This window comes from Pezoporus occidentalis, unplaced genomic scaffold, assembly GCF_034315485.1.
Source record: "Pezoporus occidentalis ecotype Australia unplaced genomic scaffold, CSIRO_AGI_Poc_V1 ctg36, whole genome shotgun sequence".
Classification (NCBI taxonomy): Eukaryota; Metazoa; Chordata; class Aves; order Psittaciformes; family Psittacidae; genus Pezoporus; species Pezoporus occidentalis.
In genome coordinates this window covers 4,712,791-4,825,737 of record NW_026915591.1, presented here as the reverse complement: position 1 = coordinate 4,825,737, position 112,947 = coordinate 4,712,791, and the positions used below count along the sequence as shown (strand labels likewise).

General features: G+C 39.5%; 1 protein-coding gene across 11 annotated transcripts; it reads left to right on the top strand.

The window, feature by feature from the left end:
• The first annotated feature begins 10,783 nt into the window (after window positions 1-10,783).
• Window positions 10,784-100,671, top strand: PCNX1 (pecanex 1). 11 transcript variants are annotated; one of them, XR_009967059.1, is made up of 37 exons: window positions 10,786-11,130; window positions 19,019-19,227; window positions 24,740-24,845; window positions 27,361-27,406; window positions 28,324-28,413; window positions 29,953-31,650; window positions 42,770-42,902; window positions 47,542-47,726; window positions 54,852-54,942; window positions 56,664-56,721; window positions 58,846-59,063; window positions 60,086-60,239; window positions 60,984-61,016; window positions 62,054-62,225; window positions 65,642-65,752; window positions 66,222-66,313; window positions 67,507-67,616; window positions 69,319-69,424; window positions 70,791-70,883; window positions 72,385-72,535; window positions 74,247-74,388; window positions 75,778-75,955; window positions 76,361-76,469; window positions 76,915-77,044; window positions 78,060-78,118; window positions 78,797-79,012; window positions 79,443-79,696; window positions 80,653-80,883; window positions 82,877-82,977; window positions 84,205-84,355; window positions 86,024-86,254; window positions 86,633-86,907; window positions 88,661-88,902; window positions 90,014-90,450; window positions 91,870-92,010; window positions 95,713-96,002; window positions 97,306-100,671. XR_009967059.1 is itself a non-coding variant. In XM_062630831.1 (36 exons), the coding sequence occupies exons 1-36, from the start codon at window positions 10,978-10,980 to the stop codon at window positions 95,851-95,853; spliced, it is 7,044 nt and encodes a 2,347-aa protein (XP_062486815.1). In that variant the 5' UTR covers window positions 10,786-10,977; the 3' UTR covers window positions 95,854-100,671. The 11 variants fall into 11 exon arrangements, 9 of the variants coding, with proteins under 9 accessions (XP_062486823.1, XP_062486815.1, XP_062486816.1 ...); XR_009967058.1 differs by having other exon boundaries at window positions 95,713-97,582; window positions 97,985-100,671; XM_062630831.1 differs by having other exon boundaries at window positions 42,773-42,902; window positions 95,713-100,671.
• Window positions 100,672-112,947: the final 12,276 nt, after the last annotated feature.

Here is a 112,947-nt window from a genome sequence, read left to right as displayed (position 1 = left end):
TGTTGCTATCTTATCAGTGGGAAGAAGATGAGCTGTTATATGTCAGTAATGAAATGTCTCTTTTTCCTGTAGACTACACAAGGCCACATGCACTGTCTGTGCAAACACCTCCTCCTGAGTTTCCTTGAAGGTCACTCTAGCTAGCTGATTTGATGGATTTTCTGGAGTCATCAGTCCTACTCCTACTAAACACTTTTAGTCTAGAGCTGATGTTTTAGAATAATAGAATAGTTTGGGTTGGAAGGGACCTCCAAAGTTCACCTAGTCCAACCCGCTGCCATGGGCAGGGACACCTTCCATTAAACCAGGTTGCTCCCATCCAACCTGGCCTTGGTCACTGCTAAGGATGGGGCAGTCACAGGTTCTCTGGGCACCCTGTGCCAGGGCCCCACCACCCTCATAGTGAAGAATTTCATCCTAATTTCTAATCTAAATCTCCCCTCTGACAGTTTAAAGACATTGCCCCTTGTCCTGTCCCTACATGTCCTTGTAAAAAGTCCATCTCCAGGTTTTTTATAGGCCCCTTTAGGTACTGGAAGCTGCTCTAAGGTGTCCCTGGAGCCTTGTCTTCTCGAGGCTGAATAAGCACAGCTCTCAGCCTGTCTCCATAGGAGAGGTGCTCCAGCTCTCTGAGCATCTTTGTGAACCTCCTTGGGACTCATTCTAACAGGTCCACATCCCTCTTGTGCTGGGGACTCGAGCTGGACAGAGTACTGTGGGTGGGGTCTCATGAGAGCAGGGTAGAGGGGCAGGATCACCTCCTTCCACCTGCTGGTCACACTCGACAATAGCATCTGACAGAAGTTCCTACCAGGCCTGCCAATCACACAGAAGTCTTTTTGAGAAAGTATGTGTTGTTCAGATCTGTTGTAAGGAGTAAGACAGAAGGGAGGGAGGCTAGTGAAAAGTTGGATTATTATATGCTCTGAACTGTTTACTTGTAAGACCCGGATCCTACAGACTTTCTGCATTAAAAAGAAGAATCAGGTTATATGCGGTTTTGCTGATGCCATTTAAAGCTTACAGGAAAGCATTTAGTTGCATTGCTACCAACATAACTGCAAAGCAGCAGTACATACCAGAAATTCAAAATTCAGTCCAAGAGTCTTCGGCCACCTGTGCTTAATTCTGCTGTTACCACAGCAAGACTGTTTTTCACATGATTTGTGTAACACTCAGTATTGAATTAAATCTTGGAAGTACATTTTCTTCTGCAAAATAACTTTTTGTGGTTAAAATGCTGTTTGCAACAAACCCTCCTCTTTTCATGTCATGTCATATGCTGAAACAATGACAAAAAGATAAATCACTCCAAATCTAATTACAGCATCCAAAAAATTTGTAAGAGGCTCACTAATTTGTATAATGCTTACAACACTGTACATAATAGCTATAGGCATATGGTTTACAGATTTCTGATGCAACCTTCACTGGCATTTCAGGGTTCAATAAGCAGCACAAAGCAGAGTATAAATCTCTCCAAAAGGGTTGCTTGCTCCACCCTTCCTTTGTTTCAAAGTTGTTTCTGATTTTTTTTTTTTTTCCTTTAGAGTTATTTTTAATGTTGGATCATTTCTATTGTTTATCACCAGAAAAGTGTTTCCAGGCCATTTTGCCATCATCGCTGTTCTGGGAAGGCCTATGAAAAGGTGAAAGTTACATGTTTCTCTTGCAGATGTGGTCAGAAATATAGGGCTTTCATCAGCATCATACACTTATATCTATTTCCTTTGCTCTCTAACAGTTGTCTCCCTGTTCATTTTCATTGCTTAATCCATCAAAGATTTCCCAAGGGGCTGAATATATCTTTCCATGCTGTGGACTGATAAAGAATGCACCAATGAAATAGATAGACTAATGCTATTAGTATGGACAGTGCTCTGGAGCCAAGAACCTAGCAACTGTGCAAGGCATCCATGCAAGTGGATATGGGCAACACAGATGCCCCTGGATACCTGAAGATCCCCAAAAATCTGCCATGAGGGTTTTACACCCTGCTCCATGATATCAGGCAAAATCCCTCACTCCTGAGCAAAAGGTCAGGAAGGAACTCTGCAAAGGGTTGCTCATAGAGACAGCCTTTCAAAGCATCTCCTGTGGGTTTTTTTTTCACAAGAGGGATGGGCCAACAATCAGTGCTTATAGAAAAACCTTTAGGTTGGCTGAGAGTTGGAATTAATCTGCCTGCAATTCTCTGATCTGTGAACTACACTGCTACTTTGCTATTAAGTAAGTATTTGTTCCTGATATGAAGTGGGGAACAAGCTCATTTGATAAATAAGTATAAAGCAATGAATAGACTTAGTTTCAACCCACTGCCTTGTCTCTGAACCAAGAAAAACCTCACTTGTCTAGTACTGACTCTACAAAGCTGTGACAGTCCCTACAGGGGGAACATCACTCTGTTTAATGGATCAGGACCTGGAAGATCTGGGTGCTGGCTTTGTCAATCAATGGTTTATGTGGTGAACCAGAGAAAATCACTCAATTTGCAACAGTTTTAGCATCTGTTCAAAGGAATTAAGGATCCCTCTTTTGCAAGTTGCTTTCATTCAGATTTAAAAAAATATATCCAACACATGCATTAGTATCAGTGCCACTTAACAGATAACACCGAGCTGCACAAAGTTAATCTATTTTTAAACCCACTTTTCTTGGCTGCACATAGTTCCCTACTCAGTTTGGTGCCACTGTGCCCTTGCTGGAGGTAAGGATCATCAGGCTTTATCTGCAGGGATGAAGGCAAAGAATCCTGGCAACAGACATTACGGGCACAAGGATAAATGTAAAAAGTGAAACACAGTCTGATGTACAGACAAGCTGAGGCCTATCAGCTAATGCACCTGAACGAATATTTGTATGAAAAATTATGCTGTCTCAAACCTGTGGTGTATCTATACATGTGCATGAACACAGGGCTCTATATCCCTGCGTATGTGTTCTCTGTGTTCACAGGGACTGTCTTATGGGGTTATAGCAAAGAGCTACCTGAAAGTTGGGGCTGCAAGGAGAAGCTGAGCTGAATGTGTGTGTCTCTGTATAGCTATGAGTTTCTTTTACACTAAGAGCTTCCTCCTAAATCAGCTTAACATGAAATGCTGTTTATGAAGGGCAGGTTAAAATCAGTTGCCCATTGAATGGCTGCAACAATTCTATTCAGCCAGCAGGGGAGGGAGAAGATCTTTGTAGCTGCTGTTGTTTTCCTGATGAATAACTATGCCACCTCCAGCTGTCTGCCAAAGACCTTTTCTTTAAAAGCCATATGTCCTCTCTAATAAAGCTCGCATCACACCTCCTTCAGGCTGCTCCCATTCTGCTGTACTTACCCTTGATTTCATTTGGTTCATGCAGTAGTACGGCTGTAGGATGACGCCTTCCTTAAGCTAGTGCTTAGAGAAAATACGGCCCAGAGAAAAAGGAAAGATTATCTGCGACAGCCTGAGTCTGTGCCTCTGTGATTCCTGGAATGTTACTCATTGGGTAGCTCATATGGGTTTTCTTTTTAAAAAGCTCTTTAAAGGGTTGCTGGAAACCAAGTTACTTTAGATCTGCCATAAAGTGGCAGTGTTTAAGGGCACTCCCCCTTTCACATTCTGAAATCTGTCAACTGTACCTTCAGGCACTGCCAATTCAAGTAAATACAAAAATAGTAGTCACAACACCTCAGGGCATGATTTCATCAGATCTTCTACCCTAAGCAGGTCTGACCTGCTCATTATTTATCTGGGAGGCCTCCACAGAACAGAAAGAATACAGGAAGGGGCAGATCTTGCAAGGCAGCTGGAATTTCTTGCTAGTACAAACCATACAACATCACTGGGAATTTAAACCTTCGTTGCTCAAAAAATAGCACTGCTTCTGCTGTGACTGACCTATGTTGGTACTGAAGCAGCGTGTGAACTAGAGATGCTACCTTCCAAAAGGGATGTAAAACTGAGATCCTGAAGTTCTTTTCTCAAATTCAGGTCGTTAACTATGGCCGCATTCCATCTCAAGGCAATGAATTACATACTGTTTCCAATAGTCTTGAATGTCAAAATTATTCTTCACACCTCCTACTAAAGCACACAGTCACTGCCATATTCCACTGCAGACAAGGCTGTATTCAGTGAGGAGTCTTACATACACAGTTAGCAAAGGAGTTGAAATCAGACAGAAATATAAAGTTCGTTTTCTGTTTATTCAGAATGAAGCTGAAATCCAAGCAAGATCTATGGATTGCCAAGGCCTGCATGGCTTCTCAAGCAGACCCTTGTACTTGTATGAAATCCAGTCGTGTGAAATTCTGACCTAGATCCCCTACAACATTGTCACCTTGCAATGACACTAGTCAGATTCCCACAGATTCCCACAGTTCCCTGTAGATAAACCAGCTGTCTTAAGACTATTCTCCAACTCCTGCCCACATTTCCTCCTTGAGGGTTCCTAATTTTGGCCTCTTTTCATTACACTGAAATAGGTAGGCATTTTATATTTTTTATAATTCTGCCTCTGCCTATGTACTTTAAACTGAAACATTTTCCTAGACAGGGACTGACCAATTCAAAAGGCCTAACTTTCTTAGAAAAATGGCTGAAAAGAGCCATAAGAGAGAGGAAATCCTTTAAATTGAGAACATGGTCTTGGGAATGCGTTCACTGCTATGGGAGCTTTCTACTTCAGACAAAGAGCTTTAACTGTGAACAAAGATCTTAAACAGGAATCTACCCCAATGGTATCATGAATCATTGTTTGGTAGAAATTTCTTACAGTGAGGCACCACTGTGCTGTACTTTAAAGAATGTGGTATAAATGTTGCTAAAATACTGTCAGCTGGGTGTTTGAATATTCTAATTTTAGCCTTGTTTATTATGTTCCATCTCTATGGTAGTTTCAGACAATTCTTGTACCAGCAATGCTAGCAAATTCCTCTATTTCAGAGAGACCTTGTGGTCACTGGGACATTGATGATGCTTCTCTGTTTGATTTCTGTATGGACACGTTCACACAGTTGGGTCCTGTAATATGAAAGCGGATGATGCTTTTAGAAACACTAACCAAACTATCCTTAGGAGGAAAATTAATTGTAATTAATTTGTAAAACTGCAGTCTGTTTCCAGCAATGGGACCATTAAGCCATTCCAATTGATCTTGGCCCACGTAGCTGCCAAATATGTGCAGAAGAAAGCTGTGTAGAGACAATTTCTAGACAACAAAGAAAAGGAGTGGAATTGAAGATGCTGTTGTTCTAGTGGCAACTTACAGAAGGTTGCTATCAACAAGTTGGTAGGAGTTCTTTCTTCTTAGCTGTCATGGGATTTCTTTGCCTGCATGGATCTATTTTAAACGGCCTTCCCCTTTCAGCGCTCCTTAATAATAAGATACTTATGTAAGTGCTCTTCTTGGAAGAGAATCTCACTTTGGTCTGCTTATTTTGTCTTGAGAAAACCACAGGGCTCAGAGAGCACATCAGAAGAGCTTACATACTCAGAAGGTGTAGCTGGCATCTGAGAAACTGCATGGGCAGGATTAATTGGACTGTGAGCTTCATGGTTCAGCTGTTTTCTGATCAGTAATTGTCATCCTCCACCCAGTGAATTGATCTCTTCCTAAGTAGCACTGTGAAGTACTACAGAGAACTGTATTAGTCATAGGGATAGTTGAAAAAAAAAAAACAAAAAAACAAGAAAAAGCAAAACAAAACAACCCCCAAACCTTTATTCCTCTTTCTCAGCTTTTGAGGGCAAGAACTATACTCTCCCATGCTGAGAGAGAGGGAATGATTTGGCCTGTCCCACAAGCTGCTGGGCAGGGTGTATCCCGAAAGGGCAGGTGGATCCAGGAGTGTGTTTGGTGCCAGGGCTGTGATAAAGGTGGTGCGGGGAGCAGCCTGACATGCAGCTGAGGATGCATCATGTGCTGTGTGCAATGATCCTGCCAGCACAGCAGAGAGAGGTGGTCTCCTGCCATGTAACCTTCCTGATGCTAAATCTGTGCCTGAGCTGTATTGAAACTCTAGAGAGCCTGTTAGTTGCTTTTTCTAAAGGTTGTATTTGAGTTGAGAGTAGGGATAATACACAGGACTGAACCTCACAGAGTAATTTCATAGCAATCCCTTAGCATGCAAGGCTGAATCTGATATGACTTCCCTGCTAGAGAGGGAGTGTAGTCTGTGGAAGGATCTGGCTCTTGTTTAGAAGTTTGTTTAAAAGCTGTGCAAATAGTAGGTAAGCTGTCACCAGGTGCTAACATGGTGGCAACATGTTCTGTGGAGTCCTGCAGTTGCTGAAAGCCACTCGACTGTAATTAAAAGCAAATCTAGCGCAACCTCCTGACAGGATTTATAAGAAGATTATCTACCTTACAGTGAAACCAGGCTAACAAATATTATTGTAGAATGAATTTTTACTTTCTATCACCCTTGTAAATAAGCCTACTTCTTAATTCTCATATGAGATAATGAGAGAATAAAACACATTTTTTACCATTTATGACAACATTCTGAACTCAGATAAACTCTTTTTTAACCAGGTTGTAATTACAGGGGAATGTTGTGGGGGAAAAATCAAGACTTAAAATTAGGCAAAGATTCTTGATGCCTAAATAGCAAGTATATATTTTAACTATTGCTTCCTCAGGAAATCAAAAGGTAGGCGCACTTCTCTCCTAGGCTGATAAGTTACACAGAAAATTGACTTTTGTCTTTTTCTTTTCTTCTTGGAGCCAAACCTTCTGCTTTAGACCTTGTATCCAATCCACAATAAGTAGTGTGTCAGCAGGATCCAGAAACTGGGGTTGAAATGCTGCTGTCTCACTATAGATCCTGAGACAAGAAATCAATAGGAAGAAGTAAATAAACATTTGTAGTGAGCCACCAAGGCCTAGTTTGTCAATCTTATTCTGAAAACAAACGTATCCAGCATGGAAAGAGAACTGCTAACCCTTGTAATTGTCAAGCGAGTGAATCGGTGCTTTTCTTATTTTCGACTGATGATTGTTTTATTAGCTACTTACTTCATACTGTTGTCATACTGTGACAATTACGGTAATGAGAAATTACAAGGAAGTAGCAATCATAAGCTTGTTCCTGGACATAATAAATTTCACCCAATATCAGATAAATATTCTTTGAAACCTTCTGTTTAACCCCTTGTCCTAAGTTATGTTCTCATAAAGCATAGGAATTCTCTTGATAACCAATTTAGAAATTATAATTTTGGGTATCACACAAAAGATGCCTGGAGGGAAAGTGAAAAACTTCATTCCCATGAATGAGAAGAGAGACTAAAGTTCTACTAATGGTGCAAAGTATGCCGCAATAATATTCTTAGAAATGTCAACATACTGAAGTATTTTTGTTGCAGGCTTCAGTGTTTTGTTACCTTTTTGATGAACTTCATGTTCTTCTGATATCACATGTTAAAAGTGTGCTCATAAGGCTTGTCAGGAAACTGTGATTAGTTTATCCGAGTATTTAGTAAAACCTATGTTCTACTGTGTACCACATATAGCACTACCCTGATTTTGCAAATGCCTTTTCAATCCACTGGAGTGTGGCATAAAGTAAAGAAAGATGTTGCTGTATATGATTACAAGATCGTTCTTAGCCATGTCCAAGTAAAACAGCCATATCTTTAATATTATCCATACCTAAGATGGCCAATAATATTAATTTGCCACAAGAGTTTCCCCAATTGCTTGCAGTGGTAAGGAAGACACTTGACTGTGCAATTATATAAAGAATGTGTGGAAAAACTCAATTTAAGTATTGGCTGGCTGAAATAACAGTTACAGTTTCAAGCTGGTCTCTTCCTGTGTAGCACTGACTTCTTTGCCTTAGTCTGGCATTACAAAATTACAAGAGACATGCTGGTGGAAATAGGTTGATCTCCAATCTTGTGATTCAATGCCCACTCTCTTAAATATTTTATCTCAAGTTGTTCACTCTTCACCGATGTTATGCTCTATTTCTCCTAGAACACACTCTTTTCCTGTACAGACAGTAACACCCATCCTAAAGAAGTACTGTAAGGCAAAAATGGAGTGCAGAAGATAAGCTAGTTACTTGCTGCATTGCACAGGTTCAATGCATAAATTGAGTCTATTGTTGTTGCTTTCTATCCAGATACGTTTGTGTCCCTTAAAAGCTAATAATAGGGTTGTTTTTTTCTTTGTTAATAATGCCTATGACTGGGCTTATTATCAATTTTGCCTTCAGTTGTAGATGGATTCCAATAATATTGTTTCCTAGTTTTGTGTCATTTAAATAGCTAAGCAATGAAATTTAATTATCCTCCCAAGCGCATGATATTCTTTCACTTACTCTGCTGGATGCAGACCAGAAAATCCCATGATGAAGTGCTCTTGTGCTAACTGTACCAAAGTAGATTATTATAATATTCATGCTTTGTTTCTTTGGTTTCATTTTTGCTTTAACACACACCCACACCCCTCCAAACCTCTGTCACTTGGTAGCTGGTCTGATGAATTCTAGAAGTGAGGCTGGGGAAGTAACCATATAAGCCTCCACAGCATCCAGTCTCTCACACAGGGGTACTGTTTAATGAGAATCATTACTATGAGGCTGAAGCTAATCTGCCCAGATTTAATCAATGGCTCCTAAACAGAAACATAAAGGTTTTTAAAGCGTTTACTGCAGCCTTCAGACACATTATTAATGAATGTTATCCCTCTTGCCTCCTTTTTGTGGAGAAGTGAACGGCTTTTATGTAACATTCATAAAACAGCTGATGGAAGAAAGCATGCTTCATAATCCTCATCATTACAGTATCACAGTATATTTACAGATAACACATCCAAAACACTTAATCTTTTGACAGCTGTATTTGTAATTTTAGTTTTTAATGGTATTTTGGCAAATAATGTAGTTGAAACAGGCTTCATAGTTTCATTTTTTTTCTGAGCCTACTGTAACTGGTGAGGTTTGTCATGCTTGGCTTTATCCCTAAAGGATAAAGGGAATGCCCCCTCTCCATCCATGCTAATCCTCTGCAGGTTTTCTGTTGGTTTTTATCCCCTCTTCTTTCCCTTCGCCCTCTTTTTTTTTTTTTTTTCCTTTCATATCTCAGTCTTGTTTGACAGAGTGAAAAAAGGCTCCTCTGCAAAATACTGTTCGCAGTCTTGTGTTTCCAAATGTACTATCTGCAACACTAAAGCTAAAAACAGTTTATTTGTTTATACTGGGGAGAGAGAGCCACCATGGCCGGGGTTTTGTGTCCATCCCTTCTCCCTACTTTCCCACTGGGGAAACAAAAAACAGATCATCTACATCTGCTTTGAGTCAGTCACTTCTGACTTCTGGTTTTCCAAAAATAGCCAAATGCTGCCATTGGTTCGCTAACTGTCAGGGAGAAAAACACTGTGGAGACTGTGGCATGAATGCAGCCTCTTGAAAACACCAGTCCAAATGCACGCTTCTCATGAGTCATGACTGAGTGCTTGGGTTGCTTCATTCCTGCAGTATCTCTGCAGCAGAGACCCAGAAGGTGCTGTTGCCCCATCTCATATCTGCTGGAATGGCACAGTAAGTTGTTTTCAGGACAGAACCCGTGTGGGATCCTTCTGCCACCATGGCAACAGTATCATCACATACCCTCAAAGCTCATTCTTCCCAAATATGACTGGAGAAGGTAATTTCGTGAGGGATCCTCAGTGTTACTCATCCATAGGTTTTGAAGGAAGAAACCTTCCCCTTTTCTCCTGCTTGACAGCACTCTGAAAACTCCTTCCCTAATCTGTCCCTTTCTATCTCAATGTGTGACTTTTGGGATGTGCTTATTTAGTGGGAAAGCTTGAAAAGTCTGGACTTGGTGAACTACTGACCTGTAAAAACAGGTGGATGCGGAAGCTGAGACTTCACTTTGTGAAAAGCTTGTGGTGTACCCATGGCCTGCTGTGTCGTGTTCTCCTTCCTAATACACCTGTGGGATTCTGGCTTTGTATGTGCAGAAACAACAAACCAAACCCTCTAGTGGGGACAGATCCATAAAGGTTTTGGTAAAATATGTGACAGTAAAAGGGAGGACTCTTTACCCCAGTAACAAGAGACACTACAAGAGATAACGGCCTCAAGCTGTGCCAGGGGAGGTTTAGATTGGGTGTTAGGAAAAATGTCCTCTCTGAAAGGGTGGTCAGGCACTGGAACAGGCTACCCAGGGCAGTGGTGGAATCACCGTCCCCGTGAGCGTTCAAAAACCATGTAGGTGAGGCCCTCAGTGACATGGTTTAGTGGTGGACTTGGCAGTGCTGGGGTAAAGGTTGGACTTGATGATCTTAAGTCTTCTCCAGCCTAGCTGATTCTATGATCCTATGGCTCTGGAAACAGTGAGGTTGATATTTTGATTTAATTTTAAATAACTAAAGTATACAATGGGACTATGGCCTCTGCCACCATGCCTCACCAGGAAGGAGAACCTCACAGAGGTCAAAGAAACCCCCTGTGTGACACTTGTTTCTCCCTACGTTTTCCCGAGCACCTGACAAGGCGTGCAACCCGGGAGCCACCCTGGCCAGGCCGCAGGCGTGAACCCGCCACCCCGTGTCCCGGTGCTCCGGGCAGCCCCGGCCCGCCGACCACCCCGCAGGCGGCCCGGGTCCCTCAGGGTGACCCCGGCGGCGGCACCAGGGAGGCGCTCCGCCAGGGGGCGCTGTGGCGGCCGTGCCCCTCTCGGCGGCGTGCTGCCGCGCAGATGCAGTCGCTGTCGTGCCCGCGCCCGTGCCCGCCCCCGCCGCGTGGTCCCTCCCCGGCGGCAGCGCGCGGGGCGGGCGTCCCTTGCCGCAAGGGCTGCCGGTCTATCGGCGGCGCGGGGGCGGGCGGCCGGCCCGGGGCCCGGACATAAGATGGCGGCGGCGTTGCTGGGGAGGCGGTGGCGGTGTTTGCGGCCGTGCGGGCTGTCGCGGAGCGCGGGCGGTGCGCGGCTCTGCCCGGGCTCTCAGGGCGGATAGAGCCGGGGGCCGGCTCGGCGGAGCGGGGCCGCCATGGGCTCCCAGGTGCTGCAGATCCTGCGCCAGGGCGTGTGGGCGGCGCTGAGCGGCGGCTGGTACCAGGACCCGCACCAGGGCGCTGGGGTCAACGCGCTGCACCTCTACCTGTGGCTCTTCTTGCTCGGCTTCCCCTTCACCCTCTACATGGTGAGCGCAGGCAGCCGTCCCTGGGGCAGCGGTGTCGGCCTGGCTCGCGGGGCGGGCGGGCCTTACGGGGGGCAGCGCGCCTCGGCGGCAGCGGGGAGGCTCGGGGAGTGGGGGGGGTGGAGGAGCGGGAAGGGCCGCGGGGCCGTCGCTCGCGCGCCCCCTGTTCGCGGCACTGCCGCCGCCCAGAGTGGGGCCGCCCCGGGGCCCGGGTGCCTGTCGTTTGCTCCGGCCCGCGCCCGCCGCGGTGCGGGGTGTCCCGCGGCGGGACCGGCGGCCGCGATCGAGGCTGGTCCTCGGAATACGCCCGAGGCTGCGGCGTTTCGGAAGCGCGGACGTGTTACCGGGAAGATGTGGGTGGGTGCTAGCGGGGCCCGTCGGGAGCGGTGTGGCTTCCATCCCTGGCACTTGGCCTTCGTTTTTTTGTTTGTTTTTTTTTTTTGTTTGTTTTTTTTACTTCCTTAAGAATCGGGCATAACTCTGCTAGCTTCCACAGCAGGTCTGCTGGTAGTCCAGAAAAAAAGCACAGCCTCTGTAGCAGCTGGTGAATCCAGCCAGTATTTCTGGCTGGCAGCTCTGTCCCTTTCTCTTCTGGCTTATGAGACTGGTGAAGCTATGTGTTTCAGGGTCCATAATCGGGAAGTTTATTTGGCTATAGTGTAGTGTGCTGGCTGGCAGCATTTTGGACTCGGTGTTACTGATAAGGTGCTACTTTAGCTTTTTTGCTTGTGTCCACACTTTAGTGTACTTTATTTGGGAGAATTCCTGTTGAACTCATGTTTGTATCGGACTCTTAAGTCAAAGCTGTTGGAATACTAACCTTTAAACCTAGAAACTTTTTTGGCATTTGGACTTGGAAACAAATATAGGACAGGTATGATCAGTAATGGGAGGAAAGGGTAGCTTCCTGTTGGCTGATGCTTTTTCTTTTGTGTGTCATTTACGAAATACTAATATTTCACTTCAGATTTCTCAATAGAAAGGTGTGAGCCTGTTAGGTGTGGCCAGTTTTGAGCACATGAGGTAGAATGTAACTTGCAAGTCTGCCAGGTTCAGCTGCTGTGTCAAAGTAGAAACTGCCTTGTGGAAAAAATGTGAGCTAGTGAATGAAACCTTGGAGGAAAAGCTGTATGTGAGTATAGTTGCTATAGCTGAGTATAGAGATGGAGACCTCTGGGGTCAGGCATTTGCTTTGTTAAAAAGCAAGTTGTAAGACTGCAGTATGAAACACTTTGGACTAAGAAATAGCTCATGTGGAAGAGGAGGTTTCAGCCCTGTATAGTTGGGTTTTAATTCATATTATCATGTCTTGGAAAAGGTAGCTCCAAGGCTTTTTGTTTGAGAACTTCAGACTGCTGGCAAGGAAACAGCAGGCTGAGACAAACGGCTTTTAAAACCAAAGTTAATGTGACAACAGCTAGGTAAAACTTTCAGGTAGGCAGATCCTCTGTATAAAACCTGTGAATCTCTATCTGTTCAGCATTCCTTTTGGTCTCAAGTGTAGGGGTTTTTTTTTGTCCTTTTCAGAAGTACTGCTCTTTTGCTTTGACAGTCTCTTTAATTAGTAGTGCCTTGCTGAGAGAGCTGTTCAGAAAGGTGTGGCGAGCTATATCCTGCATGTGCAGGAGGCTTCTGAAGGGGGCTGATCTGTACTGTACATAGGTCTTCTCACAACTGATAAATCTGGACTAGCATTTGAGTCTCTTGCTCCTCTTAAAGTGACAGTTAGGCTTCAGCTGGCCATACTATGCGGTGGTAAACTTAAGTGTTGCTTTTTCCCTTTTCTTGTGCAAAGGGAAAACGACAGGTAAAAGCAGGCTGATCTGGGTTTTGTGGAGATCAGAGAAGTTAAATTCTCTTGCTTCATAGCTCTGGACAAGTTAAAGATGCAACAACAAGTGCCAACTTCCTTGAGAATAAGTAGGGAGATTAGTCACAAGTTGAAGCAGATTGAATCATATTTGGCCGTTTTCCCTCTTTCCACCCTCTGCAGTTGAAGTGTTGTCTAGACATAAACTAAACAGGCAGAACTGTGATGGTCATCTTAGCTCTTTAGCATCTCTTAAGCTCTTTTTCAGAATGAAAAGCAATAAAAGTTGCATTGCTGTAGGACATACATAAATAAACAGAACTTGCCTAAAAAGTCTTAGGTAACCATAATCTGAATTCAGAGTGTGGCTCACTGGTGTGTAGGAGGGAGTTTCTAAGCTAGCTTCAGATGCTAGCTAGCTGGCAGACAACCCTGTGTGTTTAAAAAACAAGGTGTATATAGAAAGACTTAGAATGCTGGCAGGTTTTATATTACTTATACAACTTCCTCACATAAGGAATTCCAAGAGCACAGTGTTAACTTTGATGCATTGGGGCAGCAAAAGATCCCCTAAGAACTAAAGGCTGAATGCGTTTTACAGTAAGCTAATAACATTTTTGCAAATGTTGTTTAACCCCCAGCAGGAATGGAACACTTTATCTCTTTTGGGTATGGTAATTCAGATGCATTTATTGCTTAAAGACTTAGTTTATTGCACCCAACCTTGCTGATCTTTAATTTGTGCATTCCTTCTATTTATCCTTTATTTTCAGAATGGAATCTGGTAGTAGTTGTGGTCAGCAAGTGATACCATAAATCTGTGTGTTTCTTTGCATGTGTATGCCAGTGCTTTTTAAGGTTGATGTGTTTAATGCATGATGCAAACCAACCAAAGAAATTAGCAGTAGAATTCAGCTAGTGTTTCTTCCTTAGATCCCTCATCTGCCTTCTGAGCACATGGAAGTGAGGTCTGTACCCTGTGTGAAGGGCAGACATATGCATAAATGTATCTGTATTGCAGATTCAGATACTTTTCTTCTCGTGTGTTTTTTGTTTTTTGTTTTTTTTTTTTCTCATACACTTAATCTGCCCTTGTGGGAAAATTGGCAAAAAAGGATAATGAAGGAATTGGTGTAGAGGAAGAGAAATAGCTGCTTGAATGAAGCTGCTTGAGTCTGTACCCTTGGTTCTGTGGCTTGGCAGCATGTGTACAAAAATACTGTTTTCTGGACTAGTTAAATCTATCCTGTTTGAATATCTGCATTCAGTAACAGATTAAACTGTGCATGTTGTAAGAGCTGATCCCTGTTTTTACGCTAGTCTGAAACTCGAGTTGGGAAAAGAAAACGTGCTACAATATGGGGAAACTCTACAACTAGGTTGTAAAACATAGTGGTAGAGTTGAAAAAAAAATGCCCTGAATGCAGAGGCCTGTGTTAAGCATCAGTGCTGCAAGGGGGAGGGGAAGAAAGGAGACTGCCAAAGCGCTTCCCCTAGTCGGAATGCTGTTTCAGCCCCACCACGTGCACAGGAGGGGGTGAAGTCTTGGCTCCGGTACTTTGGGAACTTTGCCAGTGACTAGAGAAGAGCCAGGGACTGTACCTTGCTTGGGGTTATGGGTTTGTATGTATCTACAGAACTTGTCAGTCAAAGTCAAGCTCATTTAGGCAACAGTTCACTTAATAGGCGTTTGATTTCCTGACTTGTGTACATGGTTACACAAATAGGTCATATAAATGTAGCTTCATGTGAAAGTCTCTTTCCAGTGAAGTTTCTGAAATAGGTGCTGTTTCTTAAACACTTAGATTAAGTTGGATATGTAATGAGAATCCTTGGTACACTTTAAGGTTTCAGTCGAGAACTAGATAACTTGTAACTGAATGTGCTTCTGATAACAGCAGTTCTTCAGGGCTCTGACTGTTCACAAACAAAGAAATGGTGACAAATGCCATCTGCTGATTCTTGATCTTTCCTCTTTACCAGTATGAATGTTTCTAAAAAATACTGGTCTCAGAATGCTAGAACTTGAAAGTATTTTAGAAGACAACTGTTGCTGTTTAATGAATGTTTGATTAATATCACTTTTACGTAAGGACTTGCAATCTTATTTTGATTGGGAGACTTTCCTATGAATGTTTTCAGCAGGTAACACCTAAACATCTCTCTTTATGAAAATAATCTGGAAACCTCATTGTATGTGCAGTGTCTAGCTAAAGCTAGCTGTGATTAGGCAAGACCCATATAGTCCTTGTTTCTTCATAAGTATGTAGCACAGCCTGTGATCAATGAAATTCCTTGTGGTTTGTGGCACTTATATATTTGAAATGTTGAATCAAGATACAGTGACCTTTGAAATTCAAATGGGAATATCTTAGCCCTGTAACTAGTGGTCTGAGGTTTCTTTTCTGTTCCAGGTTGACCACTGTAATCTAGGAGTGCTTAAAGCATTTTTCTACCCAGTCTTTCACAAAAGGTGTGTTGTGATACAATTGAGCTGACCTAATAGCCAGCAGCTTTCAGAAGAAACAGTCCCACTTCCCAGCTGTGCATTCTTACTTTTGTCCATGTGTATAGTGTGGATTTCATAAATTGTCTTGAAAGTTTTAAATTGGGAAAGTAACTCCTGAGGGGAAAGGTGGTAGAAAAATCAGTATCCTTCCCCTCTGTCTTTGAGAGTACTGATTAACTTTGCTTAGAGAAATACTTCCAGCTATGAGTTTATCTAATGATTGGGTTTGTTCAGCCATTAGATGACTGAAGTTTTCAGCAGAGTGTAATTAAAGCAGGCAGTTTTTGTGTGGTCATGTCTAGCTCTTTTTTTCTCTCCTGTAAGAGCTTCAGTTATGACTTTCGCTGTTCAAGTGTGTGTTTTCCTTTGGTGCTAATGGAAGTGGCTAGATAAGTGCAGTAAAATGGGATGTTCTCTGAAATGCTGTTGCAGCTACAGACTTGTAGCCAGCTGGTGTCTGCTAACAAGCTCTAACCTGAGTTTTTTTTAGTCTGTTGTGCCTAATAAACATGCTTTGCTACTTGTGGAAAGAACTAAAATGAGATGTAGTTGCAGCTCTGTAGGATTTAGATTTGTATTACAATTGTGAAGATGGTATTGTGTAGGATACTCAGTTATGCTGGTGAGAACCTGTCCCTCAAATGTGGCAAAATGTCAAGCACAGTTTAAAATGCTGATCTCGCATTAACTTGTCTTTGCTTGTAGAGAGAGGACCCTAAGTGGAAGTTGAATGCTTTCAATTTTGGCAAAGAAAAATAGAGGAGGCACAAGTGCTTTAGGTTAGGTTGCAGTAACTCTTCCTTTTGAGACTGGAATGCAGATGAATTGCTGGTACCATGAGTAGCACATGATCAGATGGCAGAGTATGGTGGACGTGCTAAGATTTCTTCTATTCCCAGAGTATATACCCTCTCCAGAGAGGAGTTGAAGAATGAAAAGTAGCAAGTTACCTTGTTTTTAGCCTTTTGCAATCCTGTGAAAACAGGATGTGAGGAAAAAGCAGGCTTTAATTCCTTATTGGGTTTGCTACAAGTGTTTTGCTGCCTTCCTCAGTTTTTCTCAAAGCTTTACTTTGCAGAACAGGATGTGTAGATTTTGGATTCCACAGAATAAACTGGGTATGTTGTGTGACCTCAGTGCTGATGGAGTAGAGGGGAGAAATTGAAGAGCTGTCAAAATGGAAAAGTATAGGCACATCTTCTATAGACTAAGTTTAGCTTTAGTCATCTGATGTCAAGCCGACTCTTCTGATAATGGCTTCTGAACACAGGTACTTGTAAAGGAGAGGATAGTTGAAGTTGTATTTGTGATCAGGTAGACTGCTTAGTGCATCTAGGAAGCTTATACTTCTGTTCCAAAGGTAACGAGCCTGCCCTTGTCTGCAGGGAGCTAGCTGTCTCTGAACTTCTTGGAAGTGAAAAACCTGCATTTCTTGAGGAAGCTCTTATAGTGTTTCTGCAGGGATTGTATAGATGCCATAAGCATCATTGTGGCTCCTGATAGCTTACTGATGCTGTTTTTGAAAAACTTTGTTTCCTCTTTAACCTCTTGAGGTAGTGCTTGGTAAGTGAATCTCCCTATCCACTAAGGTCTTGTCCAGCTTGGCATGGAAAATTTAAGTTGACACACCTCAGCTTAGTTTGACTTTCCTGCTTCGGGTGTTATGTTAGGTGTGGACTTCACTTCCTTTGGAGGAAAAGGTAGGTTAAACTTGACCTACTTAACAAAAGGATTCTAATAAGTAACTGCCTTCTGATAGATTCCAGACTCAATTATTTATGCTTGTTTGGCTTTAGAAATGTCATATTGATTATTTGTTTTTGCTTACTGTCAAAAAGTGAGCAGCCGGTTTAAGGATTTGGTTTGTTCTGCAGCCAGCTGTCAATATTTAGAAATGGTTATTCTTGTATCCCCTTTATTAGTATGATATTTTGTTATTTGGAGATCTCTTCAAACAAAGTTTTTGCTAAACTTGCAGCTTAAATTGTATGAAGAGCACTGCCATTCCTTCTGGGACTAATAAAGCTCTTAAATACAGAAATATTAATGTTGTAATCAGATCTTTTTTTTTTTAAATGGCTAAAACTAGCTTTAGGTGCAGAATAGCAAGGGCTCTCTGTCTTATTCTCCAATCATGTTCCTTTTATGATTCTGTAAGTTGTGCTTGGGGCTTTAATTGCCATGAAAACTCTGCTCCTGCAATGGTCTGTCTAGAGGGGGAGACAAGGTGTATGAAACAAGCTGACATTCTCCTTAGGCTAGGAGGTCTAAAAAGACAGCTCATTTATTCTTCTTGCTTACTAAATTAATGTTCATGCTAGGTAACAAATGCTGTTCAATTCTGATTGCTGTATGCCTGTGTGTATATGCATAAACTTACGGCTGTTAGAATTTTATATCAAACTACACCATCAGTAATGGATAGCAACACAACAAAATATGAAGAGACTACTGTTCCTTTTGGTAGGAAAATGGTCTGTTTGTGGATGAAGACTAAGAGTTAATACCTATCTCATTGTTTCGTGACAGCGTAGGGAAATGGCGTATTATAAGTATGAATAAAGGTGAATTAGAGGGGTGAAGGCCTTGAAGTGAAATCCGAAGTTTAACTAGTACTGTGAACACTTCTAAGTAGATATTATTCCACACTTAATATCTGTTGCTCAAGCAATTGATCTATAAAAGCCTTATGGGCCTTGGCAAAAGTTGCATGAGAAATCTTGACTGAATGAAATTTCAAAAGTTGAATTTGGGACTGAGGTTTTTCATGTGGCTTCTGGCCACCTTTAACATAGCTGAAAAACTGTCTTCAGAACATCTGCATTGGCTGCCTTTCCATGGGCCTGTAATAGTCTAGCACAAAGAATCTTTGAGGTGTGTGGTCTTGCAGGTTATTGTGGACTGCTGCTCAAATGTGTGAGCCACAGATGTAAGCAGCCTTTTTTTTTTTGTATGCAAGTAGACTAGATCTTGGCTTTTGTGACTGATCAGTGTTTTGTCATGCAGTGTTTTGTCATGTTGGAAGCTGACAAGCTAAGTCAAAACAGATTCTGTGTTGGGTAGTTGAACAGATTTTCTCCTGTGCACCATGCTGTCGAACTTGCATTGGTTTTTCAAAAATGGACTGGGTGCTATGGACTAGCCCTGAAATAAGGTCATACCCTGTGCTTGGTTTAGTTTTCAAATCGCTTAAAATCTTCCCCCCCCCTTTTTTTTTTATTCATAACAAGATTTTGTGTCAAACCTAGTATTTTTTTACTAGTTGTTATCTCTAGGTTTCCTGGTCTATTATATTCCAATAGCCTAGAAAAATATAACAAGAGTTGAATTGGGTTCTCCAATGATACGTCTACTTAGCATGCTGCTTTGGTGCATTTTTAGTCCAATTGTTCCTTTTTTTTTTCCTGTATTACTGGACTTCTATCAATCTCCACATAAAGTTTGACTGTAGGGAGTGTGTGTTTAAACCTTCATTTTTTTTTAGTAAGTTCAGTATTTTCTGTGTGGCTTAATATATTTTCATGGACATTTGACCTTGTGTTCATTAATTGTTTCTTACTCTCTTTTGAAAGGCTCTTCCTTCTTCCATGATGATAGTAGCTGTCTACTGCCCGGTGATAGCAGCTCTCTTTATTGTTTTGAAGATGGTGAATTACCGTTTGCACAGGGCACTGGATGAGGGAGAAATTGTTGAGAGGAATGCCAGTGAGCATATGGACAGAGGAGCAAAAACAGAACAAAGCAGTGTTTCGGCCAAGAGGAAAGACAGCAATGGGCCCAGGTAAGATGTCTGCTGATGTTGGTATACTGCTTCAAATGATAAACGGTCCTGTCTTCGTCATATGTGTCACTGGAGTGGTGGTTGAAATAAATACTGAGGAATGTAGATGTAGACCTCTGTAGTTCTGAAAGACTTTAAGTCTGGTCTTTAAGAGCAGAGTTATTTATGTATTAGGTTTGAAATGATGAATTCATGCTAATTTCCTGGTTCCTCCCCCAGAGGAGTTCCAGAACAATATTGAAAATGCTGGAAGCGCTGAAACAATAGCATGGAAAATGTGTGCTGATTAGGTCACTAAATACTTAATGAACACAACCAGTACAAGTAATCTTATTTCAGCAGTAGACTTAAACTCTAGCTGTTGGAGACCACATGCTACATGCTGAATGAGTATTGTATCACTAAAAGGAATGTCTGATCAGGTCTTGGTTTGCTTAGCTTTGCAAAAGCAGGAGTCAGATACAATGCTTGACACCACCCATAGCCTTAGTTCAGGGGAATACTGTCCTGTGAATTTGGAAATTCTGGAACTGCTCAGCTCAGTAATGACGATGACAGTTCTGAAGTATTGTCAAGAGGAGGTGATTCCTTTCCGCAGATGTTTGTTGTCACCAGCATAAAAAAGTCCAGAGCGTTTTTTTTCTCCTCTGACCAGGCTTTTTGGAGAAAGAAGTGCAAAGGATGACTCATCAGCAAGGCTAGCCTAACCAGTCTGATCAGACTATGGATATGTTACAAGCTCTATTATCAAAGTCTCTGCCTGACTCCAGATAATTGGGGTGATCTTAAGAGTTAGACTGCATGAAACAAGTCAGCCTCGAATTGTTAGCTTTTAAAGACAGCCTTTCTGTTGTCTGTGAGTTTCTGGTGGTAGGAGTAGCCAGAGTGAGGCAGTTAGAATGCTGTCCTGACTTGGAAAAGGTTGTATGTGTATTTAAAAAATCAAAAGGAAAAAAAGAGGAATGTACAATAAGGAAATGCAGCTGAAAGAAGCCTCTTAAGTCTGTTTATCAGGATGCTTAAAGAAAGGAAGTGTTAAAGTGGTGCTCTTTAAATTGCTCAGCCTAGTGCTTCACTGTGCATATGGGATAGCTTCTCATGAGATGCGTCTTAAGCTCCCTGTGTTCTCTCAGCTCAGGTACTGTTGGCAAAATTCCCTAGTGTCTAGTATTCCTTTAAAGTTGCTATATAGTAACTTCTTGTATCAATCTTTTATAACCTGCTCCTTTTTCCGTGTTGTGCTTGGTAACTGAACCTGCTGACTTTAATTATGACTCCATTTAGATCACCATATACCTTACTAAAACCAATGAGCTATTTTGGCAGAATGCTTGCCTAAATGTATATTAATGCTTATTCTGCATAGTAAAACTCATGAAAGTAAACTAGTGGTCTGTTCTGTTTCAATGCAACCTTGCTAATGCATGTTTCAGCTGTGATCCTTGGCTATGTTGTGGTCAGGTTTGTTTTTTTGGTGTGTTTTTTTTTTTTAAGCCATGTAGCTTTTGCTTCCAAAATGGTAGCCAAGACTTAACAAGGGACTTTTTACTACTAGTACTGTGAACTACTTCTTGATGTTTCAGAAGTTCCGTTTTGCTTTACGGAGCAGTTGACATGGGACAAGTTACTACATTATAAGCATTTGTGAGCTCAGAAGTAGAGGTTAGTTTGATGCTGTGTGTCCTGCTTGCCAACTAAGTTTCATTAACTTTTATATGATCCTTGTTCCCACTTTCAGGTCTCTTAACTAGAACTGGGAACAAGGTCAATGCAGAAATTACGGAGTTACTTTTTGGTAAGTGGGATGTACAGTATATACTAATCCTTGCCTGGAAGCTTACAAGGACTCTGGGATAACATTCAAACCAGTAGAGGGGATGCAGAGTGAGTGTTTAATATTGAGCTGTTACCTTCTTAGTAAGTTCAATCGAAATGCTAGCAACAAAAACCACTGTCTCAGAAGAAAGTGCATATGTAGGGTTTTTTTTCTCCTTAAACTCTGTTCCCATAGCATAAGATGGATATAGGGGAGCTCCAAGGAGATGTGTTACCTTTAAATATTTACATGATCAGAATATTATTTTTGGTAGCTTAGGCTACAGCATATGATATTAAATATATATATAGTGTGGTGTGAAAAGCTGTCCTAGAATTTTCACCCCACCATGTGTACCCTCCCTGAGACCACTTTGGGTATGAGTATTAGTATTTTTTAAAGGAATAAGCAGTAGTCTGGTTTCTGTTCAGTAGTTGTTCAGGATACTGTTTAGCTTCAGGGAACTGATTTTATTTCTTCCAGAAGATGCTTATCAGCAAAATGGTGCTTTCATGTATTTTACATACTGTCATTTGTGTAGGTTTACATGAGCTACTCATTTATCTTTGGTTTGCATTGATTTGTGAATAGGAGCAAACTCAAGGTTTTTAATTGTTTCATAGGAGTTTGGCATGCTTCAGTGAAGAAAAGCCTGCTGATCCTTAAGAAATGGCTTATTTATATTTTTTTTCTCATCTTCTGTTATAAAGCTAAAATTCTCTAGTTCATGTTTTTGAAAGAAGCTAGTCTTAATTTTGAGATGGGAATGCAAGTTGTCTTCTGTAGCTTCTAGTACAGTGGCTGCTTTCATACTTAAGGGAATGATGTTAGTAATGCCTCTGTGAGGTTTCATGAAAACAAGTTGTGGGGATACAGGCTCCTGATCACATGCAAGAAGCAGAAGGAATAGTGCAAGTGTCATCTTTGGGTATCAGTGGACATGCTTAGATACCTGAACTCAGTTTTGCTTTTGGGGATATGAATATGGCTTCTTACTTTGAACCATAGTAGTCATTGATGCAAGAATTATAAAGCATTAACCTGGTGAAACTGCTATTCCCAGTCTCCATCAGCATGGGCGAACTATAATCGTGATGCTACATGAATTTCATGTGTACTTCTAGAAAATAAAGCTACCATCTGAAGAATATTGCATCTTTGAGTTATGTACAGTCTACTGCTAAAAAGTAATCTCTACAATTCTTGCCCTACTTTTTTGCTGTTTGTTCTTGCAGTTTTCTGTGACTGGCAGGCCTGTTCTTGAGCTTGAAGTTGTTTTGCTCTTTTGACTGTGTAATCAGTGATTCAAGCTTTAAAGAAAACTTCTCTTAGTACTTGTAGCTGTCAGTCTGGCATTTGCAGTACATGCTGTGGTCCTTCTGTGTTTCGAGAGTGGCCTCCTGACTAGTTATCCTGGTGGTTTAGTTGGAAACTAAGGACAGAAGAAGGTGTTTAGAAGAAAACGAAACTCTTCCACTGCTTTGTTGTGAAATCAAAATTACTCATTCCAGACTCTGTGGAAGTTCTAGTCCAAATATGGGAATTCTTCAGTCAATCAGCCAAAGTCACATTTTAAACTTTTGAATTTATGTAGGCTTACAGCCTCTTCAGACTTTCCTTTAGTCTCTGACATACCTATGTAATACAACTGGAGGTAGTAATTTTGGATAGGACAGTTACTAGTTTTAGAAATACTAGTTTTAATTTGGTTTATGCAGTCTCTGGATGCCTCTTCCAAAGCAATCTCCGTTGCAGAGAGCTGGACATAATTTATTCAGTTATCTCAATTTGTGTAGTAACTTCGGGTTTTTTTCTTGCAAACTGAGCACTTGCTCTAAGGTATGAAACCAGCAAACTCTAAGAAACTGATTGTAGTACTTAACAGTAGAAGGGAATGACCAGAAGAGTAGCAGAAAATAGCTCCTAACGGAGTCTATGTGCTGTTGTAGTCCAGATGCTTGTGCATATGAATAATTCTAGAAATCTGTGCTTTCTGTTTCTGCTTTTTGTTGTTGCTACTAGCATAAGTCTGTGAGTGCTGTCACAGAATATAGCAGCTCTGAGGGGAAAGGTGGCATTGGGTTCACTTTTAGACAAAATCACCTCCTTCTCCCACCCTAACTACCCAGTTCTGTGCATGAGAGTTTGTTTGCATTGACTTATTTTTCTGCTTCATGGGACATACTTTATTCAAACAGGAAAGGAATTCAACCTTTCTGTGAAAGCCACTCTTTGTTGTATCTTCAGTTATTATAATAATGTACACCAAACTTTCATTCTAGTCTTTAACTAACTTTGAACTGTATGATTTTTGTCATCTCTTCTGATGAAAGAAGGTTTAGGGACCTCCTGTATGATCTGTAATGGTTCCCAAGATTCTACCTTTACGTCTGACATGACAATAGCTTGACATGCTGTAGAATGAATGATGCTTCAGGCCTTGCAGTCTACAGACAGTTTGTTTACAATCTCCTAGATTGATGTCCCTATATTACAATAATTATTAGGTGTTGGTCTTATTGCATGAGAATCTTCTGTGAGGGTAGCTGTCTGTTAAGTCCTGCAGTGCTTCTGTCCATTTCTGCCCACTTTTCCAGAGGAGCTTCATCTTTTAGTTTAGTCCAGCTGGAGAAGAGCTGTGCATATGTTCTTTGTCCAGCAAAATGCTGGAGTGGACTTGCCATAGCTCTGTATCATTGATTATTGGGAGGCAACCCTTTACTTTAGGAAAGGAGCTAAGAGGGTCAGTTTCAAATTACATTGCAGTTACTTTGGTTCAGAAGTCTCCTGGTTCAAGACAGTTGAAAAGAACTGTATTGAAATAGAGAGGATAAAGGATGCCTCAACCTCTCCCTCTTTGCAGTTAACAAACAGTGTCAGGCTAGATCCCGGAGTTGTAGTCCCCAACTCATTTCACACCCTGGTGTCCTAATGGACTGGTCCAACTTGATTTGTTTCATAATTTAGCTTGTCAAAGACATTTATGTTGAATTTCAATTTGGTAATATTGATCTGGAAAATACTTTCAAACCAATAATCACTATTTTTGAAAGGGTAAAATTAGTAGATGTGATAATGTGTATGTACCTCAAAATATTTCTTGGTAGGAACTGTAAATTATCTGAAGGGAAACAGACATGGAGTATACCAGGACCCTGTATGTCTCTGCCTTTCCAATAACCTTTACTGAAAGTGTGTAGTTGTCTTTAACCCATCCTTGTTTCTGCTTCAAGATCCAGCCTATTGAAAAGATCTGTAGTAATTACCCTCTATTTAGATCTGTTATTTAGTTCTGTTTAGTAGTCCTTCTATTGATTGATTTTTTTTTTTTTTTTTAATTGGGGGGGGGGCGGTATTGCAATCTGACAGATGATCTGAAAGTTACATTAAGTACCTATGGAGAGAATTTCATATGTCAGCATTTCAAATATTTTGCAGCTCCTAAGTCTTCATGGTTTGTATTGGCTGATGACCCTGGACTTCATGAGGCAGCAGCTGCTATGACAGTATATAGGGTGCTCCAGCTCTGACTGTGCTTCCTGTGTCAAATGGGCAGTATTCATTTGAGATACTGGGATATATTTGAGCCCCTGGTGTTTAAAAATTGTTCTGAATTCTCACTCGGTGTCAACAGACAAAATCCAGTTTAGCTGGTAGGTTAATGTTTTTATGTTTCCTTTTTAATGTTTCTGTCAGTGATCCTGGTGGAGGGATTGAGATGTCAGAGTTCATACGAGAAGCAACTCCCCCTGTTGGCTGTAGTTCACGAAATTCTTATGCTGGGATAGATCCAAACAACCAGGTAAGAATTAAAAGCTACTGCAATTGCTGTTTCAGTACTGCTGGCTTTGCAAGCTGTTAAGTAATCCTTGCTGGTTTGTTTGTTGCCTTTTTTTTTGTTGTGTTTTTTTGTTTTTTTTTTCTTCCATTACTTCCTTTAAATTTTCTCAGGATAAATAGCTTACCTTTCTGTATTTATTAACTGCTTTATTAGGGTTGCATTACTTTCTCTGAGCTTCATAGCTCTTGCTTTTCCCGTCTTGCATTTTTTGAATGGCTGGGTTTTATAAGGCAACCTCCTGTCCCATCAGAAAGAACTCCCTTTTGCTGTTAGCTTTCTTCTGATTTAGTAAATGAAAACTGCTCAGAGCATGGTCTGATAAGTACCAAGACCCTCTGTGGTGGGCTTTCCTCTTTCTTTTAGTATCTGTGAGCAATTAGATGGCTCAAGCTGAAACTTCATTCTTATGTTCCAGCTCTGTTTTCCTCCCTTAGCTTTGTTTTCCCTGTCATTTAGACGCTTGATTGGCAAACTGCAGTTGTACTGAATTTAAGGAGTCTTCTGTTAATGTATCCATTGCTGATTACCTCCTGCAAAGCTAAATGGCTTTCTGAAAGTTATTGTTTGAGACAGTTCAGACTCTGCAGGCAAAATTTTTAATTTATGAAAGTACAAAGCAAGATAACCTGATATAAATGGAAAGACTAAATCTGTTTGTTTTAGGATGACCTCTGCAAAATTATCACAATTTTGACATCTCAAAAGGGGTGAGAATAAAGCAATAAGTAAGGGCTGCTGAGCACCAGATGGAAGTGCTGAAGAACTTGGCTCTGTTATGTTTTAATGCAACTCATTATGCTCTAGTTGCCTTGTAATTTAACTGGGGAAGTTGTTTTGTTTCCTTTATGTCTGATAAATTTATGCATTGAACTTCCATAGTGCCGGTGTGCTGTTCCTTCTATTTGGCTTGTGATGTTTACCCAGTCATGGCACCTTTCTTTTACCAGTTCTTCAGGAGGTCAGGTTGATTGTCCTGGCCAGACAAAATAGTTATGTTGAAACTATGCAATGCGGCATCATATCAGAGATGCATAAGCTATTTTTGAATTACATGGAAATCCTTGATGTGGTATTATAATATCTTTCTAATTAGCTCTCTGAACAAGCAGTGTATAATGTGTATAAAGAAAATGCATTAAATAAGCTCTGGTTGATTTTTTTTTTTTGCATTACATGCAGCAAAGCCATTGTTCTTCTGTAGTATGGGTGAATAAAATCTGCACACATCTTCAGATTACCTGAAATGTGTTCTGTTTACAGAGAAGTAGTAGTAGAATTATGCTCTTTTCCCTAATGTCATTTAAACTAGGGATTTTTGAAAAGCAGCATCCCGATACAGAAAAGTCAGATTGCCATCATTTTTATGTATCTTGGGTTCAGATTTTGCCTTTGAGTGCTGTTCTGTCTTATTTCTGAGAGTTTAATTGACCCATGCACTTTTGTGTGCTGTTCAGAGCTCTTTGAGAGAGGTGATACTGCAGATATTACTGAAGGAAAGACTAAGTTCTGTTTAGCATGTCTGCAAAATAGTCTGGTACAGGTTACAGGATGTATATAAAAAAAGCAGACTGTAAACTTAAGCAGCTAGCTAGTTTACACATGAGGAGGTACATGCCTGCTAGTTGGCCTTTGAACATGGCTGAAAAGCAGATGCTGTAAATTTGAAATGTGATTGTAGCTAAAATCCAAGAATAAATCAAAGAATATTGCAGTTTTCCACCAACCACTTTACTTGCTTTGAGATAACTAATCTGTGTCCTTGGAAACTGTCTTCAAAAGAAAAATTGCATTTGCAGGAATGAGGGAGAGGAATAAGATACAGTAAAATGATTAGGTTAAATTGATTTAAGTTTATTCAGCTGCCAGCAGGGATCATACTGCCTATCCCCTGTTCATGCTGCTGCAGCTTTCCATGTACTACACTAGGTTCTGTGGTTACCTGGTTATTTCATCAAGTCTGACAGACCTGAAAGCTAATCCTGGTAAAAAAAAAAATGTATCTTTTCCAATGGGAGCAGTTTCTGCATTTAGCTTGGTATTTACTATGTGAGCAGGTAGACATGGTATTTTCTTTAAGCTTGTTAGGTAACTATGATCACTGCATTAAACATTTAGCTTTACAACAGCAGTTAGTGTACTACCACACCAGTAGTTTATTTCCACATTAAGTATTTTCAAGGAAAATTCCTAGATTAGAAACTGTTTTTAAAATTAGCATAGTAAAATCTCCTGTGCACTACCTATAAAACAGAACAATGTAGTGATATAGTTGGGTGTGTACTTAAATGACTTGTTTCTGTTTGCAGTGGAAATATTCTGAGTCAGGAAGGATTTCACAGTACTGTCCTGTTGGATATTTTTGTGTCTTTGAAAATCTCTGCTAGGTGTATAGGCAAATGCATGCATTGCAGTAATAGGCAACAATTAGGTAGTTCATGAAAATTCACAGCTTTTTTACATAATTTCCTCCTTCTAGGTTGGATCTGGGTTATCACGTCTGGGAACAGCAGCAACCATCAAAGGTGAGATTTTTACCTGCTTCTTAAAACTACCTTGCAAGTAGCACTTCAGATCACTGTTCCTTACAACCTTGTTTCCAAATACCTTGTATGTTTTCAAAACTTTTCTGTGAGCTTAGTACAGCATTTACTAATTGGAAGAAATCTTCCTTGCTGTTGCATATTATGTGTGTAAAATACTAGGAGAGAATATCATGTAATCCATCTTTTGCTTTCCATGTAACAACAGGGTTTGGGGTTGGTTTTTTTGGTTGATTTGTTTGTAGGTTGGGTTTTTTTGTTTCAGTTTTGGTTTTTGTTTTCTACTTGTAAATGCAGAGCGAAGGGGCTTGTTCGAGTGGACTTTTATCTGCTATTTTGAGTTCTAGGCAGCCAGTCACCCTTCTTGTTTCGTATTTCCACGACTTGATTATTTCTGGTTGCTTGGTATCTAGCACAATTATTGTCCAGTATAAGGCTTATGAATTTCTCTGAGGTGAAAAGGTAAATTATTTGTAATTAGCAGACTTGCTATCTTGCAAATTTATTAAGTTAATAATAAGAGAAGAAAATGAGATGAGGGTTTTTTACCTTCCTGATTTTTTCCTTACTGTTTTTTATCTATAGAAGTATTTTATTACAATGTACCCTTAATTTTTGCCAGCAACCCCACTGGCTTCTGTGTAAGGTACTTTTCCTGTTCTTCATGCAAGATCTGTGTAGTTGAATGAAAACTTTCTTGTGTATATAATAAAAGAAACGGAGTAGGCAATACTTATTTCTGACAGATAAGAGAATTTGGGTTACTTGTAATTGTTATTTACCTTTGGATGAAGACATAAAACGAACAGTTTTTTGTGACAGGTTGGAGATCTATGGTGCATGTAGATGTATGTGTTAATATTTTGAGCACTAGTACTCTTCTTTCTTAAAATTCACAGGAGATACTGACACTGCCAAGACCTCTGATGATATCAGTTTAAGTCTTGGCCAGAGTTCTAGCCTATGTAAAGAAGGAAGTGAAGAACAAGGTAAAATTTCTTCTGCATATTAAACATGGTATTTTGTTACCAAAGCCCCTTTGCTTAACATGCTCAGTAAATTCATGCAATTTGTTGATAGAGACTAAGAAAGGGGATCTTGACGTTCTCAGTTTCTTAATTAATCTAAGTTCCTGGGATGCATAGCTTGAATACTTTTGCTGTGTGTTTATTGTTCTGCCATCTTCCAGGAGGTAATAAGTATTTACTTTCTCCTTACTGCTGAAAGATAGCTAGCTTGCATGTCCCTAGACAATCTTGCTCGTGCTGAAATTGGCCTGGGGTTCATGGACTTCACTGTAGACTAATTTGCTTTTGTTTCCAGTATAACCAAATGTGTCAGGCATGCTTTTCTATAAAATAAATAATGCTGCATAGAGTTCTGTGTTTGGCGTTACAAGCTTCTAATGTGCAAGCTACAAGAGTTTTGTAATTGTGTTTTGCTAGGCTGTAAGGAAACTGCTAGTTTGTATTCTTCAGTTGTCAAATTTTGTTTCAGATCTCATTTTTCATGTACCTTTATTGCCAGGAAAAAGTCTGTTCAGACTAAAATGAAGCATAAAATTGTAGGGAAATTATTTTGTTTGCTGATTTTAGAGTACTTGCTGATTAGCAGGAAGTTAACTCTAGGAATACTATAGTTCATTTTGGCCAGTTTAATCAGACTGGTGGGTTCCTTTCAGTTACTACGTTATTCAGTGCAGAAAGTATGTTTAAAATACAAGATTATAGGTGGCCATGGTGCTGTATTAGACAGCAGTGTTCTACTTTCGGCTCTGTAACAGAACTGTTTGTGAAGTCTCTTAAGTTACACATGTACCAATACATTCTACTAAAATTTAGTGTTTGTACTAACTTAACTTGGCCTCCAGATCTTCTGTTTTTAGTGACAGTACCAGAAAGGAAAGTAGACTTTCAGTAATACCTGCAGGTGGATGTTTTTACTTGTGGTGGGTAATAGAATCAGTATCTTTGACAAGAGCTAACAGCAAATCCTCATGATCTGTTTTAACAACACTGGTTTTAATGGTAGTGAAATTCACTAACTTCGCAGGGAGTCTCATTCTAATACCACTGGACCTGTGCCAGTGTCTGCATCTTTGCTAACTGTGAGCTTAGTTGGTATCTGGTAGAAAAGGTGGGTTTTGTTGGTATTTTTATGATTTCAAAGTTAATGTGCAACAAACAGGTCCTTGTATGTAGGAAGTAAAGCAAAATGCAGGGTACACTTATAAAATTAAGAAACTTTGGGATGTATAAAAACATTCTGACACACAAGCAATGGAGAAGTTGGACTTGTCAGAATGGTGTTGTCTTTTATTAGCTGCTAAGATTAGGCTGGTGTTGATTTCTTTTTTATGTATATAAAGTATCAGATTTGCTCAGGTGCTAGGAAGACTTTTAAATGGTAATGTAGTGCATAGTACTTGCAAATGAATTTGTCAGTTTATTTACTTTATCTGATACAAAATTTGCTTTACAACTGGTTGTTTATAACTTACATGAGTATTTTTAAATGTGTTTAAACAGATTTGGCAACAGATCGGAAGCTTTTTCGTCTCGTGTCGAATGACTCGTTTGTCTCTATCCAACCTTCATTATCCTCTGGACAGGATTTGCCAAGAGACAGCAGTGACAAAGTGTGCCTCTCGAACAACCAGCTTGCGGACCAGTCTAAAGCCAGTGCATGTGACACGGAAGTAGCTTCGCTTGTAACTCTGCATTCTCACTCCTATAGGAAGGATCATAGACCACGAGGTGTACCAAGGACTTCTAGCTCTGCTGTTGCTTTTCCAGATGCTTCACTAAATGACTTCCCTCTCTATCAGCAAAAACGAGGACTAGATCCTGTCAGTGAATTAGAAGCTTCCAAGCCCCCTTCTGGATCGAGAGAGTCCTTGGCTGAGAACTCTTGCATTTCGGGAGTCTTTCAATTAGATGACATTCTGAAAAGTAGCAGCCCTCAACCATTGGTTAAGAGTGGGAAGAGCAAATCTTTGAAAGCAGACAAAAGTGTGGACAGTTTGAGAAGCCTGAGTACTAGAAGCAGTGGTTCAACAGAAAGCTACTGCAGTGGGACCGATCGTGACACTAACAGTACCATCAGTAGCTATAAAAGTGAACATACGAGCTCAACACATATAGAAAGTGTGTTGTCAGAACATGAGGAGGAGTCTCCTAGAGAAGAAAAAAAGGATGGTAAGAAAAAGGACTGTGGTGTTGACTCAGATGACAGTAGTTCTACTACTGACAAAAGGACTAGTAGCGAAAGGACTGCTGTGGAAGTGAGTACTATCAGTGGTGTTCAAGAGGTAAAGGGTTCTAATGCATCTGATGAGATGCACAGTCAAAAAGGTCTTGGTGCCTCTGCTTCAGAAGAGGCCAATAAGAACCCACATGCCAATGAACTGACTACACAAGCTGACAGGCCACCTGGAAAGGCTGCTGAACAAAGAGATGAGCAGAGTGAGAAACTAGCTGTGTTAGTGGATTCAAGAGGTTCTAAAGAAACAAGTGGAAAACAAAAAGAGGGAGATGTTCGACCAAAATCGTCTAGTTTAATACATCGAACAGCCTCTACCCACAAGTCTAGCCGGAGAAGGACAGGAAAAAAGCGGGCTAGTAGTTTTGATTCAAGTCGGCACAGGGAATACGTCTCTTTCCGAGGTGTATCTGGTACTAAACCTCACAGTGCTGTGTTTTGTCACGATGAGGACTCCAGTGATCAAAGTGACTTAAGCAGGACTTCAAGTATGCAGTCAGCTCACCAGTTCAGCAGTGATAGCTCTTCCAGCACCACCTCCCATTCATGCCAGTCTCCTGAGGGAAAGTACAGTGCTCTAAAGACCAAATACATTTCTAAAGAACGTGGGGGCACAGAGCCTGAAAATGCTCACAAAACCCATGTAAGCTCTGAAGGAATTAGCAAAAAACGATCTACACGCCGGACTTCTAGCACAAACAGTGCCAAGAACCGCGCCAGAGTATTGAGCCTGGACAGTGGTACTGTAGCTTGTTTAAATGACCCAAATAGTTTAATGGCACCGGGAAACATAAAACAGTTAACCACTTCAAAATCTGATTTGGAAGCCAAAGAAGGAGAGGTGCTAGATGAGCTATCTCTGTTGGGAAGGGCTTCACACTTAGAGTCAGTCACTCGTTCTAGGAATAGCTTACCAAGCCAGGCTACGTTTCCTGAAGGGGATGAGCAAGAATCAGCAAGTGGAGGTAAGTAAATGACCTACCAGAAGTGCCTTGCCATGTTTTGTTAATAAGTCTGGTATCTGTGACTTGAATTGCAGCTATAGTTAAGCATCTTCCTGTTTCTTCCTTCTTGCCTAGTAAAATGACAAAGCATTTCCTTCATAATCTGTGCGAAGATCTGCAGAGATGGGAGTTCAAGTCAAAAAAATGTTACGAAATCTATAGGTAGAGATGTTAAAGACTGCCAATTACAAACCCATAATAAGAACTGTATCTTAAAGTTACTATTTGTGATGAGATCAGACCTGCTCCATTGTATTACTCAAACTTCAAATTATGCGTACTATCTTAAAAGTTAACAGTAAAAGGGAGACTGTTTTTGTTTGAAAGATTGTGCCGTTTAGAAAATGGTGAACATGGAAGTGATTGTTTGACATTGCTGCTGCCTCTTAGATGAGCTCTGGCATGGCTTGAGGTGGGTGGCATCAGGAAGACCCAAACAACCCCAAACCATTACCCTGCTGCCTTGAAATATGTATTCTTACGATGGTCTAGTTAGTGAACTGAACTCTCCTGGGGATTTGGTTTTGCTTAGCCATTGTTGGCTAGACAGTGTTGCTTACTTTGGGATTGTTTTCTTTTTTTGTCCTCATTATGAGAACACAAGTCTCCTGAGCTGGAGAGGAATATAGTTTCCTCTTCATTTCTGTAACTATTATTTTGCTTGGTGTAATGCTAGTACTAAGCCTACCTGTAGTAACTGGTATTAATACAGATTTTTGGAGCTCTTAATAGTTTTTTTGTTTATTGCTTGTTATGGTGTTCCATTGTGTTTCTTGGTTAGCTGTATCGAGTGCCTTAACTAGAAGGCTTTTTGTGTCATGGAAGATTAATGGTTTTAAAATATTTTTCAGAGCATATGATATTGCTAATTACCTTATTCTGACTTTTGGGATTGTTTGAGGAGGAAATACCTACCATATAATCTGGATGTTGTTAGCTAGAGCGCACAAGGGCTTCATGAAACTATTTTAGATCAAGACAGATGTTTTGAAGAACTTGTAGCAAGTTTACTGTCTTTGCTATTTAGACTGCCTAAGCAAAGTGTAGTGACTCTTCCATCTTGAGAGGATTCCAGCTCACAGTGAGTTGAGCTATGATCAATAGCTCTTTCCCCACTGACATAAGAGCTAACTCTAAAAATCAGTACAATTAATTTCTTTTTTTTTGGGGTGGGGAGTAGCATGCTATACTGAAGTTCAGTGTATTGATTACTGATCAGATTTGGTTTATAATTAGTTCAGGCCTATTTAGATGCCTTGACTTAAAGAAAAAGCATATATTGGTACTTTCTGTTATTTGTAGTAACAGAGTTACAGTAGCTGTAATTAAAGAGTTCAGATTGCTCTTCGTACTAACTGCAAGCTAAACATTTAATACACTCTATTAAGCTTTGTTGAAGTGATAGGTCCCCTTTATGTCTACTGAGATTAATTTGACAAGTAAAAGGTCTAATTTATGTATTTACTGTTTTGACTCCGCTCTCCTTAGCGGATTTAAAATTACTTAATTTTGTTTTGGTTTGTGTTATTACAGTTTAAAACTGTTAAGATTTTTCTCCTTATATTGAAAGGAAGATTAATCTACTTTACCTTTATATATAAGACTTTATATGCGCTCACTGGTTGCCAGTAGTCTGAAAGAATTGGTGCATGACTGATGCTATATATTGCCAAATACTTAGATTCCTCTTTTAAAGAGTGAAATGCTGGGAAAGACCAACCCTAACATGTTTAAAAGCAATCTTGAAGATAGAAATCTACAACAGTTTAAGCAGTAAAGTCTCCTGTCTGTCTTGCTGGACTATTAAGTTTCTCCTTCAAGCTTTGTTTACATAATGATCATTTTGAAGTTGTTAGTATTTTTAATAAATGGCAAGGACCCAAGTATTACTTGTCTATGTTTTTCAGGCTGACTTTAAGAAGTAATCTGAATACTAATTTGCCAGATTTGATGACATATGATTAGTAACACTTGCTGTATCTTACGGTTTTTATTACCAATAGAATAGGATGTTTCATTTATGATTATAAAAAACTAATGTCATTCTGCATTTTTGAAAGCAGACCAAAAACATCACTGTTCTTTAGCATTGCTTAAATATTTATGCAGTCATATCTAGCATCAAGCCAGTAATCTGTTGACTTTATCTGTTCATGATCAGTCCGAATAATTCCTTCATGTTGTCCTTCATTTCTACTGTTTTTTCTTTTGTGGGGGTTTGATTGTTTGTGTGGTTTTGTTTTTTTTTTGGGGGGGGGGGGGAAGGGAAAGACGCTTTTGCCCCCAAATTTACACTTTATATTGCAAGTTTTGTAACAGCTATAGCTTTATTGTAGCTTTCTTCTTTGGGCTAACCTGTGACTAGTAGAGATCAGAGGAAATGTTTTAGCTTTTTATGTTTTTTAAGTTGCTTTTTATTCAGTATTTCTCATTATTGGGTTGTCATCACCTTTTGGCAATGTTTTTAGTGTAATATGTATCATAAATGTGCATGTGTATAGAAATTATTTGAGAAAATTGAGATGTTATTTACATATAGCAGATGCATTAATGGAATAAACTTGGTTCAGATTTTCATAAGATCAGAGGATATTGGTTGGATGGGACTTTTAGAAGTTGTCTTGTCCAACCTCATGCTGAAAGGATTATTTTATATTAATATTTATTTCTGTGATTTCTTATGATAACTTTCTGAAGCAGTTAATAGGTGTACCAAAAGACTCCTATTAATACATGCTCCTTTTTTTTCAGGTAGCAGCTTTCAGTTTCTATTTTTCAAATAGGACTTGAATCAGTAATTGTAACTTAATTTTATCTTTAAATCTTCAGGGAGTAAACTGCAAAGTATGTTCGTACTTGTTTGTCTAACTGCTGAAGTGTTTCGTAATAGATATGGCCTTTAGTAATCTTTTACAAAGCAGATACAGCTTAGCAGTTTCACTTCTGACTATGCCAGGAAGTGGTGGATGACTCACTTTTTACAAGATAACTTGTGCATTTGGATAGAAATTGCAGTTTGTTAAAATGCAGACAAACAGCACTTGAAAATTGTTATTAAATACATGTGGTGGATGTATACAGAAAAATGGAAGATGTCTTATGACTGTTACCCTTTTTTGTAACTCAGTCTCTAAAAGTAGCTAGTGAATTGATGAGTTATGGTTTAAATCAAGTTTTTTAGATGTCCAGAAGTTTGCCTAGATGTCCAGTGGTATTTCAGAAATACTACCTTGGTATTATCCTGTGCCTGGCTTCTGTAATATGTGTGTTATTCCTGGACTGCTGTTAGTAAAGACTTAAAAAAACCCCAGTTTAATCCCATCTATGACACAGTGATGTTTTGTGAAACTGTATATGACCTGAAAAATCAAGCGTTCTCCCTGGTTCTGTTTTACTGTAAAAAATGCACTCTTTAAGTTGCTAGTCTTCTTTTAGAGCTTGTTGTAATTTAATGTTTCTCTATTGACTTTAAGATCTTGAATAACATAGCCTTTTGTAAAAAAAAAACAAAAAACTGCATTTAATATAATGCTTTTTTTTCCTTCTGTGCATTGCATAGTGATGTTGAAGTAACAGTTCATACTGTTCCTTTGTGGTTTGTGGTTTGCAGCATCTCTACAAGCAGGCAAAATAGGGTTTGTGAGCTTGGATTGCAATCTTGTTTCATATGGCGCATGGAAACCTGTTTAATCTTCAATCTGCATGTGTTTGTATGTCTGTGCTTAGTGTATCTGCCTGTAATCATTAGACACAAGTACAGTTCTGTTCACTGCTATGCAGCCAGTGGTCATGTCAGCTGTTAGAAATGTATCACTTCTTTCCTACTATGCTCATGTTGTGTGTGGTCAACAGACACTGTTTGTTTTGCCTGTTGTAGAGCTGTTCAATGCTTTTGTTGGCTTTAGTTTGTTTTCTGCAGGTAGAAATTAATACAGTTATGGAAGATGGGGCTTCTGGTCTTGTTTTCTGGGGGTCTTACCTGTTTACATTCAAACTGCTAAATCAAACAATTTTGCATGAGAAATGAAATTCTCGAAGAATTCAGAAATGGTAGAAATTGAAAACCATATAAAGGTACTATAATCTGGTGTTGTGTATGTTTGCTATCTCTGTGTTCAGCAGGAGCTCTCCTGTAACTGCATCATATAAAGCAGATTGGCCAGAAGAAAGGACCTCTTTCCTATATGAGGCTCTTTATCAGAATCAAACAACTGTATTCCATTATTTGATTTCTAGATGTTAATTATTGGTGTTGTAAATGGTATTTGGTTCAAGCATTTTCATGTTAGTCCTTCCCAGTACCTGTCTTTGAAAGCATAATGCTGTTCTGTCACAGCTTTTATGTGCAAAGGTTTGAGTTTTACAGAATTACCTCTGCCTTAGGAAATCTTGTCACCTCGGTAGAGGTGAGGTGTTGCCATAGAACACTTAGAGATGTAAACAGCATTAGGAGTGATGTGTGAGGTCGAAAGGGAATTCTGCAGTTTTGGAACTAACAGTGAAATAACACTTGGAATGAATCTTGCATCTATCTCTTAATTGTTAATCACTACTTACTAAAGCTATATGCAGTTTTAGTATTTTCTATGGGGACTTTATCCTGGCTGTTTTACCCCCTTTCTAGTATTTATGGATGACACAGGGGCTTTCATTAGATGACTTATGACCAATGTAATTACCATTTTCCTGATACTTTGTGGTTCCATAAAGGTGATGATGGGGAGCAAACAAACGAAAACCTCAAGTTTTGTCCAACTCACAGCATGGCTGTTGGGAGCCAGGGATGTGTGTAATTGCTTGGCAAAAGTTCTGAGTACTGGTGGTAAGAAGCTTCCTGTCACTTTGTGGAAATGCACTCCTTTAATGTGTCACCTACAGAGTAGTAGATACTCTACATAAAGTTCTGCAGGGCTGCTTAAGAGAAATTCAGGGTACTTGATAGAAATGCATACCAAAGCGTGACAGCATATACCAAAAATTAAAAATTAAGCAAAATACACTTTATATAATTGTTTGGTTTTCTGCTGGGTAAAACTTTGTAAAATTTGACCCTGGTTAAGTTCTCTCAAGCCTCCCAGAGAAACCCGTGGTAACTCTTAAAATGTTTTGCATTGGTGTAAGTTACTTAAATGGCTTGGATTGGTAATGCTTGTGCAGCTACTTCTCACAATTTTTACTTAGTTTGGAAAGAATGGTTCTGTTTTGTTGAGTATTAGTATGTGGTGTTCATAAATTTGCCGAGTATTTATCTCAAACAGGATTTGAATAAACAGTTTTAATGCTTGGTATCAGTGAAGCTGCATCTGCTAACTTAAGTTTGTAAGCCACTTTGTTTCATGCTGCTTTGTAGTTGTACCTGGATTTGCTGTTACTCATAGAGCTGAGATAGTTCTTAGAGCTCTCTGAACTGTAATGGAAGTGCTCACATTGCTGCCAAATGTAGCTGAGATGTAACTCCAGGATATATCCAAGTTGGCTATTAATTAACATTTAGAGTTCTAGTTAATAGGAACCCATTCAAAGCAAATGTGACTTTCTGTGTATGATACGTAGAGTACCACTTATGCTGGAAAGGCTGTGTGTTCTGAGATTAAAGCGTCTTTTCCTTAAAGGTGAATAAATCTGAATACAATGTCAGAATTAAGTTTCAGTAAGATTTATGTAGGTTATGAACTTTTGCCTGCTGTATGAGCATACTAGCAGCAATTGATGGCCAAATCCCTGGATTTAGGGACTGAATTGCCCAGGAGATCAGGTTAGGTCATAGCTTTAGCTCTTTGACAGCAAGTCCATCAGCATCATATTTAAGAAGTCCATGTAACACACCTAGTGTTTAAATGTGAAATAATTCAAGTGGGAATTACAGTGAAGTAGAATAACCAGGGCTTCCTAGTTTTATCTTTGGCATTAGTATAGAAATTGGTCTATCAAGCTGGTTTGTAAAAATGTTTGGTTTAAAATTCAAACCAAATGGTTTCATTGTCCTGCTTATTCCCTGCTTCATAGTGTTTTGCTTTTTGGGTTGCTGTAGTGACTGGTTTGGTGTAATTGTAAATATTCCTCTGGCCTAGTCTCAAACTTGTTTTCTTCAGACACTCAACCAGAGCACTGAATTTTTGGGGTTTACTTCCCTTGTTTTTCTCCTTTTGTGTGTGTGTCTAGCTTTCCTTCCGAAGTTGTGTGCTGTTTCCCTCTGCCCTATTTTCTATCAAAAGGTTTTATCTTTGTATCTTTTTCAGCTCTGTTCTTCATTGTTTGTCCTTTGCTGCCCACATCTCCATTCTTCAGAAATCGGTATTAGTGATATTTTTTCATTACATGTCCACACTAAGTTATAGCACTGCAAGCCAATACTTTGCTTTTCCATCAGAGAAGTAAAAGTTGTAAGTCTTATGGTGGTACATAATCCATGGTAATTAATAACTGTAAACTGAAGATACGGACTAACCTGACTCCTCCTTTCTACTTGGGTATCTTAAGTGTTAGGGCACATGAGAGTCAACTACAAATGTATAAACCATGAGGAGAATGGTGGTATTAATCTGTAAATGCATGTGGACTGTGGCTTTTCTTGGGTTTTGAACTCAAGTGAGATGCAGATACTCAATACAGAACAAAATTTCAGCTATTTGGTTTGGCAAAGTATCTTCAATGTTGGAAGACAGATTTTATTGCTTATATGTAATGCATGTGCCATGAACAATTAATTTTGGATTTCATTGAGAGTTTGTAAGGTTTGTCATTACCAGTGGTTGAAAATAGTTGGATTACAATTTCCCATTAGACAGGGAAAGAAATGGCATGTCCAAGCATCACTTGGGTTCCATGCACATGTTTAACCATGCTTAACCTAATGTTCAAAACCATCTAGGCTTCCAGTGTTTGTTTCTAACTTCCCCTTACTCCCCTTTCCTGAGAAGACTGAGCAACACTGTTTCCACTGTGTGTGTGTGGTTGGTTTTTTGGCTTTCTTTTTAGTCAGACTGAAGTTTGCAGTTTTACCCTGAGAACTCTGGTTTTCCATGTGGATACTTTACCTCTGTATTACCTCCATACTACATCTTTCAAGCAATCTTCTTACTTGGCAATGATTTATCTGAGGTACTAGGTTTATCATCTTTGTCTAGAAAAAATTAAATGGGATTTGTTGATGCAGTAAAACTTGGAAATTCTGCTTTTTGATCTCGTGCTTCCTCGGTTTCCATCTTAACAGTTTGGCTTAGAAGCAGTGGTACATACCTACGGGGTGATGATGTAAATGTTTTGGCTTGTATGTATAAATGTTTCTGTTTGAAAGCAAGTATTTCTATTGTATGTTTCTTAAAGCTAGTTGTTGTAGAGAGATTGTGTAGTTGTAGTGTGAAACTTTGGGTCTTCATTTCTGTTTAAAACTTTGAACTCCAGAAGCTTACATCAAAACCACTTGTGTAGTACAGTGAGAAAATTTGGAAAGGCATAACCTGAGGGCAGCATAGTTCAGCCTGTGTTCAGATGCTTCCAGCCATTTGGCAAAAGATGTGAATTATTTGTTAATGTAGAATTTTCTCTCCAATAAATTTTAGTCCTTCAATTAGGAAAGTAACATTCCAAATGCGTGATGATGAAATGGTATCCTTGTGACTTTATAGGTTTGTAATTGCTAATTTGGCTTTTTTTCCACTCAGTGTAATGAAAGGGGGAAGAAAAAGAATTAATTTAAATGTATTCATATGCACAGTTCCATTAAGAAATACAAAAGTCAAATTGTTTCCTCTTTGAGGTTAGATTTATTATATCTAGGAGTAGTTGTGGGAGGGTTAAGTTCGCTACGAAGCTGCCATTATGTCTCCATCTCTTACTAATCTTTGGGAAGCAGGTTTGTGTTTCTAACTTGTGCGCTTTGAACTTCAGATGCGATTTTTTTTTATTTTTTTTTTTGTTCCCGAGGACAGGTAATGTTGAGGGCTCAAACTCATGTGACAATGTGCAAAAGAAATTTATGCTTAAATTTCTTGATATTAATGTAGTGTCTCAACATAAAAATTCAGGCAGGATTAAACAGAAAACCAAAACAGACTTCAACAAACACTGTAAGCTGAAAGGCTTGTCACCTTTTCCTGATCTACTTAAAGTAAGCAGGAACTGTAGAAGTATAACCTATGTTATCTTTCCCTATTAGACGTGGATTTTGTACATGGGTTTAGAAGTTGGATCTTAACCTTTCTGGAGTCTAGAGTAAGTGGTCGTAAGTAGCACCAAAGGAGTGTGAGTGATAGTCTAAAGATACACTGTAACTGTCTCTGTACAGGAATACATTTATTTGTGTCATTTTGTTTTTAAACATGAAAACATTGTTTCTTTTTAAACATTAAAGAAAGCTTAGTTATATTAAAACTGTTTCCCTCATGATTAAACTGCTTTCAGAGCATGATAGAGGATAATTTAGGAGCGTTAATTTACTTCGTTATGGTTTCAATATGTATCTTTTTGAGACATTGCATAACATTAACAGGCTGGAGTTTGCTGGCCTGAAAAACACTGCAGTCATTTCAGAAGAACTTAAAGTTGCTTAGATCCTGAATTCTACCACCTATATTCAGGAAGAGCATATGTAGATGGTATGCACTGAACAGAAAGATAAATAAAAAATTCCTTGGTGGATTAGATAGAAATCTACATTAATATCTACTATTTAATATTTACTTTGATTTTACTTTTTTTAAAGGTTAAAGTGAAATAAATAAATACCAGAACTATTTGCCTGTGCAGCCTTGAATATAATCTTCAAGTGTATGTGAATTGATTTTTATTTTTTTAAGTCTTCAAATATTATTATATCCCTCTTTTTTTCTCACAGAACACTGTCTCAGTCAGTGCTTGAGGAAGGCTTGCTTTAGGGATGAATTGGAGCTGTGTAGAAAGGACCTCTAGTGTTTCCATAGCCTGGGCTTCAGTTATTACAGAAGGTGATATTCATTGAATAAAGGACATGAAAAGAAAACGAGATGTTGTCAGTGTTAACTATGCTGCCAGAAGAACTGCTCTTGAATGCTGTTGCTGCTAAGTAGTTGCAAATGGTAATTAAGATGTAATGCTGATATTTACCATCCTAATGGTAATTAAGTAGCTTACATTTCAGTTAAGGCTAGTTGCTGTTCTTTATTTTGTGGTTTTTAACTGTAGCCTGATTAGGAGAAATGTGTGGAGTTGCTTTTGCATCTGAAGTCTGTGGAAGCTGCATTCTGAATATGTGAATTTTTAAATGCTGATGTATGCACTGGAAAAATTCAGCTCTACAAGTTGGCAACCAGAATTAGTGGTCAGTTCTGACCTTTTGTGTGATAACTTAAAGTAAGGATTCATACTATCTTTCCCAGTACTTTAAATACGAGAGCTATAAAGAAATCCTTGAAGAAATCAGGTTAGGTTGTGTATTAAAACAAAGCATAAAAAGCTGTATACTGAAGCACAAGAGAAATGTCTTGATTTCTTCCTGAAATGCACTGAAAGAGAATTATCATCTACTCTTTCTTAGAATAACAAAAACAGTTGTTGGAGTAAGGAGAAAGTGTGCTATCCCAGAGTTTTCCAGAAAAGAGGATTGAATTCAGGGCGTCCTTAACTTTTGCTGTTTTGGTAATGAAGTGCTTGTAAGTTTAACATTGGTCTTAAAGTGCAATATTGGTCTTCATGTAGCTTCTTAGCTCTTAAAGCAAACTATGGTTTGACGTTTCATATGCAGTATTCACCTGATAACCTCCGTTTCATGGGTGGCATTACTCTTGTTCCATGCAGCCTTTATTTTCTGAGCAATGGCAGTAATACATAGCAGCAGTAGTAGGTTGCTATTCCCTGTAGACCAGCATTAGTCTTTGCTGGTAAGTTTTGAAAGCTTAATAATAGGAATATTGTAACTTGAAAAGCAAACATGGATCACTCTGCCGGTGGTCTTTGTGCCATAAAAAAAATAATTGCTGCTTTAAGTGTTTTAGTTTTTTTTTTTTTTTATTTTGGCTTGACACAGTCCTTAGTTTTCTCACTCTAGTAACAGGCTTCTTGGCTACCAAGCTGACTTCCACTTCAAGACTGCGATTCTACTTTTGCACTGATTTCATGTCAAGTGTGGTTTGGTTGTTTTTTGTTTTTTTTTTTTTTTCCCCTTCCCCTCTCCTCTTACTTCACTTGCCTGCCAAAACCTATTTTCTCTGACCCATTCATTTGAGCTCTCCAGTGCTCTGCGTTCAAATTGGGTAGTAGCTTCCTTGGTTCAGGAGGAAGACTCCGATTGTAGACACACCATGAAGCGGTACAGAGCTGAAGTTGTTCAGACTGTGAAGTTTAGGGAACACACGTAGATTTCTTGGGTCAATCTGTGGAAAAATTTTGGACTCCCTGGAGTACATGCAGATGTTTTACAGTGTTGCTTTATAAGTTGACAAAAGCATTTATTTGTGGTTGGGGAGTTGAAATAACAAAACTACAAATGCTTACGAAAGTTATTCTCTCACTTAATCACAACCCCCTGCTCCTCCAAATAATAGTGTAACTTAGTCTAAATGACCAATATGTATCCTTTGGTGCATATGAGGAAAAAGGAAAAAACAACTCTGTTTTGTCCCCTAAGGAGGTTTTATGAGGTTAACGTCAGTGCTACCTGCTTGGCAGAAATTGTAAAATTGAGGAGAGAATATTATGGTGAGGAGTGGCAGACAACCTTTCTTGTCCTTTAGGCTTCTCTGTTAATTATCTATTAAATGAGATAGAGGTGATGTTAGTCTTGTCTCTTCCTGCCTTGTGTAAATGGAAGAGATTTGGGATATCTAACTTTTTTGCAACCTGTCTATTTGGATGTGGGGTAGGAGGGAAATGAACTGTAAACTCAAGAACACACCTCACCCCCCAACCATCCAGATTCTTATTAATAATTGTGTGTTGTGATCCTGCCTTGAGTCAGGTTATTCAAATAGTGTCTAAGCTACTTCTGTTGTTGCAAGTCAAGTTCATTAACTTGGGGAGGGTCAGGGGGAAGGAAGGAGTCTTAAGTTACTGTGTACATAATTAGGATGGGTTCTTATTTGACCTAAAGTCTGTCTTGATGCAGCAGCACAAGCCAGCGAGGAGACTGTCACATTTCGTCGTGAACGCAGCACATTTAGGCGTCAGGCAGTACGACGCCGGCACAATGCAGGGAGTAACCCTACCCCTCCTACATTGCTCATCGGATCACCCCTCAGGTAGGGTATCTAAATGTTCCACCATATTTAGCATGCATGCAGCAGACCACTTCTCCCCATACCCACCAGTGTTGCCAGCAACGCACTTTTTACTTCTTTCCCCACCATAACCTCCTTGAGCTGTCACTGCATGTCACTGTGGGCTTGTTGAATTTTGCATGTATATGTGGCACTATTTTCAAAATGAGCAGGATAGCCAGTCTCTAACATGTTACAGCTGATTTCAGATGGATAACAAAAAGAACTAATGCTAACAAACCTAGATTCAGTGTTTTTCATCAAAACTTCAGAAACTTTCACTTTCAAGCAAGGAGGAAATACCCAAGAAAATATTAGTCACCTCTCCTCCTTTTGGTTTTCTTTTCTTTAAGAAAGTATGCACTGGGGACTAGGACTGTAATCACTTTTCACATCTGTAGATAGTGGAGAGAAGTGTGACAACAAAAGCAGAACATTATAAGGAGCTAAAGTGCTTCTGCAGAGGTTCCAAATCTAAAATCAAAGGTGAACTGTTGTATGACTATCCTGCAGCTTCTTACAGCAAAAGGGACATAATGAAGTAATAGTGATGCCTTTGCTATAGAGTGCACAGTGTAAAATTTAGTCATGTGGCACTTTGCAGGCCTTAGAGATGCATAAAATATACTGTATACGTGTATCCCAGGAGTCCCAACCTTCACTGGCACATTTGTTAACAATACTGAGCCTAGTGATATGCTACATACAGCAGCTCTGGTCTGTCAGCTTGACAGCAGTAGAAGGAGCAGCCACAGTAAGTTAAGTTTGCTTTTTAAATCTTTCAGTCCTGTGGTTGCCCACAGTGTTAGAGGATCTGGCTAGCAGAGCAATGCCTGTAGAAGAAGGAACATCCCCCCCACAATATATCAAAATAATTCTTCTTCCAGTTATATGATGAATACGAAGGAATAATTGTATGTGTTGTGTATTCTTAATGACCTTTTCATATGCTAAGCTATCTTTAATAAATAGGAGCAGTCTGTCTTTATGTTTCAGGAATACTAGTATAATTTTTCTTACTAGAAAAAGCTATAGAAACTGAGCAAATAAAAAGAAAATACTTTATAATAGGGGATGGGTAAGGAATTGTGCCATTTCTGTGTCACCACTGAAATAACAAAGGACTAACTTTGTAAGATTTCCTCAGGCAGGAGGATTGCAAGAATGATGCCTAAAATCAAACAAATGAAAGGTTTACTTCTGCCACATCAAGTACTGAAACTACTTAGCTGTGGTTCTAGTAGATAGTGCAGTATATAGCAGCAGTCACATTGATTCACATAATTTGGTCATGTTGCTGAACCTGGCTTGTTCAAGTTAGTGATTTACTTTGTGGTGCAGGATGCTAAAACTATATGCATTCTCTTAGATCACTTGCTTATTCTCTGTTAAACTTGTTTCTGATGTTTTTCGTGGGTGATTTTTTTGTTCGGAGGTGGGGTTGTTTTTGTTTGTGGGTTTTTGGTTTTTTTTTTATTAAAAGCAGGGTAATAGTAGTAGTATAATTTTGGGTATTCTTTCATAAGAGGCTGTGCAGACAAGTCATAGATCCTGAACTGTGCATTAGGCTGAAAACAATGAGTTTTCTTGCTCATAGGTAGGGAGTAGGGTAAATAAAGGACTTTTTTAAATAAAGGACTGTTTTAAACTGAGGCTTAAAGCTGCCTTATTTTTTACACACTACTGCAGTCATTAGGGTTCCTATGGCTTAAACTGGACTTCATTGTGAGGTCATGAGGAAACTGAAGTGATGAAAGCAACTTTTTAATCAGACAAGATGTGCAAGGGTGAAAGAGTAGATCAAATACTTGTATTTTCTCTATGTATCTTCTGGTTATCTAAATTTGTTACTTTCTAAATATAAAAATCCAAAGAAAACTTTCTGACATAATGGCACATTAATAAATACACATGTATTGTAAACATATGCTCAGAATTGAATACTTATTGAGGTCAGTTTTCTCAAAGCATTGTTTGTGATGCTAAATATCTGTCCTTTGGAGTACAGTTAAATTGATGTAGTCCAGCTAGGCACCACAGTGCTTTCAGATTTGTTTGACATAAATTCCACTTAAACTACCAATAAACTACCAACTGTGGAATATATCTGAAATGTTGTATATATACTGCTTGATTTCTAGCTGAGTAGTGTGAAAGCTTTTCTTTATATGGGTAGCCTAATTTTAGTGTAAATTCTATGTGTTGCTGGAGGAAGAAACCCTGAAAGATTAGAATAATGTGCATAAGGAAGAAATCTGATGAAATACAGAAAAAGAGGGGTTTTCTTACTGGTTTTTTTTTGTTTTTGTTTTTCCCCAGCTGTAACCAAGTATCGCTGCAACTGTACTGGCATTACTTGTATATGCTAGTGGTGAGCTGCCTCAGTCTAGTTCCTAATATCGCTAATCCATGTGCTTTCAGATGTTAAACTTCTAACAGCATTAGATTCACCTGTATTTTGTTGCCTTAATATTGCTCCTTTTGTATTGCCAGCAAAACTTTAATCTCCTAATCTCTAACTCTGGCATAATATTGGATGTTGTAAGGATATTACTTTAGAACCTGTGGAGTTCAACCTAATTTTTGCTTTTATAAATATTTCCTACCCATTATTACTATTAATTTTCATTTCCCCTGTGGAATGTTTAGTAAAAGAAACAATGGTATTATATGCATGAATGTTTGGCAATGGTAGACACTTAAGTAAAACCTGATCTAGTAAATTCTGCTGTTCTGATGCCAAATTAGACACAAGAGTTCTTTGCTGGGCAACTTAAAAAACAAAACAAGATTGAAACCCACCACAAAACAACCAACCACCCCTGCTTCTGTCCTGCCTACATGTCAACAGTGTTTTGGGTACTTTAAGTATGCATCCTATGTAGTCAATGATGTATGCATGTGTGTCTGATGTGAGGACTATCTGTTAAGTGATTGTCCAAAGCAGAATTTTGGTTTTATAATTAACTAATCAGGCAGAGGATTTATCTTTTGCAAATCAGTGCAATGCCTGTTTTGGGTTTGTTGTTGTGACAGATGGATAACCACTGAAAGGGCAACTTTGAATATACCTTTTGATACATAGCTACTAAAGGGAAAACAGTATTGTTTAGCATTGTTTTGGTGTTGCTGATAATACTGGAGGGACACTATGAAGGCTGGCCACATATATGAGCTTCCTTAGGGCTTTTGTTGCCATGTAGCTTACTGAGAGCCATGCATACAGCAGCAAACCACTGAATTTAAAGTTCAGATTAAGATCTGTTATAATAGAATAAATAATGACTTGCATTTTTTTACTTAATGAGCAGTGTGCATGCCTGCTTTATTTTGCATGAGCTTTTCTGAAGACCTATTCTTAAATCCTTTTGTTTTCCAGTAGATGAAAAGTAGATGTTCTAGAAAATATTGTTGGAAAGCAAGTACATTAGATGTAACACCTCGGTGCTTAGTATGCTCTTACTTTCTCAGTTGCCTCGCTTGCAATTGTAGCACCAAGCTGTAAATAGTGACATCTTAAAAGCACCAGATGATACTCTTTTGAAAAGTGTTTAAGATATTTTCCATGGTCTTTTTAAAGTGTAAATTCTTTTGTCTAAAAAATTTCTTAATTTCATTATGTCCCACAGCTACTGACTGTGACATGCACAGTGTGTAAATTGCACAAAATGGATTAAAAATAAAAGCTAGTCTTGCAAAGTAGGATGTGATATAGACAAGTGTGTCATGTTTTCAGATACTTAGCCATGTTTAATATTAAACAAGCTATTAAAAAATAGCTCTGTAAAATAGGTTTGCAATGAGAAGGCTATGAAGAGAAGAACTAACATTTTCAAGCATTGTCAATCCATGTGGCTATGAATTTACACATTTTCTGGAGCCCAAGCTGGCTTTTAAAACCTGTTTTTAAGGTGCAAGTATGTGTGAGTATAGAAGAACTTCTTTGCAGTAGTAATACTGATTAATGAAGTTCTTGCTGTGTTGTCAAAATAACTTCAAATAGACTTAAAACTTCTGCCAATTAATGATTTATTATAAACATTCTATAGGCTTCTGAATTCAAATGCTTTAACTACAGTCATCTACGAGGTCTGTGGTAGTAGTTTGTGGCTGCTGACAAAGCTTAAAGACTCTAGTTAGAGTGCAGGTTAGTAATAAGAAGGTGATGTTATTGTGACAAAAAAAAAACCAAAGCCAATTAAATAGCTGATCAGGTTGGCTAAATGAGCAAAAAAGTCTCTAACTACCATGAGAAGACTGGGATAGTCACTGTTGTGCGTAGGTGATACTTCAGGTTAGTCTACAGTTCGACTAAGAACCAGTAATTTGCTTTACCTCCCACAAATTAAGGCTTGAAAGAGTATACTACTTTATGGTGACTTGGGGAGATGTTAGCAGTACTGCTTTTAAGAAGTAAGATAAGAACTGTATCTCTAGATTACTGATGTAACTAGTGTCCAAATACTGTGATATGGAATTCATGGGTTATCCTAACCCTCATAAGTGGGTTCTTAATGCTATATTCCTGCAAGTTTTCCTCTTTAAAGTCTTGTTTTGCTTCACTTCTAGCTATCTTTCTCTTCTTCCCGGTAATGTGTCCCCAATCCGTCTTTTCTTGTAGCCTTCAAGATGGTCAGCAAAGCCAGCAGCCCTCCTCCCAGGTCAGAGTGCAGTCCCGCTCCCCTTCGCAGGCAGCTGTGCTCTGCGCTAGCGCCTCCTTGCTGGTGAGAAATGGGAGTGTCCACTTAGAAGCATCACATGCCGCTGCATCTGCTGTAGGTGGTAGCAGTTTGCACGATGAACTTGGTATGCAGGCCTTATGTAACCTTGGTGACATGGAAGTTGTAATGCGGCACATGTGTTGGTAATAACGCGGGGAAAGGCAGCTGAGCTTAGCTCTGATGTTGAATCTTGCAGCTGTGTTTCTTAGGAAGCCATATTGCTCATAAATTCCTTGCCTTTCATAGTCACCTTTCCAGGAACTTTCTTTAACAAATGCTCAATGAGAAATACTCTGAGGATGCATAGATACGAGTAGTGATGCTGTGAGAGCTTTCATGACTTGTAATGTACATGATGTAACATGTGTAACGCATAAGTGTTTTTGCATTGTCACAGGTAGTTGAGCAGAGATTGTGACCAACTTTGGGGATCCTCTGGTTTCTGGAAAAATAAATGTTACAATTCCTAGGAAATCTTGATTTATTTTTTTTTAATTTTTTTTTCAGATAAGTCTTACTTAGCTGCTGTTCAACCAAAAAAAAATCATTGTGTGAATGAGTACTTTATTTTTTCTCTACACTTTAATTTAGGAGCTTGAGATTGGAAGAAAATCTGGACTCTTTCTTACATCAAATATCATGATTTCATGGAACCTTACAGTGCCCCTTAGTTCTTCATGGTTTTATTTTATGTAGTATTCTTAACTATTTTATAACTTCTGTGTAGCTAATAAAAATGCTAGGGAGAAGGAAGCTAAGATGATCAGAAGAAGTGACTGGTCTCCTGTGGCACAGTAACTTGGGGGCAGATGTGGTAAAGCTCCTGCAGGGATCTTGGCAACTTTCTATTAATGGCCTGAATTACTGATGACTTCAGTATTAATATGGAATTCTTCTTCAAATTATTAAAATGGGTATACTTAGAACTGACAGTTATTAGTGACAGTATTTTGAGTATCTGTCAGCTGTAGTAACCTAAAAGTATAGGTTAGCTCAGAACACTGACAAAACATTTGTTTCATTCCATACTATGCTGAAAGATAAGTGAATTACCATGTAATTCCACTAGTGGGGAAGACTTAGAGTTGTCAGGCTGCGATATCCCTATAAATATGAATTTGGCTAACAAGTTGCCATTCATCTGTACCGTCTAGCTGCAGTATAAGGAAACATTGAATATAAGCAAAATTAAAAACATCCCTGTCAATCTCTGAGATGTCTTATGAAACTTAACAGATGTGATATACACAATCTGATTGTGGCTCTACTAGATAGAAGATTTGAAACTTCTATCTCAAGTCTTGCATGTGTCTATGAAGTTTGAAAGCTTATCACACAAAAGTGCAAATTTCTTTATATAATGTGGACTCTTGTTTGAAGTATTTGAATATAACTCTGAAATTCAGGACTACAAGCTGTATCTGTCCAAGGTTAATGTTGAGAATTATCCTTAAAGCTACCATTACTGTATTTAAGGATTTGGTTCTTTTTAACCTAAAAAGTAAAGTCAAGTTTTATAGAATTCAAGATTTAATACACAATCTAGGTTAGTCTGAGTTACTTAAGAATTTATACTGTGTTATAGTAATCAAAGTGGACACTTAAGACATTCAGCATTATTTTCAGGCTCTCTAAAAGGGCATATTCCTTGCACTTGGTGTACATTGGAACATATTCAGAAATCTGTATAGCTGAATTCTGCTGAAATTTTGTCTGTACTGTGTTCATATTTACAGGTGCAGCACATTGCATTTGGGAGGCGCTAAACTTCCAGGGTCTGATCAGTTAGACATATGATGTTAGTAGGCATTTATTTCTGATTCAAAGTTTTGAGCATCTGTTTAGAAACCTTCCATGAGTGCAAGCAGCCATTCCAGGCAACATCTGGTTTTACTGCTTTAGGAAAATTTTCTAGTTTGTGTAGCAGGCTTTGTGTGACAGGTACTATCTTTTGGTAAAGTAGTTGGTGAAATGGTGCAGACTTTCACAGGCATGATTCCATTATCAGGCTTGACGAGAGTATCTTTCCTTGTAACTGGTATGTGGCTTTTGGGGGCTTTGTTTTGGGCTGGAATTTTTTGTTATTGTCAGTCAGGGATGAACACGCTTGCTGTTTCCCTTAAGTCTAAGGCTGTTTTTGCTGTGTTGTCCAAAAAACCTCACAGTGAAAGATGACACATTACTTTACTGTAGATTGTGTGTGACTTGGAGGTGGTGGAGGGTAGCAGTTTTCAGTTTTCTTTAACTTTTACTCTGATGTGATCAAAGCAATGCAGGCAATACAGCTAATTTCTTGTCACTGTAGAAATCACTGCAACTGCCCAGGGTAAAAAATAGAGGCTGGGGAAAAGATACGGAAACAAAACCTGATTTCCGTAGGCGGTACCAGTGACATGCAGCAGATACTATGTGTCTCTGTACAGTGCATGTGAGAAATTATTTTCTTAATGAAATTCTGTTAGTGTTTTCCAGTTTTTCTGGAAGACAAACAGGGCATGTGTTGATTTACATTAAGAGGCCCCACATTTAGGACCTCTGTTTTTTTTGTACACCAATGCAGTGTCTGCTTCTATTCTTTCTCCACTTAGATGTTGGATGTCAAGCTGCCGTTTTTAACAAGATGCACAATGTTAATTTTTTTGTTTGTGTTAAAGGTTTGTGTCAACTTGATTCCTGTGGCTTATTTTACAAAGGGTGACCCTTAGTCTATCATGCCTGTCCTACATCCAATCTGGTAACTGTATGGTTGTCTTCAACTGGACATTCTCCTGAGAATAAGGCAAGAGGTGTTTTGAGGAGTTATCTTTAGTCTTCCAGGCTTGAAGTAGAAAGATTTCTATTAATTACATTGCTATTTTATGAGGGGTGTGGGGGAAGGAACTTGATGGAAAAGAAGCTTACTGTGAAGCAGTAAGCATGAAACTAATAATAGGAGGAATGCAGGACAGAAAGGAAAGGTGGCAAGCCAAGAGCCATGCTTATAGGCAAAATTAATATAATAGGAGTCCAGCAAGCAACAAAATGTATACTGTGACTTGAAGTGAATGACAGTCTTCAGAGAACAGTGTGGCAGTGCTAGTGTCTTTTATTCTCAGTGATAACTGATTCTTGAGACACATAGGTGAAGTGTGGGACTTTTCAGTCCTTGCAGTGAGGGCTGTAGGTGTTTAGAATTTGTCAGGTAGCTAGTGCATTTGTCATGTATTGAGTCACTAGAACAGATGCCCTGTTTCTGAAACTGGGATGGAATAACAGCCTCTTGTCCTCAGCTAGCTCATTATTTATTTTATTTTTATTTTTAATCTAAGGAATACTGGGATTGCAATTAAAGAAAACTGGTCATCTGCGGTTCTACAATACAATTACCCTGCCGTGCTGAGCTTTGGATTGTGTCACTTTTATGCAAGCAATAATCTTTCAAATTTATTGAAGTATTTTAACTGATAAAAGCAGTTGGATGGTCTTAAAGACAAAAACATTTTCTCTAAAGATAAATTATTACTGATCTCATTAAAACTAATTAAATTACTGATTACTTATTTGATTAAAACCAATTTAGAATCAGTTCCTCAATGCTTTTTTATAATGAAGTAGACGTAATTTATTTGGGGCAGATGGGGGAGTATTTTCAAAGCTTACAGGTAGAAAATACTTTCCCATTGTTCCTATGGAAGATACCCCTGTTGTAGTCTGTAGAATTCTGCATAGTTTGTAATTTTTTGTTTCTATATGAAGTCTGTCAAATACAATAACTTTGAAGTTCTAACTGAAAACTCTAATTTTTCATACTGCAGCTGAAGGTAAAATTCTGACCTTAGGACATGATAGCGCTTTGCGTGCTACATGGTATTCCAGTTCTGATGGCTTTGGGTTGGCTGACTAGGATTTCAAAACTATTGCTACAAGTAGTAGATGGCTGTATCTTCGTCTAATGATGATGCAGACTTCACCATGTCAGCTGTTAGCAACATTCAGAACTAGTTTGAGAGGTTTGAAACAAAGTAGTATTTATTAGATGGAAAAGTAGGAAATATGCTGAAAGTAACTTAGCTGAAGAAACCATCAGAACACCATTTTATTTGGATCCTGAGTGGCTGTCTTCCAGGTTTCATCTGTGTAAGCTCTTCAGCCCGTGCTCTCATTGATTCCTGTAACTGTGGCTACACCAGTTCATACAACATGAACTTTCATGTGATTGTCTCTGGACTTGGTGATGAGACATTTGTCTTTTGAAACAAGAAAACTTGTTTCAAACGAAGTGCATTTGTCTTTTCTTGTCAGAACGAAGATGCATTTTGGATTTGTGTGCCTGAGTATGCATGAATTTGTTTTGTTATTTCTGTAGCCTGATCCAAATAGAATATTGTTTGGGGACTTTAATTTGCTAAGGATTCACAGCCCTCACTTTGGGGGCTGAGGTGAGTTACAAGCATTTCTGTTCAGTGGATAAAGATGCTATTGGCTGTATTTCTTCATTTGTAAGGTAAACTTTTGAGTCTGCTATTTGTTCACAATAACAGTCCTCAGAGGAGAAAGGGAAAAGGTGAAGCTTCTTCAGAGCACTGTGGGAGAGCTAGGAATGGGAGGGACAGAAAATGACTAAGGTAACTAAAACTGCTAGGTGTATCCATAGATACTGAATCTTGTGAGCATTGAGAAGCTTCATTTGAGTCTGTGCTGTGAGGAAGCTTCTGTTATCTCACAGTTTAAAAATTATTTAATTGATGAGACTTCAGAGCTCAGCTATAGGATATCCAGTCATACCCTAGGATTTGCATCCTCAGTAGCACGGAACAGTCCTGTCATCTTTTCTACTTTGGATGAGTTGAGGTTTTTCTAGTGAGCCTTTTTGATTGAGGGGAAAAAAAAAACAACAACAAACAAACCAACCCCAACATACTACATTAAAAAAAAAAACCAAACAAACAAAAAATAAACCAAAAAAATCAAAGGAAAACAAAAAAAGGGGCAGGCAACTTTGTTTTCTCGAAGCCATGCCTGTCTTGACAACGAACTGAAGGAAGCCCATATAAAGTAGGGGAGTAAATTGCAAGTATGGTAAAACCTGTGTCCTGTTTTGCAGCTTGTGTAAAAACAACTGGAATTAAGTGTTCTGTCTGTTTGCTACCTCTCTATTAACTTTAAGCGGGTTTGTTTTATCCCACCACAGCTGTATTTGTATTGCTGCTGTATTTGCTGTATTTGTATTGCTGCTATAAATTTTGACAGATTCAAAGATTTATCTTGAAAGTAGCATATTCTAACTTCTGTGACTAAAGTTTCATTAATTTTAAAATCTGAAAGTTTAATTCTAAGGGTTCTTAAGGACTTTTTGCCCAGATGATTTTTTTTTTCCATAATTTATGTGTAATTTTGTCCTGACGAGAATCTGAAATGTGTTCTCTAATGCCTTCATGTTTGCTGTTGAAATTGGTTTTTTACTGATGCAGTCAAGAGACCTTATGTGTAACTTAAGGTTTGTTATTAGTTGTGGTAAGGAAGATTCCTAATTTCTTGCTCTAGTTTAAATTCTAAATAGTAACAACTGTTTACTATAGTATGCATGAAAACCCAAAAGTTATTAATTAAAGCACTCAATTAAAACCTTAACTATTGAAGAAGAAACTCTTTTAACAAGTGAGCTTTCAACCTGTGTTTCCCTACAAAGGCCTATAGCAGAGATAATTAAATATTGAGAGCTGTTGTGTTAATGAGCTCTGACACACACTGTATGTGACTCCTAAACTATGTACCTGACAGAATAATTGGTCTTAGCACATCTGTGGTATTGGTCTAATTGGCCTGAAGTGCCCCTTCTGAGGGTAAAAAGCTTTATAAAGATATATTCAACATACTGGTGTCTTTCCTTAGTGTCACTAGTTTTAATCATCCAATTTGAGGTGTTTAATCTTTTCACTTTCAAGCACATCTGTATTGGACATGAATGTTTGTGGGTCTGAAGAGAGTTTGGGCAGGATCATAGTGTGTTTAAGAAAAAAAAAATCCCCCACAATATCAGAAACAGGTTACGCCCTTGCAGAAGGCAGAAAGGCTCAAAGCTCTGATCTTGTTAGGCATTTCTCCTTGATCTGCTTGTTATCCTATATCAACAGAAGAAGAAAGGGGTGTAAGAAGTGTAGTGAGAGTTGTAGTTTTTCCTTCAGATGCTCCAGAGTAGGATTTCTTTGTTTTGTGTAAGCAGATCTGAAAATATTGCATGCTTTGCATTATGGCTTAAGAAGGGGTTTCAGCTAGAAGAGATGGAGAGGTTGGCAGAACAGTTCATGTGAGATGACAATTTCAAAATCAGCTTCCTGCATTCAGTTCAATATATTGAACTTGGCCTTCAGGGGAAATTACAATGCTTCTCTCTCTGATCAGGCTATTGTGGGAGATGGGCACTGTAAAACATCACATTGTAAGGTAATTTATCATTGGAGTTACAATATCTGGCTTTTTTTGCAAATTACATATTTAGGAATAGCTTGATATTGTTCATTCAGCAAGTTTTTAATAACAACTTTAGGAGATCATGGTTAATGGATTCCTAGTAACTCCAAATCGATTATCTGAGATGTTCGTTTTCAGTCTTCTGTTTTTACACTGAAGCATGTGCTTCTGGCTCAGAGAGTAAACTATTCCTACAATTCCTTTTTTAAGTTTTCTACAGGTATAACTTAGGAAGCTTCTCTAGCCACTTTTTTTCAATCATTGTGTTTATTTTCAAATAGATACATGTGCCTCAAAAGAATTTTATTCGTGGCACTTGAGGAATCTCTAGCTGAATGTCATGTTTCTTTAATGCTGATAATGAAGGATTTACTGATTGCTCTACTTCAGGTGAGAGGGATGAGGAGGAACTGAAGATGGTCATGGCAAGTTGTTTGCCTAGTCTTCTAAGGGGATGGGGGAAAAGGCTCACAATGTGCTTTTGTTGTGTTGATGGTGACATCTTGTAAATACAGACTCCTAAAATTCAGTTCAGTTCTGCAGTTTACTATATATGCGTCACATAAAATGGTGTGAGAGTTGCGTAGCTCATGTCTTGTCTGTATTGGTGACACATTAATGTGTAATCATATTTTATATTTTGACACTGATATAAATTTAGATGTCTAAACTGACCTCAGTAGTAAGTGAAGTAGAAACTACCGTGAGTGGGATGAAACATCATGAAATTCTGACCGGCTTTTGACCTTTTCTTTAACAGGTAAGTTCAGTTCTACGCTCTACGAGACAGGGGGCTGCGACATGTCACTTGTGAACTTTGAGCCAGCTGCAAGAAGAGCATCGAACATCTGGTGTGTGTGAAGGCCAGTCAAGAGTGATGATTCTTGTCTTGCTGCAACCAAATACTTGATTTTAATTTTAAAAGGTTATTTAGTATGGACTACTGGAAATAAAATACAGAATATTATCCATATACTTTTACTTTTGAAACCCAAGTGATTTTTATGAGAAGATGACATTAACTACATAGGTTTTATTGTGGGTTTTGTTGGGTTTTTTTTTGGTACTTAAATAAAGCTCAGAAAATAAAGACTACTATTGCTTAAGCAATAGGTGTCCAGACAAACAACTTGACATGCATTTTCGATTGGCTTTAGAAAGTCTTTAAGGATTTAGACCAGGTTTTGGGAAAGTAGGTAGCTGTTGACCATAATGGCTTTTCACTTGCTTAGAAATGAACTTCCAATTGTGAAGCAAATGTAAACTGATAAAATTTGTTCTCAAGTTCATAGATGGCATGAAACAATACATTGAAGTGTTGACATGCCTGAGGTTGACATCTGACTTGGAGCTGAAATAGCCAGCTATAGACTGGAAAGTTCGTCTGCTGTTGGAAAGATGCCCTTGGACAGGAGGCAGAAGAAGGAAAAACAATGCAGAACCTCCTGTCTCTCTGCAATCCGCTTCACTAAATAGAAACACTGTGAAGCTATTGTCATGCAAAATGCCACAGATTCCTACTATGTGTAGGGGGAATAGCTATTGGAATTACGGAGCAATGGATATAGAAGTTCCTATATTCAAATCTTGTGAAATTGTGCAAGTGCCTTTTGTAGAGTTGAACTTTTGACCAAGTTCTGTCTTCCTTGCACAAAGCTGCCAATGCCTGCCTTACACTGCTTGCATGTTCTAGATGCAATGGCTTTGCTGATGGCTGCTGTTACGAAGTTACATGTACTAATGGAAGAAACAAACTGGCCACATCCAAATAATCAGATCTCATTTTTAGAGAATACTTGAGTTTTAGTGAAGTAAAATTGATAACAAAGAATGTTTTTATCTTAAGGCAAGGAACTGAAGGAAAATTGCATAAATTTGATACAAGTCTTACAGCCATGTGATTTTACATGGAAAACAAACATCCAAAAGCTATCCAAAACTGGGGAAAAAAGCAGTGGTTGGATATGGACCCCCATACAGTAAGAGAAATTTCTCCTCATCTCTGTTGAATGGAAATTGCAAAGTAATTTTGCTCTTCTTTACCAGAGGCTTAAATTTTATTTACAGTTGTTTTTCAGAAGCTATTTAAGTAATGCAGTATACTTGTGTTAAGTATGTACTATCTTGGGCAGTCTGGGGACCTTGGTAAAAACAGTACTGAATTAACATAGACTCTGTAAGTGAACACATAGAGGGTTCTGTGTTGCTCTAGAGATGTTATGTGTGTTTGCATGTCAGTAGCTAACAGATTATAAAACTTTTTTTCTTTTTTTTTCCCCAAGGGGAATAATTACTACCATGCTAATCCTTGTTGGACAACTCTGGGACTAGGTGTTGAGAAAATTATACCAAGGTTAAAGAGTTTCCTGATTTGCTGTGGCTACAGAAGTTACCATAATACACAAGACTAAGTGGATACTTGTATCTAAAACATGATTGAAAGAAAAACTTAAATATTTTTAGCTAGAACTTGCAAGGAGTCAAAATTAATTTGGGACACTAGAAAATTAAGAGTGGCCTGTTGACATAAAATGTAGTTTTATAATCTGAAGTCTTTCCCCTGTTCTTATAGTGACACGGACTCTCACGTATCGAGTTCTACCTCAGTTCGCTTTTATCCACATGATCTAGTAAGTTTTTCATCTTTATTTTTAAAGCATGCAAAAAATCAGAAGGCTTTCAAATTTTATAGCACTGATTAACCATTCTGTGTGGTAGTTCTCTGTTCTTAAGAAGAATTTTTGCCTGGGTTTAGATGAAGATTAAGTATGTATTGTTCCAGTGTCTTCATATATGCATACAAATTCATCTTTCTGCATAGTAGTTTAAAATTTAACTGGCTTTCTCTGATCTAAAGCATAGTTATTTTCTAAATCACATGGAAATTGTTCTGAGATACCTTGTAAGGGTTTCCAGAGATAATAACTTGGCCAGAGCTTTCCTTCTGTGCTAAGGTCAGCAGTCAGCAGAAAGAATAAATTTCTTGTTCTGTCCAGAGAAACTCCAGAAGTTTCCCTGAAAGGAATTTAAAAATCTGTTATTGGAATCTGTTGTACAGAATTAATTCATATGCAGGAGTGACTGGGAAGAAAGGCAGAGTGTACACTGTTAAATACCATAAATAGCTTTAGAATTCTTCAGTTTTGTGATCTCAAGCCTTTTATATTATTGTAAAGTTCAGGCATACCTGCAATCTTAATTAATTCTGAAGTCTTACATTGCTGGGTCAGTGCAAGAGGTCATGATTCTTATGATCATGATCCTTAAACTAGGAAACCAAAGTGCATTGAAGTACCTAATGACCTAATCAAGAGGGAAAATGAAATAGGAATTCAGCATTTGGCAGAGGAAGAGAAGGCCTTCATTTGCCTGACTGTGCTTTTGATCAAGAATGTGCTTTTTGTACCTGGTGTCTGCTAGAGGAATTTTCTTTGCTTTTCACCATCCCCCTTGAAAACGTAGCCTTCTAAAAAGAGGCTCCATTTTCTCTCTTGTGCTGTTGGTTTGCTAGTGTGAAGGGAATGATTCTGCTTAAGGCAAACTCATACTTGTAAAAGCTTAGCCCATGTGTCTTGATTGAAGTTTTCTGCTGAAATTTATTATTAGTATTGGTGAACATTATGGTGCTTCTACCTTTTCAGAAACCAAATTTTTTAAAAGCTGTCAAAAAAGCATCTGTTTTTTGGCACAGCTTATCTTGGATAGTATGTTTTGTATTCTTGAAATGCCTTTAGGAAGGCAGTGTTTCCTGCTTGTGGTTTTTATTAGTATTTTTCTAGGAAGGCAAAAGTGGCTGAGCAAAGTCGAAGTACATTAATGCTTTAAGGAGTCATTAAAAAAAAGAAGAAAAAAATTGAATGTTAAACTTTCTAGGGGTTTGGATGTTCAAGGGTTTTTTACAATTATCTTAATGTTGACACTTAAAGGTGATACTATTTAAATTTTAGTCTTTGCCTGAAAAGATTGAGAGGTTTTTCTTTCATTAAATGATGGTTTAATGATGTGATGGTATAAAGGGCAGTGCATTAAGATGTCTCTTGGCCTCTTAATGAAACTAAGAAAATAGGTTAGATGGCACATACATACTGTAGTAAATTTTTAAGCTTTGGGGCACTCTTCTTGGATGTTCTGGTTGTTGCTACTACTGCGATTTCAAAAGAACTCTAGAGTGACAAACTACAAAATAAGTGAATTATAGTTGGTGATAAACAGTACTTAAGTAGTTAGGGCAGAGCTTTTTTTAGTTTGTCTCTCAGTATTCTGAATGTCATGAGTTTGACCACTGATGCATGCATATATTGCTTTGTCCTGCAGAAACAACCATTCAGCATGGGTGTGCATGCAGGTTAGCTAACTTGAAGAAATGTGTTGCAATTTATTTAAAGTCAGTGTTGTATTATTTTTGTGGTATACTTTATTCCTGTTCACATATCAGTTTACTTGTCTTCAAATTTGAAGTTTTTGGAGTAAATGGGATAATGTACTTGGAAGACGTGTTTGTACTTCATTTGAAATAAGGCATATGCTAAAAAGCCAAGCAGTTATGTTGTGTGGAAATAATTCTTGCTGTTGGTGCTATTCATTTGCCGTAAGGACAGGAGAAGTAAGTAAAAGCCTGAGAACTGATACTGTTTAAGAAGGAAAGTTCTCAAAAGTGAAACTAAATAATTCTAGCAATTTTCTCCAAAGCAGTTCACAGTAGAATACAATGATATAATAAAAATGAGCTGTTATTAATACTGACTTTCTTTTAGCTTTCTCTTCCTCAGATCAGGTTGAACAGGCTGCTAACCATGGATACAGATCTCCTGGAGCAGCAAGATATTGACCTGAGCCCTGACCTTCAGGACCACATGCAACCTCAAGAGGAAGCAGCTCAAAAAGTCAAGCAGTACTATCGCTTTTGGATCCTGCCTAAGCTTTGGATTAGTATCAATTTTGATAGATTAACTCTTCTGGCTTTATTTGATAGGTGAGAACGTCAGAAAGTAATGATTAAAAAAATTGTAACTAGCCTGTAATCCAGATAAAGATATATCCTTAGAGAATTTTACTCATTTACCATATTCTGAACGATGAAAGAATAATACAAAATGCAGTTTTTCTAAAATAACAGTTGCTACTTTCCCTTTTTCTCTGGTGATGTAAAAAAGGAAAAAAGAAAATGCCTCATTTTGCATGGATGGGTGATAATGTGCTTGAATGGTAAAAAAAGAGAGATTCTTTAAAGCTAGAAAATAACCCAAAAAAACTAATTGAAAGGGTCTAGAACCTGGCATACACTTACATTACTTCAGCAAGTAGAGAGATTTTACCTGTTGTTTCAAAGCATTATTCCCAAGGGCCTTTGAACACTGCAATCTGTTGTCCCTGCTGCATTTACCTAGTGGAATAAAATGGAGGTGACCCCATTTAAAAAAAAGTTACAAACTTTTGGAATATATAGGGTATTTAAATTTTAGCAATAAACAGGAATATTCTGTTCTTAAGCACTGCCAAAATCATATGGAATTATCTCTATTCCAGTTGGAATATATTAGTCAAGTGTATTTTTAGCTTCTTTGTTATAAAATTATGAATGACAGCCTATATGCAGATAAGCTACCATGTATATTTTCACAGGTTTGTAGTCACCATGTGTGCATCTTGAATGTAGATTTATGTTACAGACCATTCTTCTGGTTGAGCCTTTGAATTATTCCTGAAGTTGTTTGCTGAAGTTGTCTTCTGCTGTTTAAAAATCAGTTCCATAAGATACTAATTGCTTTCAGCTATTGTTGAAATCCTGGTAGCTCTTAGCTTTGCTAAAGGACAGTGTGCTAGTATAGGCAATGCAAGTTCAGATCTATTCTTAACTATTTTGCTACCAGCATCATAACTCTTGCTAAGTTCTGACCGTAACTGTTCCCTTGCAGCTTTTTTCTAGACATAGTTAGCTTTTAATTCTTTTTGTTGTTGTTGTTCCTTTTTTTTTTTAATCTCCCCCTAATACAGGAATCGTGAGATCCTTGAAAACGTGTTAGCTGTCATCCTAGCTATTCTAGTTGCATTTCTGGGCTCCGTACTTCTTATAGAGGGCTTTTTCAAGGATATTTGGGTCTTCCAGTTCTGCCTGGTAATAGCCAGTTGTCAGTACTCACTGTTGAAGGTATTTTAATTTCTATCTTTGCTTTCTATAAACAATAGCAATAACCTGTTGGGTGTTGCAGGTTAGGTTTGCTTTATGGAAAAACCTGCATGCTTACGATTTAAAAAGAAATGAGTAAACTTCAGTTTCATGGAAAGTTTGATAGGTGGTTATAGAAGGTCACTGCACTAGAATGGTTCTGTTTATGTTTGTTAAACAACTCTTTATTTGCTGTTCTCATGCGTTTTATTCTTTTCCTAAAGAGGAGCATATTCTTACTGGCTGAAATCCTACAAATTAAACTTGAAGGGATTTTTTTGTGTTGGTTTTGGTTTTTTTTTATTGGTGAATACACCTCAATGCATTCATATTAAGCAGTTATATCTAGGTATATTTTTAGTCAGAATCTTGGAGGTTTTTTAGAAAATTGTAATTTAATGATTGTCTGTTTCTTTATGATTAGACTATTAGGGTGGACATTAGATTTAAAATTAAATTGCATAATATTTTTGTGCTTAAAAATACAAGTTTTAAAAATTAGTTTTTTTTTTAACAGAAACTTACTTTTGGTGATAGACATACTTTTTGAACAGATTTTATGGTTTGATGCATTGTGGTATTCAAAGGATGTACTGTGGTTTGATAATTGTGAAATTAGTTGTAGATGTTATTAGAACTTTAATCAAGAAAGCTGGAGGGAGGGGGAAGACGTATATGCATTTACCTGTAGATTGGGTAACTTTCCTCTTTCCATTTTGATTTCAGAGCGTTCAGCCAGATTCTTCTTCTCCTCGACATGTGAGTTATAGGCATATGCTGCTGCACTTAACCCTGCAGAGAGAACTAAGAAACTCCACAGAGAATTGATCTTTTTGGTTTGATCTTTTGGGCATTTCTCTTACGTGCCCTCTCATAAGGCACAAGAGGCTTATGTTGTCTTAGTGTGTGAGAAGGGAACTGATACTATCCCCCCCCCCATGTTTGTATTTAGCAAATCATGTCCTCCCTGTTTTAAGACCAGCTTTTGCTATAGAGCCGTTTGTCGTAGTTTTTTTAATGAATCTTTAGTATTCAAGCAGTTATACTGAGAAGTATTCTTAACGTTGAAATTTGCTATACTGGTATCAACTGACACAGCTTTGGTGTTCTATTCTGGTCTTGTAGATCATTCACATAGTATTCACATAGACTTACATTTTTCACTCTGTTTAGGCTGAGTAAGCAATACTCTAGTGAGCATGGAAATGTTAATGTGCTAGTGTTGCACAATATGTTTATATTCTATTATGCATCTGCTAGATTGCCAAGAAAAAATATTTTTGTTATTCTTTTTCATCTCTTATTAGGATGTTATTCCTCTGCAGCAAGTAATATTATTTTTGATGGTAACTTGTATGTTTTAATGAACACACAAATACAGAGATATATATATATCCCTCTCTACTCCCACAGGAACAATATCTGAGTAATGAACTTTTATTGCTCTTTTTTTCAGACTTTATATATTCTCTCTTGCTTATGAAGCCTAGTCAGACTTTTTCTGGCGTTTAGTATTGCAAAAAACATGCTTTAAAACTTAATGGAGAATAAGGGTGAATATAACTTAGTCTAACTTAGTATAACTGTTGTCCTTGTTGTAAAGCCACACAAAAAAGACTTACATCACTGTAGTGCAATGCATTAAGGATTTTATGAACAAAACTTAAGGATGTGACAGGACATTAATTGTTGAGCAGTGACTAAATTTTGATTCTGAAATTACCTGTAACAGAAGAGTATCAGTTACTTTTTCCTGCTAATTATGAAGCAAATGTTCTCTTTTCTGTTTTAAACAGGGTCATAATCGTATCATAGCCTATAGTAGGCCTGTATATTTCTGTTTATGCTGTGGTCTTATTTGGCTGTTGGATTATGGCAGCAGAAACATATCTACAACAAGATTCAGGTTGTATGGAATGGCTTTCACCAACCCATTGCTGCTGCTGTCAGCCAGGGACTTAGTTATAGGTGAGTGGCTTTGGGTTTAGTGTTTTTTTTTTTTCTTAACAGTTTTGAGTTGTTTGCTTCACCACAGCAGCAGTCCCCACCTCACCCCCCAGCATCTTGTTATGATACTGTTGTATCATCACTTTTCTAAATGTAGTCATTTAGTTTCCATGGGAAGTGTAATTTTAGCTTTGCTGAAGTTTATTGGAAAGTTCCCCCCTTCTATAGCTTTATTGTAAGAACTGCAGAGGTGTCAACTGGTGTAATTGTCATGGGGAGAAAAAGTTTTAGCTCTTTATCTAGTATCTTCAGCCCTGAACCTTCCATTGTTTCTTGTATCTAGATATGCTACTTTGTTTGGATATAGCTGCTGAGTAGTTAAATGTTTTGATTTGGACTCTTTCATACTCTTCAGAGGGGCTTGTGGCAAGTGAGTAGGAGTTCCTTTAAATCAGGCTATTTAGCAGTCAGCTAGAACAGTATGGACACAATTTTACTGTCCACAGATCTTAATATGTATCTTCTCAGAACAGGTCAGTCAGCAAAAATATAATTCTGGGCTGTATGAGTGTTTTTCTTATATTCTGAACAGCACAGTGCATTCACAGTACTGCTGGTATTTAACACCCCTCCATCCCACACCCCAAAAAAAAACCCTCAAAACCCCAAAATTTTTTCCCCCGTTGTAGCTGTTACTACTTTCAATAAACTCTAAGTAGTCTCAGGCAGAGCCTGAAAGAAAGGAGAGAGAGAGAACACAAAGATTGGAAGAACATCTTGTCATAGGCACTTTTGGGCATATTCTTTAATGGAGCAAAGTTATTTGGGTAATCCTCTCTGCATCACCTCTGTGGAGGGTAAGAAAATATGTAAGAATTAACCTAAATCGAGCACACTTGCTCTTCAGTCATACCAAAATACCTGTGTATAAAAGACTACAGCAGTTAAATGTTACGATTGCTTGCCTCCAATTTTTGGACAGTCTTCTGTCCAATGAAAGTTAACACTTGGTCTTGTTTCTTTTTCTTCTTTAATAAGAATTAGAGACTATTGTGAATTAGTTTTTATTACTTGATTATTTTTTTTTTAGGAACATCCTGAATTTCGTATCACGTGTTGTTTTGCTGCTTTGACTTTGTGCTGTTAAATCTATATTTAAATTCAAATGTCCAGACAGAAAAGGTCTAAATGACTTATGAACAGAGTATTGTCCAGGCATTTCCAAAGGTGTTTTTCTAGAGACTATAGATCTATTCATGTACTGGCATACTTAATTATAGACACTTTTGACTCAAGATATAAAACTAGCTTCATTTCCCCTTGTTTATGCTTTGTCAATTGCAGAAGGCTTTTCCCTTCTGTTAATCACCTTGAGTCATTGCTGTAATGTATATCCATATCCCGGTAGAATAATACATATGTGCATATGTAGGTGGTGTGTTGTAATGTGAAAGTGACCTACTTCTATTTAAAAGTCTTATCCATCTTTAAAAAGATGTGCTGAAGTCTTCACCAGGTTGCGTCCATTTTGGGAGTAATTTTTAAGGCTATTTAGTTCTTCTGAGTGCTTTTTGAGCCTTTTGTTTTACCGTTCTTCTTTGGTATCTTGCACCAACTTAGATTCTTTATGTTTCTTGGCAGTTCTACTAGTACAAAAAAAAAAAAGATTGCCAGAACAGCTCTCACTTCTTAAATCAAAGCAAAAACCTATACCCCCCACCCCCACGCACACACATGCATGCCCTTGCCTTTGGAGCAATTCTTAATGTTGGTAAAACTGTTTAAAAAGCTTTGTGTGTATTGCAAAGCAAGCTGGCTACTAGCAAACATACTTTGTTGGCACGAAGTAGAAATCTCAGCTGCCTTTTTTCCCATTCCCAAGCATAGCTACTCAAACAGCACAGGTGCAGGGCAAGGCAAACTTTGTGTTTAGATAACATAATTGCTGTGTCCTTGCCAACAGACAAGTGAGGACTGGTATAAATTTCATATGAGTTTATTTTGTCCCACATATTGATCTATAGTTCTAAGTCTGTTCCATATTCATGATGATCTGGTTTTACCTATGTGGTCCCCATTAGGGAGCGATTCTGTTGCAGAGTTTAAATCAGGAATACTGGGTTTTTACTGGACTAATCTCCCTAAATTATTTATTCGCAGATCTGTTTTGTAATTTTGTTTTCCATCAACCCAAGGTAGCTCAACTTCAGGCCTTCACAATACTTTTTCACCTCTCAGTGAGAGAAAGCTTTGCCTCACATGTAGGTGTCCTTGAGTAAAGATCTGACTACAGAATTCTGAAAAATATTTTCTTCAGATCCTGAGTAGCTGGTCCTTGTTTTTTTTTCCCTATTTTGTATCAGTAGGAAGATGCAGAACTCTGTTTTTCCCAAGCCTTTAGCCTGCATGTCTTTAAATTAGTTATTTAAGTTTAGTGAGGTGTAGGAAAAGAAAATCAGAATTACTTATCTCACTGTAGATACTTCAAAAGTGGTATCCTTTAGTATCCAACCATTCTATGGATATAAAGTTAGAAACTTAAAATTGAGGCTTATGATTCTGCTGCTTCTAGTCACAGCAGCTACAAGTTAACGAGGTCATAAAATTCTTACATAAACTGCTAGATTTTGCCTGCTAGGGTTATTTTCATGGCTAGATCCTTTTATTCTTTAGAACCTAGAGCATAGAATGTGCTGCTGCTAGAGAGTTATATCTGAAGTATGTAACAGTTGTGTAAAAGATTGTTATTTATTCATATTTTATTCCTGAAATGGAAAATAAATGCTATTACAGGTTGGGACACAACATTGTCTATATTAATATTAAGTGGCCTTAATTTCTCTTTGCATTCTTAAATCCTGTAATTTGCAGACATTTTAATGGTTCATACAGTTTTTCCTTTTATTTAAAAGAAAAAAGTCATTTAGGATCAGAACTTTTCAGAGGTGGTGTGGGGAAAAAAGAGTGAAATTCAGATGCTATTAGTGGCAGAAAACCCAGGGTGAAATGCTTGGTCTCTCTTACATCAATGTGGCTGGTGTTACTCCTTAGTCCTGTAACTCCAGACAGGCAGTTAGGCTCGGATAAGCACTCATTTACAATGAGTGAGAGCTTACAAATCTTCTAATCTGTAAACACTCTCGGCTGATGCTTGTGAAATTAAAATGGAAAGCCTGAATTGGCCTGTGTCCATTTCTACAGTGATTAAAAGGGAAGTGCAATAAGTCTTTTGACTGTTGATCTGTGCAACCTCTGCATTCAGTAAGTTCTGAGACACTGGAGTGCAGATACACGTAATGGATGTTTTCCTTAGAAATAGTTATAGAAGTCCTTTAATGATGTTAGATGGTGTGTGTGACACCATAGAACTTGAATTGAAGATGACATTATCTTGCTATATTTTTCATACTTACTTTTTCAACTTTTTTCTTCCATAGTGTTTACACTATGTTTTCCCATAGTATTCTTCATTGGTCTCCTGCCTCAGGTGAATACATTTGTGATGTATCTCTGTGAACAGCTGGATATTCATGTCTTCGGTGGCAATGGTGAGTGGTGTGTTTTTGTGTCAGTGACAACAACATTAGATTAAGGGCAGCCATCAGATCAGTGGGGTAGTTACTAATAGTGTAATCACTAAATATTTTTTATTCCTACCATCTAAACATAGAATATTATTTTTTTAAGAGGCTAAAGGTCTTCTGATTACTGAAAACTAAAGTTGCTGTCCTAGTAAGTCTGTCAAAAAGTGTACTTTCCTTCTCAGCTGTTTTTCGTTGCAGTTAACCATTTCCATAGTAATGCTGTTGAATAAATGAAGAGGCATATAAAGCCCCATAGGTTTTTCTTTAAGGAAAAAAAGGGGGAACAATACAAGCAGTTGCTGTGGGCTTTCTGTATCAGAGGGGTGTTGCAACTAGGGGGCTAATATCTTAAGTATTTTGTATTGTAATCTGATTGTATTCTAATCTAATTACATAACACTGTCTACTTTTACTTTTCCTTTTTTATTTTCAGCTACCACAAGCCTGCTTGCAGCACTTTACAGTTTTATCTGTAGTATTGTGGCAGTAGCATTGTTGTATGGGCTCTGCTATGGTGCCCTGAAGGTGAGCAAAATTTTAGGGTTGGTTCTTTACTTCCTATTATCTTAGATACTTAATTATATAGAAAATTAGAAATATTATCTGATTTTGTAGGGTTTTAGACTTGCTCAGCTGTGATACCAATAAAGGAGATGCAATGCAGAAACAAAACGGTTTTTTACTTCTAAAAGGTGTATGATATGTGTGTGCACTAACAGGCCAAAACCATGACAGTTACCATCATGTTTATGATTCTACATTTGCTCGGGGGGGGAGGATGACAGAAAATCACTTAAGAGGCTTGTTTCTACCACAGCTGTATTGGTTTGCTAATGTCTCAAAATGGCTCCTGTGACTATTTCTGGTTTGCAGCACTGGGAAAAAGTAGTCTTTTCAAAATTAATCTTTACTTGAAAAGAAACCAGGAAATAGTTTGCAGTGTCAAAGTGAAGATGTGTGTAATCTTAAAAGGTACAGTTAGCTGGCAAATGTGATGGTGGGGGAAACCAAACCCAACTGTTTTTCCTTGCTTGAAGTGCCATTCTGTTTGGAAATGGTGTGGTATTGATTCTTTGATTTCAGATGTGTTGATAATCAAATGCTCTTGGTTCACAATTAGTTACAGCGTATGTGCCTTCCAACTTAGAATTGACTGGCTTTCTTCCATTCTGTCAGAGTAAAAAGTTGCTAGAGGTAGTGTTCCTGTGATGCTGTCACCTGCAGATCAACTTTAGTGTGTTTGTCTTATTAGCCTTTTAAGAACACGTGTTCAAGATAAACTTTAGCCAAGAATCACTTTCTCTTTGCAGATCCAGTATAGATCATGGAAACAAATCCCTGGTTTACTCTAAATCCAGCACATTAGGAAAAAAAAAATCCAAGTGAAAACATGTAACTTCCAAAATTAAGTGATTAAATGCAACTCTAAACCTGTGGTCTCAAGGAATGCAGAAAATTATTCCTAAGGGGTATGAAAATGGATGACTGTTCAATAATCAAGATAGGGTAGGCTAAAGGGAGTTAGACATAGGTGAATATGCCCAACTAGATAAACATTTAAGTGTTTCTGTACTGAAAGGCCTGATCCATTTTTTGTGGAATTAAATTAATTGTGTTAATTTTTCCATTCTCTTACTATGTTATCCATGATTCTTGTATATCAGATAAGTGTTGTATACTTTGTCTCATTTTTATTAACACTTCATTTCTATCTCCAGGATTCTTGGGATGGGCAGCATATTCCAGTTCTCTTCTCCATATTTTGTGGTTTGTTAGTGGCAATATCATATCATCTCAGCAGACAAAGTAGTGACCCTTCTGTACTTTTGTAAGTAGTTTTTGTCAGTTTTTGTCCCTTCCCCAGGGAAGAAACAAGTTGCAAGGGAACGTTATTTATAATATTGGATATTGGTACTGTTTGAACTAGTAGTCAACAGCATTATCAAAAATAGTGTATTGATTCAGTACTTAGAAAGAAGTTCTCAAATTTTGCACCCAGTTCCTCCTCTAATGGCAACCTTTCTTTGCCTTCTGGCAAATCACCTACATGTGAAAATCTGATTTGACTGCCTGCTGATTGTCTCCAAAATGCCAGTCAGGTGCCATCTTTCTGCTGGTGTGTTTCTGCTGAGCAACCTGTACCCATTCTGTATTTGAAGAGGTGCACAAAGTCACAGTTTAAGCTGAAGCCCATGTGGATGTTTAGAACTGCTTCTCTCACTTAATTCGTTATTGTGTTCTTATCTTGAATGTGTGCTCAGAGCACTTGTTCAAATAATTTCATCTCTGGTGTAAAACAAGCAACTGTTTTGGTGATGAGCATTCCTATCTAGCATGGGGAAACATGTATTCATGTTGCCATTCTGAGCAGGAGCATTGATCTCATGGGATTCAGTTAATAATTATGTGTGTAAAACAAAACAATTCCCGTAGGAGAAACACCTCCCATAGAATAGCCAATAGAGGCTCAGTTACACACCTGGGATAGGCAGAGCTTGAACTTGGATTTAAATTTAGCCCTAATGTTGGATGAACTTGATAAGCAGTAGTCTGGAGTAGATAGTGAGGGGCCTCTTCTGTGGACAGGGAGATTAACGATTTGTGAGTGTTCACAAAGAAGGAGACTTCTTATCTTTGGGTGGATGGCTAACCCTTGTCCTGTTAGTCTTAGTTCAGGTGATTTTACTCATTTGATATGAGGTTCTTGTTCATAGATACCTGTTCTTGTTTTCTTTTCAAGTACTATAGGCTGGATGCTTATTTCGCCTGCAGATTCACCCGTTCAGATGTGGCATGATTAAGCTTGCAATGTATTGCAATATTGCCTTTGAAGATTTGTGTCTCATTCTGTAGTGAGCTTCCTGTCCATGAAATGAAGTAATACATATTTCTGTACCACACAGGCTATTGTAAGAAAAAAATCCCATTGAGGGGTTGTAAGACACTTAAGTACAGCTAACACTGCTGCATATGGTCTTCTGAAAGCTTAAATGCAAATTTCTGGGGCCTTTGTACCAGCAATGTCTGCTAAGAATTTAGTAGTTGGTCAGCATGGATGCTTCATGAATTAATCAGGGTGGTATAGATTTTTGGTTATTGCTGCTGTTGAAGTTTGAATTTAAACCAAGGAATTCTTGGTTTTCTAATTGGTGTTGACAAATAGACCACTTCTAAACTTTTCACCAAGTTATATTTCAGTTATTTATGAACTGAAGTCTTGTTTCATAAGTACTTAAAATTCAGTACGTGTTCAGTTACTCCATTGGTAGTGGAGAAAATGCTGTTTGAACAACATCTGGCTGCTCAACTTTAAGGGTGGTCATTGCATGTAACCAGTGAACTAATTCTTTTATAAAATTGAAAGCTCATCTGTGTAGATTTGCTCAGCCCTGTGAAAGCACTCATAGGCCAGGATCATTTTTTTCTTGTAGTCAGCTTGTAATAGAAGTTTTGACTCTATTATTCATCTAAAATATTCTTCAAATAGAACAGTACATGATTTTCAGTGAGTTGTTTTTTGTGTCTTTAAGCTCTTTAGTGCAATCAAAATTTTTTCCTAATTCTGAAGACAAAAACCCTGAGGATCCTCTGTCTGAAGTAAAAGATCCTTTACCTGAAAAGCTTAGAAATTCTGTGGTAAGTAGGCTTTTTAATTTTATTTTTATCTAAGCATTTACTATATGTTAGCTTGTATAGCATCAGTCTGGATCTTACTTAGCTAACAATACTTAGTTACCATGGTGTTGATTTAGAATGGCTATCAGAGCATTTCCTTTAAATCTGCAATGTACTACGCTGAGAGTACAATGTTATATTGCAATGTAAGTTATTTAGAAGGAGGAATGAATTGGAATTACCATTCCCTAGTGTGAAGTCAGTAAAGTATCATAGACAATTTTCTTCTAGCTCACTGGTAATAAATGATACTTGCTTTTGTGCAGAAGTTAGTGGTGGCCAAACTATATTAACTCAGCATGTTTGGTAATTCTGAGCAAGAGCTTTGTGCCTGCTGATCCAGAAGCAGAAAGCTGGTTTAAAGTGATGTGAGGTTTTGGTTTTCTGGTTTGTTTTTTTTTGGTTTGTGGGTTTTTTTTTTGTTTGTAGTTTGTTTGGAGGTTGATTGTTGGGTGATTTTGTTTGCTTTTTGTTTGTTTTTTGTTTTGCATTTGTTTGTTTTTTGTTTGGCTTTTTTTTTAAGAAGCAGATGTAACCTGCTCCAATTACTTTAGCATGTACTTCAAATTTTTAATACAAATTCACTCTATTTATGGAAATAATATTGAAACACTATTCTTAACGCAGTGGAGCAGCAAGTAAAAGACTTAAGAAGCTTAGTATGTCTAAACTTAGAGATGCTGATGTCTATACTTGGAGATGTTGGAGTGGCCCTAAGTACATATTGCCCCCTTGTGACTGAGCCTGGCATTTATACATTTTGTGGTTTTGCCTGTTGCCAAGAGCTTGTATTAGCTTTTTAGGGGTAATGGAAAGTTTAGACTTTTTTTTATCAGGATTATTCCAAATCTATCCTTTATGCTTCTGCAAAGGAGGAGGGGGAAGTGTTAAAGAACCTCTTTGTTCTGCCTAGTTGTTAGCTCTGTCAAGGCAGCTGCTGTCCAGAGCTCCCAGTTGCTCCATAGTCTCAGCAATGATTGGATCATAAATGGGGAATTATGTTAGCCCTTCCAGCTTGTTCATCAGTGCTGTAAGGGATGGGATCAAACACCACCTCGAAGTCCAGAATCGGAGAGAGAATATAATGGATGTATTAACTTCTCCTGCCCCACTTTGGTTGTTCGTCTTTCCACTTAACTCATTTGAACTAATGCTCTTAGCTGTAAGATTTGTTTTCTGGAATTTCTGAGAACTTCCATTTGAACGAATTAACACTGCCATCATTAGAAAATCTTCATTCATTTTCAGTGTAACTGTGATGGGCATTAAGAATCTGAAGAACACAAAGCTGGTGTTTTCTAAAATTATTTTTGTTTTGGCTCTGCAGAGTGAACGATTACAGTCTGACCTGATTGTGTGTATAGTCATTGGTGTACTCTATTTTGCAATTCACGTCAGTACAGTATTTACAGTTTTACAGGTAAGGTTTTACATCATGTCTAGCATTTGTCTTCTACATATAAATACTCCAATGTGATATAAAGCTTTTCCTGGTAGTGTACTGGGTTTCCTGACTAGTTTTATATGGTCTTTAAATATGTTGTGTGACAAGTACATCTTCACGTTCCAGTTTTATGTGCTCAGAAACTCTTCTGCTCTTTCCTAGTGTCTTCTTACATTCTGGATTTTTACTTCAGTCACTAACACAGTGTCCTCTTCTGCTTCATCTATCTCAATTAAATCATGTCAGGAACATTTGGGAGCAAGGAAAAATGAAACTGAAAAGTCTAGAAGGCTTAATTCTTCAATACTGAGGGCCTGAATCTTGACTTGGCAATTGCATGTTCATGTGGATGTTTGTAGACTATGGAATAGTGGAGTCCTGCTTTACTAGAATAGTTATTTACAGGACTTCAGTGAGCCTTTGAGTTTTTTATTAGTCTAGCTTATACTACTGCTTCAGATACTTTTATGTGTATATATGACACCTATGTGATAATGATAACATGGGATCAAATCCTGTGTTCGTAAGTAAAGGCATTTGCCTAAAGCATTGCAGTTACTGTATTTCTTGTTTTGGTATTCCTGTAATGGCACTATCAGTTTATGAACAGCCTTCTGTCAGGCAAATTAAAGTTTCCTGCATTTATTTTTGAAGGATTTTACTCCCCTGCTGGTGCCTGCAGTTAAAGAAACTAATTTTAAAATGCATATATGTTTAGCTTCAGGTTTTCAGGTGAAGTGTCCTATTTAACCAGAGGTACTAGTTTTTCTTCTAAGGAAAATATCTCTTCTGTTGTACGGCTGGACTTCCGTGTTCCTCCCAAATGTTGCTTTCTCCCATGTTTGGAAAACTTGGCTATATGCTCTTCAGCAGTTCTATAGGCTTAAGCTTCACAGAATTTCTGAATCAAGATCTTATAACAAAGTAATGCAAGTCTAATTTTGTTATGATATATCCAGACATTTAGAGAAAATTTTGATGTCTAGGAAGTGTTACTGTGAAATCTAGTCTTCATACCACTTTAATGCAGCAGTATTTTGTGGCTTCTGTGAAAGAGCTTGGTTTTGGTGTGGGGCTTCTTATGCACCACCTTCTCAAGAGAATAGAAGATTAATGATTTGTTTTTCCTTAGGCTCATACTTCCTTTTATCCAGCAGATGAAAATGTGAATTGGGCTCAGCCTTTAGAGGATAATGGGTGTATCATTTATAAAATGCAATGCAGATGGGTCAGAAGCAATAGCCTATGAAGGAAGATTGGTGTACTATTCTTACTTTAAGATGAAATAAGAAATGCTTGGAGAACAGATTTTCACTAAGTATTTGAAAGTGGGTAGTACAGCTACTCATGAACAAATAGGTTACCAACATACTATTACCTGGGGCGCCTGCCTAGATGCTTGAACAGGTGTTACATTATTAGTGTATGATTTTGTTTATAAACCACAAACCTTAATTTCTTCATTTCTTCTTTTTAGCCTATTTTAAGTTATGTTCTCTATGCATTGGTGGGTACGGTAGGCTTTGTGACCCATTATGTTCTGCCTCAACTCCGAAAGCAACTTCCTTGGCATTGCTTTTCTCACCCACTGCTGAAAACTAAGGAATACTATCAGTTTGAAGTCCGAAGTAAGTATCATTCGTGACACATTTTTGTATTTGCTGTAGTTGCTGACCAACTCAAGTTGCCTGTTGATGCACTTAATCTTTTTGTTATTATTCTTACCTCTTGAGTGTTTAATGACATCTAATCTAGAAATATCTTAGTTTCTTGTGCTTCAATTCCATGATATTTATCTCTTAACTGACGTTGATAATATATTAGACGTGCTAACTTTGTCTCAAAGCAGTTCCATTAAAGCACAGTCTTCAAAATCTTAAGTTGCAAAGCTTGTTCTAATGATTGCCTTAATTTTCATGAAGGCAGAGTGTTTTTCACTAGGCATTTCTTCAAGATCGTAAGTTTTTGATGTTTAGGTATGGTGAATGCTGTTAGAGATTTGATCTTTGCATGCATTTGATTCTTAATGCTATCGTTCTGTTTAACAACAGAAAGTAGTGCAAGGTGCCTACTAATTGAAAAGCACACGAAGGGTTCATTCTTGCAGATCTGATTGATCTGCATAGACACATACTTGCACCTTGTGTTAAAGTCTACATTTCCATGAAATCTTTCCTTGGAGGCTGCAGAAAATACTTAGTTACAGTGCTGATCGGTTGCCCAGTATGGGTAAATGTAGCGGTAGATTGCAGTGTCTTCACTGTTGCAGTGTTTTTATTGTTAACAGCAAGCAGAAAAAGTTTCTATCAGAAATGGCTTAGAAACAACTGAAGCCACTTGTGATTTTTCTCTTCAGTTAGTTTTGAAGGTAACTCCGTAGTGAAAAAAAAAACAAACATTTTGCTGTTTCCAGAAGCAGAGAATTATCAAAAGTAGTTGTAATATGCTAAACTATTTGGAGGAAGAAGTGAAAAGTGCAATAGTATAATTGTATGCATTAGGTTTTTGTGTTGTTTTTAATCTGTTAAACTACAGAAGCTGCAGTTGGTGCCCTTCCGCTGATACTTAACTTCAGTATTTCCATATGTAGCAGTGTTTTCAGGAAAGTTGGAAGTCCTATCTAGTAATGTTAAATATAAGTTTTTAGCACTTCCCAGTTTGATCCCTGCAGCTTAGAGAATTTATGCCATGTCAGTGACTGATAGTCCTTATGGCATCTGGCATAGAAAAGGAACTTCAGTTTTTGCTGGGGCTCATCTAGGCATGTGCAGTTGCATGTGTCTATTCCACTTTGTAAAATAAATTTTCTCATCATCTACATTTGCATTACTTTGAACTATGGCAATCCTGTTATGCATTTTGTAATTGCTGTGGAAGTTTAAAAGAAGTTCTGATGTCTCGAGACATCTGTGTTGGCAGGTTACATGTGCTCTTCTATATTGTAGTCATAAACCAGAAATCTTTTGGTTTGAATATGGTTGGAAAACGTCCTTTTGTATGAGAGAATGCGTAATGTCAGGTAGCTTCATCAGTATTGATGTTGAAATTACTGAAGAGGTGACAACCGGGTTTGTGTCCTGCCATGTGCAGAAAGCAAGTAGCTTGCAAACTGTAATGTGTTTTGTATAGGTGTGTAACAGTGCAAAAACTCTACTGAGGCTGCCAACAGTAGCTTAACAAGAGCTTCTCTTTATTTTGGTTAGATAAATTTAGGCAAGTCCAGTGTGAAAATACAGTTAGCGTTTGGCTCCACAAATCACTTGGATCAAGAATCTTCATTCTGCTAGCTAAGTTGGATTTGGCAGTGCAATCTGACTTCTTTTTAATATATCTTGATAGGTGCTGCACATGTTATGTGGTTTGAGAAACTTCATATTTGGCTCCTTTTCATAGAGAAGAATGTTATCTATCCGCTGATAGTCCTCAATGAGCTTAGTAGCAGCGCTAAGAATATTGCTAGTCCAAAGAAACTGGATACTGAGTAAGTAGAAAAGGCTATCAAGTAATCTGAGTATGTTTTCTGTGGTGGGAAATTAAATAGTGAGTTCTGGCCTCAGTGTGGAGGCAGTTAATGCAATTGCCTTTAAACTAAGGTAATGAATAAAATTTTTCTTTATTTGCAAGCTCTTATAGAACCAATTCACTTTGCTGATTTAAATTGAATGGAGTATTACAGTCTTAAACTAGGAACCCAATTCATAGCATACACTGTAAAGATTGTAGGTTGCAGAATTATCTAGTAGTGTGATATCAGAATTTCCTTATTGATCTTCAGAGTCTATGATATCGAGACTGCAAATTCAAGATAGCAGCAATATGTTCTGGTATTCTGTCAGATGCAAATTTATGACTTGTGTAATGTTTCCTGAGTTGGTATGTCAGTTTACAGCCCCTCTACAGCTTTCTGCTCTCATCAAGAAACTCCCCAGGCCTTGTGGCCCCTGAGTATAATCTGTATCCAGATGGAATTGCATACTGCCTCTTAAATTGAGCCTTAGTTATAATCCCCCAAGTATGTGACTGTCTCAGCAAATGAGAGTTCAATAATAGGTCCTGCATTTTTTGCCTTCAAGAACAGAGACCAAGTAGCTCTTCTTGAAGTTCTATTGATTAAGAACAGAAGTGTTTCAGAGAAAATAAATCTTGACACAAAATGGAGTATTGGGGGGGAGGGAGGAGATTCTTTGAGTGAGGGGTTGTTTTGAGGTGTTGTGCTGTTTTTTGTTTTGATTTTAAGATTAATAATCCCTGGATCTATTAAATTCTTGCTTTGGGTTCATTACTCTTGTCACTACAAGATGTTTGGAAGGAATGTTGCCATTACATTAACATTATTTTTTATAACCCTTTGATCTGTCAGTTACTATCTCTGAAAAAGAATATTACTAAGTTTATCATTAAGTCATGGTTCTGCCAATATAAACTAGAGCAGTATAGTCATGAGGAAACGGTGATAATCCAGTGTTCATTAACATCCTCTTGCTGATTAATCTGTAGCAGTGCTGGCATTTTTACGTCTCAATATTCATAACCTAAATTAAAAACCAGATTTTCTGTTCAGAGTACAAGGATATTTTGCCTCCTGATTTAGCGAGACTTATAACTAATGCTAATCCATGAACACTGGTTTGAGAATACTGTTAGAAAGATGAGGAGAGTAGCCTTTAAATACAAATAAGATGATGTTGTCTTTAAAAAAACAACAAATTAAACCCCACGTAGCCACCCCCTACAAAACTCCAAAAGCAAACATAAATCTAAAACTTGAGTTTGAGGAGATTGGCAGTGCATGACAGTAACAATTTAGGTGGTCTTTAAAGCCTTTTTGGGCAGGAGATAAGTAACTGTTTTGTGTGAATTTCTTACACAGGTTGGGTGCTTTAATGATCACAATAGCTGGCTTGAAGTTACTGCGTTCATCATTCAGTAGCCCAACGTGCCAGTATGTCACTGTTATTTTCACAGTGCTGTTCTTTACTTTTGATTACAAAAGTTTTACTGAGACCATGCTGCTAGATCTCTTCTTCATGTCCATACTCTTCAGCAAGGTAACTTTAACTCTCTCTTTCTAGGTGTTTCAGGTCTCCCAAAAGGGAAATCAGATAGCCCTAACTGATAGGTAAACTTGCAGAACATCAGTCCTATTGATACTGTAACTAATATGCTATGAGACAGCTAAGACTTCTCTTCCCAAAGCACTTGTTTGCTTGAGAAAGCAGATGTGACCTAAACATCTCATCAGTTTCTGGTAGTAGAGCAATGAATTGCATGTTAAAGATACTTGTTTTATTGTTATAAAGATACTTGGTTTTGTAAGTCTCCAGGTTTCTGGTAGACCAGTAAGAACTTCAGGGTGACCAGTAAAATCCTCAGGATATTTGTGTACTGCAAAGCATGTTGATTCTTAGCCAAATCACTAAATTATTCTTTCTTCTTTTTTTTTTTCCCTGTAGCTTTGGGAACTCTTTTATAAATTGAGGTTTGTATATACCTACATTGCTCCCTGGCAGATCACATGGGGATCTGCCTTCCATGCTTTTGCCCAGCCCTTTGCTGTGCCACGTATCCTTTGAAAATGCAGACTTTTTCCTGAAGTCATGTGTTAAAACTTCTGAATGTTACATTGTAATGAATTGTATGGTATGGGCTAAAGCTACTGAAGGAACAGGTTTGTCTAGTGAGTATTTATCAAAAACTGTTCATGCTTTCTGCCTTGCTACAATGCTTCTATAGGCTGGTTTGAATGGAGTGTTGAGAGAGGACTCTCTGTTAATTTTGGGGAAAAGAATGACCACAGTGTCTACTGCCAAATTTTCAGCTATTTCTATGTTTAAAAACAAAATATTCCCCTTATTGCTGAAAATACAGTAAAGATGCTTTGTTGTGTAAAAATTCTGGAGATACTATTTTGGTCTTAATTGGTGTTGCTGTCTGTTTTGGATACTATCACAGGAGCTTGTACAATAGTAGTTGTTGCTTTGCTTTCCTTAATTCTGTTATCCTACAGATTCTGCAATGTTGTTTGTCCAAGCAGCTGTGTCAGCTTTCTTCTCTACTCCACTGAATCCTTTTCTGGGAAGTGCAATATTCATCACTTCATATGCCAGGCCTGTCAAATTCTGGGAGAGAGACTACAAGTAGGTGAAATAAAACCTTAAAGTTTGTCCTTTTGTTTTTCTGTACAAATGTATTGGTTTTGGGACGTTGTTGGCATTTTGGTTTGAGGGGTGGGTTGCTGTGTGTTTGCCTTTTTTACTTTTTACGTCTCCAAGTGCTGCTTTGTTTTCCCAGTTTATAGTACTGAGAGTTTTCAATGAACTTGCTTCTGAAATGCTGTAGCAGCTGGTTTTTATACTAGCAACATTAGCTTCTTGAGTAAAAAGAGTGAATTTACGTGCAAGAAGGTTTTGAGGGGCAGTTCATAACTGTATTTGACCTGTGTTCACTACTGCTTGTTTCACAACTAAAACTGGCTAACCTCAATATAAATATCTTTAAAGTAAATCATCTTTGATCAAGGTGGGATCAGTAGTAAAAGATTTTTTTATGTCAGATTATACCTTCCTGTAGTTTTATTTGTCTGAAGTCCAATATTTTTGGAGATCAGACCAGTAAAATGTTTAACAGCATAGGGCAAGATGAGTGGATAGTTCTGTTATTTGTGGAGAACTCTTCATTTCGCTGCTTTATTGCCTTTTTTTTTCTCCATTCTAATACTGGAACAGTTTAAATATAGTGTTCCCAGAGTTAAAGTTGTAACTTCAGCCAGTGAAAGAACTTTCTGAAAATTTCCCTTTCAGTAAAGTCTACTAGAATGTTAGCTGTGCTGCTTTATTTTTTTCACTTTGTCGCATCTAAAGCTTTATGATACTTATCTAAGAAAATGCATACATTTATTATCTCTAAAGCTAAATATTATTCTATGGCTGCCTACTGTGGGCAAACTTTTTGGTATTGGATCATAAAACAGAAAATACTTTTACATATGAGAAGAGCAGCAAATTTGAATATAAAATAATTTCAAACAACTTTTTGAAACTTTCAGTGGGAATATTTTTTATTAGTTTTTATTCTGTTAGTTACTACTTCCCTTAGATTTTCTTGCAGTAATACATTTTTGTGTTAAGTATGCTTTATTGTCTGTTTTTTTAGTACAAAGCGTGTGGATCACTCAAATACAAGACTGGCTTCACAGCTTGATCGAAATCCAGGTGCCTTTCCTAGTCTGGGTTTTCTGTGGTTTGGGTTGGGTTTTTGGGGGTGAAGCAGTTGTGGTGGGGTTTTGGGTTGTTTTTTTTGGGGGGGAGAGGAGGGATGGTGTTATAGGGCCTTTATAGGGTTCATGATTAGTTCGCCTTTGATCTTCTTCAACTCTGCCCAACGTTTGTCTGTTTTCTCCTCCATTATCTCATTCTTGCTTTATTCATTAGACACTCCGATAACTTTCTTGTTTCCCCCTTACGTCTGTGTCTGTGCTTTACTGCTTTACTTACAAGCATCTGCATTAAGCTGTTTTGCTTTTTAGTCTTATGTGATTTTAAAAAGGTAAACGTTATCTGAGGGACTCTCAATGTCATGTGATGTACAGTACACAGTCATTACCGAGATACTTCTGTGCTCATTTGCTTTTGCCCTTTGTGTGGAATAGATGGGTGGGAGATACAAGAGTAGAACTGTAGGAGTTACGAAGGGGAAAAAACTTGGTCAAAAATACTAAATGTCATGTAGCATTCACTTGGAGTTGTCCCTTAAGGGGGTTGTGTGTGTAGAGAATTACCTTGAAACAATGTTAAGAAAAGTGTAGGATGGAATGTGAAGTGATACCTGACATTCAAGCTTGATGTTCTTCTGCAGGTTCAGATAATAACCCACATCCAATCTTCCTGCAGGTTCAGATGATAACAACCTGAATTCAATCTTCTATGAACATTTAACCCGTTCCCTTCAGCACAGCCTGTGTGGAGACTTATTGTTGGGTCGGTGGGGAAACTATAGTACTGGGGACTGCTTCATCCTAGCCTCTGACTACCTCAATGCACTAGTACACCTTATAGAGATAGGAAATGGCTTGGTCACCTTCCAGCTGAGGGGGCTTGAATTCAGAGGTGAGTGTGTTACACTCTTTCCTTAGCTGTCTGTATTAAAAAATGGAATTCTGCTTTGGAAACTTAAGTTACTTCCAGTTCCATCCTGTAAAGAAATTGCTTTGAAAAGGGGCTGTAGGGCTGCTTCATGCCTGTGTCTTTTATGAGGGGAAATCTAGCTTGCTCTAGCAGAGTTGATGCTAAGTCTCTGTTTCAGTTTTAGTGCAATATGGCTACTGTAATTGAGTCTTAGATACACCTAATTAAAATGTGATCCTAGAGTGATTAAGCAAGCTATCCAAATCTTGTGTTTAATGGCAGATAGGTTACTTGGTGCTACAGGAACATAATTGGAGATGGGTGGTATTTTAAACACTTTCGAACACATGTCAACATTAAGTCAATCATATAAAGTGTTCAACTCTTTCTTCTTTCTCTGCTTTCTCCTAAGGGACTTACTGCCAGCAACGAGAAGTAGAGGCCATCACTGAAGGTGTAGAGGAAGATGAAGGCTTTTGTTGCTGTGAACCTGGCCACCTTCCTCACATGCTTTCCTTTAATGCTGCCTTTGGGCAGCGTTGGCTGGCTTGGGAAGTGCTTGTGACAAAGTATGTTCTGGAGGGTTACAGCATCACAGACAACAGTGCGGCTTCCATGCTTCAAGTCTTTGATCTCCGGAAAATTCTCACCACTTACTATGTGAAGGTATGATTCAGATCAGTACAACCATTGGGGAAGGTAGGCTGGATTTGAATTACACCTGGAAACTGCTTAATGTCTTGAACTTCTAGTGCCTTTCATATAAGGATCACAGATGTGATACCTATTACAGATGTATACCTTCATCAAAGGAGAGCAGTTTGCTGTCCTGCTGATTACATGATACTCTGGTGCATGAGCAGGACAATGACTGTAGTCTTCCTAGCTGAAGCTGCAGTAGTAACTTGAGAGCTGTTACCCAAACATAACAGCTGTGTTGTAAATAGTTAAGAGAAGTTAAATAGAGTGTTTTTTCCTGGAGAAAGACAAGCTGTGTTGGTCTTTAGAAGCTGTCCAAACCAGTTTTTTCTTTCTTTTTTCAAATACAAAAAAATCCCTGTCCTAGAATTGCAAGAGGACCTCCAGGCCTCTGATTCCTTCAGATAATCAGTTGACTAATTGAGATCTTTCATAAGCTACTCTCTTTGAGAGCTGAAAATTTGTAATTTGAAATATTTCCAAGATACTTATTTACACAGAAGTTGTTGTTTTCCCACTCTTCCTCCCCTCTCCCCAGGCACGAGAATGTTAAAACTGTCTTGTCATTTACTTGGCCTTGGAATTATTTAGAAATTCAATGTCTAAGCCTCCATGTTAACTAGATAAAAACTCCTCTGTATTTTTCTGCAAATTTACAGTGAGAATCCTGTCCCATCCTTTTTTCCTTTCTGTATTCCTTCAGCGGATGCTTCAAAAATCTCAAGTCTTTGAATAACATGTCTGCATGCAAACCTGTATTATTTTCCGTGTAAACTTGCTGCATCTGTGAGCTAAATAAATGCTACTGTGTATGAGGTTTGTTCATCACCAAGAAAATAATGCAAATGAGTTGAAACAGTTGAGATTGCTGGCTCTTATTTTATTGCAGTACTGACTCATATTTTTAACTACTGCTGTTTCAGGGAATCATCTATTATGTCACAACATCCCCCAAGCTAGAGGAATGGTTAGCTAATGAGACAATGCAGGAAGGACTGCGGTTGTGCACAGACCGCAATTACGTTGATGTAGACCCAACATTTAACCCCAATATCGATGAGGATTATGACCACCGTCTAGCAGGGATCTCAAGAGAGAGTTTCTGTATGATATATTTGAACTGGATAGAATATTGCTGCTCTCGAAGAGAAAAGGTGAGTATGGACGTGTGAGGGAAGTGCACTCTGGTTTGACCTGCAGGCTGCTTAATACTGACTTTTTTAAAATAAATGAGATTTTTAATTGAATATTAATTTAAAGTTTAGTCGCTTTGATCTGCTCTTGAGATGTGAGTTTAAATAAATTCTGTAAGTAGTCTGTGATTTAACCTGTTCTTTAATGAAATTTTTATTTACCAGCTTGAACCTTAGTCAGGCATTTATCTACCTACAAAAGAATATAGAACTGATGTTTTTGTGCTTGGGTATCAGTGTTTACAAATCAACCCTAACTTAAACCCCAGACCACTCCAACTGATTATCTGTTGCCAGCTTATAAGAGTGACAGCTTCTTTCTTAGTGGTCATACTCTACAGTTCCTGTGGACCACTGAAATTATTGGCTTGTGAAAATGATCATCCCATATTTACCCTTTTCCTCTCTCCAAATCCTTACACCTTTTAAGCAGAAACATCAGTACATTTGTAGAGGGATACTGTGACTTCTTACTGTATACAAAAACCTATGTGGTCAAGTCAAAGTAGTGTTGCCTTTGAGAATGAGATTAAAGGGTCAGGAATATAATTGGAATTTGGGATCTGAGACTTAAGAGTTCAATTTTACTTTGGAGGTAAAAGATTAATTAGAAGTCTGTTTTAACAGGTGTGAGACTTAATGTTCTGCAGTCACATGACAAACAATAGCTAAAGAACATTGCTTCCTTCTAAGTACAGTCTTGTGAAAAATTTTGTGTAGGTATTGAAAATCAGGTTTAATCACTTAAATGAATTCTACTATTATATAGGGCATTATATACCCTATGCAGTTACTAATGGTTTTGAGCTGAGGCTGACTTCTTCCTGAATAAAGCTGTAGGCCAGGGAAGTTTCCTGAAAACTCAGAATTACATACTCCAGTAAGTGAAAATCCACTTTTTTGACTAAAAATATCATAGAATCACAGACTGGTTTGGGTTGGATAGGACCTTAAGATCGTCTAGTTCCAGCCCCGACTGCCATGGGCAGGGATGCCTGACATTAGGCCATGTCACCCAAGGCTTTGTCCAGCCTGAACACTGCCAGGGATGGAGCATTCACAACTTCCTTGGGCAACCCACTTCCAGTGCCTCACCACCCTTACACTAAAGAACTTCCTCCTTATATCCAATCTAAACTTCCCCTTTTCCAACAGTTCCATGTCTTTTTTATGTTGAGGACACCAGAACTGCACATAATACTCCAGGTGAGGTCTCATGAGAGCAGAGTAGAGGGGCAAGATCACCTCTTTTGACCTGCTGGTCACGCTCCTTTTGACGCAGCCCAGGATATGTTTGGCTTTCTGGGCTGGGAATGCACACTGAAACTGGCTCATGTTCATTTACTCATTGACCAACACCCCCAGATCCTTGTCCTCAGGGCTGCTCTGAATCTCTTCTCTGCCCAAGCTATAGCTGTGCCTGGAATTGCCCCGACCCAGCTGTTGGACCTTGCACTTGGCTTGGTTGAACTCCGTAAGGTTGGCATTAGCCAGCTCTCAAGCACGTCAAGGTCCCTCTGGATGGCATTCCTTCCCTCCAGCGTATCAACCAAACCACACAGCTTGGTGTCATCGGCAAACTTGCTGTGGGAGAATATTACTGTCTTAACCCCATAGTTTCGCTATTTGACAGTTTGCATACAAGGTACACAGTATCCATGAGGAATGTTACAGGCAACTGTTAAGCCTAGGATTTGTCTTATTTCAAATGAAGTATGTGTGTGTCTGCCTCTGCAAGTATTTTACGTACTTGCGAAACCTTTTTAAAAAAAATCCAACCTCCTGTTGAAAGTCTGAGCAAGAAGAACTGGTGTGGTAGGTACATGCACAACACTTGAGTATGTGTACCTTTGCATGTGTTTGGGTCTTTTTACTGCTGGCAGAGCAGCTTTTCTGTGGCCATTCTTTTACTTTGTTCACCTGACTATTCCTTTTTTTTTCCTATTATTACAAGCCGCTGGATGCAAGTAAAGACTCCCCCCTGGTGACATTGTGTTATGGACTGTGTGTTCTGGGGCGGAGAGCATTGGGAACAGCTTCACATCACATGTCAAGGTAATAAAATGTTGTGATCTTCTCTTCCTCAAAATCCCTGTGGCTTCCTAGGTTAGGTATTCAGTACCTCTTTAGAAAAGAAAAAGATATTAAGTATCATCTTAAACTGGACAGATATGCAACTTGCCTGTACTACATCAGCCAGTGAAATGTAACCAAACAGCAAATAAGGGAGAACTTGAATTTGAGTAGTTTGTTTTAGTGAGCAAGGTAGGAATTCTGGTGTGGGTAAGAACCAGTTATATAACCGATGGAAACTGGCTGAGTTCTAAAAGTAAACTCCATATCCTTCAAGTATGTGCCCTGTATGGAAACAGAGTGAAGAGGACAGCTTCTTAAAATGAGGAACATGTCTTGATGCAAGTTAGATCAGGCCATTGTGTGTAAGTTTCACAGTTCAGCTGGCTCTGTGGCAAGCAGCTGCATTTCCTAAGAATCATCTTCAGCTCAACTCTGTCATCATATGGCAGTCTCTTCCTTGCAGATTAACGGCCTCAACTTAATTTAGAAAGACTATGTAAAATGTAGCTGTACGTTTCAAGAAATCACGAGGTGATGGCTTAAAAAGAAAATAGAGAAGCATAAATGGATGTGGAAGCCCTTGGCCAGCTTGGTGCTGACTGTGAAACCTATTCTGCTTTGCTTTCAGGGAAACTGTTGACTAATTCTTTTAAGTATCAGCCAATTGCCCCTTGAAGGTCTTGCAGATATGCACCAGCAAGAGTGATCATAGCATATTTGATCTCTCATTCTTAAGTTAGCATAGTAAAAGGAACAATCGATGCCTTTGAGTAAAACAGTTGTCATGATTTTTGTATTATACTAAAGCATGCACAACTGAAGCTGCATTGTCTCCTTAACTGAGCCACTGTGGTGTTTATATTCCCTGAGAAGCGTTCTCTTTGTAAATGTTTGTAATAAAGTCAGGCTTTCCTCACAGTGTTCCTCTTTACTTTAGTCTGTGTAAAGAGACTATTGCATGTATGGTTTATTCATTACGTGCTCAGTGCATATAAACATCTATTGTCCAAGCTTTGCTTATACACACATCCTTGCTCTTATGTTCTCCCTGTCTTATCCTGTAAGTTATACTTAAGGAGAAGAAAATGTGAATTTTTGTGCAGTTTGGTATTTTTTGCTCTTGTCAGTGATGAACTTGTGGGTATGTTTGTATTTCTATTAATATTTGTGCTGTTTGCTTCTTTTCCTTCTGCCCCCCCTTACCAGTAATCTGGAATCCTTCTTGTATGGCCTGCATGCCCTATTTAAGGGTGATTTTCGTATATCTTCAATTAGAGATGAATGGATCTTTGCTGACATGGAACTGCTGAGGAAAGTAGTGGTTCCTGGAATACGGATGTCACTTAAGCTACATCAGGTGAGAGATTACACAGGAGGATATGTGCAGTTCTTTTTATTTCTGTGCAGTCGTTATTTTAAAAATAAGCTGGGAGAGAGCAAAAAGAGGAAGAGAACAGAAGGGCATATGATAGTGATAGACAACTGAAAACGAGGGAATATCTTATCTTGTCCTTTGTTTCGTTATAGCTCATGTCGAAGGTGATATTGAGGAAAAGGGAATGCAGTTTATGCTCAAAGCTTGAAAATTACATCAGATGTTCAGAGAATGTCAAGCCCTGTCTCATATTCATCTGGAGATTATTCCCTTATGAACAGCATCTCTGAAATTTTGCTGCACTCTTCCCCTCCCCACATAGATGTAATTGGTTTAGAAGGTTATTGTGCCGTTTAAAGCTGCACAGCCCTCTCCTCCAATGGGAGTTGTTTTTCTTGTTCTCTTTTCTTTGAATTGTTTTAGTAACAGACACTTTGGAATTACTCATTGATGCTATTAGTAAGATTTAGGTGAGAATGAGGTTGATTTTTCAATAAGATGAAATTGGGATTGATTTTTTTATAGTGAAGTGAGGGCAAAGATGAGCAATCACAAATTCTGTCCAGGCCATCTATGAACTAACCTCAGCAAGTATGAGAAAGCATGTACTTGAAAGGTAGGCCCTCTGTGAGGGGACAAAAGTGTTGACACTCCAGAAGAACAGATTGCTTGAAAATCAAAGTAAATAGGTAAATCATAGTTGCACTTAATAAAACTTCTTTTTTTGCCTTCATTGCAGAGTCTAGAAGTGTCATCCCTCCCAGAACTAGCGTTGGTTGAATCAACTTCATGTAACAAGCTTGCCAAAGTTAGCAGAATGCTTATGTTAGGAGTACCTATAGAAAAGTAGAATAATTACAAAAATCCTTGTTGAAAACAGCTGAAATATCACTTCAACAATTCTGAAGTGTTTTCAGTATATTTACGTTACTGTGCAGAATGGGCTTGAATTAAGTCAAAATGGAAAGTGAGGGAATTATGATTATCTGAACATTATTGAACTTATACAGGGTGATTTTTATCCATTTGCAATGCAATTGTATATTCAAGATTCAGCCAGTGTTGGAAACTTAGCTATTAACCACTATCTTTCTTTAACCAAGTAGTAATGTGATCTAATACTGAATTGAACTTGCAGATTTTGTTTCCATTTGACTGGTGGTAATGTAGTGATAGTATCTGACGCTGAAATAATCTGTCATCAAGTATTCATGTGAACCTTTAATACAAAACACAGATAAAACTTCTTTCAGTTGCTCTTTTCATGTATTACAGGCTTGGTAGTCAGTGTTTTACTGAAATGTGTTATACTTGGAAACTTGTGAAGAAGGAAAGAAGCTAAAATGCTTCTGCAGGCAATATATAGAAATCTAGTGTAAAATTCAACTAGAAATTTACTTGAATCAGTAATAGGCAGATCCTACTTTTTTTTTTGAGTTAAAAAAGGAAGCAAACACAAACAAAAAGAATGAATCTGTTTGGAAAAGAGCTCATCTTTAACCATGTCCTTTAGTAGGTATCTGATAATTTTTGGTCTGCCTTCACTGAGCTTCCTAAGAGTTTGAGGTGTGAAAGGTTTGGTTTTTTTTTTTATGTAGTTACATCTGAAATATTAACCAAATCTTACTGTATGTGCATTCTTGGAAACAGGATCACTTCACTTCTCCAGATGAGTATGATGATCCTTCTGTCCTCTATGAAGCCATAACAACCCATGAAGAAAATCTAGTTATAGCACATGAAGGTGACCCTGCTTGGCGGAGTGCAGTTCTTTCCAATTCTCCCTCCCTCCTTGCTCTGCGTCATGTGATGGACGATGGCACCAATGAATATAAGATCATTATGCTGAATAAGCGGTATCTCAGTTTCAGGGTCATCAAGGTAAGTCTTGTGCATGCTTCACAATGTGATGGTATGTTGTGTATTTTTAATAACTATACCAAACCGCTACTTCAACTCAAAACACTGCTTTTTTTTACTACCAATGTCATTGCTAGGGCTGCCTCTTCTCACACAGTGGAAGTATCTAATCAGAAAATCAGTTTCTGACTTAAAATACCTGTTTCTCATCCCATTCTTAGATTTGCTTTATTCTTGCTGTTGCAGCCTGTGTCCAAAAGTTCAGCTTTGTGAAGAATAAATATAAATGCTTGCAGTTCTGCAGTGCAGTATTACATAAATTCATGGAGACCTAGGTACAGCAAAGCACACAGTCATTGTTTCCTTTTCTGACACAGCCTTTCTACTTGGCTTTTGCAGGTGAATAAGGAGTGTGTGCGTGGCCTGTGGGCAGGACAACAGCAGGAACTTGTCTTCCTGCGTAATCGTAATCCAGAAAGAGGAAGTATCCAAAATGCAAAACAAGCTCTGAGGAACATGATCAACTCCTCCTGTGACCAGCCAATTGGATACCCAATCTACGTCTCACCTTTGACTACTTCCTATTCAGATAGTCATGAACAGCTGAAGGAGATTCTTGGGGGAGCTATCAGTTTAGGAAACATCAGAAACTTCATAGTGTCTACATGGCACAGGTGAGCTGAGAAAATGAGTTCTCATTTACTATGTGTTAGTACTCTCATATTCCATTAACTAGTCTCAGTAACTACTGCTTTTAACTATGCCTACCACAGTTTAATTTTGTAATATTCAGTCACATAAAAATAAATAAGTCTTGTTTTTTGTTTTGAGCATATTTGTCACATATGGCAACTGCTTTGGTTCAGGATTAATTTCAAGGCATGGAAGTAATGCACCACAAATTATGTAAATGAGAGCTTGGAAAAAGAAACAGGACGGAAAATACAGATGCAAGAGCTACAGCTCCAGTTCTAATCTCAGGTCTGACAACGAGAGACAATACAACCTGTTTTTTTCAGTACCATCGCTTTTGCAGTCTATAATATCATTTTTACAGTATCAGGACTGTTTGGTAGGGTTCCTGTCTGGCAAATATTTAGCATGCAAATGCAGTATTAATGCTGTTAGACTATACTCATCCATAGTAACACACGTGTTAGCTGCTTAGAATTTCATGAATGCTTATAAATACCCAGTGTGTCAGAGCCAGAACAAGTAACTGGAGTGATAATATAATCTTCCCTCTACATGCCCCCCCCCCCCCCCCCCCCCCCGTAACCCAGTACAAACTCTTCCTGTGCTGTATCTTACAGGCCATGAGAACTTGTACTGAAGGTCTGGCCACTTACTACTGTGGCTCCAAAAGCAACAGTGGCAGCTGTGTGTGGCATTCAGAAATGTGTGCTGGTTCTTGCTGGATCTTGCCAGTCCTGTAGCTGTTTTGATGGTCATATTTACACTTGGAGATGTATAGCACATCAAACAGAAGGTGCTGCTTCACCCCAGAATATGCCACACTTACTACTGTCTGTGGTGTTTTTCTTCTTTTGCCATCTGCTTGTCTGACACATGGATAGAATAACAGGTGAAAGTATGACACAGAACAGTGTATGGAGCCAAGCTGTATATGCTTTGGGATTCTGAATCTTGGGGCAAATACAGTCACAAAGGAGTGCTCAATTGTTTGAGTGCAACAGGAAGAAAAGAGTAATAAAAAGTATGAATTGAAGAAAGGAGGAATGTGCTGTGGTTTTTTTGTCCATCTGAAGTTCATTAACGCAAATGATGCAGTGAAAAGCCTGTATGATTATATCCACTAGAAAACATTGTCTAACTTGCTGTCTGAATATTCAGAATTCACATGAGAATTTGCGATTCAAATAATGGCAGTATGTGCTTCAAACAACTGTATGTTACTGAAGGTAACAAGAAACCAAATTCTTTCAAAAGAAAAGAAAAAATAAACAAGAAACCGAACAAAAAAAAAAACCCCTAACATTTCAGGTCATCTGAATAGACAAAGTCTATTGCAGTCTAACAATACACAACTGATGTGTTAAAGAGCGTAAATTTTACTAAACTATTACAAAATAACCAAGGTGTTCTACCAGCATTTTTATTTAGAATTTTATCTCTATTGTATTTCAGAAGTGGCTTGATTTTTCAAAACCTACTTCATATGAGCATTTGGCTTACTATAAATTACTGTTACTTCAATAGTTGCCATGAAGAAAATTGCAAGCTCTTAGAAAGCAGCATTTATATTTGTGAAGCATGTTCTGAGACAATAAAGTCAAGTTTTATGTGATTTTTGGGGAATGCTGTGGATTGTGCTGAGTAAAGCCTTTTGCCTGTCATCATAAGGCATTTCTTAGAATTGTAATGATTAGGAGGCCTGACAATATGTCAATTGCATTATGTTTTCAGACTAAGGAAAGGCTGTGGAGCTGGCTGCAATAGCGGTGGAAATATTGAGGATTCAGATGCTGGAGGTGGAGCTTCTTGCACAAGTAACAATGCAACTATCAATGAGTCTCAGAGCAGCATGTCACAAGGAGGAGGGAATGCAACTACAGGGCAGGGACCTGGGGCAGTACAGCACCCTCCTGTTGCAGCTCATCCAACAATTCTTCCTGCAGCTCATCCACCAACTCATCCCTCCACCTTGGGTAAAGTTGCTTTGTTTTATTTTAATGACTTTATACAAGTACAATATTTAATGACTTTATACAAGTACAAAGGCAGAACTGGCCTTTCAGGTCTTTGGATCAGGCCTAAGTTACAAGATAAAGCAAGCAAAAGTGATTTGATGTAGTGTTAATACCTTCTGGATTCATCTCAAACTACAGTATTGCTTTCTGCAAAGCAAGGTTCCCAGACAGATTGGAGCAGTAGGGGTATAGCTGTGCTGGCAAAATAGATTAAATAACTTTTATAACATGTTTCTACAGATAGGATGGTTCGTTGTTGGTTTTTTTTTTTTTGGTTCTGTCATATTGTCTGTAAGTGCTAAACTTTGTATTTTTGAGTGTTGTTATAGTTCTTACTTATACAGTAGAATGGATTTTCTGTTTCCATAGTATTTTAGCTGAATCCTATCCAGGAGTCTGTAGTGATTTGTAGCTAGGGAGGTGATAAACAGTAAAGCTGAGAAAAGGCTTTCCAAACTTTACCTTTGCTCAGAAAGTGTATGAAAGTGCATCTAGTTGAATGAACTTTTTTTTTACACAAATAATTAGTCTAACTGTGGGAAGGTATCCACAAGCACTTGGTATTGGAAAAACAATACCACCAATTCTCATAAACAGCAACTCCTGTTTTCAAGTGTATTAAATGTTTCTGAACTTGTTTAAATACAGCTTTTGCTCCAACAAATTTTCTGACTCAATCTTTGAACATCTAGTCAAGCATACTAAGAAATAATGTTTACAGTGTTTTGAAACATTTACCTGCCTTAATGCCTTAAGTACGGGAAACTTAAGTGTAATATTAAGAAACAAGCAGTTGGTGCAGGAACAGCAACACTGAAGTGTTTTTCAGGCTACTTGTTTTAAAGGGATTGGGAATTGAACAGAATATGAAATGCCAAAATAAGATGAGTGGAATGTATTCAAATGCTCTGCTATATGAAATGCAACAGTGATATTCTGCAGTACAGCTGTTTCAGATGTTGTTGATTAGACCCAGAAGTTTTGTCTGTAAGTGCTAAGGTGTTTGTCAGCAATCTAATGTGTGTGGGAGGCTTTATCAAACTCCTGATTCTCTATTTTTTACTTTTAGGCACCAGTCACAGCTCTCACTCTGTGCAGTCGAGCCTTGTCAGACATTCCCCTGCCCGTGCCTCAGTAGCTAGCCATTCATCTTATTGCTACGGCAGTCGTCATTCATCTCTTCGCACATCCACAACGGGCTTTGTGCCTTGTCGGCGCTCTTCCACCAGTCAGATATCCCTTCGTAACCTTCCATCATCCATCCAGTCCCGCCTGTCTATGGTGAACCAAATGGAACCTACTGGCCAGACTGGGGTCAGCATGCAGCATGGACTGCCCTCTTCTAGCAGCTCCAGCCAAAGCATCCCAGCCTGTAAACAGCATGCCCTTGTGGGCTTTCTAGGGACAGAAGGAGGGAGTAATGCAACTGAAACGCAGTCAGGTGGCAATGCAAGCCCTGCAAATCAAATGCAAGCCAAAAAGGATGACGTTATTTACAGAATCCAGGTGAATAGTCAAGAAGAACAAGTTAACCTATGCTTCCACATGCTTTTGTTAGTTTTACCTTGGATGTTGTTGCAATCACTACTTCCTAAATACACACACAGTCTGGAATGCCTCAGTATACAGCTATTGTGCAGTTACATTTGGAGAGCTAATGTGAGGAAAAGGATATCTGGACAACCAACCTTCTTGCATGCTTAGACATCCCTGTTTACTTGTATGTTTTGCTGTAGTGCAGCTTTGAGAATGTCAACTGAGCTTAGTTCCACTTCATACTTAGTTTGCCTTTATTCATGACAACATGTAAAACTGAACAGCTTCATCTGCAAAGTAGAAAGCAGGTAGCTTTTTCATTTAAACTAATTAGATCTTCCACAAAAGTAAAAATTTTCACTTTCATACATATTTATTCATTTTCATGTGTATTTATTCTTTGGTTATTGCCTCAAGTCTGGGTTTACTGAACAGCAAGCAATACACCATTGACTAAGTTAATCATGCAGCCTTACTCGTTTTGTGAAAATCCAGAAATTTGTATTCTTGCTCTTCTAGCTTTTTATTAGCCCCACGTGTATGCCTTTGGCAGTATATTAGTGAGAAACATCAAGAAGTGGATTTAACAGGGTAAATTATAACAAACATGATTTCATTGCTAGTATCACATCATTGTAGAGTAATCCTTATTAAACTGCATCATAGTGGGTGAAGTTAATGAATTAATTTTGCAGGTCTATACTTAGTAATTTTTGTTTGCAGGCAGGAGCCCTTTTATCAAATTGCCTAATTCCTCAGTGGGAGGAGGATACAGGCAAAGTTGTCATGCACCCTTGGATAGTGGACACTGTGGTTCTCTCTCTGTTCTTAAATAGGAAGAAGTTTTCAGGAGTTTTTTCCTGCTGCCCCTGTGGAAAGGCCAGTTTACTTAAACACAGGGTGGGTCTCAACTGACAATGCTGGTAGATAAATAGATCTTCAGCCCAACAGCAAATTCTCCAAGATGGTGTTTCTTAATGTGTTCTGTAAGAAGTGACAGAGGCAGTTTTAACAGTTCATCGTCACTTAACTCTTCCCTGCTACTGGACCATGTGCTGCCTATGCTTATGTTGTGGTATCTTCTTAGACCCTGCCATGAGCCAGTGTAACTGAAAGAAAGGGTGGGAAGGGGAACCAGAGCTGCTGCTTCAGACAGCAGTGACCTGATGTATTGTCAGCTCTGTGTGTGAAACCACAGCCTAATTTCCAAATGCAGTGCTGCTCAGGCTTTTTACTAGCCTGGAGCTTGAATTTCCACCATTGAAATTGGTCAGAAATCAATTTCTGTAGGTTAAGGTCACTTCTCTGGAAGTATGCAAAAGCTACATTTTATCTGTTTCTCTTAAATTTTGGCTGAACTAACAGTCAAAACTCAATTCCTACTTATAGTTAATGGATCCCAGTCAAGTACTGGAAGGGATCAACGTGTCAAAAAGGAAAGAGCTGCAGTGGCCAGATGAGGTGATACGGCTAAAAGCTGGAAGAAACAGCTGGAAAGACTGGAGTCCTCAGGAAGGCATGGAAGGCCATGTAAGTTTTACTCAGAAGCTGACAAGCTAATTTTAAGAATGGCAGTGTCTTGATGCTATGGCAGTCTGCCTAGATGTTAAGACCAAAGGTAAATGTAGGATGGATCAGGAGCTGTGCTCCAAGTCCCTGTTGCTGGAAGAGCAGGTCCAGAATCCGAGTTTGAAGCAGAAGGATATTACTGCCGCTGTATCCAAAAGACACAGGGTGACGATTCAAGCATTGTCAACTACCTCTGCTTCCTTGCCTTCTTCCAGCTCTTGTCATGAACTCTCAGGCATTGCACTCATTCATCCAACCTTCATTTTCCTTTCCTTAAACTGTCTATCCTTGAGCAAATACAGAAGGTCAGTTTACCAACGAGTCCTTAACTGAACGCTTAACAGTATTTGTTTTTAAATTATCCTGATGAAGATAGTCAAGATTGTCTTTAGGTGCCTCTTAATTATAGGTACATGCTAAGTGTTTACTTTCTCTTAAAAAAGAAATCTGCTGTGGCTAAAACTTGCGAACACCTATGACTTGAACCTATGTCTCTCTTTTTCCTAGGGTTATACCTGTGTTTTATGAAAAGTCATTGCGTTAGTTAGAAAACTCATCTCTTGATTAAAGCTCTTTTTAGGAGTAAAAAAAACTATATCTTTGAACCTTTTTGGTTTTTACTGAAGCATATGGGGTTTTTTAGATCTTTGTGTCAATAAAGATGCTCTAGTCAGTATTCTTCCAGTGATAAATAGTAAAAGGGAAGAGTCACTGACATTGTTTCTGCATTGGTTCGTCAATAAAACTGTTTTTATTTGGGACACGTTAGTTCTGACAGTTTATAAGAATTTGCTTTGATTGAGTGGTTACCTCTATTGGAGGCATTATTTATAAATTTAATTCAGGGGCTGGATTTTGTTCTCTGAAGGTCTGCATCACTGTGGATGTATGTGCAAGCCTCAGGTAAGAAATGGGAGTATGCTGATAATACAGCATATGCCAAATCTACCTTGTTACATATGTGAAGGAAGAGCCCTGGAAATAAATCCCTTCCACAAAAAAACTGTACCATAGTAGGGTTATCTTATATGTCTTCCCTTTCTGATCCTACAGCTGTATTCTTGCCTGCTGCGATGCTCCTCATCAAGCAGTTTACAAGCCAAAGCCTTATGTCAGTACCGAGTAGAAAGCTGTTGTAAACAGTGTTCAGTTTAGATGTTATAGTTTTGGAATTTCCTTGTTAGCTATTGCAGATCAAGCATGCTGTCAAGATGGTGAATGTGAAGGGTTGTATCAAAACACGTCCTGTTACCTGATATCACTGGACAATTTTTTTCTTTTCATGAGTTTGTGTATTTTGCAGTTGCAGCATGCAGACGTGTAGTGATTGATGTTACAGAGAGAATTAAAACAAGGATTTGAAGGGAGAAGCTGTTCTAATGCTTCTCATCTATTTTTGGTGCAGGGTACTGGCAGGGATTTTTAGAAGCTCATTTTTGACCTAAGGTGAAAGGGGGAAAGCACCAGATTATCCTATGTGTGATTAGAGAGACAGGATTTAACTTGACATAGTTTCCACTGCCTGCTTCAGCTGCCTGTGCTTAAACATACTCATATCGTAAGCTCTCAGGACAGTCTTCCCTTTCTGATCCTGCAGCTGCAGTCCTTTCTGCAAACAGGCAGAAATGATTCTTACCTGCTACAGTGCTGCTCATCAAGCAATTTACCAGCCAAAGCCTTATGTCAGGACTCTTGGTATGAAATCCAGCTCTTTAAACCTTTCCTACTACATAGAAAAAGCATTTTTCCTAATTTTGCTTTTTATTTTGCTACGTGTGCAGTATATATAATACACAAAGACATTATAGAGTTTCTTCAAGGAAATGAAATTTAGCAGTCCTCGTTCTATTGTATCTACTTTTTCCAGGACTTTTGAGATTAAGGTATACTCTGCATTATCTTTCTGTGATACCTGCAGTAGCATGCAGAAGAGCCCTTTTCCTTCTCAAGAGATTCTTACCACCTCTTTGCTGTCTAGTGACATCATTTTGCATGTTATCACTCATGGGGCATCAAGTAAATGCCAGCCATAATAGGAGAGATGGTAAAACCAAGCGAGTGGGTGGTTATAGTGAGTTGTAATAATCTATGTACAACTCTTGCCATAAGCACAGTTTTTAAGGAATCATGATACTGATGCTTTTTTGGAGTCTGCCCTTAGCTACCACAGAGGCACCAGCTTGAAGCTGAACAAGGATGTAGTACTTGGACTTTATTGGGAAATTCTTTATATATTTGAAGGTAGAATATTCCTGACCTCACTCCATACAGCAGCATAAAAAGTTTACTTTGAAGTCAGACTTGAACACACTGCTTGAGTATCACGCTGTTGCATCAAACAAAGGGGAAGTGAAGATGCCCTGCTTCCCTAGGTGAAATGCTCCTCCTGTGAATGCAGTCTATATCTCCTGCAGTGGAGAAAGCTGAGCATTAGAGAAACTGGCAGCTGTCAGTTGGGTTTAGTGAGGATTATGGGGGCCTTTTGAATTTGGTCTTGAAAGATGTAGGTTAATTGTGGGGTTCTGTCCTTTCTTCCTCACCTGAATCTTTAGAACTCCTGTAAACTGTCCTGGCCTGGATTACGTTTTACTTATTTTTTTACCTTACCTTGTCTTGAATTTAGCAAATTTGAGAATTCTATTTCTGTGGAGCTGGCAGTACTTAAAACCATGTTACTGGAGCATCCTTGTGGTTCCTTTGGGGCACCCAAAAATTTAAGGTGTGTTTTTAGGGAGGCAGCTGAGCAGACACATACAAGGGCCTGTATGGAAAAAGGGGCTTTCTGATGGTCAGTATCAGGCAAAATCCTTGGTAGCAGCAGATCAAAGAACATGAATTCTTAAACAGGAGAAGTTTAGATTGCATATAAGGAGGAAATTCTTTCCTGTTAGGGTGGCGAGGCACTGGAATGGGTTGCCCAGGGAGGTTGTGAATGCTCCATCCCTGGCAGTTTTCAAGACCAGGTTGGACAAGGCCTTGGGTGATACGGTTTAATGTGAGGTGTCCCTGCCCATAGCAGGGGGGTTGGAACTTGGTGATCTTAAGGTCCTTTCCAACCCTAACTATTCTGTGATTCTATGTATAACCAGGAGTATGGGACAGTAGCTTGTAGCACTGTTTCTGAAACCTTTCCTCTCTGCAGTATTTTTTTTCATTTTAAATTATTTTTGAATAATTTAGTTCAAAAGATCAACCTTGAATTCAGAGTGAACAGAATTAGGGCAAGGGATTTGACTTAGAGGAGAGAGTAGTTTGTACCCAACTCTTGATAAACTACAGTTGTGCTATTGCTGTACAATACTGAGGTATTTTAAAACTATTACAGCTTTGGGATATAAAATATCCCAAATCAGTACATGTACACTTCTAACAGTTTTTACTCGCTTTGCATGAACTGTTTGGTCTGATTTGGGTCAGCTGATGAAATTCAAATCAAAGGCTGGCTTTTCTCAGGTAAGCTGCAGCTCTTCAGCAAGGCTTAAGTAGGTAAGCTTACCTTGTGGGTATGCTGCCCCTGAAAAGTGAGCAACTGTATCAGTATAGCACTTACATTATTGCTCCTTTTGCCCTGTAAGGGTCTTGAATTATCAGCCATGACTTTGATATGGCAGTTTTCCCATGGAATTTCACATTTTATTACACTTCTTTTTTATTTCCCCCCAGGTGATTCACCGCTGGGTGCCTTGCAGCAGAGATCCAAGTAGTCGGTCCCATATAGATAAAACCATCCTGCTGGTTCAAATTGAAGATAAATATGTTGCTGTTGTTGAAACTGGAGTCCTTGAACTTGGGGCTGAAGTGTAAATCTCTTTGAGACTGAAACTTCCCCTTCTCCAACAGTTCAGAAGAGAGAAGGGTCCAGAAGAAGCAGCTCCCAGGACATGAAACTTCGGTCCAGTTGTAGGAAAGGACTTGAAACACATATTTAAGTTCCTTTCCCCAAATAAACAAGTGTAAGAATTTTTTTTAAGTTGTTAGCTGCTGAAGAAACATTTGCATGAAGGATAGATTTGTTGAGACATATCTTTTTGTTTATAAATTTTGTTTATGCATTGCGTAATGCTTTAAATCAACAAACTTTTCAGTTCTAAGATCAGAGCACCTCATATTTTTCTAATTGTTTTGCCAAAAATTGCCATGTCTTGTCACAAGAGTGTGTGGAGTTCATCCACCTTATTTTAAAGAAATTGACTACAAACCTTCAGTTTGGTGAAACAGTGTAAGGGTTTCAGGTGTGGCAAGAAGAGACTGAACAGATGTATAGATTCTTATTCCTTATGAGCTAAACATTAATGAGAACTGCACTAATTTTTTTACAGCAATGCACTAAAAACAACCCTGAGATTGCTGAGAACATTTATTTATATATATATATAATTATATAAAATACCATTATTTAAATTGCCTTTGGGATTAATCCCCTCCCTCTCCATATACATGTTGATGGTAAGGGCTGTGCCATGGGTTTGGTTCTATGTTCTGTATTTCGTACAAGTGCATTTGCTGCATCCTTTTCACAATAAATGGTAAAAAAACATATATAGAAAAGCACCTGAGTATCCCTGTACTACATCAGACTATTGTGGTGGCAGTGGTACCTCAAATCTGTACAACACATCTAGCTTTAAAGTGAATCCTAAAATACTACCTTTCATTTGTTCCCTCCTCACTGGCCCTGGCTACTTTGCTTCTTTACACCCAGAGCTGACTGTTGTTTTGTTGGCTCTTCTCTGGCAGAGACAGTTGTTTCAGTTTTGTAGGGGGAGGTACAGGTCTGTGATTACTTCATGGATGATTGAAGGTTTTCTATTCTATCCAATTTAGAAGGGAAAAATAGCACAACAAAATCCCCAAGAACAACAAAAAAAATTACTTCAACTTTTAAAGAGCTTTCATAGAAGGCACAGCCCTAAACTTGTATCTCTTTTACCACCTTGCCTTTTCTTTCCCTTTAGTCTTCATTCTTTTCTATGACTTGAATTTTATTTTCTGTGATGATATATTCTATGTAAGTGTAATTTGAGTATTTATAACTGTGAAGTTGAATTACTCATGTGTTACATATCCTAGGTTTTATTGTATTTTTTTAAAAGTGTGTATTCAGGGAAACAAGTAACTCAGAACTATCATGGGAGTGTGAGAGGGAAACTGGTTTGTTCTTGACTTGCAGTTCCTATGACTCACTTTTCTTAATCCGTAAGAAAAAAAAATCTACCTGTTGTGATTGTTTCCTGTTTCTGACCTGTAATTACTTAGGACTCTGTGGGGAAACTGCGCACAGTCCTAGCTTTTGGGAGCAGCCATCTTCTTCCCAGTCACCTCCACTTCTTTGTATGTAACATAACCAGAAGAGACTTCTGATTCAGCACAGAGATTATTGCAATTATTTCTCTGACATCAGAGGAACATTGTCTGTTATGTACCTAATGTAAGCGTGAAATTATATGGGCTGAGAAAAAAAAAAAAGAAACAGCTACCTAAGAAACGTATGTATTCTGACTCAAGTCACTGTATGCCATCTAGCCATGAAAGGGTAAGTCTGTTTGCCTGGTAGCTAGTCAATTCTCGATACTGTTCCTAGTGAATTATACTGGGACTTTGCTTACATTATATTCTATGCAAACATGTACTCAAAGTACTGTGCATCTTACGGTTGCGTGTTACTGTTTGGTTTATGCATATGCAGTCCAATTCAATCTTGGTATAAATGCACAGTTCTAGGTCTGCCACCTTTGAAATAATTCTGCTGTTCCACATAATTTATCATATCTGCACATTATAGTGTAGCTGAATTCATCTCCTGCATATCTGAAAACTTAGTACAGTAGATAAACCTTCTTTAGCAGTCTGGTAATGTTGCTATCAGGAATTAAGAAAACGTGTACACTTTGAATTGAAAGTTTTAGTTGAGGTTTTATTCTGTCTTTACCATCAGGTAATTACAGGGTTTTCTGTACCACTAGAAATACTGCTTCATTTTAGAAAGAGGAGTTTGAGAATAGGCCCCGTTTGATATTAGTTGCACAAGGCTGGGTTTCCTTCTTGTACTGAAGCCTTGAGGTAAGCAAATGACTGAAAGTCAAAATGCACTGGTGTTTTTTGTTGTTTTGTGGGGGTTATGGGAGCTTTTTATTTTGATTTTATTTATAAAAAATCAAACTTGACTGAAGCAACTTTTTGTATGTTAACCCTGGGTTTGAACAATCTTTGTCTTTTCAGGACAAGATAATGACAGTGTCCATTGCTGGTAATAGATAGGAATTAATGGGTCGTTAACATAAAAATCTGTAGAGAATGTTTAACTGCCTGGAATTAGGTCAGCAAACAGCTGACTGGGGGAAAAGGTGGGTTTTTTTTTAAGGGGCAAAGAGAATTAATGGATCTTTCTACTTTATTTTTTTTTTCCAATTTGAAGGCTTTCAGTGTGTTGCCTTCAGGAGGTGGATTTCAATGTGGCCAGCTTAATACCTTGTTTCGGATACTTGGAAAGTGCCTGCTATGAAGTCTTTGCACAGTGCTCATACTAATTCCAGATCTGCTCAACAGAAGCCACCTAGTTGAAATTTCAGTTTTCTGTAAGGCTTTGGAAACTTTATGAAGTTTTCCTTCTTTCTGAACTCTTAAAGTTCAACAATCACACTTACATGTTGGTTTGTGCAAAGCTTGTGTCATTGGTTTCTATGTGCAAGTGACAAACCATGTTTGTTTACTTTTGACTCCCCAGAGGATAGATCTGTCTGTGGAAACCTTTTTTCTAGATAGGGATGATTTCATCTTCCGTTTTCTTTTCTTTGGCCTTTGTCTTAATGCATGATATTTTTCTCCTGTTGTGAGTATGGAAAAGATGGGTATTTTCAGATCAGTCCTGTTAGTCAGATTAAGCTCAGAATAGAGCTGACTGGGGGGGGGGGGGGGGTGGGGGTGGTGTTAGACCTTTCTAAGCTTTCATGAAAACCCATTCTGGATGAGTGCTTTATTTCTGTCCACTTCCATCATGTGATATTCTTTTGCCATAAGAACATTCCAGTTCAGCCCCATTGTTTTAGCTTCCAGGTAGTTTCCATCTCTGAATTCTTTAACGGTGGTATCTATGCGTTATATACCTGCTCCCTAAAGCAAATATTAAATTACAGAAAAATGCTGGAAACCCCCACTAATCAGATTATGTTCTTTGGTAAAAATGGCTGCTACTGAATTTTTTAAATCCTTTCCCTGTTTTACCTCCCTGTGAAATATTTTAAAATGTTCTGATTAAAACAAAACCCTAAAATGTTTGTGACACCACTGACAACACCTAGATTTCTGTGCCACTTGCACCATTACACTTGTGATGAATTCAGGGGTGTGCTCTCATGATTCAGCATTTGCAAACTCATTTTGGAGTTGGGGGGAGAGTAAGGGAGGAGTTAAGTAGGTTGAATGTTCCTATAGCCACTTTGGGACATTTGGCATGTTTGCGTGGTAATCTTAATTTTCAGGTCAGCTGCGTGGTTCATCACCAGGCATTCCTTACCCCCATATTCACAACTGTCTTTGGAATCAAAGAACTCTGAGAAGCCTAGATGATGGGTGAGGTGAAAGATGAAGACTTGGGGCACAGGTCCCTGCCCATGGCTATTTGGCAAGTGGCCGTAAAGCTTTGTCTTGGGTGAGCAGGGACTAGAGATGCCTTACAGTCGGATTCAACATCAAATTGTTTCTCTGTTAATGCGCACACCAACACAGACCTAGGAGTCTAAAATACAAAGACACTGCTTTAATGATTTCAATTGCAGAACTCTCCATTCACAGAATGGAGCAGGATCTATTGCATTTCTTACCATTAACAATGTTACTCAAATATTATTCAACTCATTGGATTTGGGGTTATACCACCACAGGTTTTATGTACTTAATTTTATTAAGGATTTTTATACCTATTATATAGGCATCTATTCTTTTCTTGTCTGGCTTGCTATTTGATAATCTCTTGCAGTACATTCAGTGGCACTGGACTTGTTCAGAAATTCTACTGGTAAAATTACTGGTGCCTTAGTAAAAAAGTGGGTACATAACACCTTGGTGGAAGGTAAAGCATGTGGCTTGTTTCACCCCAGCATGATACACATATTTCAAAACAGGTGATTAAGATGGCTGCCCCAAAAGATTTTTGGGAGTATAAATATATCACTTGGTCACAAACATCTGAATATGAGCAATTTTTATGACTTCTGCTATGTACAGTTTGAATAGATAATCCCAGTACACCTAGGCCACAGCTCTGAGAGATGGCAATCAGGTAGCTGGGCTTCTGAGTGTGTTAACAAAGATGTCCCCAGGAACCCAGCGTTGAGCTGCTGGTTAGGAGAGGCGAGTACAGTGTGAGAGGATGGGTTTGGTTTTCAATGGACAATGGAAATATGTATCGCCTCTGCCAGCAAACAGATATCTTACCAGGGATAGGGATATACATACCTGCGTGTCTGTGAGCGTGTATGTGTCTGCGTGTGTTACTGGAAATGGCCTGTAAATAGTGTAGCTGTTTAAAATGGAAAAGGCAGAGAGTTTTTTTGCAACATGTTGCAGCAAAAGGACAGTATTGACAGTGGAGAAACACTGAGAAATAAAAAAAACCTTTTTTCACTTGTCATTGCACTACTCTCTTCTCTTGAGTCATTTGCACTATTTTAAAATCAAATCACTCTTTAATGAAGGATTCTCTTTCTTCAAAATTGCTTCTCTTACCTTTCTATAGAAAGGAGAACCTCAGCTATTCCTATTTTACTGCCCTCATCATACCTGTTTTCATGCATCTCTTCTACACTTAAATGTTTTCCCCTTGTCTTTGTTGAAGCCTTTTCAGTGTTTATCATAATTTCCCTTCTCTTGATTTACTTTTTTTTTTTTTTCAAAGCCCAGAAATTATTGTGCTGTCTTTATGCTCGGTCATTTTCCATTCTTCATGATTCTGAGGGAACTATTTTACCTACTGTGGGTTAATCAGTGATTTCTGACTTTCCGCTGTCCTGGATCTGATAGCCAACTGCACCAGTGTGCCTAGTCCTGAGCAGCACTACACCTCCTTGAACCACTTGCTGATGCAGTGATACTTATCTAAGAATACTCGGCTGCTCTATGTACATGGTCTCAAACTTTTTCATACTAGTACAGAGATTTACAACATCTTGTCCCCCTGCATGAGGACTGAATTTTTCAAAGGTCAGGATGATGGTGAGTTACAGGGCTGGGTGCTGCAAGAGTGGATCTTTCCTGGTTTTGAAATCAGAACAGTGTCCGTCTCCTGGGATTTGCTTCTTGCCTGCACTAGGCAAGGTGACTTAACCCAACAGGCCTTAATTTATGAATGAAAGGGGAGAGTACAAATACACCATGTGTTCTTAAGGAAAACCAGGTCATTTCAACTAAAACCTACTGTATCTCAATTAAAATGATCATGTTTGTGACTGCTGTGCCTACAACCACCAGCTGTGGTTCCAGCTGCATTTTTTTTTTCGGTAGTGACAATATCCAAGTATGGGAGCAGCACTTAGCGCATGATTAGGGGGCAGCAAAGAAGAAAGATTTATACTCTGCTCTTCCTTGCTGTTGGTGTCAGCCTGCAGCTGGTAAAAACTGGGCCATCAGAGCCACAGTCATAGTCTCAGTTTGGTTTCAGCCTGAGCAGAATCTAATTCATGTGTGTCTCTGTGAGCCTGTGTCTAGGAACGGGGAACAGGATCTTTGCTTCAGAACCATGCACCTAGTTGGTATGAGCATCATGCCTATCGCACAGCTTCCTTCTAATGCCACGATTATCCTATACCCTGTTTTTCCTCGGGAGAAAAAAAAAATCGTGGGTAGAAAGGTACTTGGGTTCCAGCAGAATGTTGCCATGTGTGGTGTTGAGCATCTCTTCAGAGAGTTTTCCAGTTTGGTTAGATCAGCTCTGGCCCATTAGAAAGTGGTTTGGTTTTTCCCCTAGATCCTAGTGCAGAGTGCCATGTCCCATTGTAGAGCACTCAAATGCTGTGGTGGAAACCCAAATTACTCAAGCACTGAGTTTGCACCATTACAATGATGTGCAAGAGGTCTGGTTTAGCCTGGGCTTTGCCGCACAAAGTCATGCTGCGACTGCAAACAAGGTTGGCTGCGTGTTTTCGTCCCTTTTCAGCTCCCTTTTCTACCGTTACACATCTGTGCCTGAAGTGTTGGGCTGTTAACGTCCCTCCAGGCCCGCCGCCGCGTTCAGGTGATGGGATGAGGGACAGGCCGGTGGCGGGGCCGGCAGGTGGCGGCAGGAGCCCGCCGAGCTCCCGGTACTCGCGGTCTTGGCTGCGATCGGGCTCCTCCGCTGTGGCCGGACAAGGCACCGCTCCGGGCCCGGCCCCTGTGGCCCTCACAGGGGAAACGGTAGTGGGGGGTTCGGGGCAGCCCATCCGCTGCCCCTGCGCTCGCAGACCACAGAGCACACGGTGGAGCACAATGCTGGTGATTGCAGAGCCAGCTTTGACACCCCCACCTGCCTTTCTGCTTGCTCATCTGTTCACAGAGCCTCTGGGGCTTTGTTTTTCAGTTGTGCCGGTTTAATCTCTACCCCCTATCAAACCGCCCAGATGTTTCTGCTAAGTCAAACGGCAAAAGCCGATGGCAGTGTTCACAGCGATTAGTGTTCGTCAGTGCTGGGCTCTCTGATTATCGTAGAATCAGCTAGGCTGGAAAAGACCTTTACCATCATCAAGTCCACCCTTTACCCTAGGAATGCCAAGGCCACCACTAAACCACTGAGGGCCTCATCTACACAGCATTTGAACACTTCCAGGCATGGTGACTCCACCGCTTTCCTGGGCAGCCTGTTCCAGTGCCTGACCACCCTTTGGTGAAGAAGTTGTTCCTAACATCCAGTCTAAAATCTTGCACAGAGAGGATGCTGCCTGCAGGCCTTCCCTGCAGAACTGGGGGCTCTTCCCAGGATGGGAATACAACCCTAGCCCCAGCAGCCCTGTGATGGGAATGTGCCAAGAGGCAAGGCAGCAATCCCTCTAGCAAGGGCAGAGGCTGAACACTTCATCTGGGGCTCCCACAGTCTGAAGTAAGGTACCTGGGGCCTTGCTGGGCCACCATGTATTAATATTGATGAGCCTCCCATACGCCTCAGTGAAAATTGGTAGGAAAGTGGGAGCGGAGTGGGCTGTGTGCTCTCTGGCAGCAGTGAAGGCTGTGCTGCCTGCTGTGTGGGTCCTGGTGAACTGCTGTCAGCCATCCCGGGATGCTGAGGTACCGAGGTGGCAGGGGCTGGCTAAAACCTGCACTGATCAGGCAGTGTGTGCCCGGCCACTGCACAGCCCTGCTGCAAGCTCGGGGTGGTTCTTCAGGAGTCCTTTGCCCCACCAGCTCTGTGTGAATCTGTGTCCTTCCCACCATGGACCAGGGCAGGGATGAATGAGTTTGATCTGGGGTTCTGGGGCACTGTTTTATAGTGGCCTCCCAGATGCCAAAAGGAAAGTAAGAGACCCAAACAACTGTTAACTCTCTCTGATTGTCAGTGATCCCATGGCCAGGGAAGTAAGAAGAAGGAAGGAACAAACAGCAAGAGAGAGACTGCCTTCAGCTTTCTGGAAGCTGGAAGAGTTGAAGCAGGCAGCTCCAGTATATTTTCTCAGTCTCTTTCCAGTAATTCCCCTGTGTTTAGGTGAACCATTCCTCAAAAGTGCAAACAGATTTTGAATACAATTCTGATTTACCAAGCACCAGTTTTAGAAACTACTCAAAAGGTCATAACAGGCCCCTTTCTTCACTGCTGTGTTTTGCATATCTTAAATGTACATTATCATTCTCATGCAAAATTGCAGATGAAACCTTGGTTTAAGAGCACAGTATCCCTGCTCCTCCGCAGGCAGGGGATGCTCTCCAGTAAATCAATGCTGTCTGTGTGGAAAACCATTTCCTACTTTCTCAGCAGAGCTTGTTTCACACGTCCCAGCAGCAGCTGCCCGGGATGGAGAAGCTGTAGCGATTCCAGCCCTCCTGCTTTCTCACTGTGGGAACATCTGAGGTTTGGAGCACACCAGCTCCCCCCTGCACTGGAACTGCTGCGGTACATTAACTTTTCTCTCCTGTGGGCTTCATATTTACCAGCACTTTGAACGATCGGCCCCCGGTGTTCCCTGACACCCGCTGGGAGGAAGCCACCAACATCCACAACATCCCTCCCTGCCGGTGCTGTCATTCCAACCTGTGGAAAGCAGGATCAGTAGCAGCTTGTCCCTCTGCAGGTTACAAGATGCAGCTCTCTGGCAGAAGCAGTGCTCTGATATATTAGGAGCAATTACAAACTACAGCTTCCCCTCTTCTCTTCATTTGCTATTAATGGAGCATTTCGTTCCATCAATGTATGCTGCATACAGCAAGACTGGGGCTGTTTCCTCCCTGGACCTGCAAAGACATTAGCCCAAGGGGCTATTTGCCCAGCCACAGCTGAGCACAGCAGCTTGTATTTTTCAGTCTCTCAGGGTCTTTTCCATGAATGGCAAGGTAACCTCTTTGCTGCACCCTGGTTTCATGCTCTTCCCTCATCTTTGCGTAAGGCTTGGAGACCTCTGGGCTTCAGATTCCTGCAGCAGTCTTGTCTTTTGTCACTGAATCTGTGAGAATGATCCCTGAAAATGACTCTTGGCTGTGTCCCGGGTGATCTGATTTATGGGTCCTGGGGACCTGGATGTGCCCTGGAGCTGCAGCCGTGCTCTCCCGCAGCTCCACATCTCTTCCATCTTGGAAGAGATGTGTTCATTGCTTCCAGGGCAAATGGCACAATCTGTTGGTGCTGCAGGGCCAGTTGAGCAGAGGGAGGGTGACCCAAACCATAGCCAGGGCAGCAGCACTGGTGCATTCACTGCACTGAGCCTTTCCCCATCCCACCCCACAGCTCCCCTGCTGATCAGTACACCTCATCACCAGCCCATTTGCCCACTGCCAGCTCACAAGGAGCCACCACTGAGAGCTGGTTTGCCTTCACCTCTATTTTTTGCATTTTGGCATCATGCAGGGTGCATTAGACTGAGGAAGCCAGCATCTGTGAGAAGAGACAGCCCTAACATCATATGGATGATGCTACTGCTGGGATCTCCAAGTCAAGTGGGCACCCTGTGCACGTGGAGGTCTTTTATCTGCTATGGAAGTCCTCCAGCCCAGGTAAGGATTAGCTGCCGCCTGGGAGATTATGCCTGCATAATAAGTGTGCTGGATGCGTACCTGCATGGGGCAGTGTCACAGGATGGTTTGGGTCGGAAGGACCCTTAAAGCTCATTCAGTTCCGACCCCTGCCATGGGCAGGGACACCTTCCACTAGACCAGGTTGCTCCAAGCCCTGTCCAACCTGGCCTTGAACGCTGCCAGGGATGGGGCAGCCACAGCTTCTCTGGGGAACCTGTGCCAGCACCTCACCACCCTCATCATAAAAAATTACTTCCTTATGTCCAGTCTAGGCCTGCCCTCTTTTAGTTTAAAGCCATTGCCCCTTCTCCTGTTGCTGCAGGCCCTGGTGAAATGTCTCTCTCATAAGCCCTCTTTATATACAGAAAACCAAGGTACTTGCTACGTTTGAGAAGCTGATAAACAGCTAAGACTGATGTTAAACAAGGAAGTGCCCTCAACCCAATGGCAATTAGGGGGAGGCCCTACATGTTTGTGCCTGGGCCTTGCCTGTTGCAGCAGGCATTGGAGGCCGTGGGAGCCCTGCATGAGTTCTGGGAATGGCTGTGAGCATCCAGCCTCCCCTCCTTCACCTTGTGCTGTAAGCTCCACTCACAGCTCATAACAAATGGCAGTGACCTGTGTAGTCAGTACTTGGCTCGGAGCACGATTGCGGGTTCATCTGCACGTGATGTTCCACTGCGCCGCTCGCCCCCTGTTTTCAGCACACCTGGGTGTCATTATGGGAATGCATTCCTGCCGGGGCCAGCAGCGGTGCGGGCGGTGCTGAGCGGGGGACGGCGGAGCTGGGCTCCGAAGCGCACCACGGAGCACGGGTACGTGTCAAGTGTGGGGGAACGGTGCTTTCCCACCCCGTGCAAGCCCAGAAGCACAGGCGCACGCTTCTGCCCGTGGCCCAGGACCTGTCAGCACGGGGGATGGAGGGAAGGCAGCACCAGCTCTCCTCTGTCACCCCTGGTATCTGCGGTTCCTCTGGGGAGGGAGCAGGGGCCCCCTGAGCTCGCGTCACCCCTTGCTGCCCCGGTGCGCCAGATGTGGGAAGGGGGTGCCTCCGGGAAGCCTTGGCACAGGCACGGCTGGAAAACTGTACAGGGGCCATCTCCCGGCTGCCAGCTCGGGCTTTTAGAGACATGCCATGGCTCACTGCTAAGTGATTCCCTGCTTTATTAAATGTACAGCAGCAACTGTTCTAGAGATTAGTGGTGAATGACAGGAAAAAAACCCAAACCGCACAGATGACTTTTGCAGGCAGGTTTGTTGCACCAGTACTCCTACACTCGCATTTCCCTCCCCACAGGAGCCAAATTGCACAGCTTTATGTAACCACCTATATAAAGAGTGCCTTGAAGGGAGGTGAAAACGCCACCCACCCGTCTCCCCCAGCACCCGCTGCAGTCCCCCAGCACTGTGGGCTGTTCATGGCCTGGCTACCCCCAAAGCCATTGGCAGCCCAAGTGCTGTCACTTAAAGATGCCGAAGTGCCAGCTACATGCCCCACGTGCACCCAAATGTCCGAGGTACGTAAGTCCCCATCTGCATCCCAGGAAGCTGCTTCAGCTCTGGCATGTCACTGCTGGAGGTGTTCTCATGGTCAGGGGTGGGAGGATAGAGGAAGACGAGGCGGCTGTTGCAAGCACTGTGCAAAGCATTAACGGGACAGTGTGTTCAGGCTGAGAGACTGTGTCCACCCAGCCTTGCCCTTGGGTCAAGGTGAGCCTTGTGGCCTGTCTCTGGGCCTTTCGGAGTAGTGCAGGGGCAGTGCTGGGTTTGCTGAAAACATCCCAGGGCACGTTATTCTATATATAGATATATATAAATATATATTTGCATGAGTTTATATACACTAGCTTCTGAAATGAATGCCTTACAGAGCCATGCCCTGAGATGTCTGCAGCAAAGGAGACATCGTATGAGGATTTAGGCAGAAAGCTCGTGGGCTGCGTGAGCTGAAAGCTTGGAGACAATTGTAGCTGTAGCTCAGCATTCCTGCCTGAGCCCAGCTCAGGGATTTGCTGCGAGGTGCTTGCATCTGCAGCCGCAACTGCGCTTTCATTTCCATCCTGCAAATGGGTTATAAACAATGCCTGGGGACCAGCCCGGCTTCACCGGCTCGCTCTCATTCATAAACACGCAGATACTCACCTTTGCTATCTCTTCTGTAAATGTTTTCCTCACAGGCTTTAAATGACACCTGGGAGGATGCGAAGGGTGGCAGTGAAGGGAACTATGCCTCTGCCGTGCACATAATTACACAACAGTCATGTAAAATGCATAATTGCTTGAGCAAGAACTGCTTAGAATATGAGTTCTGACTCAGCTGGCAGCTGCTGCAGTAGGGGCCAAGGATGCTGTGGGAGGTGTCTGCAGAGGTTAGAGCTGAGCAGAGAGGCATGGGGGCCTGGATTGCAGTCAAAATTCTGCTGCTATGGTGACTTTTGGATCAGTTTCTTTCCACCTCCCTTTTCATACCTTCTCAAAGGTGAAAACAGATTTATCCACCTTATGGGAGAGAAGTGTGGTGGGAAGCAATTTATATATATGTATATGTCATGTTATAAAGATTTTCATAATACCAATGTAGTGTGAGCTTCAGATGTTCTCATTTTCAGGGGGAGACAGGGTTTTTGAATCAACTCGCTCCACACAGATCTAGAAGCCAGCCAAGAAATCAGCCCAGCTCTGCAAGTGCTGCCACGCTCAGGGGCACTGGAAATCGAGCTCACAGCCTTGAATTCTTCAGTCACAGCCCCTTCACTTGCAACAGCCACAGACACAGCTCTGACTGGGGGGTTCTCTGCAGCCAATGCACTTCACAGGGGTCAGGAGAAAGTCCTTCAGAGTGATGCAAACAGGCCGTGCAGCAGCATTGATCCAGTTGTCTGTGGCTGGACTTGATGATCTTAAAGGTTTTTTCCAACCTGGTTGAGTCTACAATTCTATGAAACGGGTTTTCTGTGAGAAAGCCCTGCCCTGGGGAAGGGGATTGGCTCGGGCTGGTTTCACCACAGGACTGGTGCATCTCAGGAACTCTTTACTCTGGATTTCCTTTCCTGTATTACTGCTCCTTGTTTGTAACCTCCATCTCCCTTATTGTACCTTGCTATAAGCTAGTTTCAGTGCACAGATCTGGTCTTTCATGTTTGTTCAGCTTCTTAGACAATATGCCCTTGGGCGCTTACTGTAACATGAGTATTTTAGGGCATGGCAGCTGTTCAGATTTCCTGGGCACAGTTGTAACACTGTTTAGATCCTTTTTCTTCATGTTGAAAGTACCAGTAATGCTGGCTGTGCTGGTAGTGCACACTAAAGCCAGTTTACTTCAGTATGCAGAGATTTCTTCCTGTGCAGTACAGGAACCTTCTCAAAGTCGAACATGAAATGAGTCATTACTGCCTCATGCACCCACTGCAGACAGTCCCTTCTGCTGGTATTAGCTCAGTGCCATCAAATGGCTCTATGGGTATGTCTGTGTCTGTCTTCCTCTCCCCCTGCTGCCCCTAGCTTTCCGCAGTAATTGCCATTCTCCTCCACTGCCACAAGTACAGGGAGATCTATAGGAAATTGTATTGCTAATTAAGCTATGGCAGAGAGTACAAAAGCCCTAAACTATAAATACTCCCTCTGTGTTACAAACCAGTGGCACATACTGTCATTGCTGGCTGGAAGCCAGTGCGGGCAGGGAGGTAGACAGAAACTTTGGGGAGCAGAGAGCTTTCGGAAGGTCTCTGACCACTGCCTGCAGACTCAGGTCACAGCATCAGTGCAGAAAGAAACCAGGATCACAAGCAAAACCACGATTCCTCAGTTTCCCGACTTATCTAAATGCAAACTGCATCAGCTTATAGGTGATGACTGTAACATGTTTAGATAGCAGGGCACTTACAGTACTGCTATTCTGTACTGAGGCAAGTGGTTGAGGAGGGAGAGCAGGCACTGGGAATGACACCTGCAGCGAAGCAGCCTGACAAGGTTTGCCTTCTTCTGCATCTACAGACTGCACCTGGGCTGCGAATTTCTCTTTGCAACCTGAGTAATCAAAACTTGGTCATTTTGGATGGAATTTAAGGTGCTCATATTCTTCACAGGCAAGAGATTTAAGAGAAATACCAAATATTCAGAGACACTACAAACCTTCAGACTCAGCAATGCTGTGTATGCACAAAAAGTGCCTTTTCTAGGTCATGGAAATAGGTTAATTCAGCACTTACAGGAGCTGAAATGTGGTCAACAAAAGTACTTGGGCAGAAAATGCCACTGATCCCTACAGATGCTGCAGCTCAGAGTCTGGATCCTCAAATGCTGTGCCAAGATGATGAATATAAAGAAGTTCATGCCCATTAACCAGAGCTACAGGACATTCTGGCAGTGCTCCTTCCCCCTTAAATGGTCCAAGCAGCACGAGATCAATTAACTAAAAGACCCAACTGTTTCTTACAATAGAGGGTGCCACAGGGATGTGCTCTCAAATAACTGTGCACAACTGGGCATTGCTTTGGTTTGGTAAATCCTTCTGTTAGACACAATTTCTTTATGAAAAAATGCTGTGCTAAGGGCTACATCTGAAAGGACACATTTCCCAGTGGAAGCTCAGAAAGAAGGCATTTACAGAAATAAAGTTGTGGTTTCCTCCTTAACTTTGTCATTAAGTGCCTATTTGTTACAACGGTGCTTCATTACTTATTATATGTCTCCTTGGCATGTTTCTTGCATAATGTGCTGGATATTGTGCAGTGAATGAAACAGAGCATTGGACGGCCCATCCTGCCTCATGAATGAGGCAGGTGTCCTCCTGTGGGAAAATAATGCTATAATCAGCTTCTCCTGTTATTTGTGTGCACCAAGAAGCCAGACCAGCATTTCAAGCAGATTCCATCTCACCTCTGTTGAGCACCAAAGGGGAATCTACATCTTGCAGCCGGCGTGATCTAACAGCTCTCTGCTCCCTTCCCTCTGACCCGTCTCCCAAGCAAGGGGTCCTCCAGCTCCTGATTTCTGTTCCCCTGGGACTTAAGGAGGCTGCCTCTGCCAGCTCAGGGAGCAGAGCCAGCTCTGAGGGCTGCCAGGGCTGGTGTCAATGCAGGCAGGGAGAAGTGGGACTTTTTCTTTCCTTGGCAACAAGCTGTTAGTTCAGCTCAAGCCGTAAGTAATACCAACTGCCCTCTCTAAGGAAGGTCTTTATCCAACAAGCACACTGCCCCAGGAAAACTGCTCTCAGTTCTTAATTAACTGCCCAAGCTACAACACATAAACTCACTTCTGTACAAAATAAAGTCCCTGCAAAATGAACTTCCCCACTTACCACAGCCTGTGCTGGGTGAGAGAACTGCCCACAGGGCTTCTGTGTGCAGCCCCAGTGCAGCAGGATAAACACACACCAGACACTGATGAGCACTAGGCAAACCTCCTTACCAGGGGTTGTTTCTCAGTGGACACCCCTCTGCCCAAGGAAAGGACAGCTATAGAAGACTTGCAAAACTCAAATCTTTGAAGGAGAGCCTGTGACTGTGTTGAATAGCGTATGCTTTGCCTCTTTCCCCCAGTCCCAAGAGAGGGACGCATCATCCCATGTCCCTGTACATACTGCAGGTACCATTATTCTGGTTAGCAGTAGCTGGGTATCTGGTTACCCAGTGAGGTTCAAAGCTCAGCATGAGCCATTCTATTGCTGCAGTGAGCAGTGATCCATAGTCCTGAAGGATCCCTCTATAGTCAGCAAAGGGAGATAAGCAGAGCAGTCGTAGAATCAGAGTCATAGAATCATAAAATCATGGAATAGCTGGAGTTGGAAGGGATCTTTAAATGTCATCTGACTGCAACCTGCTGCAATGAGCAGGGACATCTTCAGATAGATCAGGTTGCTCAGAGCCCCATCCTTGAATGTTTTCAGAGATGGGGCATCACCCTTCTGGGCAACCTGTGCCAGTGTTTCACCACCTTCACTGTAAAATATTTCTAGTTTAAATCTATCCTCTTTCAGTGTAAACCTGTTTCTCCTTGTCCTATCACAACATGCCCTTTAAAAGTTTGTCCCCATCTTTCTTATAATAAGCTCTCTTTAGGTACCGGAAGGCTGCAGTAAGGTCACCCCAAAGCCTTCTTTTCTCCAGGCTGAACAAGCCCAGGTCTCTCAGCCTATCTCCATAGCAGAGGTGCTCCAGCCCTCAGAGCATCTTTGCGATCCTCCTCTGGACCCACTCCAACAGGTCCATGTCCCTCTTATGTTGGGATCCTCAGAGATGGAGCAGTGATGCAGGTGGAGTCTCACCACAGCTAAGTAGAGGGGGAGAATCAACTCCCTCAGCCTGCTGATCCATTGACCTGATCATGCTTCTTGTGATGCAGTCCAGGATACAGTTGTGGCTTTCTGGGCTGTGAGCTGGGCCATAGATTCATAAAATTGTTTAGGTTGGAAAAGACCTTTAAGACCATGGAGTACAACTGTAAACCTGGCACTGCCATACTTAACCATGTCCTTAAGTGCCCCTCTTTTAAATACCTCCAGGGATGATGACTCAGCCACTTCCCAGGGCAGCCTGTTCCAATGCTGGACAACCCTCCCAGTGAAGAAATTCTTCCTAATACCCAGCCTAACCCACCCCACCCCCCAGACATCACCTTTCTAATGACACAGAGATTTTTTTCGTCCCCCATTAGATCTCTGCTTCATTAAGAGTCCACAAGACACACACGAGGAGAAAGAATTATGGCAACACAGAAAACTGTAATTAGTCGCTGCACAATTTTCAAGTGTGTGTACCCTCTGTTAACTAACCTGTATCAGGTATGCCATAATACAGTGTGTGTGCATATTACATATGCATGTGCATACATACTGCATCAGGTGCCTTGTATTGCAAGGCAAAGACTGGAAAGATGTTCTTGTGTTTGCTAATGCTCATATCATTCTGCTAATGGGGAAAATAAACTTGCATGCAGTTGTATTAGGATTTGTAAATAATTTATGTGTATTTTGACAACAATTTAAATGAAATATTATATCTAATACCTTTAATTGAAGTTATTAGGCTTTATATGGCTAACTCAAACATGATATAAACAATGCAAGCTGTACAACAAAAGAATAAGGACTCGTGTTTAAAAGCTGTAAATGGGGCTTACGTGAACATGCATTTGTTTCACCTGATGGAAAGATTTAAGCCTATTCAAATGGCTTTGGTCCAGGTATAAGAGGAAAAATGGTCCTTTATCCTTCTTGTCATGATTTGTAATAAACCAGAGTATCAATGAGTAAGAAAAACAGAGGACATTTTGCTGTCAGGTACCAATTCCTTTAATAAGTAAGCCTGCATCTCTTTTAGTTTAGGTGTGAGAGCATTTTCTTTCACTTGTTCCAAGGTGGCAGCTAGTTTGAAAGCTGGGCTGATGTCTTCCATGTCAATAAATGCTGAAGGTGGCATTTGACAGCTGTGGTCTCCTGAGAGCTGAGGTTGGAAAGCAATGATTTATTTCCATCTGTGAAATTCCTAGGTTTACTACCTGAGATTGTGTTTTTCTCACCAGTGCCTGTAGTAGTTACGCCACTGGTGGGTGAGCTAATGATGAAATCACATGTACCTGTGGGGTCTATATCTAGAATCACACAAAAATCCTTTCAAAACCTCTAAAGAATATCTTATCAGGCTGAATATTTTGCCTGGGTCTCCATGAGGGGCAGGATGGTAATGGTGCACTTGAGGTTGGATCAAAGTC

Excerpts from the sequence above, each read along its gene's own strand:
- PCNX1 (XM_062630830.1), top strand. The coding sequence starts at position 10,978 with ATGGGCTCCCAGGTGCTGCAGATCCTGCGCCAGGGCGTGTGGGCGGCG. Across the intron at positions 42,903-47,541 it reads CTCATCGGATCACCCCTCAG|CCTTCAAGATGGTCAGCAAA; the intron begins GTAGGGTATCTA and ends CTTTTCTTGTAG. Across the intron at positions 78,119-78,796 it reads ACAGCTTGATCGAAATCCAG|GTTCAGATGATAACAACCTG; the intron begins GTGCCTTTCCTA and ends ATCTTCCTGCAG.